The sequence below is a fragment of the Camarhynchus parvulus genome, chromosome 4 (assembly GCF_901933205.1).
Source record: "Camarhynchus parvulus chromosome 4, STF_HiC, whole genome shotgun sequence".
NCBI classification, from domain to species: domain Eukaryota; kingdom Metazoa; phylum Chordata; class Aves; order Passeriformes; family Thraupidae; genus Camarhynchus; species Camarhynchus parvulus.
Window position 1 is genome coordinate 10,387,459 of NC_044574.1, and position 144,179 is coordinate 10,531,637.

Here is a 144,179-nt window from a genome sequence, read left to right on the forward strand (position 1 = left end):
TGCAGAGGCCATGGGATGGCTGGTGTGCAGTGCTCTGACCACCCAATATTGCAGAGTTGTAATGTGAGATCTCATGCTAAAAGGAACAAGACCAACTCAGAGCATGTTTAACTTCTTCTAGCAGTGAAGGATAATAAAACTGTCTTTTTCTCATGCTTTGTTCTAACTTTTTGATTTATCTCTCAGACTGTGTGTGCAGGGGACAGCTGGATCAGGGCTCCAAGCTGTGGATTCCTGAGAGATTTTGTATCCATGTGTATTTCCATGTGCCCAGACAGGAGCTTAGTCACAGACATGGCCTGTAAAAGGTGGCTTCAACTGATGAAGTGTCAATGTCTGTGGCCTTTCAAGGAGCCCTGGCATCTTCTTTCAGTCAATGGGCAGAATTTGTTCTTCAGATATCAATTATCCTAAAATACACACCTATCTTCAGCTAGATAAATTTCCTTCCATTTGGCAGAAATTGGATTTTAGGATGACACAGACATAAATGTCTATGTCATGGATGTCTTAAGAGAAGTGAATTTCCCTAAGCATTCATGTTGTTCTACACCTGTTAATACAAATGACACCCAGTTTGGGTCCTAATTTAACACTCTGTATCAGGACTACAAACCAGTGGTATCATCCCAGTGTAGAATAATTATAAGAGTAAATTCAGGCTGATTCAGGCTTACCTCTTACCTGAAGTGAGATACTTAGAAAGTCATGAAGAAAAGAACTGACACATGCCTCTAAAGACAAATTTTTGGCCGTATTTCAGTAAGAAAAAAACTACTTTAATTCTGTCCCAGTGGACTAAATATCTGTGAAGATTGAACACAATGGGTTATTTGCTTCATGTTTAATAATTCTGATTCAAGCTATCAGTGTTAAAAATGTTCTCTAATACTATTTTCTGACAGAAACATAAAGTTCCAGAAGGAATTCTTATTAGAGGCTTGAATCTGGAACTTCCAGGTAAGTCCCCTGATCCTGGGGTTCTCCCTAACATGTGACAAATGTTTCTTGTTCAATCACAAGAAGCTTTGAAACACTTGGATAACAATAAGAAAAATTGAAACCTGAGTATTTCTGTTAAAATGAGGTAGTTTTTGCTGCTTTCTCCAGTTTATATTTCTTGTATTTAGTATTATTTTACTTTATGCATTACCCAACTACAAAGATTCATCTCACAAACAGCTGGAATTCTTTAATGCTCATCCTAGAATCAGATTTATTTAAATGAAGATATTACTGCAAAACAGAGGATGTCTTTCAGATAATAGCTTTTCTCAGATCCTGCAAAGAGATAGAATTTTCTAATCCATTTAAATGATACTGGTCTAGTTTCAGGCATGGTCCATATGGCACTTGTTACTGTAAATACTGCTTTGATCTTTCTTTCCCCTTTACAATTCCAATCTTATGGCTTGGTATTTAAATATTTTTTCACCTGCCTTCTCTACTTGGTATCAGTCCATGGGCAAACATTTCCAGTAGTAATGATTGTGAGCCAGCATTTTGTGTACTTCATCAAGGTTTATAATTTAAAAAGTGCTTTTCCAAGGAATCCCCCAGGATAATTTCCTCTGGCAGTTCAGGTCTGCACTCTCTGAGGGCTGTTTCTAAACCCCAGGGAAGCCTGTGGCTCCACCAAGCTCAGGAGAGGGCAATGGCCATTGAGTGCTCATTTCCCACCAAACACTGGCTCAGTGTTCACCACAGCTGCAATGATGATGATGATCAATTAAGTAATGTGTGTGTTTCAATAACTGTAATTAATGTAATGTAGTCCACTGCACTAGACAGTATACTCACTGAAAAACAAACAAACAAACAAAAAATAAAGGCAGATCATGCCCCAGTGGGTTTATAACCTTGTGGTAAATCAAAAGATTGCAAATAGATATTAACAGGTAGGAAAATCTTTAACGAGTGCCTCCAGTGCATCAGCAGCCTAATTGCTCCCAAATTATTTTTTTCTTATTATGAAATTCAGGTGAAAATCATAGAAAATCAAGGTGAAACATCAGCCTGCAGAGTTCACCTAGTCTATCCCCTGCCAAAGGTAGAAACCTCCGTATTTATGCCACTCATACCTTTACCCAGACATATGCACTATGTTGCACTTACTACTACACACTTTCTCCTGATGTCTAATATGAAATTTGCATGCCAGAATTCATCATAGAGATGAGAAACAGATTTTCCCATTATTCTTGACAGCAACTTTTGGCAAGTCCTATAGTGGCTTGAGTTGGAAGGCACCTTAAAGATTCCCAGGTTTCAGGCCCCCTGCCATGGGCAGGAACAGCTTCCCCTAGACCAGGTTGTTCAAAACCCCATTCAGCTGGGTCATGAGCACTCCCAGGGCTGGAGGATCCACACTTCTCTGGGCAGCCTGTACAAGTGCCTCATCACCCTCAGAGTAAAGAACTTCCTAATATCTAATCTAAACCTGCCCTCTGTCAGTGTAAAGCCATTCCCTCTTGTCCTACCACCTTTGTTCCCTTGTCAAAAACCTCTCTCTACCTTCCTTATAGGTCCTTTTAGGCACAAGGTGCTCTCAGGTCCCTGTCCTTCTCCCCCTGGGGGCCCCAGAGCAGGATGCAGTATTCCAGGAGGGTACATTTAATAAATTACCAGAGTGATACAGCCTCATACAGCTAATGCACCATTTGTCCCGCTCACAAAGATGCAATGTACTTTCACACATTTGTTTGAATTTGGGAACTGAATGCTTTCAGAAGTCATTCTCAGAAGGAAAGATAAGACCCCAAAGGAACCCCAAACCTTTGGAATTATATAATTGAGTAAAACTTTCATCACCTCCCTTGCTGTGTTAGTGTGATGGGCTAAGCTGTCTTACCAGAGCACATTAAGTAATCTTTTGAATCTGGATAAAATATGAGATATGTCTCTATCATGCATTATGATCAGGAAACCAAACTGCCTGGAGTTATCTTAAAATATACCTGTGCACCTTCATCAATCTTATTTTGGAAGTATTAAGCCATTTTTCAAAATTTCTGAGCTTTGGTCTGAGTATCAGTTAAGTCTAGAATCTCATCCATTTTCTCTGCAAATTACTGTGATCGATGGCAAATTCTGCACTAGAGACACTCAAAAAAGTATTTTGGGTTTATTAGAAATGACTGAGTCCATGGCAGGCACAAGTGTTAAAACACAAAAAAATTGATGTGAATTTTAAGAATATCCCAAGCACACCCAGCCATACCTAAAAACTACTTGCTTGGAGCAGTGAACAGATCAGGAATAACAGAGCTTAAAACAGCATCAGGAATCCAGGGAAATTAATAAAAAGTATTCCATTCATTTATGTGAGCTTTTCATAAGTGCTCAGGGTATTAGAGTTGCAAACCACTCAACAGAGTTCTAGCCAGCACCTTGCTCATGGACATAAATCTACAGCTGTTTCCTTAAGCAGAGACCTTTCTCCTTTATTTGCTGCTGGAGGGCAGTGAGCGCTGGGTGCTGCCCCAGCCCAGCCTGGGGGTTTGAGCTGTGCAGCTGCTGCCTGCACTTGTGTCCTCTTCCCATGTCACCATTGCTCAGCACATCTATTTGGAGCAGAACTAAAGTGTTTGCTCTCCAAGTGAACCCAGAGGAACGCAGAGGGAATGAAAGGGCCAGCAGGACTCCACTCCGAGCAGCGACTGTGCAGTGCTCGAGGCTCTTTTCTCTTTCTCCCATAACTTCTATAATAAATTTATTTGGTTTTTAAATTCCCAAAGAGTTGGGGGTGGGGCAGTGTGATCTGTGGGTGTTCACTTGTGATGGAGGGAGTTGTATAGAAAACTTTTTTTCATATGTAATTCCTTCACTTCAGAGCATTGATTTCCATTAATCATCCATTTCTCCTCCTCTCTGCTTCTTCCACTGGGGTTTTCCTTCCAGTCTCCCAGTTTACCAGACTAACTCATGGCTAAATCCTAAAATGTATTCTTCCATCTTATCTCCTTTCCCCCATTTCACTCCTCTGTCCTTTGAATGATGGGTTCAAAGGAAACACTGTAATCCAAAGAAGTTATTTTAACTTTTTGGAGGATCTGTCTTCTTGTTTACACACCTCATTACAATCCCTGTCTGCCTTATAGGCTGCCTGTACTGGATGTACCACCACATACCACTGGTTCCTTGGATCCTTCAGAAGAGTTTGTTTATTTAGGCTATTTTGTTGCAGCTGAATTAATTTATCAAAGACAAATGCTAAAGCCATAGATTAACATTTGTTAAGAATTTCCTGGGCCTGACTGATAAAATGATTAAGGAAAAGAAAAGATGTTTCATGATGCTACAGAAAATGCAAATGTTAATTTTAGCAGATCTAAGATCTAAAGCTGAAATGAAATAACATTTTAGATGGCCAAATTGAATGAACTGAAAAATGCACCATCCGGAAAACATTCCATCTGACTCCCAATTGACATCTTAACTAAATACTTTTAGTAAATAAATAAGAGAATTGAAAAGAAACAGATTGAAAGGGAATGAAAATATCCCCATACTTTTATGAGTTACAGCTGATATCAGAGGAAAGCCATAATTACTAAGCAAATCCCTCATACTCATCAAATGACTGGAAGATCTGGAAAAACAATTCTTGATATTCCCCAAGTTCCACATTGGCATAGAAGAGGGATATTTTCCATGCTTGGGCTATTATACAGTTATTTCATTGCCACTCTGATTTTTCTAATCCTCTGATGAACTAACTACTTTGCAAACACTGTAATTCCAAAATCCTTCAGAGTTAAAGAAACAAAAAAGAAGACCCACTTTGACATCCCAGTGAAACTTTATGTGATTGCACTGAATTCTTGAAAAAACCTCACTGACTGTCCTCATTCCCTGATGCCAGCACCCTGTCAATGTGCAAGCCATGGATTTCCATGGTCCCTTACAGCAGGGTCATCCACTGCATGCACTGGGATTGATCATGCAGTCTGTGTTCATGAAATTATTTTATTTCATTTTCCACGAGCTAAAACAATTTTCTGTAACTTCAAGCTTTGTTTCATTATTTGAAAAATGAGGTACTATTGACTACAGGCTGGCAGATAACCTGCTGACATTTTTAGCTGCCTTTTTTTGTGAAACTGGCAAGATCTTTCTCTGTTGAGGCTGAGATTCTTTACTATTTAAGTTTTCCTCAGAAGGGAAAAGGGACTTTTCTCTCTGTCCCTAAACTGCTCATCTCTGCCTTGACAATTCTTATTCCCTTTACAAATATATATATGTGCAAGAGACAATGCTTGATGAAGAGATTGGAAAATTGTCTTAGTCTGGCATGATGGTTGGTGTTATGTACCTGGTTTTCACCTGGGAGAATGCACACCATTTAGGGAGTTTTCTTTCCTGAAATTAATGGATGTAGCTGAGTCACTTCATATTAATTTATTTCTAGTTCATTTGTAAACAATTTAGAGCAAAAGCAAGCTCTGTATTCTGGGGTTTGTCCTAAGATCCCAAAGGCCTGATCTGCTGGTACTGAAATGGAAAGTTTCTCTCTGTTCCACAGTCACAGTCACACCTACAGCATCACAGCCCAGTGCAAGCTCCCCTGAAAGCTTTTGTCAAGCAGGGTATTTTTCCTCTGAGGAAAATTCCAGCCAGACCTTCAGGGAGCAGAGACCAGCCCTGCCTCTCCAGGGGCAAAGGCAGACCATGGAGTGAACACACCACAGGGCAGGTGCCTCCCACACCCACACAGCTGGGTCACACAGCTGGGTCACACAGCTGGATCACACAGCTGGATCACACAGCTGGATCATTCCAGCCTGGAGCTGCTCCCTGCTGTGCTGAGCCCCATTCCTGTGGGAATTGCAGCAAGGGTTGCTGATGGAGCACAGGAGCCAAAGAGGGCAGCGCTCCTGAGGGAGAGTGAGAGAGCACAGAAGGAATAAAGAACAGCTCTTCAACAGGAAGGGTTTGGCTGCTCCCTTCAACATCAACCCATGTGCAATATATTCTGCTCTTGGCTGCTTTAGTAGCCCAATACATCAAACCTATCAACCTTTGCTTTTATTGGAGATCTTTGCTAGAATTATTCTCTTTAATTATATTTTTAATGCTTGACCACTGAGAAGGATGAAAAGAACAAGTTCACTGTCTCTCACTGCCTTCCTCAATGAAGCCAATGAAGACTTTTTCCATTTTTATGGTTTAAAAATTACTTAATAAATCTTTATATACTGAGGAACTGTAAAAGATCTAGCTCTCTTTTAGGCAGGAAAAAACCCCACATATATGAGGATAAATTATTGAGTTTAATACATCTCACTTCTCACTAAATAATGTTAGCACACTATTCAGAGAAATATTGGAATAAAAATGGATGGAGACCCATTATAATATTACATACATTTTTTTCTGATATATTTAATCATCTTTATGCCTTCCACAGGATGAAATAAAAAGAACTTTCAGGGGAGAATCTTGATGACGGGTAAGTGGTAGGACAAAACCATGTTCCTACCCTGAGTCTTTGGTAGACAGATTTAGTGCAAATATATACTTCCTTCAATTTATCCTATGCATAGCAAAGAGATTTTTAAAATAAGATATTAAGGTCACAATGTACCAAGGAAGTTGCAATTTTTTTTGGTGACTTCTGAAAGATTGACTGCAATACGCTTTGCTAGAAGAGCATAGTTAAGAATCAAATATTCACAAAAAATTTACAATAATTTATATTTGGATTTAGTCTTTAGGTGCAAAGACAAAATCATTATATTTTCCAGCCTAGTACCTGCTGGAATAGCCATGGTTTCTGAGATTATTAATATATGTGATCTCATTTTGATGTTTATTAACTAATTTTTAACTATTTTTAAAGAACTTGATATTTTTTGAAATACTTTTCCAATAGATTTTAGTGAACAAGATAAAGTAAAACCTGTCTCTTTGCTTTTTCAGGCAATTTCAACTTAAATGAGAATTTTAAAAATTCCATAGTTAATTTCTACACACTACTTCACTGATGATACCATTCCTCCTTCTTCCTGAGAGAGTATGTGCATTTTCACACCCACATCCAATTGCACACAGACTATGTTTTGGATTTGGGTTTGGGTTTTTTTTGGAAAAAAAAAAGGAAATGAAAGGCAAACAGGTGGGGAATTCTCTTCTGCTCATCCCTTGCCAGACTTCTACAGGTGAAAACCCCTGGGCAAAGAGAGGAAGGTGATTTTTAGATCCTTGGCTGAAATGCTTCTGTTTGAGAGCAAAAAGTAGCTTAGCCAGGGGACTAAAGGCAAGGAAGCAAATCTTTCTAAGTAACATCTGGGGAGGCCAAAGGAGAAGATGTCTGGAAGTCACTTTTTACATTAGGATCCCTGCATTAAAAAATCCATTAAAAGTCTTTGAGGTAGGGAACAGAACTCAAAATAGCACCTTATTCTCCAGATGACAGGCAACAAAATGGTTACTGCTCTGACAGAAAAGTATTTACCTAAAAGAAACCTCTGCCAGGGAATCAGAGTACCAGGTACTTCAAAACCTCAAAGTAAAGCTAGAAATAAATTACCAATCATTGATTTTTAACTAATAAAATCCATATTCTATTTAACTCTACCTTTAGAGTGGAAGGGAAGAAGATCCTTTAGAGGGAAGCAGATTTAGACAAATATTCCCAATAGAAAATCAACAATACTACTGCGGTCTGCAGGAAAAGGTTTCCAGTGTTCTGAAGGAAATCATTGAAATAAAACTTCTTTGTACAACCAAAACAAATATGTTTGAACGTTTCAAAGAAGAATGATATGTTCTGGACTTGAGGCTTGATTTATTTGCCTAAATTTTGGTAACAAAGGCCTGAAAACAGTGCTTGTGTAGTACCTGCAGGTTAAGCAGGATTTGCTCTGGCATGGGCACTAGCACTAAATATCCAGAGTTAGACAACTGAACTGAGCCCTTTGTCTTGTCCTAATTGAAGCTGAAAACAACAACTGAAAAGTCTCAAAAGATCTTAGAGAATCAACATTCAAAATTTTAACTCAGCAGTAGAAAAGAAGGACTTTTCATTGGGAAGGTGACTGATTTTTTACTGTAGTCAGCTGAGTTCCACAATATGGAGATATAGAATAACCACAACCATATTCTTTGATTAAGATATTATAAGAGTAAGGACCAGGCTAAATACATAGTTTTACAGCAGGAAAATCTTTCTTATTGCCAAACATTCTATAAAGACATTGCATGAATACCTCCATATCTACTTGTCTTGTCTGCCATGCTTTTCTTTCTCCTGAAGGAATAAACTGTCCAGATTACTTAAAATAAATCTTTCTTCTTAGTGACTCCAAGTGTAAAACAGCTTTTTCAGTAAATGCAACTATCAAGGCACCATTTATTATAGATTGCAGGAAACATTAAAATGTCAACAATAAACACTGCAAGAACAAAAATTTGAATGAAAATGACTCATAAAGGGTGCTGCTTTCTATCTTCAAAATATTTTCCAATTATTTACCAATAAATTCAAAGGAGTTATTGTTTTATCCTTCATTTTTAATATGAATGTAGGAGATCCATAGAAAGGATTATGGTTTTACCCAAAGAAATACCAGAGTTCCAGGAATAATTTATTTTTGCTTTTTTATAGCTACTACCAATTCTGAGATTCTTTATTTTTGATAACTCACAGATTCATGTTAATGAGTGTAGGATCCCTCTACAACATTGATTATATTTACTCGCATTAGAAATGCATTGCTTTCTTTGTTGGTCAATACTCATTTTCCTGAAACTTCAGATTTTATTATCTGATGAATTCTCCAAGCACCTTGATGTTTTCCAGCCCAGGAGTATTGAAAACTCATAAAACAAGTGTTTGCCTGACCTTATGTTATCAGGATTAAATACTGAAGATACTTGAATACCATTCTATTATCTTCAAGGTATTGAAATCATAAAGTACAGCCTGCTGACATTTTCACTGGTTTGTTATTCAGTGTCTTCCTTGTGCCTTTTGAAATATGACAGAGAGGGACACACTCAGCTGAAACTCACTATCAGCTTCTTGAGCCATCCATTGTAATACACTTAACTTGTCATGACTATTCTAAAATATTTCTCTTTATTCCTTTTAATGGTAGATATAGATCTTTCCAAGCTGGTCAGCAATGAGGAGCACTTGAAATATGCTACTTTAAGGCAGTATGTCAAGAATATTGAAATAAACCTGCAATAAAAAGGTATGTTGGAAATAAAAGGAGATATGGCAACAAAAATGGCAATCTGACTCTGCTTTTAACAGTGAATGTAAAATATGGGTAAGCATTCTTCATTTCAGCAGCAATCAATTCATAAATACATAGACAGGAATCATTAGCATTTGCAAACAAACACTGCCTCTTTTCCAGGAGCTGAGAACCTCAAGTGCAATGAATGATACCTTTCATATTCCAAATCAATATATTATTTATATTTGTTTTGTATTGGTTCCAAAATCAATTAGGACTTCAATACCATTAATATTATTACAAGGGTGCAGGCTCAGTCACAAAATCTGATACTTTATTCTGCTCTTGAAATAGTTCTTTTAAGTCTCAAAGCTAAAAGAGAAGGTAGCAACCCAATATAGATTTTATCAGTAATGGAATGGTCTCAAGACTGTCTAGAATAAATCATAGCCGAGGCCATTTTATTTTTCTTATACACATTGACTATTAAATATTCTTAGCAATTACTGAATGTTATTGGAAAGCCTAAATCAGAAATATCTTCTGTTGCAACCAGCAAGCATTAGGGGATGATCTCCGACATCAGACAAGTCAGTGCTGTTCCCTTCTGGGAATTACAAAACGAACTACAACCAGCTGACTTTCCCACTCTTCTGTCTCTTCAGTGCTCTCCTTGTGTCTTTTAAAATATATGTCTCAAATTCAACCAAAATTCAGTGGTATTTAGGTTTTGCAAATTGTCCTGGTTTAGGGAATATTTGGGAGAAAACCTCTAAAGGAGTTCATCTAGAAGGCAGATTTAAGCTGCCCCTCCCCTAACTGGTTTGGGAAAAATATTTCCTCGGAGAAAAGTGGCAAAAAACCCTGTTTATTTAACAGGCAAAGCATTCACCAGCACAAAAAATGAACAATATTAAACAACAAAACCTTTCACTGCTCTGAAGAGATGACAAAATTAGAAAGTCCTCTTTGTGGGCTGTAGCTTGGCTCACTCAGTCTGTTATCAGTCTCTCTGATAGAATGTAGCTTCTTGGGCCTGAAGGGCCACAGGTGTAAGCTCCTAGTGGTTTTTTTTGGTTTTTAGTCCAGAGCAGGTTTGAATAGTTTTAAGAAAAAGGAAAAAAACCCCTAAAGTCTAGGGAATTTCACTGCCTTAGCTAGCAAAAAATTAATTAAAAGCAAAGGAGAGCTTTCTCTTGCTGTTCATTCTGCAGACAAATCCAGGAGCAGGAATGTGGAGGAGTGAGTGCAGTTTCTGAAAACAAACTTCACACTCCTTCTCTCCCCACACTTCACTCTCAGAACCAGTCTTAAAGGTGCAAAACTCATTTCTGGGCTAAACAGATGAATGGGGATAAAATTCAGCACCATAAAGTCACCCTAGGACACAAATAGAGTCTCCACTACTGATCTCCAGCATCACACGAAGGAGTAATCTTTGCTGCTTTGTTATTCAGCCAGGAACTCAGCCTAGAGAGCAAAAGCTTCCACCTTCACCCTCCAAAGAAGAAAAAGAGACATAGTCTGGGTCTGCCAGCATGCAGCAGGATTCTGGGTGCTCTGCTGCTGCTTGGGGATCAGGAAACTGCCCAGGAGCAGAAGAGCTCTCTTCAGCTCTTCAGAGATGAAGCAGAGCCCGAGGCACTGCTCTGCCTCCTGTCTAGGAGGGGACACGTGGTGTGTCTGTGCCCACCTGGGGCAGCAGGAACTGGGCAGTAGCAGAGGCCCCTCAGACAGCCCAGCAGAATGTTCCAGGGTGTTATCAGCAGAAAACCAGCATGGGCATCATTATTGACCAGTTTGTCACTATGTGGAGCACACAAAGGGCTTTTCTCTCCTGTCACTTATGCCAGTATACATCCTGTTGAACACTGTCAATTTAGAGTAACGTTAACCTGGAACAAATGTCTATATCAAGCCTCTTTATGTACACTGAATTCAGGGCTTTGTTGCTGTAATTATATTTTTTAAAATATGTGAGTTGCATAAATCTCATCATCATTTCCTCTGCCTATAATGGCTGTAATCTGCAGTTCAAGAAGATTGCTAATTAATATTAATTCCCGCCCTGTGCACAGTGTGTTTTGGCAAGTAATTAGGTCTGAAGGGACGGCCAAACACACTGATCTTCAAATTTTGAACAATTTAATTACAGGCTTGTTTTCTGTGTGGAGCTGAGACATGGGTTTCGTAGAGAACATCAGTGTGGTCCTGCTCCAGAGGCTGGCTCTGGAGCCAGAGCAGAGAGAGCTCTGCAGGAGGGCAGCAGGGCAGGCTGATAAAGCCTTTTTTTCCCAAAACTGGATTTCAATGGAGGCCAGTATCAGCTCATGTGAGTGACTGCCTGGAGGCTGCTCAGTCACACTGCTGAGTTTGCTGCAAATGCCTTCCTGAGAGAAGCTGACTGACAACTGCAAACAGAAAGCAGCCACTCAAAAGGAAGAATGCATTAAATTTTAAAGGGGTTCAACAACAAAGAAGCTGCCTTTGTCACGGATTTGCAGAATAATTTGGCATGACTGCACATGAGAAACTACCCTCTTTACTCTTTAAGACATTAAGTCCTTTCCTAGACATTTCTAATATTTTTCTTAGCATTTTTTACTCATTAAGCTAATGCTGAGGTCACTTGTAAGCACAAATTACTCTTCTAACAAGGAGGAAACATCCCCTGTTCCAACCTATCACTAATTAGCAGTTTCTTTGATGCCAGATAATGGGATCTTCACTGATAGGGGGAGCTCTGAACCCTCCACCCATTCTCTTTTAACACATTCTAAAGAAATTGTGAAAATGAACACCAGTAAAGTCATGTTACACATCTCATTCAAATTTTCAGAGATGAAAGAAAATCCAAATTGCTTCTGCCCAGTCAGAGGTGCCAAAAAGAATGCTCCAAGTACCAGAACAGAACTGCTAATTTTTCAATGACATAAGTGATAAAGAGTGATAATATAGGCAAATAGTTAAATGTGTAATGATTAGTAACAAATGCTTTACAAATGATTAAATGTGTTTGCACAGGTGCTTCAGAAAGGCCTTACTTGTAAACTCTTTACTTATAAGCTGAGAGTAATTGTGGTGGATTTCAGCCAAGATTTGCACCTGCTGGAACTGCTAAATATAAACAACATGAATCAGAACATCTGACTGGGATCATAATAATTAAAGATCAAGAGAGGAAAAAAGAATAAAGTAATATTCCTATGATGCACTGGTATTTGCTCACAGGATACTACCTGCATGGTCAAGCAAGCTCACAGACTTTGATGGCAAAGTCAGAGTTACTGAATCTTGTACATCTATCAGAAGTAGAAAACAAATAAGGCACTTTTAATACTGTGCTAAACTGGTTTCCATTTTCTATAGCTGCAGTAACTTAAATGAAGGAGGATTGGCAGCAGTTAGCAGAGGTTTGTGATTGATTATGGTCTTCCTGCTGCTAAACAATGATTTCAAGAAGTTATACCTTTTAAATCTCCTGAACTTTCTGAGAACTTGAAATCAACATTTGCTTTACATGACAGAAAAATAGCAGACTACAGTATTGCTGCCAGTCCTGCTGTGCATCTTTTTTGAGTTAAAACTGTTCTTATTTGGAAAAGCCTATGCTCACCACATTCAGTAGATAATTTGCTCCTAAAGGTACACTGCAATTTTTTACATAATACCCTTGATGATTCCATTAGCCTAGATAACGTAGAGCATGAACTACCACACACTGAAGATGTTGAAAAAAATATGACATCAGAAAACACACAGCACATGAGTACATACTCCTCAGATGATTTGTGAAATGAAGAAGGCATGGAAAGAGTGGTTTCATCCCTCCTTCCTCTTCTGTCTCTCTCCATTCCTCTCTCCATTTCTCCCTTGCTTCAGCTTTGTTACTGGCAAACATAAGTAAGAATAAGTTACAGGAATTAAGAATTAATTTTATGAAACATCTTCTGCTTTGTAAGATGCTTCTAATGAGTCATTTTCACTTAAAAATTTTGCTGAATCTTAGCTATTTATTGATATTTACTGATTTTCCATTTCTAAATATAAGGCCTCATTCATCAAAACACAGAAGGAGATGCATAATTTTAATTAAACAGTGGAATTCAAATCCAAAGCAGACAGTAAAATGTCAAAGGCATCTCTTTGACTTGTGTTCTCCAGAGCATTGCACAAAGAGTACCGAGAGATAATGCAAAAGCAGGGAGGTAATGCATTCTAGAAGTCACTGCTCCCAACTCATTCCAAATTTTGGTCTTCTTTCTGGGCTACACAATTGTTATAGAGGCTGGAAATAGTCTCGAGTCATAAAAGAAGAGCAATTACAACACAGAGAAAATATCAGCGTTCTTGGCAATATTTTAAGTGCATGTGTGAAAATTAATACCATTTAATATCAAGCTGGAACAAATTAATATGTTAAGGAAAAGAGTAATATTGTTGATAAGGCTTTTACTAGTCCTTTCTAGCAAGGTGACATCAATGATATATTGATTTGGCAGATAACGATACAGTGAACAAATATAGTCAAGGCTCACTTGACAGTAGTGAAAAGTTCTTTTGATTGAATAGTCCTTTTTTGGAAGGACACTTTTCCCTCAAAATTAAATAAATGAAGAAGTGCTGGATCTCCTCTGATAGCATTACTAGAAATCATGTACCTCTTTTCTGTGTATGATGAAAGTTGCAGACACTGAGGGCATACAAACATCAATTATACACAGCCAACATAAAAATGAAAAATCAGAAAAAGATTAACAGCTTTAAAATGAAGGATGAATACATTTTCAATTGTAACATTCAATTAAGCTTTCTGATATGGCAGAAACTGTATCTGACATTATGCAAAAAGAATGGGAAGCCAATTGTAAATTTTATATTAATACAGCAGAGGTTGTTCTTTATTGAAACTGGGAAAGAAGAGTGGAAGAGAAATACCACATGGGAGGCTGTTACAGAAAAAAAAGGCAGGATAAGTTAAAGCTACTGAATACATTAAGGCCAGAAAAGTAAACAAAGTAAAAAGGAAATATATGAGGAAAGATAAAGCAGTACAAGATTATCCAAAAAAAGATAAAAGAGGCTCAGTTGATAGACACTGAAAGCAGAAACAGCAGCACTGAAGGAAGACATGAGAACATTTTATCAAATTGTTTAAAAATACAGGTAAAGTGCAATGAGGAGCAATGTCTGGAAAAAATAAATCTCACCTTATTTTAAAGACAGACAGAACATCTCCCAAACACTGCAAAAAATACCTCACCTTGTTTTTCCAATGAAAGAAAATAGAACTTGATGCTTGTAGTAGCCAAATCTTCATGAGATTAAAGTAGTTGCTGAAAAATGAAGAAAGTTAAATTAACACATGCAATTCAAATCACTGCAACACAGATATGAGGAAATTAAATGGACAGCATGATATTTGGAGATATCCCTATGGTTCAATGGGAAGCAGAAATACCACAATCTGCTCTTGTTTCCATGGAAAGTCTCCAGTGCAGTCAACTCTGCTGCTCTGAAGTTGCCACTCGAACCAGACACAGGAAACATGGCAAACATTTTCTCTAATTGATCCTGTGCAGATGAGACCTCCCTTCTGCCAGGCAACACAGAATAAAGCACAAGATGGAAGATGCCTCTCCTGTGGGGGACTTGATTTAATGATGGAGTATCAAGGCAAGTTGTACCCCCTCTGAAATCTCCTGGGTGGTGATTCTGTGAAAGTATTAAGCAGAAGTGTGCCATGAAGTAGATGCAGCTGGGAGGGGATGAACTTTGGTGACCAGACTGTACTTTCTTCTCCCCAACCCTCCCTCACCACCCTCACTCCTCCATTGGAACGGTTTCTGTTACCGGATCATTCCTGTGGAAATGGTAATTTCAGTATAAATGCAGACAGAGGAGATGGAAAGGTTTGCAGCCAAAATCTATCTCGTCGTGAAAGGGCTGTCTTACACTCGTGCCAAACAGGCCAGACAATTAATAAATTAGAGATAGGCAATGCCACAGATGATAAATTATCTCCACAGAATTCTCTCTACTTAGAAGCTGGCGCTTTTACAAACTTGCATAACCCAATCCAAAATGCAAAACAAATGCATTCTTTATATAAGTTAAAACCAACAAACTGTTTCCCATACATATTATTGTGCAGAAGAATTTAATAATTAAAAAACCGACTGAAATCAAGTGTAAGAGTCCTCAAATACAGTGCAGAGTCCTAGAAAAATATTGCACTCATCCTGTGCAAATGGCACAGCTATCAGAACAGGTGTCTGTGAATGCTATTTAAAGTATTGACTTCATAAATTAGAAATGAAGAAGCCTTTAAAATGAGTACAGATAATGGAAACAGTGCAAACTGAATTAAGGAAAAGAGGGGACACGGATCTATTTTTCATGATTCTCCAATAACAGGGAAAATCAAACCAAAACCTCTGCAGGAGCCCCAGGTTTGGCTCCTAAGGGCTGAACCCATGGTAGTCTGCAGCACAGTCATGGTTGGTGGGATCCTGTTGTGAGAGCAAAAAGCCAGAAACCAGCCAGACAGGACATGGCTGACCCACACGATTTGACTTCTGCTTTATGGTCTTACAGCACAGTGACAATGTTTACTGGGCACATGAAAAAGGGTTACAAACATATGACAGAAGAAAAATTGCATGAGGGAGCTGAGCCACTAACCTTCTTCATTGTATTTTAGCTCAAGCACAATAGCTACTTCAAGTGTTTAGAAACACTTTTTAAGTGAATTAGAATTTTATCCTGACTTCTTTGAGGAATCTACAGGTTAATATCCATTTAACACTACAGAATTTTACAATCTTTCCCTTGGTAAAAATATTCAAGTTTTGAATGCCCTCAGCTCCCCTACAAACTTCTGTTTTCTTTATATTTAGTTCCTTTCTTTCAAAATCTAGGACAGTCTACTTATTCTTCAACTGTTAACTCATTTTTCTATCACATTGTTTGTACTGCAGGTTATTTCTTCAACTACACAGAGATTTCAGCTAACTCATTTTATTTGTCGATGGCATCTTGAGCAGATTTATAACACAAATTTTGTCTCAGAAAGTATATATACATGGACAATGTTTTGACAGCAGTCAGTTTCTTGTGCAGTTGATAAGACTGTAAAATTTTGTCTATGGGTGTAAAGCTTAGTTTGAGAGATTAGAGAACACTTCCAGATGTTTAGTAAATCAGGATGTTCTATAAACCTCTTTGTTTATCTGAGACACATTTTCAAAATCACAAGGGGGAAATAAGGAACCCAGTTCCCACTGAAAACCAAACGTCACCCCATTTGTTAAGAAAGCTGAGATATTTCCTCTATACATTTGTTCTGTGGATGGAGAAATTATTTTATAAAAATGCACAGAAGAACATTTCATAGCATGGTTAAAATTGTGATGTCTTAAGATATAAAATACAATGAGAGGTTTTGGGGGGGCGTTATTTCCCACTAACCCATCTGATACACTAAGGAGGAAAATATTAACAAGCTTTCAGGCCCACAGATCTTAAACAGAGGAGAAAAAACATGTTTGGAAGTGTAAACCAGCAGTGACACCTTTGTGTCCTAAATCTATGTATGTGCAAGCACAGCGTGCCATTGTGACAGCGTTATTAAAGTCAAATATTCTTAAACAACCTAGGAGAAATCTAGGTTTGGGTGTCAGCAGGAATCCTCCCACCAACTTTAGTGGCTAGGTTGATGTCACCTTTGGTAACTGTCCCTGAATTTGGCCCTGAGTTGAGGGCAGCACTGGCCAGTTTCCCAGTGACAGCTTTAGGATTTCCCAAGACTTAAACTCAGGTGCAGATCATGGCTCTCTCCTGGCAATGAGATCTGATAGCCCAAACTGAATTAAAGGTCAGTCCAACTTGAGAATCCAAGCAAAACCTGGTAAAAATTTGAGACAAAAACAAAAAAGAAGTAGTTCTGCTCCTGTGGAATCTTCTCAGCCTGCTGTGGCAGGAGGTTTGTGGTTAGATGCTGGATGAGAGAAGCAGAGCAGTAGTGACAGTGTACAGATGCATGGGTATGTCACAATATTAACTGGATTGCTTCAGGAACAGTGGGCTTGTATCAATTTCAGCCAAATCCAGTTTAATGTCTAGAAGTGCCTCATCCAGCCTCTAAACTGCACTTTTTTTTTATGAGAGCCTGTTAACAGCTACCAGGCATAAACTCAAATAAAGGCCAATGGTAACTATAAGGAGGCCAGATGTGAGAATGAATGTAAAAGTGAGTACAATGGGCTGGAAGGAAAAAAGAAAATAAGGTGTCTATATAATCTGCCAAGTTTCTATGAAAAAAACCCCACTTTCAATTCAAAAGCACAACTACACTTGATTTATTCACTGTTGTTCACCTTGCTCCTACCTTTGCCTCTCAGCAGTCTAAGCAGATTTTCATGAGAGCAGATTTCTTGTGTCTATGCCCACGCTCCATTCACATCTATATACATGAGCTGGAGTGGCATATGGCTCTTTAGGCAAACTGGATATCAGTTACACATAAAACCCAAATGTTATTTCCCTGGCTTTGGTGGAGTTACACACTGATTGTTTCAGCAGCACAGTACAATTTAAGTGCTAAACAAACCACAACAACACATGCATATTTTACTCCCAGTTGTTTTTTTTTTTATGTCCCAATTGGCATTTTCTCATCAGAAATATCAAATTATTGCTCAGACATTTGCTTGTATCATTCATTTTGCTATGAGCAAAGTTTTGACAAGCTTCAATTCTTCTTATCTGGAGCCCTAAATTATTAGCTGAAAGTTTGAGCTCCAGTTCACATAACTGCAAGATACCCTTGCTCATGACTTTGCAATTATCTTAGTAATTTAACTGAATATCTTGAGGTTTTAAGTCTCTCTCTGAATATCTTATATTTTATGTCTCTCCCTTTTTGACAGATCCTGAATCCCAAATATTCATGTGATTTTGTAGCTGGTATTTACTAAACTTTAAACCCATATTGAACCAGTTAGATCACCCATTCTTTCACCCTAATCCCAGTCACATCAAAGCTTAGACTTCAAATTCCTGCACCTTGCCCTCTCAGATTCTAGATACCATTATGAAACTTCCAAATGTGAGGAACTGACCACAAATATTAGAAAGCTGATTCAGAGATTATTCTGGTTTCATGACAAAAATATACTATTTGCTTCCTGTTTGAACTTTAGAAACCTCTGCTTCTATTCACTGAATCTTCTTGGGGCTTTGCAAGATTTTTTGAAGCTTTTTTCAGGTTGCTGTTTGTTAAAGAGGACTTGAAAGGACATCTGATTTCAATTTCATTTTGTTCCATATGCTACACTTTGTTAATGTGATTATTGCTTCCGCATTTCAGTCTTTAATTAGAATTTGTTACCTGACAGAGCTTAGTTTCAACACCATGTCCTTTCTCTTTTACATGCAGCCACAACATGGTCACAAATTACACTTCAGGTGAAAAAAAAAAACTAACAACCAAACAAAAAAAAAAACCTTGAGAGTAAACTGCTTACAGAACAGGATAATAGGATAATAATATACAGAGGAATTTTCCTTCCTTTGAAAACTAAGCATATTCACTTCCAAGCCTTCACAGTCCAGTTCACGAAGTTACGCAAAGAGAAGAGCGGAGCCAGCGCTGGTTGCAGCACAAAGATAACTGTGAACAGAATATATTTCCTTCTTCCTCCCTAAAGCCCGGGATATTCGGTTACAACTTGCGGATCGGTACACGTATTTTATTATTGTAAAAGTTTTACAGTGAAAGAGATGCTGCCTTGTGTGTAGGTGCCTTCACTACGCACAGGTTTGCACTATGAAGAATATGACCGGAGCACCAGCAGTGAACGCGCACCAAGCGCAACTCCCTTGGGGACACCGGGTTTCTGGGTGCAGGCGGGGCATGGGGCAGCTGCCCAGACCGGCAGGAGAGCACAGGGCAGCCCCATGTCGGTGTCAGTGCCAGGGTGACGATGATGAAGGAGCGGAGGCAGCCCCGGATCAGGGGCAGCGCTCCCGTCCCGCCGCCGGACCGTCCCGGCCGGCCAAGGGCGCCCCCCAGCGCGCGAGGCGGGCGCTGCAGGCAGCGACCACCCGGGCTCCGCGCTCCGGGAGCGCAACCGGCGCCGCCGCTCCTCGCACCGGCCCCTGCCGCCCTCATCGCACGGGCCCCTGCCATCCCCGGGGCGGCCGCCGCGCCCCACCGAGCCGCACCGCGCCCGGCAGAAACACCTGTCCGGCCGCCGAGCGGCAGCGAGCGCCGCAGCACCGCGCCGGCCGCTCCTCCTGGGGGCCGCCGCGGAGTCTCCCGTCGGGCCGCCCGCGGGTCTCGGGGCGCTCGGGCGCGGGACGGGACGGGCGCGGGCGGCGGCGCTCGGGGCGCTCCTGCGCCCGCCGGGGGTTCCGCCGGGGCGGGCGCGGCGGCCGCACCTGCGGGCACTGAGCATGCGCGCGGCGCGGGGCACGCCGCGATTGGGAGCGCGGAGCCAGAGTGGGACGGAGCCGCCGGGAGCCGCTCCATGGGAGCCGCTCCATGGGAGTTGATGCCGACGCTGCTGCCGCCTCGGACCCCGCGCCCTGCGAGGATCCAGCTCCCGCCGGGGACTCCCGCCGGCCGCTCGGAGTCTTCTCCGGAGCCGCGGGCTGCCCGGAGCCGGGCATGACCGGGCGGGCGGCGGGGGCCAGCCGTGCCCCTGCCCCCGCCGGGGGCCGGGCGGAGGCGGCGCCGCCGCGCTCCCTGCCGCGCCGGGGGTGCGCCGCCCGGCCGTGCCCTGAGGAGCGGCGGCGGCGGCGGCGGGGGGACGCGGGCGGCTCGGCGGCGGAGCGGCCGCGGGACCGGCGGCGGGGCGCGATGAGGGCGGCGGGGCGGCGGCGGCGGGGCGGCGGGGCGGGGCGGGGGCTCCGCCGGGCTTTCTAGGACGCCGGCGCCCCGCACACCCACCATGGATCTGCTGCTGTTGGTGAACACGAGCCTGGGCTCCCCCAACGAGTCCCTGGCGCTGCCCCCCGCCTCGCCGTCCTCCTCGGCCCTCCTGCAGCCGCCCTCCCCCTACTCGCCGGCGGCCGTGGCCGGCCTGGCGGCCGTGGTGGGCTTCCTCATCGTCTTCACCATCGTGGGCAACGTGCTGGTGGTGATAGCTGTGCTCACCAGCCGGGCGCTGAGAGCCCCCCAGAACCTCTTCCTAGTGTCCCTGGCCAGCGCGGACATCCTGGTGGCTACCCTGGTCATGCCTTTCTCCTTAGCCAACGAGCTTATGAATTACTGGTACTTCGGCAAGGCTTGGTGTAACATTTACCTGGCGCTGGACGTGCTGTTCTGTACCTCGTCCATCGTCCACCTGTGTGCCATCAGCCTCGACAGGTATTGGTCGGTCACACAGGCGGTGGAGTACAACCTCAAACGGACACCGCGGCGGATCAAGGCCATCATCCTCACCGTGTGGCTCATTTCAGCCATCATCTCCTTCCCGCCATTGATCTCCGTGTACCGGGACCCTGAAGGAGATGTCTTTCCCCAGTGCAAGCTCAATGACGAGACATGGTACATCCTTTCTTCTTGCATCGGCTCTTTCTTTGCCCCCTGCCTCATCATGGTGTTGGTCTATATCCGCATCTACCGCGTGGCCAAGCTAAGGACCAGGACCCTCTCTGAGAAGCGAACGATGCCAGAGGGGTCCTCCCAGACTGAGAACGGCTTGAGCCGTGCTGCCGGCGGCTGCACGTCCCTGAGGATGCAGCTGGGAGAGAACGGACATTATTCGGCGCACCACTGGCGCAAAGCCTCTGAGCTGGAGGACATTGAGCTGGAGGAGAGCAGCACCTCAGAGAGCAGGCGGAGGCGGAGCCGGGAGGAGCATCGCCGCAAAAGCAAGAGCCAGTCCTTCTCCTACTCGTACTCCTCCAAGCACTCCAGCGGCCGCCTGTCCCGTGTGAGCAATCGCTCCATGCAGTTGTTCTCCTATCGCCGCCGCCGGAAGCGTAGCAGCATCTGCCGTAAGAAAGTTGCCCAGGCCCGGGAGAAACGCTTCACTTTTGTGCTGGCTGTGGTCATGGGGGTCTTTGTAGTTTGCTGGTTCCCTTTTTTCTTCAGCTACAGCCTCTATGGTATTTGCCGGGAGGCATGTGAGGTCCCCGAGACTCTGTTCAAGTTCTTCTTCTGGATTGGGTATTGCAATAGCTCCCTCAACCCAGTCATCTACACCATCTTCAACCAGGACTTCCGCAGGTCCTTTAAACACATTCTTTTTAAGAAGAAGAAGAAGAACTTCCGGCATTGAGCTGGAGGGATGGATTTGCCTCGAGCAGGAGTAGAGTTAACGGAGAAGGCTCAATGCTGGAAAAGAAGGGAGGGGAGAGAACGTGGGGCTTGGGTTAGGCAGTGGGAAGAGGGCTCGTCCCCTCGGAGGAGCAGGGCGATGCTCTGGGGGACAGGGATGGTGTCAGGGGAGGCTGAGGGCACTCACCACGGTACAGAATGGTGCCATGGAGCTGGGCAAGCAGTGCTGGAGTGTGGAGGGGTGAAGGGGGAGGGAGTGACTGTGTTTGAACCCTGACGGGGGCACGGGGAGCCCACAGAGCAGAGTAGGCTGAGACACTGAGTTTGGGAGGCAGTGAGCTTTCATGGGCTCTGGAATTTTGTGGGGAAACAAAAGGAGACATCAGAAGGAGAGGGTTAAGTGGCAGTGGTGGTGGAGATTTAAGTATATATAAATAGGGCAGCTGGGGCCTATGGTGGATTTGTCCCAGTAAGAAATTGGCTTTTACTGCTTGTGTGGGCAAGGAGAGTGCAAAGTACCAGGCACTGACAGTGTTTTGAGTTATGAAAGGATTTAAATGTTTGCCAAAAAAACCCTAAAGAACAATCCAAACTCTTTTCTAAATAAACCTTTGTACTGTTAAAACCTTCTGAATCATGATTTTGCTCAAGAGATGAAGTCAAACAAAGCAAGGGGTTTTCTTTTCCTTTGGAGGGGTCTTTGCCTATAGATCTGGATGGGAAATATTTTTCCTATCTCCCCATAGTTTTTGATTAGTCAGACAAACCCAGGAGTCTTGCATTTTTTTTCATGAAATATGAAAAAGAACACATATACCTCATGACCTCATTTCCTCCTGCTGGATCACCAGGCAGTAAATTCTTGCTCCATCCTTCTCAGATAGTGACCTAAGGACCTTGCTGTCCTGGAGCAGATAGTGAAAAAAAAATTATTCTGGTGAGCTTGCCTAACATTTTTTGAGATAAAATAATAAAAAAAAAAATCAAGTTTCCACTTCTGTGTGCCCAGGGGAACTTTTCCTCCCCTTTTTTTCAGTCTCCCTTGAAAGGCTAATCTCAGGGCTGGATGCATGCTCCTCATTCTCAGGCAGGCAGTTGAAGGCATTCTGATATTCAGGTTTTCAGAGGAAGAGCAATCACCTCACTACTAAGGTCTTTAAATCCTTCATATTTAGTCTTAGAGCAACTAAATCCTTTATATTTATATTTTAATGAGAAGCATACATAGCAGATTTTCAGCGGTGTATGTGAACAAATCTCAAAAGGAGGTGCAGCTGCTCCAAACCTTTGGTGTTAATGTTGCTTGCTTTCCCTTCTTCTGTTTGCATTTCTAGTTTATGATTTTAGAGGATTTTCTTGGGAGGAGAGGCAGAAGAGGGGAGAATAGTTTAAAAAGTTATTAAAGCAAACTATATTTCCCATGGGCTTATAAAATGTCATAAACTGCAATGAAGAAAATGAGAGGCAGGGACTGGTGTCCACATTCATCACTGAATGCATACCAAATGTAAAAGTGAGCTGAGCATTTACATCCCTTCTTCAGCTGTGCTGCTGCAAGGTGTGTATTCTGTACATGGAGCAAATACTCCTCCTTTCTGTGCTTATCACTCCTTCCATAGGCAGCAGGATTTGGCATCTGCCTCAAATGCACCTTTCCACAGCAAACAGTTCTTGAAAAAAAAAGTGAAATCTAATCCCATATAACAGACTTCTTAAAACAGCTGAATAAAATCTATATTGAGGAATCATCAGATAACCCCTTCCTTACTCCCTCTGTTCTGTCTGAAAGGTGTCTGTAGCCTCTTCTTGTGAATTCTCTGTATCATAAGGAAAAAGGATAGAGCAGTCACTTTGTTTAATCAGTTTTTCATAATAAGCATTTGGTTCGCTTAACCCTGGCAAAGGAGACTGTCAGTGGCTGAGGTTCTGGTTGTTCCTTCAATAGACAGTTCAACTCAAACTCAAGTGGGAGTTCTGCTGAAGTAGGGATTAGATGATTGCATCAAATGCATTAGAAGTTTGCTGGATTTCGCTAAGTAAACAACTGAGATATTTTCAAAGTCCTAAATCTGTAACTTATTGGATGCTTTCTTGAAATAAGGCTCAGAGTGTGAAAAGATTTGAGCTTTGTTTAAATAACAAATGGTTTGGTACAAATGCATACCTGAGACAGATAAAGGAGAAATAAAAATAGCAACTGAGAGGAGAAAATTACAAGCCATTTCTCTTTTGCAAAATGGAGAGTTCTTATTAAATTAAGTCAAGAAGAGCTGAAACTAGCTCTTAGTATTTTTAGGTAGCAATGTAGCTAAAAAGTTCAGGTTTGTTTACTCTGAATAAACTATATAACCACCAGAGCAACCAAAGCAACATATGGTACCTGGCTACTACCTCTGAGCTCCTGGACAGCTTCATTAGAGGTGCCCATTCCTGCCAAATGAAGGTCTGCTTCTGTCACTTAGTGCTCCCTTAGAGGGGTTTCCCAGTCTGCAGACTCACAGTGGTTTGTTTCACGGTTGCACTGCTTTTGAAATGAGCTCTGTGGCCTGCAAACACAGTCCTTCCCCCTCTGTTTTCTTGGTAGAATTCAATTAGTCTATGGAAATGAAATTCTGACAGATTTTAGTGGGCATAAAATATATATGAAATGACTGATGTGCCTTAAAAGTAAGTTCTTTGCAGTAAAAATAGTCTGTGGTCATTGTAAACATTAAAGAAATAATGCTTCTATTTTTTTTTCACTTCCAAACGTTTTAAAGGGATTGATGCAGATACTGAATATCTATGAGCAGCAACGTAGTTAAAACCAGGGTATTTCTATGCTTTTAATTTTTCTTGTCACAGTTACTCATCTGATTCAACGCCTCAAGAGGGTCTTATTTCTTCTGAGCTAAATAAAAAGTAATATTCATTAATAAAGATGTGCAGTTTACACCCCTTTTAAGTGCATTTCCCTCTAAATTAGTGAATGCAAAGGATTTCTATAAAAATTGTTTTTAATGTAACTTCTGAATATGCTTCAAGTAAAATGGGGCTGATTTACTTTTTTTAAATACAGTGGTCTCTTGTTACTTGTAATAGCTGAAGACTGGGATTTGTAACATATTGTGTGGTGTTAACTTTCCATAAAAAGTTTTCAGCTCTGCTACTCACATTGTGGTTGTGCTTCAACTGTAAGCTGGCTAATAGTGTCTACAGGAGAAAATAGTCTATGCAGCTTTTGCTTAAGGAAAAGGAAGAAGATATGTGTAAAATGTGCTGAGTTGTTTCTTTGATCAGGTATGATAAACTGGTTGAAACACTCACTCTCTACTGTTGTGGAAGAACGAAATATTGCTACTAAGCCATATCGATTTTAACAAGCACTTGATCTTTAACTCTTCATTTGCTCATTTCACCATGAAGAAACATTTCTGTCAGTCTTAAGTGAGATGTTGATGTTTCATTTTCAATTTTCTGAGTGGTGCTGTTGTTGGTTGGGTATTGAGATATCGAACAGTGTAACTTAGCTGGGATGGGAACTCAGTGCTGCTGTCCCTCAGCCACCTCTGTGGGAGTTTTGCGTGAGAGAGAAATGCAGAATTAGCCTCTTCAGGGCTTGAGGCAGATGGAAGGGGCCTTATAAATAGGAGATTTGACAGGATCACAGCTTTAAATCATTGTCTGAAATAAGAATCAGGCCCTTGTTGTTCTGTGCCATCTCTGTTCACAAGAGTCATGTTGCTACGAGAGCACTGGTGATTTCTGACAAGCAGGTCTGAGATGAAAGTCTACATGCAGCTTTGCACACATTGGCCTGTATCATCCTTTGTGAGTAATCCCAGAAAACTTGAGTGGAATTTACTTGTGAGTCAGGAAGATACTCACAGTGGGCAATGACTTCAGGAGCTTCCTTAAACGTTGCCTCCTTTTTAGTAAACATGCCGGAGGAATTTAAGCAAATGCTTGTGCGTAAATGTAGGAGAACAGAAGGAATGCAATCCTCTCTGCTTAACTCTTGACTACTGTTCAGACCCATAGAAGATGTGGATGAGGGGTTTTTTGACTGTATATTTTTAGTATAAGCTGTGTGAAGAGCATTTGTGATTACATCTGTTTTTCTGAGAAGAAAGCTGTTGGTCTGTGAGGGCTGGTATTGGCTAGAGCAGCATCTGAGAATTGTAAGGATTTTGCAGGAACTGTTGGTAATGAAATCCATTTCAGGAGAAGGTTCTGACCCTAAACTATGATTGCTCTCTAGAAGGAGAAAATATCTACAAGCTGTACAAAAGGAAGACCAGATGCTATCTGTGAGTTTGTTTTCATGGTTGCTCATTATGACCTTGTTGGTGAGCAGAAAGCAACTAGATGTTTCAGAGAAAAAGCTCTAATTTGGAGGGGGAACAGTGCATGAGGAAATGGCTACCCACAACACTGAGGGAATTCATATTTGCATGCCTTCTTTCTACTGTGGACAGGTACAGTAGAGGAAGCTGCCTTTTTCATTGCACAATAGTAAATGTTAATTTGTGTTCCAGATCTGTGGGTCACCTGGGCCATACAAAAGATGTCACAGGAGAAGGCAGAGAGAGGATTGCTCACTTCAGTGTTCAACACCAAACTTAAATTTGTCCTTTGTCCTTGAAATTCAGCCAAAAACAGAGTTTGGCATTTGGACCCAAAGGCTATGTAGCATCAATAATGGTACACTGAATATAGTCTAGTTTTAGCAAAAAGCATCAGTTCATATTATACACCCTGCACATCTCTGTTCCAGGGCAGAAGTAGGAGAGTCTGACACTTAAGTCGTGTGAGAAATGAATGATCAACAGTTTGAAGAGTCACAGGTATATTGAAAAATATACCTAGATCCTATTCTGATAACAGAGCTGGCTTCAGTTTTGTGGGTCCTAATCACTTTGAGCTTATAAGAAGAACTGGGGAGGTAGAAAACGAGGAAATAGTAGAAATGCTGCTTCTCAAGGAAGCAAAAAGTGGCAAATTGCCAGAGTCATGTTCGGATCTTTGTGCCAGCCCCATTCCAGTGGGGTTGGGAACTGTTACTGCATTTTGTGGGAAAGGCTGAGGTGTCTTCCACTCACAGTGACTATCACACTTGATCTGAGCTAAGGAAATATCTACAGCTGGTACATTGCCTTGGTTTGAAGTGGCAGCCCTTAGAGTGCAGGAGAAGATGTTTTAAGTAGTTTATCTCTTCTCTGGCACATGTTCTTCACTATCCCAAACATTTTTTAATTCAATTGCACAAGAGTTGATAAGGTAGAGAAAGATTGTCAGTCTTGCAGAAAAAAAAAAGACAAAGAGGCATGGAAAATAGTGGGCAATAAAACCCTGTGTCTTAGTCCTGACATAACATCTTACCATAATACCAATCTTTTTTCCCCCACCCCCCTTTTCTTTTGGAAAACAGAAATTCATGCAAAATTGCAGAAGCTTATTTTAAATAGACTATACCAATGATACTGTTTACACTAGAAAAAAAAGAGCTTTTCTGTCAGTAAGTAGCTTTCTGCTGTAAAGCAATTTTCTTTACTACACTTGTCTGAAAAATCTAATGAAAAGTAGATCAGCATTTAATTCAATTTGTCTATATGTACCTCTCTTAACAAAAGTGCTTTATTAATGGTCCTGAATGTAAAGGACACAAATGAAATGTAGCTGCCTGCTACATCAAAATCAATTAGTTGTGTTTCAGCATTTTTGTGAACAGCAGTCATTCATTTTGCATGATGCTCTTTCCTGATAGCTCTCTGCTGACAGAGAAAGCTGTTCACCCTGTTGACAACAGGAATAAAATGAGGATTCATATTTGCCTCCATTAGCTCTGTTAAGTGTCCTCTGATACACTAAAAAGCAGGCTGCTAGAGGTAGGTCTCTTGGTGTGATGTCTTGAAAGTGACATGGATCAGAGAATTAACAACCTGACAGGTTCCAAGATGTACAGCACCCTTAATTGAGAGGCTCACCCCAGGCTGCAGGGACATGCTTCACTTGGTTTTGTTCTCTATGCCTTTGACCCAACACTGCAAATTATTTGCTCAGTAGTGGAACATTTTCAGCACACCATCCCTTTCAACCTCATCTGCTGGAGTAAGAAATTAATACTGAGGTCTCCCACTTCCTCACTGAGTGCTTTGGCCAATAGACTATTTATATAGGTGATGCAGCTAAAATGCCTTTCCTTTTGGCACATAAATGTTTTATTTGATCGAGCTTTTTATCTTTCAGTAGACTAACACTCTTGTTCCACAAGGACATTCTCTATCTGGAAAGCAAACATATGTCAAATACTTGGAGGAATATTAGAAATCCTGAAAAACCCCAGCCACTCCAGGTAAATTGTAAAAGAGCTGAACTAAGAAAAAGGCTTAATCTTGTCCCTGGTGGGGCTGCCCTCTCTGAGACCCCCTACTACTGTGGTGTGCCTCTGATCAGGTTTGGTGCAGTGTGTGGAGCTGTTCTGTTGGCCCCCTGCAGCTGTACTGAGAGGAGCAATTTCAAGTGTCCAGCAAAGATTAGAGGAGTTAAACACATGCTTATTGAATCATTTCACATTACAGCAGACACTCTCACTTTGGCTTCCTGTTCCCTTTTTGCACTCTAAATTAGCCCTTGCTTTCAGTGTGACTGCCATGCACAGCCCTGCTTGCAGTACCCTCACATCAAATGCCTCAGTGTCTGACCTGCAAGGGGCTGATGACACCCTCCTCCTCCTCCTCTCAGCTGTGCTGGAAGGGTTCTCCAGAAGACTCTCCATGAGTCTGTGCTATATATGAGTACCTGGAAGAACAGGAGTTACTGCAAGTTCTTGACTGATTCCAAGCCACACTATTTTATCACCAGTAAATGCTTGTGTGCAGAGTTTCAAAGTGTCTATAAATGTGCATTCCCTGAGGTTGGCACTGATTTGTTTACATCAGCAGCAATTTCTGTAGGTAATTAAAGGGAGAGCTTCAGTCAATCCATCAGATACTACTTTGGATATGCCACATGGTACATCAGAGAAACATGATGTGTTGTTTCAACAACACAATTAGCAATAGAAGTGATTAAAGATTCCTGGATGGCATGCTTTTTCTGTAAAAAAAAAAAAAAAGAATGCAGCTCAATGAAATCTGATTGTTCTTTAAAGAATGTGTCTGTTTTATCCAGTGAATAATGGAAACCAGGAGACCTTTAATCAGCTTCTGGGGGCCCAACTGCTGGCTGGCCTGGCTGCCTGGCTCCTGGGCAGGCTGCAGGGTGAGGTGCCAGAGAGCCGAGACTTGCAGGCTCCGGGGCCCTGGCAGCTCAGGCTCCTGGGCTTATGGATACTCAGCTGAGCTCCATTATCACAGCATCTAAATGCTTCAGAACTTCTCTTATGCTTAGTCTGTCAATGCCTTGATGCATTAAGGAGTGACTGCCGTGCCCTTTTTTTCTTGATGAGAAACTAAAAGATTAATGGCAGTTAGGTAGGTGGATCATAAAAACCTTCTGGTTTTTGTGGATCTTTCCAGTTGCAAGGCCATTATTGATTGTCAGACCATTGCTAAGCTCTAAAGTCCCACCTGTGATTTAAAGTTCTGCTTCTCCCTCTGTGATAGCCCACAAATCCCACCAGGATACACAAACTCAATGTGCCTCTCCTTTGCTTGTCCCCACCTGGCAGGGAGCTCATGCAGTTTGGATATTGCAGAATAAGGAAAAAGGAATGTACTATCTCCAGTTTGTGGGGGAACAATGATATTGCTGCCATTTATTTGGTCACCAGTGCTGGATTCACACTGCCATTTCTGGATGCCTACTTTTACTGTTGGACAAGTACCCTCAGGGCATAATTGACCTATGCCTTATACCCCAAAGGAGTAGACTTTTTATGCAGTGGACTTTTTTCTACTCCTGGCAAAGTACAGAAATCACAAATACTACCTAAAAAAATAAAATTACCAAAGATCCCCCTGTAAAAACTAGTCCATTGATACAGCCAATCTCATTTATGGGTTAAGGCTCAAACTCATGTAAATTTAAAAATAAAGAAAAAAATATTAGCCCAGGGATCTTTCATATCTCCCATTTCTTTTAGTGCAGGTCTGTCAGGATACAGTCTGGATCACTAGATTCTACTTTTCTCAGACTATGAAGGTCATCTCCATTGAGATCACTGAACCTATATCTTCAATAACGTAGAAATTTCCTGGAAACTCAAATGAATGTTTAAGAGTCAAGAAATAACACACATGATTCCAACACTAGGCAGGATGAACTCCCTCTCTGGCAATGCTGTTGGGAACAAACATTCAGGGCTAGTCTGTGTATATTTCTCAGGTAAAATTATGACTTTAGAGGGATCTTGAGTTCCAGGTGAATGTTTTGTACAGAGGAGGCTTCCTGACAGTGTTCACCACCTTCAGAAGTGTCAGTCAATGTCTATAGAGCTCATGCCTGTCAAAATAAGGAATGGGCTTGTCCCCAGATATATTTTTAAAGGGGGGGAAAAAAAGATAAAAGTAATTTCATAAAAATGTAGTCATGCACAGAAAATGTGACAGGAAAAGGAACCTGTCTACTGCTGAAGACTTCAGCAGCAATTCATTCTTATCTAATTCTGCCATATCCAGCTAGGGGTAACTGATGGTCACATAGGTTGAGGCTGCCCTCGGGTTGCAGTGTTTTCAAAAAGTGTCATAACAGTTTGTGTGTTAAATAGATTTCTGCTGTGGTAACAGTTACTATTAATTAGTGACAGAAATTGTGCTCTTTTTTCTCCTTCTTCCAAGGAGAAACAAACAGAAGGTATTTTACAGGACTACAAAAATAGCTATTCCTTTTCTACTTTGGTAAGGCAAAAAAAAAGTAGGAACAAACATATTAAGTAGGCATTAGGAATTTAGGATGCAGATTAACTATTTAATTGTCTAATTCATCAAGCACAACTCAATAATTAACTCAATGCATTTAGTTATCACTGAGGTTTTCTGTGTTATATAATAAAATATCTCAGATGCCCAGAAAGGCTGTGCTGTCTGTCCTCAGAGAGTTTCAAGGCCCAAGTGGATCATTCCCTGAATAACCTGGTCTGGCCTCACAGGTGACCCTGCTTTGAGCCCAAGACTGCACTAGAGGCATTCTGAGGTCCCTTCCAAACCTGAATTAGCCTGTGATTCTGGTACCTGTTTTTTCTCAGTAATAAACAAAAGAGAAGTCCTAATATCTGAGTAGCATCAAAATGATATTCTATAGAAAGTTGCATATATACTGCTGTAAGTGGGCAAATCCTTAGGCCATTTGAATATTTAGATCTCTAGAACTTTTATATCTGCTGTGTGCAAATTCTGCCTAACACACATTTGGCTGGATCCAGGGCACAAACCTTTTATTTATTTAGAATAAATTTAGCAACTAAAGAGCTCTACAGCATGTTCCCTACCCCTGCTAAATCCCACTCCCCCACAGTTCTTAGCACTGTAGAGGCGCATAAACATACAAATATTTTCTTTAGAACTCCAAACAAAATACTGGTTTGGGTTTGTTTGTGTGTTTTTCCCAAGTAAAACAAACTACACTTATGGCCAGGAGCTCAAATGTGTCTTTCTGACCTACTGGCTCTGAAATGGTGAAGAATTGTGGTTCATAAAGCACCAAGTCACATCATAGCTGCTGTGGGTGGCATGAAAGCAGCAAGGAAATGATTATATTTCCATAACAGCTGAAGACTTTAGTTAAAGGCTGAGCAATGGGAAATCTCTGGCACAACACGTGTTGCTTCATTCCTCATTCATCTTTGCATGGAAGGTGTCTGACTTTTCTGTAGAAATGGCATTTGTGAAGATCAGAGGCTAGCTGAAGAATTTATGAATATGTTGTCACATTTGGAATTGGAAATCCTTTTCTTCCTTTCAAAATGCCAGTAACATTTCTCCATGACTATGATGCAGATGCTATTGTTGGGCATAGCAATACAGTTGTTACAAGTTTTTTTTATTTTTGTCATTGTAAGTTGTATGGTTTGTTATTTGCTTGCCACTAAGTATTTCACAGGGCCAGAGAATGCTCTCAAAACACCATTATAATCCTTGATGCAGCTTGAAAAAGTAGAAATAAAGGTATATTTATACCTTATACATCTGTGTCTGCCCAAGGAAGGAACAAGGTTCCTGGGGCCAAATCTGCAGCAAGGTGTGAGCAGCTGGTGCTGGATTCTCTGCTCTGTGCACAGCACTGAGGCAGCTGAAACCTGCCTGGGTGAGGGAGGGGTGAGCCAACAGCCTGACAAAGCCACAGGCTGCATTTTCCCCTCCAACCAACAGCCTGACAAAGCCACAGACTGCATTTTCCCCTACAACCAACAGCCTGACAAAGCCACAGGCTGCATTTTCCCCTCCCTAAACTTGTTCATGGCATCAACAGAGTAGAGGTTCCATTGCTACAACTGTTAAATGTGCTGTTCTGCTTAGTTATAAAACCCATTTTTTTCTGCCCATCTCCACTGCTTTTACAAAGTTCCAATGTATCTTAAAAGCACTTGATATGATTTGCATTCCTACCCGGCTTCAGAAAGTTCAGAAAACCCTTTGAGACTCTATTCTGTCATGATGGTGACTCCAAAAATGCTTCTAAATCCCAGAAGTTTTATTTAACCTTTGATAAAGGTATAAGGTAACACTTTTACCTTTACTCCTGGGCCCAAAACTCTTAGCACTGTTTCATAATAAGTTAACAGCAAACGGAGGAAGTATCAAGCCTTGGACAAGGATTTGTGTCTAGTTCCAGTGCTGGTCTCTAGCCCAGAGTGCTAAATGCTCTGAGCCTTTGAACCTTTGAATCTTTAATATACAGCATGTGCACAATAATACTTCATTCATAAATACTTTTGAAAGTTATGGACAAAAAAAAATGCTGCAGAAGTCTTAGATCATTATATAATAAAGATCCTGGATGATTATATAATAAGGACTTGGAGACAGTCACTGAGTTACCACACACTAAGAAGATAATATCTTCTCTGGCTTTGCTTTAAATGATTTGAAGTGGTGAGGGTTGCAGTATGCATTATCAATGTCTACTTTTATATCTAACTTCACTGAAAGTACCTTTAAAAACTTTGAATTTTCTATTTGATGTACCTACAGAAGACATTACAGAACTGACCATTTTTCAGTGCATGTGTCAGTCTCTTTTCCCAGGTAACAAGTGAAAGGACAAGAGGAGATGTCCTCACGGGGAGGTTTAGACTGACTGGAAAAATTCCTTCACCTAAAGGGTTACCAGGCATTGGAACAGCCTGCCCAGGGAAGTGGTTGAGTCACCACCCTGGAGGAATTTAAAAGATGCATAGATGTGGCACTTAGGGATGTGGTTTAGTGGTGGACTTGACAGTGCTGAGTTAATGGCTGTACTCAGAGGTCTTTTCCAACCTGAATGATTCTATGATTTTAGCTAAAGGCCAGAACAATTTTTAGAGGAAATATTTTGCCTTATATTTTGTTGCTTACCTTAAGTTGCTATTATTTGTAAACTTTCAGTGCAGAAGCCTCTCACAGTCTGTGGTACAGTGTTGGGAAGGAGGTACTAATCCCTGCAGGAGCTGGGATTTTGGGAACAGTGCTTGCATTGAGACTTTGATGTTTCTAAAACAGCTCCTGTTTTGGGGTTTTTCATGTGCAATCCTTAGAAGCCTGGTTCCTGCTCAGGATACAAATAATGACAAATTGTCTGAATGTGAAAAAAAAACCTCTGGAAAGATAAATGTCAACATTTTGTCTACCTATATCCAGAAAACTGCATTCATGAGGCCTCCAAATCAGTGTGCTCTGTTTCTGTTCTTTGAAGTTATTTTTATAATTATTTCCCAAGCAATTGCACATCCTACGACGAGAACTACATATGTCCCAAGATTAAAATATCAGAAATAAGCCATTTTTAAACCTTTGATGGTCAAAACAAATGATGAGTGCTTTTTTTATATGCTAGCTGAATTTTCAACTCACACTCCTCAGTAATTAGGCTGTGGAAAAACAAAGTGCAGTTCAGGATAACAATATGTTTTTATTTGGTATTGTTAAAACTGTAAATTGTCCCCTTTGATTTAGTGTATACATAAATTTGTCACGTCCTTTTAAAAGTTTGACTTGTTTTGTTTAGGTTCTATTTTTAGTCTTTTTTAAAGAGCAAACACACACAGTGTCAGGTAAATATTTCCGTGGATAGCCTCGGGGTCCCTTGGCAGGAATGTAATTGCCTGTGCACTCTCTGTAACTGAATTGCCTCCCTTAATGATGGCATATTGGCTTTATAGGCCCCTGACTGCTTCTCTTTAATACCCATTAATTTTCATTTTACTTTTTTTTAGTGAATGCCCCTTTCTCTTTTTCTTCCTTCATGTGTCATGCCCGTTTCACAAACTCCCTGCAAAGGTGTGGTGAGTGCAAGGAGATAATGCAGCAAAATGACTGCAAGATGGCATTTACAGACTCCTGTTCATTTCAAACACACGAGTCCTGCATGGCAATCGAACTAACTGATCCTAGAGCTCAGCAGCACACACAGGCTCTGTCCAGTCACTCACAACTGCATCCCCCCGAAGTAAAAGAGGCGCTGCTGCCTTATTATCTTTTAGATTCAGAGACCTGCAATACTGTTAAACAATTCTTTCTTTGGGTAAGTATATCTGTGAGTAATATATAAGAAAAACTGAGATACCAGTCCTTCAGTGTGCACCAGCTACAGCTGGCTGCTTGTCCATCAGTCTCACCTTCCAAATGGGGCCCAGGAGAAACCAGCCCATAAAATATACATCATTTAATCACTGATGAAATTATCCAGGGCAGATTATTTGGGTTCTCCTCCACTTTTTTAGACAAGCTTCAGTTCTGTGCAGGAAAACAGTATGTGACATTTCAGCTCCCAAGGTGTTGAGAAAATTAGTGTTTAGGTCAGCTGAGCTTTTAAAACTGTAATTGTGGTGTTGCTGAAGCTATGATTGCAATAGTCTGGTAGAAACAAACAGATTCACCATATGTAACCCCAAAGCATCATTATTTTATTACTATTTCTTGCAAAAGTCAGGTAGAGAAATACTGAAGAATTTACAGCTCCAGTCTTCTTTTGCTGCAACACAGCCTTATGGTATTGATTAGCAAATCCTATTCAGACACTGCAGGGCAGAAAGTACCACACATTCATGAAATAGAGATGTGCTGTCAAAGAGAACTCATTTTACATGGGCCAGCTATTGATGGTTCCTCTAGAACTGATTCATCACTGTAGTTGAATTCTGGGGCTCAGAGGAGAGAAAGGCAAAGTGCTCTTACCTTACGAAGGTGGAGTTTATTTTCACACACCTGCTGTGTTCAGCTGCTCCATAGCTGGTGCCTCCTCTGCTCTGAGGACAGTGACAGAGCTGATGGGGGGTTTGGGGAAGGGAGCACATGGTTTGTGTGATTGATGGGCAGCAACACTTTGCAGGAGCACTGAGGGGCAGCAGCTGAACTGAGTGGGCTGCCCTGTTCAATCCATCTAAAGCTCTGAGCCAGCTGCTGATGCTGCCTGGCAGGACAAAGCAAGGAAATCCCTTGGGAGGGGAGACAGACAGACTTCCACTGAAACCCTGGGTATTGCCAGCAGCTTTGGGAGGTAGGTGGAGGTGTTACTAGAAGGACCATCTGATCAGGATGGAAAGAGAGGAAACAAGCTATCACTAAAGTCACAGAAGATGGGAGTCTTTCCCTCCTGTTTCTGTAGTGATTTTTATGCTGTGTGTCCCCGGGTTATGATGAGTTTATTCTGTAGAAATGTTCTATTTACATATATCTATGATGCTAGAAAATGGGGAAGATTTTCCTCCATGCCACCCCACAGATTATAGTCAGTTTTCAAAGACATTTTGATGAAAACAATTAATTAACAAAATTGGAACTTTTTTTTGTACCACTGGCTGCCTAGCAGGAGAACTGGAGCTCGTTTTCAGTGTTATTTTCCCATTTTGACAATGTTTTTTTACTGTCTTAGTATTTCCTCTCTTTTTTTTACCAGAAGGAAAACAAAAAACAATATTGGGGAAAACTCTCCCGAATCATATGACTGAAAGTTCCTTCCTCTATATTTTATTCCTTTGCACTTGCCTTCTCACTGGTTTTTTTTCCAATTTGACTACAGAAATGTGGAGAAAATTAAGATCCTGAAAAAAACCTTAAGAATTTAACAATCCCTTTTCTTGAAAAAGTTCATAAAATCCAAACCAGACAAACAGTAGGAAGACTGGAATGAAAACTTCTGATGACTAATAAGTCACTTGTTGTCAGCAATATTTTTCTGTCAAGTATCATTTTCCATTTTCCATTTGAGCTCAGAGGTGATAAAGTAAGTACCTGACGGGCATTTTTCTGCCCTTGGTTTTAATCTTGACTAACTTTTGTAATGTTTTTGTTGGAATCTGGAATTCCCGAGGTTAACTTGACAAACCACAACTCTCACAGGGCAGATTACCCCACAGCACAGGGGTAAAACACAGCAGTTGCTGGCTCAGACAGTGAGCCCTGGTTTCTTTAGGAAGAGCTGCTCCATCAGCAGGGCAAAAACTCTAGGTTAGAATGTACGTAACTTCAGTCTGGACTAAAACAGTAACTTTAGACATGAAAGGTGTAGCTTTGGGTTTTGAAAGTCTTCCATCTGATCCCAAACAAAAAGCACTATGTTAAATCTCTTTGCTTGGATTATAAGCAATTTCCATTGTTATGGTTTAGCAGCTTTTGGAAATAATTTCAAGAAATCTTTTGTTGTCATAAAACAATACCTTTTTTATTCAGTCCCTGACATCAATACTTTATGTTTTCACAATATCTTCAATCAATAAAACATTTACTATCATTCAATCAGAATAAAATGTTCAGGATCATCTACTGCACATTTCTTGATGAAAAATTTGTGACAGCTGTAAAGCCAACTGATCAGCAAGATGACTTTTTAATCATATGCACGGGTGAAAGTATTTTACTGAAAAGGAGACATAAAAAATAAGTAGATCATTATTACTGAAGCACAGATTGCTATATATTTTTATCTTCTAAAATGCAGCTGAGAAGATCATTATTAAGAAGAGAATGTCATTTTTCAAAAGAATTTGTGGCAGTAACATGTAGTGAGGCTTTTTTTATTAACTTCAAGAGGGAATGTCTGTTATGTAATACTAATCAATTGTTTCAGGGCACAAAATTCAGAGGTAGATGATGAAGAAAAAACATTTAAGAGGGCATATATTCAGAAAGTTGTTTTAGAAACTGCTACAAAATTGGTATTAGAGATTTTCTGTGTTCTGTATAGTGAATAGTAGTGAGTAGTTTTTCTCAGATAAAGTGTATACGTTTGGTACATGATCCAAATACTTTCATCTCGCTCTGATAGATATGGAAGCTGTTTCTTGGTATATAGATATGACATTTCAAGCTGTAGTGATAACATATTAGGTATGGGGGAGAAGTCCAAAAGGCAAGTTTTCTTCTCAGGGTGGAATGTGTAGAACTGAATCCATTCCAGAACGGAGAGGGAGAAGTTAAATTTCATTTATAATGGTGAATGTATGTTTCAAGCTAAGCCATTGAATTTTATCTACTTCTCTGCCAGTAGCCATGACACTTTTATTTCTTTTTATTTCACCTTCTCCCCAGTAGGCTTCCCTTATTGGGACAGATGAATTCCCATATCAAAGACAATTTCCAGTTGACTTTAGGACAGTTGTTATTTAATTGGCCTCTTTAACAGTCTTTGTCACTAAAAGCTTCTGAAATCTCTTGTAGTTGAAAAAGGCTTTGGGGCAAATTTCCTGCTGATATATTTCTATGGAGTACACTGGTAACAAATTGCACCTAGGAAATTCCACTGTCACTGCAGAATGTTAAAATTCTTTTTCTCTGATAGCTTGGAAAAACTTTGTGAAAATAACCAACACCAATGCCCTGGCCCAACACCAATAACAACCTCACAAACCACAGCATCCATCTTCTCCCCTAAGCTGCTGAGGAGGGCTGCTTGAAAGAGTTTCATGGTCTGAGCTCACAGAGCAAAGCCTTTAGCAGGAAACAGGCTCCTTAGCCTGGCTGAAAAAGGACAAGATGCTTTGAATCTCCTAGCACAAGGATTTACTTAAGACAAAATTACCCCCATGCCAACAGGTGCATCAAAATCTGCTTTAGTTTTCTGAGGGTTGAGAAGGCATGAAGAGGGTTCAGGGTAGATGTAGACATAGTCTGTTGCATGATTACAAATTTTCTCTCTGTACCATAGTTATTAAAGACCTGTTGATTGACAGGTGGGCAGTGTGTACCTTTGTGCTTCAGTGTACACAGGTGAGCAGTGCCCTGAAATACTGCTCCTTCAGCTGGAAACTGCAGGAGTAATTTGGCTTGACTCAAAAGGAAGTAGAAACTAGAACAGGAGAGATAATTTTGGGATATTGTATTATCAAAAGCAAAAGGAGGTCATTTTTCTGGGTATATTTTCACACACAGCAACCTAAATCTGACAAGCCATCACAAATGCCAGGCACAAAGATATTTGCATTTCTAAACACACCAAGTGCTTAGAAGCTAAATTCTTTTTCTGTAAGATCATGGGACCTTTGTGAACAAAGCCAATGCCTGTAGAAAACATCTCTGTTAAGAGCTCTATTCTGAACCTTTTTGCATCAGAGCTTTATTTTTATCATGTGCCCTTGCACACATGTTCCCTGCTAGGAGGGCATAATCCCACATAAAACAGATTCCCAGGACACAAAGCAAGACTCAGTTAAGGACACACTTCTGGTGTGTCTGAAATGGTTCTGTAATAATATTTTTATGCTGACATAATGTCATCTGACTAAATCCTTCAATCACACTCTAGATACAAGGCTGTAAGCAAAATAATCCTATGGACAAACAGATGTATGGGTTTGAACTTTAAAACAAGAAACTTTTATATGATACAGTGGCAACACTCATATACAGCTACTTCTCTGAACAGGGTTACCTATCACAGATTTGTTCTCTGTGTTGAACTCCAGTGATTCACAAAATCAAAAATTAAACCATTTTCTCCCTTATACATTATATTATATGAGGGCAGAAAGTTCATGCAGTGTGAGTGGGAGAATATGAATGAGCATCTGCAACAAAATGCATGCTAACCACAATGCTGCTGGAAAAGTCTTGGTGGGATGGATGGGATAGGAACATATATTCTCCAGGTGTTGGGTAACTAATCAAGCTTCAGGAGGATCCCTATGTCTCCTTGGTATTTATGGGAAAGGTAAATTTGGGGTAGAATTTATGCTTTTTTTGTCTGTTACTCAAGTTCTATGCAGAAGTAATTTGAAACATTTCTCAGGGCTTTCCTCTAACCACAATCTTCAGGATAACCTGACAGGAGAGAAGAACTCTTGTTCTTCTTCCATGCAGAGAATAATTCAAGTTTCATTTTGTCCAGAGCAAAGTGTAAGACAGGAATTCACTGAAAGAAAGGGAAGACCTGATCTTCAGGCATGGATTCACAAATACTCATTCTGAAGCAGGAAGAAAATCACAGTTTCAGTGGCCCAGCAAATAAGGAATTATATTTGGTGGGCAACAGTTTTAACTAAACTGAGCGAGAGGCACACACAGGCACAGAGCTCCCAGCACAGCTCTCTGCCCAGGCAACAACTCACCTGGAGAATGGAAGGGAAACCTTCCTCAGCCCTGAAAAGCAGGTGGGAGAAGGGAGACATTAACCTATTCCCACGTGCCTTTGTGTGAGTAATGGCTGTGGCCACAGTTTTGGTTGAGTTCAATTTGCTATAAAGGAGAGTGAGGAATGCTCACTTTGTGAGTCCCAGCAAACCACCCCTGTGTCTCAGCCCAGGCTGTAGCAGGCAATAAAAAGAAGCAGCATTGCTTGGAGAACTTTCATGTGGAAGTCTTGCAAGGAGGATAAACAAAAAAATCTCACAATATATTAATTCCTGAATATATTAGGTGAGATCACACAAGGGCACATCTGCTGAGGGGCTTCAGCCTCACGCTGCTTTCAGGTCTTACAGGCAGAGGAGATGAAACCTGACATCTGCAAATGCTTGTGGCAGAGCCTTCACAAGCAAAGCTTGTGTGTCTAAACAGATTGTGCACACACAGGATTTCACCAGTACCTGATGGCATGTCCAAGAGGCTCTTTATGAAGGATTTGTTCCACTGCTGCTTTAAAAAATGCTCCCTCTCTATCACAGGGATTGTTAACCTCTAATACCAGTTCCATCCCCATATTTTTCTCTCTCCCTCCAGAACAGGCTTAACTGTGTACATTTAAAGAATCCTTACTACATTACAATAATAAAAAATTTAATTCTTTATACTCCTCCTGTTAGTTTTCATCCATTGAATGAAGTAAGGGAATAAGGAAATTAAATGCTCTTTGGTTTTGAGATAGTTAGTGAAATTATGCAGACAGATCATTTTCCAATCTTAAACCTAAATAATTCAGTTGCCATAGGATCAAAGTATGTGTTACACTGCCCTCAGTTTTCCATGTGTTGAATCATCCCTATTCCCTTCAGCACATTTTCCCTCTGATTTGATAATGCTCATAAAGGCAGTTGGCACTGGGTAGGGCTGGCATCCAGGCTGCTCATTGTTCCAAGCCTTATGTTCTTGCCTCCTCCTGTAACCATTTACACTCTGAGAAGTGAAACCTTTCCTTGTGTGCACATCTGTGGGAGCACACAGGGCTAAGTCAGGCCTCTTGCATTCATCCAGTAGCACACAAAAGCAAATACTGCAAAATGGCTTAATTTTTCTTGTTCCAAACTGAAATTCATGAAGGAGATACAATGACATACCAACCAAAGTCAGTCACTAGTGATACTTATGTTCACCTTCCCCTGATATATCAAATAAGATGCATTCTGATAGAAAAATTAGACTTCTCAGAGTGAGGGTCTGGTTTGCTGGCTGTGTTTGAGAATCAGTGGAGTTAAACATCTGATAAACTCAGGGGTTACAAGTCCAGGACCTTTTCTTTCCCATTGCATCTTTTGCAAAGCATTATTCTACAGAATCCTACAAAGCTGCCCAGCTAACAGGGATGAGTCAGGCCTCAGCAATGGTCTCCAGTTATTGCTAGCAGAAAGTAAAGTGTTCCTCGTGTCATTCCATAAATCTGGCTTTTAGAGGCTGCCCTTTTACAGACAGTCCCACATGGAGGGACACCCTCAGACGTCTGAAATGTCTCTTCTAATAATGCAAAGGCCTCTTTGTGTTGAAATATTTCAGGCACCTTACTCTATCCTTATGTGTGTGAAGGCATACTCTTAAATATCTTTCTGTCCTCTTTATTTTTCTCAGCAAAGAATTATTTTTTACTTATACAAGCAATGAGGGCCTAATTATATGGAAGCCTCTTCTTTCTGTGACATTGAACACAAATAGCAATAGAGCTTTTCCTGTGTCTAGTTTACACAGTTCTAAAAGTAAAGTAAATTTTAACAAACATTTATGGCTATCATATTCTAGAGTTTAATGGTTTTCAAAGTATACATTTTTTTGCTACTAGTTTAAAAATGTATCCTTGTTACAGAGAAAGTCTAATTCACATTTGTGCAGAACATTGCAACCTTCTCTAATTCAGCTTCTCTTATGGTTTGCTTAAAATTCCTCCAGGATAAAGAAAAGTGAGAATTATTTTTTTTTTATCAGAACAAAATACATTTAAGATTACAGCTCTGTTTTTAGGTCCCACACCTGTTGTTTTTTTTTTAATTAACAAGATTGGTTTGAAAATTGCCAGATCAGCTCGGAAGAAAAAAATCATCAGCTTTCCTTGATTATACACATCAGTTGGCTTTGCAACTCAATTGTCTTGCTTTATCAATTAGTTAAATAGATGTTCTGAAGTCATCTGAAAGAAAATCCTATTACAGAGAGATGCAGGGGACAGAGGCACATCACTGGCATTGCCACAAAAGGTGTAGCTAGATGGAAATTCTTAATGTTGTAATGATTTTGAGGATTTGTAGCACTGAAATTCAGATCCTGGAGTTAGGCACAAAGTGCTGAAAGAAGGACTGAAAAAAAATAGGACATTGCAGAGGAGGAGGGAAAAAAGATAAACTTGTAGCTTGACCTGCAGCTTGGTATCACAGCACCAGGTACCAGCACAAGCATTTCTGTCCAACAAGCAGCCCTCAGAGTCTGACACACTGAGAGAGGCTCCTCCTTTAGATCTGTGTAAAGAACAGCCTTGCTCAGCTCCAAAGTCACAGAACTAGTCCAAGACACATGAGAGCCCAGACTGAAACACTCATCAAAATCAGTGCTGTTCTTTCCTTGAATGGGTTATGGTTTGGGTAATTTTTGGGGGGTTTGTTTTCTCTGAAATATTTAATCAGGAGGGAAAGAAAATATTTCTGTGGACTTTAATATCAAACACTATTTGTTTATGGTTTGCACGGAGTAAACCATAAACCAAAGACAAAACTTCAAAAGACTGTTGAGGACACATCCCTGGTCTGGTGCAGCAGTCCTCACAGCTGCTGCCCAGCCTTTTGAAAGCCCTCAATTTTATCCTGAGCTGGGCTTTTGCCCCCCTATCAGCTACAAAGTTTTTCCTAACATCCAGGCAGAACCTTCTCTCTTCCAAATTAAACCAGTTTCTCTTTGTTCCTCCCAGCAGGCAAGCAAAGCACTGATCTCAGTTGTCCTTTCTGTTCAAAGGAGGACTGGTAAACATTTCACATAAACACATAGGCTCATCTAAGAAATGTCTCTGATTCATTGTTTCTCTTTTGGATTGGAAGCTGGCCTGACGATTTGGAAACCTTGTAAGAGTTACAATATGTAAATAAGATTTCAAAGATAGGAAAAAAAACCAACATCAAAACAAAAAACCCCAGAAGGATCCAGGATCCAGCATAGGTATCCCACATCAGGGACCTGCCCTTCTGCAGGCTTAAACCACAACCTGCAATGACAGTGAAATAACAGTGAAATAAACAGTGAAATAATGTCCTACTGCACCCCTCAGAATATTCACATTCTGCACTGTGCTGTGCAAAGCCTGCACCATGCAACCTTGCATCTCTCTGCAGCATCCCCTGCATCTCTTTAACCTCATTAGTCAGTTCATCTTGGGGGTGAGGGTCAATGCCAACATGTGAGAGAAAAAACAGAAGTGGGTGAGCTGGGATGAGATGATTTGTTCAAGCTACTGCACAGGGAGGACTGAGCAAATGTTTGGAGGCATCTGGTAGACATTCTTATTCCTTTTGTTGAGCCTTTGAATATGTTCACTGAGACAGATGATCTGTGAGTAAAAGTGATTCACACTGAAATGGAATTTGATTGCAAAATTCCAACAATCACATGGAGATCCTTTGCATTGCTTTGTAATTCTCATCATGCAACATTCACCTTCAAACAAATAAGTTACTTTTTAGGGCCTAGGTTCTTAAATTATCAAATCTCTCCCTGTGTTCAACCCTATATATGAGAGCATAAAGGGCCTGATGAATACAGAAACAAGGAATCTCTGGATTTCCATACAAATTGCTCCACTAACATAAGTCTACTCTTTCTTCCAAGACTACAGATCTCATGCAGTTTGTGAGTGGCCACTTCTGCATCCTGATGGACAGAGGATGTCCATGCCAAGGGAGTGCGCAGGTATTGTGTTTAAGATGCTCCAGGGATGCAATAGCTGACAATGAAGTCACTCATTCTTGAATTTTTATACTCAAGCACCATAAACACAGCAAAATCCTTCATTTCTTGATCAGAACCCTTTCAGTTCCTTGCAGAGCTGCTGAAAGCCTGGAGCACTGGGTGTCTGCAGTGGGGGACTGGCAGAGGGGAGCTGCAGGGTTGGATGCAGGAGGGGCTGGGGCAGCGTGTGCTGAACATGGGCAGCTCCTGCCAGGCCCCTGAAGCGCTGCAGGACACACCTGAGCCAGGAGCCAGGCTGCTGGGAGGTGCCTCTGGGAAAATGTATTGAAGATTGGACAAGATGCCACACGGTGAAGTGAGGAAAGAAATGTGAGAAACAGCTCTGCGAGCACCCAGGTCAGTGGAGGAGGAGGGAGAGGGGTGCTCCAGGACTGGGAGCAGAGTCTCCTGTGCAGCACACAGGGGACCATGTCAGAGCAGATATCCCCACACCAAGGAAGGTAAATACTGCCTGAAGGAAGTCTATGGAAAACCACATTTGGAGCAGATGAAAAGGAGCTGTAGAGAAGAACTACTAAGGTCTGACCAGAAATCACCATTCCCCATTTGCCCATTCTTGGAGATGAGGAATCAGAGGAGTCAGGAATTAAGGAGCAAACCTTACTCTGGGAAAAAGGAGAGATGGGAAGAAATTTTCTTTCATTTTGTCTTTGTTTCTCACCATCCAAATCTATTTAAACAGTATTATTTTTTTTCTCAAGTTGAATCTTTTTTCCCATGATGGTAATTGGTGACTGATCTCAGCTTTTTTCTTAAGGAGGGAGGATGAGAGAGTGGTTGTGTGGGTGTCTGGCAGCTGTCCAAGGCATACCCACCACACAATCATTGTGCTAAGGGCTTCTAAATGATTTTTTTTGAGAGCTTTTGGAGCTGAGACAAGCTACAGAAGTCACTATGCCTTTTTGATTCTGAAGGTTTGTTCCCAGCATTTGTGCAGCCTATTGTATTTTGGATCATTTTACTTGCCACCAATTTTACAACCTGCTTCTGAATTTCAAGGCACTTTATCTATGAGGAACACACACTCCTCTTCTGATCTCTAGCAGATTTCTTCCCTTTGATCATGTTACAAGTAGGGTTGGTAGCACAATTTCTTGAGCTTTCCCTACATTTTGGATTATAAATTCCTGGTTTCAATTGCTGATGAGCTTGCTAACCTTCATCTTCTGGAATACATGATTTCTGTAGTGCTTTTATACTGAAAAAAATTTAGAAAATACAAAGCAATGTATTTTAATAATTTCTGAAAATTAGGTAGTGTAAAAATATTCTTTTGCCCATCACAAACCCATGGAACTAATCAGAAGTGAGCATCCTGAAAATGGTTTACTAATGAGCAAAAGAGGTGGTTCTCCTTTGTCACTATCCCCAGCCTCTCTGAATCCACTCTTCCCTGTTGATGGACCTCATGTCTAACTCCTAGGCAAAGTAATATTTTCTTATGTTTGAATGGAAATCAAGAGCTCTCTGTTCATTTCTTATCACTTCACCAGAACCATTAAAGTGAGAACTGTATCTCCATACCCTGCATTTATTTCAAAACAGCAATTTCCTTTTCCCCATCTTTTGTCTGACCTGCCAATTGTCTCAGGACTGAAATCCCACCTGTGTGTTTGTGGGATGTTTATCCCAGTAAGGCTGTGCCTCAAGCTGATAACTTTTGGTGTCATAAAAACATAATCTGGAAAAATGACAGGGGCCTGGAAAGTCTGGAGGAAGTTGAAGAGAGGAATATGGAAATAGGTGTACTGGAGCTTATCTGAGCTGCGCCAGGAAATTCTGCAGGTGCCCTGAAGGGGTGGTTGTCACCAGTGTAGGTTCATCTCTCTGCTTTCCCTGTAACACTGTGGGATGTGGCAGGGATATCTTTCCATCTCTCACCATGTTTAAACTGCACCCACAGCTACCAAATGTGAGTGTGGGGGCCTCACAACACTGTGGGATAAATCTGACACCTTTCAAACTGACATTATTGAAAGGCACAGTAAACTATTCACACAGAATCACAGAATCACCAGGTTGGAAGAGACCTTCAGGATCATCGAGTCCAACCCAGCCCTGACACCTCAATTAAACCATGGCACCCAGTGCCACATTCAGTCTTTGTTAAACACATCCAGGGATGGTGACTCCACCACCTCCCTGGGCAGACAATTCCAGTACTTCATCACTCTTTCTGTAAAAATCTTTTTCCTAATATCTAACCTATATTTCCCTTGGTGCAGCTTCAGGCTGTGTCCTCTGGTTCTGTCAGCTGCTGCCTGGTGAAAGAGACCAACCCCACCTGAGCACAGCCACCTTTCAGGGAGTTGTAGAGAGTGATAAGGTCACCCCTGAGTCTCCTTTTCTCCATGCTAAACACCCTCAGCTCCCTAGTAATATATCAGCTTATCTTCTAGGTAATCTTTAAGTTCTGTAACTAAGGAAGACACAAGAACCCGGGGCTTTTATCAAAGAAAATGTCCTTATTGCCAAATGAGTGAGAAACTTTATATATTGCAGTTCCATAGATGGGTAAAAATCCTATATTAAAAGCTTTACAAGGCTGAAAAATGTTTCATACAGGACTTTGATTTGGATGAGATCTCTGTGGTTAGTTTGAACATAACCTGCTTTAGGATGTAAAGCACAGGGGGGCAGTTAAGGAAATCCTGGTCATCGTCAGCATTACACCTTCTTCTGTGAGCACAGGACAGGACATTGCAGCATCAGAGCAGCTTGAAAATTAAGTTCCTTCATGTTCCTTTGTAAGGTGATCGTAGAAGCTCTACTTTATAAAATGCAGATTAAAGATCAAGCTATCATGCATTATATTCTATATACATGCTCTAGAATGACCAATACACAACTACAGAGCACCACACTCATTATTAATTTTCCTTGGTACTAGGAATATTGGATATCTGAAGGATAAATTCACCAGAATTAATGCACAGCTCTAATCATATAAATTATTTCTAATTTTAAAGTCATTTTGTTTAATATAAGTTTATTTATATGCTGTTGGACATTAAGGCAGTGGTGGAATAATGAAGAAAACTCCCCAAAATTCTAGTAGTTGATTTCTTGGCTTAAATATTTGGGTCAGTGTTTATCCATGCTAATATGCCTTAGTGTTGAAGCACACCAGTGCTCTTACCAGTTGGTTTCCTGAGGTGAATGTAATGATTGATTTTTTGTTGGAATAGTGACTTTAAATAAAACCATTGTTGGAAAATCATCCTCTTGTCTTGGGTCAGGAGTTCAAAGAAAAGGCAAAAAGAAAAGAGCTGGAATGATCTAAGGTCTGAAAAATAAGTTTTAACATGAGGGCATAATGAATAACAGTCTATTTATCCCATTCAAAAGAAGGTTAAAAGATTAAGATCACAATCAAGTAGAACTTAATTGTGGAAGAATTGTGGCTCTTCAGTGCAGAATAGAGAGACTGAAATTTTAGATACTGGATCTTGATGTACTTGGATACACAAATTTTAAAAGAGGATAACAAGCTGTTAGCACAACTTATTAGGGGGTGTGATAGCTCTTCTAATCAAGTTAGAGTGCTTTTTTAAAAGACAGATTACAGCCTCGTGTTACAGCTGTGATGCAGAAATGATTGGTGAAGGTCTTTGGTCCGTGTTGTGCAGAGTCAGACTAGATTATCATAATGGCCTTTACTGTCCACAGTGATCTGTGTGTGTGAGATTCATCATGGCTGAGGGCAGGAGTGGGTGGCACAAGCAAATTACTCCTCCTTTAGAGCCTTTGTGCCTGAGACTTTTCCCTGCTTCTCCCCTACATCCCATGGGAGCTGTGGGAATGGCGTTCTTCACATTATAGATTTAAGAAGAAACAAAGCAATCATTAAAATTTCATTTTGTAAATGTCTTGGAACATTTCACAAAAGAAGCTAAAAATAAAAAATTTGAAACTGTTCAAATTAGTTAGCTCTGCTGAGTGTACAGAAATTAAACTGTCTCTCTCCTCAGGGAGGCTTCAATTCCTTGATCACAGTTCAGCTACAACTTTCTCTAATTTACCTGAGAAATCTTTAAAGTCACCTAAGGTAAAGAAGATGTCTTAAAGAACACACCCACTATATTCTTCAGCCTAAAGGAAAAATCATTATGAACCATCTCAGACTAAAAACCTGATCTAAATGCTTTACTGAGGGAGATTCCAGCTTATTGCAATGTTCAAGACATATAAGATGCTGTATTTTTCTAACATAGCCTTTGCAACAGGCTTTGTTATTTTTCTAAGTCATTAGTAATGTGATAGAAGGAATCATGTTTCCAACACTAATTACAGCAAATCCATAAAAAATAAGAATTAAACCAAAGTGATGGCACATACACATAATAAACATGGAGGCAAATAAGAAATATCATGAAGGAGCATTCTTTTGATCTTCAGTGGAGATTTGTTATAGTTAGCTCCATGACCATCTACAAAATTTAGATTCTAGGTTTTCTGTCCCCTTCACTGGATAAACAAATTCTTGTAGTTCACTTTCCATTGCACATCTCAGACAAATACACTGGGGAAAAAAAAAGGAAAGAACAGATTGAGAACTATATCTGGCTTTGGGATGAGCCTGTTCAGGATTTTTAAAGCTTTCCAAAGAAGTGAAATGGTTGGAATTTCTGAGTAGAAGGACATTATCATAATGAACTGTGTATGTAAAAACCTATGTGTGCCCATTGCTCAGAAAAATGTTTAGATAATAAACTAATTATTTTTTTGGAAACAGAGATATAGATTTTTTCTATCGTGTCTTCCTTGTGACCTTTTATGTCAAACACATAACTGCAGGGGGCTGCTAAGAGGAGTTTCACTTAAGCCTTCACAGTCATTCACCCAGATGACAGCTTGAAAGGAAAAGATAAACAAGCAGTGGCTTCTGTGTGACAAAATGGCCCTAAACACATTCCACCAGGGAGGAATGCAAGCATGTACGAAGAGAAGAAACCCAAACTTGTGTGTATTGTGAAAAGAGAAAAAAGGGACAGTGCATAAAGAGCATCTGTTCTCCAAAAGAAGAGATTTCAACAAACACTACCAGGAGCTGCTGCTGGGCTTGAGCAGCGGGGGTGAAAGGGGACAGTGGTTTGATCACAATGTTCCTGGTGAATACTTTTTTCTTATGTTTTCTCATCACTCTTTTACCTGCTCTGTAATTTTCTCATCCAATAGGACATATCTGCTTTCTGGTTTAGGTATTGCTCTGATGATACAGAGGAAACATTTTCCTTGTACAGATTTTTCCCACTGCTACACAGTCAAGGTTTAGACCCTATTAAGAGACAAAAGGCCATTAAACCAGAATCCCATCCATACTACTGTAACACTGAGAAATTTGTTCTTCTAACACTCAAGGCTTGGAAAACTATTCAAATTATCTTAATCACATTTGAGATTGGAACTGGGAGGCTTTACACAGCAGGGTTGAAAACCTGGCAATCTCCTTCACAAAAGGGCCTGAAATCAGACAGTAGATTATAGGCTTTGCTCAATCATAAGGGAAAAGAAATGTGTCTGGTCAGGAAGAGGTTGAGTGTCTAAGCTACCCAGGATGATTAATGAGGTCCCCACAGTATTTAAAAGCACAAGGTAAAGGTCTGTGTGATGCTTTTGACATTTCTGAAAGACCAAAATCTGGAAGTCAGAGTGTAATTTGAAATTAAAATCTCCTTTCTATCATCTTTTAGGGCTCCATCACAATCTCATTCCTTTCATCCCATGGCTCTAGCAATGTGTGAGATGATTTGGTTTAGACAGCATCTGAAATCTTTAAATAACACCAGATATTTGGTCTTTTGGGGAGAGTCAGGAAGATACCAAGCAACTTTCCACGTGCATTTATGGTAGAAATGTTACCTTTAAAACCTAAGTGCTGGGTGAGATGATGCATTTGGATAATTTGACTTCAGGAACAAGCAGACACTAAGCTCACCTTAAACAGCACTTCATTGTATGGTCAAACATAAAAAGGCCCTGAAAGCACCCCTGGGAAGGATAATGCTGGTTATGTTTATGTCCTGATAGAATCCAATGGACCTTTCAGTCCTCACTGAAGAATGCAGGCCTTGCTTTCAAAGAAGTCAGGGACATAATTTTCTGATTAGTTTGGCCAACTTGGTAACATGCTTAACCACCCTAGTGGTTTTGTATTGATTGTGACTTTCTCTTTGTGAAGTCAGTTTTATTTTGGTGGTACAAAACCAGCATGATGGAAGTGGTTAATTTAATCTTTGAGTTGCAGTGCAGCAGTCAGAAAAAGCTTTTAGTCCTCAGGTAACCAAATTTAATTTAGAGTTTCTGGTATGGGAACAAGTTTTTGTGATTCCTGCTATTCATTTTGTATTGTGCTAGCTGCTCCTTTATATTTTGTGTGGAAGCTGAGAGTTTGAAGTTTTGGTTTATTTTATTTACAGGCTTTGTAATTTGGAGGGAGTGAGAGAAGGGAAGGAAGGTAGCCAAGGGAAAAAAAAAAACCTCCCACCAGCTCATTGCACTGAGCAACCAGAATGAAGATGGTAATTGTGTAATTGTGTGGTGATCGTGAAAAACCCGATCCTTTTCCTGTTCAGATTGGTGAAAATTTGAATTAAGTCTGCTGAAGGCAGAAATGGAGAAATTTCTTTGTCACACTGAACTGAAATGCTGGTGCTACAAAGGGACCTGCCACTGTTTAGACGGAAATAGAACCTGAGAAGCAGTAAAATGTCAGATGATCCACAAATCCAGAAACTGGAAGGGGCAAAGCCAGCTACTTTTAAGCTGGTTCTGTTGCTTTAGAGATGTACTTTTCCTCGTCATTTAATAAATCTGAAGGTTGTGTTTTGGCCTTTCCACACCTTCTGCATTGAAATCTTTCCATTACATGTCTCTGGCTTCATCCCAACCTCTTGTAGCTTTTTTTTAATATTTTTTTTTTTTTATTTCAGACCTATTCAGGAACAAGTTACTGTCATCAGCTTTGTGGAAAAATCTATGAACATGTCTTTTGTCACTTTGTTAAAGATGAGGTTTTCATATCAAGATTGAATTTTCATTCAGTAGTTTCCTGGCGGGAAAGGCATCACTACAATACCTCTAGAAAAACAGTGTTAAATTTTTGTTTATAAATTTGGCATTGACTTCCCATCCTGACACATGCCTAAGAATTACAAACATCCTATTTTTGTTAATGAATGGTTTTGAAGTCAAGAAGCAAGCCAGCATCACTCAGATATTTCTTTTATTATAAGTGTAAAAATGATTTATGTTCCAAATACCTGCATTTTGGCTTAGTTTTCCACTGTGATTAGACAAAAGAATATTTTAATTTTAATAGGCAGCTAACAAAGGGCTCTTGATTTATCACCTCTGTGTAATTTTATTCTCTGCTGTTAGACCTGAATATTCCTCTTTTATTTTTTTCAAGTTTTCATTCATCAAGAGCATTTAGCATTTCACTGGAACCAATGCAAGGGGAAATAAACTTCCATCTCAATATCAGAGCAGAGTAAATAGTGTAAAATGTTTTAAAGATTATTTTTCTTAGAATTGGAGACCAGCTTCCCGTTATATTTTGCCTGCCTTTTTCAAATTGCATCATTTGACTCTTGCAGAATAGAGCCCAGCAGGCATGGAAGATAACAGGAAAACCAGTTTTCAATTTATGGTCTATAACATTTTCAAAGAGAGACTGAGAAAAGCAAACTAGATTTCAATTTACCATCAGCGTACCTGCACCACAGTTACAAATTTTAGTAGGCATTTAGGAACCCCAAGAAGAAAAACTAGATAATACAAGATGCCAAAAGGTCTGGCTGAAAACCCTCAAAAACTCACCTTAGGTTACTTTAAATCTATTGAGTTTTACAATTCCATTTCACAGTACCAATGTCTTGACTTGGAATTATTAGTTTATTCTTAAAAAAAACCCAAAAAACAAAAAACAAACCAACATATAGAAGGAAGTCATGGAAGTGAAAAATTAGGTCTTTTGCAGTGTGCCTGCTGCTTAGTAAGCTAAGGTCAAGATGGTAACTTTCCAAATTATTTCTGAGAATGGCAAGGATGAATCCTTGGAGTTGTTCAGTGCACCACTTAGCCAAGAGAGCTTCATACTCTTTGTTAAAGAAGTCATATATATCCTGTACCTGATGAGAAATCAAAGTGCTCGCAACTCAAGCACCAATTTTTCAGCCTGATTTGACAAGGTGGTAATTAATTAGGCGATAAGTACCAAAAGCCCTCTATTTTTCATATGAGAGGTTTAGAAAACCATAAGTCAAGCCTTGTGGAGAGAATGTCATGGAGAAAAGACTGTATGCTTTTTACCTTCCTCCCATGGGGATGAAAACATCAGATAGTGTAAAGCAGAAACCCAGAAAATATCTAAGCTCAAAGGCATAGACATTTATGGGACTCTTGAGGGGTGAAAGTGCCAGAATATCATTTCCCAGCAGATGTAACAATCCCTTGGGTTCATGGAATTTCAGATAGGTTTCTCAAAAATAAAAACCAAACCAACAAATAAAAAAAGTTGAAAATCAGAAAAGCTGAAAGCAGGATTGGGATATCAAACTCTCTTCTGAAAACAAGTTCCTCCTCTTCCTACCAAGAGGGTTCAAGGCCAGGTAGGACAGGGATTTAAGGAGCCTCATGTCATGGTTGATGTGCCAGCCCATAACAGGGTTGCTGGAACTAAATGGTCTTTAAGGTGCCTTCCAATACAAACCATGACAGGACTCTACCACTTCAGATTTTATGGAGAAAAACCAAGACTCTCAAGACTTGGGAAATCTGAGGGGAAGCAAAGCCTGCAAAATGGCAAAAAAAGGATAAGTAATTTTCTCTGACATCGAGGTTGGAGTTGGATAAATCCACTGACCTCACTTTTCAGCTTCACACAGGGCGAGTCTGTGATTTAACAGGTTAAATGTGAGCACACAGGTCTGTTTCCTACTTCAGGTATAGTAACCAAGGGCTCACCTTTGCCAGATTTAATTCCTTTATCTGACAGTGTCCTGTATTCCAGAAAGCTCCTCACTGCTGTGACAAACCAGGTTATACCTCAGGGTCAGCTCCAAGCCTCTGAGTAGGCAGAATTCCAGTAAAATCAATGATCCTGCATCTATTTGCTAAACCTTAGTGTAACAAGAGATAATAATCTTTACCCATTTAGCACAAGAAAAAAAATAACCACAGTACGAGGGAACTTTACTGTTTCAGGCCATATTTAATCTAAAGTTAGAGCAGAATCCTAGAAAGCCAATTGATTGCTTCAAAGCAGTAAGAGCTACTTTATTCAAGCAATCAGCCCTGCAATAAATCTGTTCAATTTTTAAGAGCTTGTAATTTAGCTCTACCAGGGGCAGAGAAACAAACATCTCTGATTTCTGTGAGAGGCTCCAGGATGTTTCACAGACCAGTCATTAATTCACAAACGCTATCAAATGAAAATATTATTCCACGTGCTGTGGCAAGATATCTTGAGAAGAGATGCTCCAAATGGCAACTGAGGCTCCCAAAACCATGAGCAGAAGGAAGATTGCTGTCACTCTGCAGGGCTGTGCTCAAGTGGATCTTCAAAGCTCCAGGGAAGGTTCTGGAGGATGCGTGATGGGTTGGGAGCAGAAGGACTCTGACCCTTCCTTTGGGAGAAGGATGTTAAAGGGCCTGATAGAGAGGATGTAGGGGGCTTTCTCTGATATATAAGGCATGAGGAGATTAGCTGATAAATTATCTAAAAGAGGATACATCTGCAGAGGGGTAGAGCCAAATGCAAGCACAGCCAGCACGGATGGAGGTGGCAGACAGGTGTCAGAGGTCTGGTCCCCCCTCCCCTACACCATGCACAGGACAACTCCTCCAGTGAGCCACAGGAGAGGGCAGCCCATGTACTCCTGTTTGCACCTGATCCTTCAGTCCTGCAAATATTTTAGCCTCCAGCCACTTCCCTAGAAAGATTTAAAAAAAATCAGGGGTAATTCCTACCCATCCAAACAGATAATTACCTGTCATGATTTTCAAATCAATGGCACAATTGTTATTCTTTGTAAGGGAGACTAGGATATGACTCATTATGTTTGAACTTGTGGAGCCTGCAACACTATGAAAGCCACTGTACAAAACTGAGGAGATAACTGCATCTTTGGTCTGGTAAATTACACATAAACATACTTTTTCAAGTAAGGTTTTGCAAGAAACATTATTTTTCTTTAATTAAGTTTTGAAGAAAAGAAATCATTCATCACAGGTGTTTATGACCAATACAATTCAAGTTTGGTTTCAATCTGTGCAGTACAGAAATCAAGATTATACTATTTTTTTTTTTCAAATAGGCCTGATCTGAGCATCTGGACCGCTAATTTCTTTTTATGGTGCTCTATGTGATAAAGCAGGAAATCTTAAGGATTCCTTTTAACCATAAGATGTTGGCCCATGAATTTTAAATGTAGCATTTTTTCCTTTGCATATTATTCACTGCAGAAAAAAAGGTTCACTAATCTAAAATAATGTAAAACTAATCCTTTAACAGGCACTGTTGCACTTATCTTAGGGTTTGACATCATTCAATTTTTCAGAAATCTATGTTAAAATTATTAATAATGACATATTTGAAACAAAATCTGGTATAGCAAGAGTGTTTGTGGGCTATTTTAAGATAACACTATTTCCTGAAAGTCAGACACTTGAAAAATTTTAGAAGCAATGCTAAGCCTATTTTGCACTGTTTGTGATGCACTGTTATTCTTTTATTGTAATCTCCAAGTAAAGGTCTGGATGTCACCTGATGTGCTTCAGTTCCAAGGCCAGGAGAACAAAAGGCAGCCCTTGGTTCAACTCTCTTTGACTGTTTTAGAGAAAAACTCCCTAAATGTTTACCAGATGAGTGCCCTAATCTCTGGGCTATGGGTTCACTCCCCACACAATTTAATTGTTGATTATTGGTAAAATGTCATTATTATATGCAATCCAGGGCATGAAGGATTACTACCCCAGCTGAAGTGGTAGCCTTCTGACTAAATTATTCCCAATGGGGGTGTGGGTTCACTTCCCCCAGGCAGGGGAGGAAATTGAGCAAAGGCTTCATTTCAGCCAAAATTATTCAGAGAATTCCACCCACATTTGCAAATATAGGATTCAACAAAATCACTTCACTCCTTTCTGCTCCATTACCAGAAGCTGCTGTGAGAACATCTTTTCAAATCCTTCCTCGTCCCACACTGCATGCCAGGTGTTGAATAATGCCACTCCAGATGAGTGTCATGCAGGCAGAACACCTTTCTTTCCATGCCAATGCTGCCTCTGGTGACAGGATAGCACTCAAGCACTGCAATGGATGGCTGCAGCCAAGAGGTCTATTAAAATTAACTTCTAATCAGTGATATAGCTACCTTAAGTGTTGAGAGGACATCTCTGAACGGAAAATAAATTGATTCAATTTACCTCAACATTAAGCAATGATGGATAATATTATATTTTTTATTTTTAAGAAACATGAACGTAACAGAAATATGGAATTAAATTCAGTCACTACTCTGACAGATTTGTCAATCTTAATGTATTAAATAATTAGTTACATTTTCAGAGATTACTGTAAGCTCTTAAATCCCCAAATTACTGTGTTAACTTGTTTGCACAGCAGTGTTTTGTGGTTGAGGCAAGCAGTACTGCTAGGAAGTTTCTGGAGCCACAACTGATGTCAGTGTGAATAAGATGTTAGAAAGGTGACTTTATACAGGAAAACAGCTACCTGTTAGATTTAGAATCACATCCATATTCTCATTCTGTTTTTCACAGAAAACTCTAAGGAAAATTGTCAGTGTTAATATAAAATATTCCTCCAACTGGCATAATAAAGCTTCTAATTATACCGTGCTAAGCCTCTGCAATTACTTCTTGCTGGTATAAGGTATAGTCTGTATAACTCAGGGTAATGAACAGTTGCTTGCACAAAGACACTGTGCTTGCCAGCTCTGCTCAGGGGATTCGTGTTGTGGTGGTTAATAGGTGGGCACACTGCTGCACAGCAGTGCATGTGGAATATCTCCCCCCACAGCAGTGCTGATGTTTATCTACCAAACTGTTTATAACATAAAATGGATTAGGTTGATCAGGCAAATAACAGCACTTCTCAACGGTAACAGAACTTGCAGACCCCTCTCAGCTGAGTGCTTCTTTAATCTTCCTTTCCTCAGATAAGGCAAAGCATTACAACCAGCAGAAATCAGTAAACCAACAACTAATTTCAAAATTATTGCCATTTGTGCCTTTCCATATCCAGCAAATGCAGCACACTTGAAAAACACTTTGATCCCTCAGTATCTCTATCAGTACAGGAAGCTATAAAAAATCACTACTGAGATCTATTCAAGATTCATTTCTGGACTCCAGCTTGACCATCTATCTGTAAAGATGATATCTAGCTGGCCATCACTCAGTTCAAGCCAGTCTACCTGGGATGCAATGAGCAGCACCACTCACCCTGACTTTTAACTATGGTCTCTCTCTCAAGTAAAGGCAAAGGATGACTCTCAAAACCATTAAATATTATATTTAATATACCTGTCTATCAAAGTAGTTGCAATTATAACAGTTTTCTGTTCTGTGCCTATGTCTTATATCAGGGTGGCATGAGCAGCTTTTAAGCTTGCTGTTTTGTTATCATTTTCTAGGCTTTTTTAAAGGGGAAAACATAAGAATTTCCTTTTGCAGTCTTTTTTTCCTCAGAAAGTTGTCAGCAGAGACAGCTGTCGTTTCATCCAGTGAACAAACTGCATTAGCTAGGAGGCTGTCAAAGGCAGGACAGAACTGGCCCCAGGGTAGAGTCTTTGCTCATTGCCCCCTTTCAGCTCTATGCAAAAATTTTGGGAAGAGAGTAGGCTGCTGTGCCTGGATACTTTGAGGGGTATTTCTTGTCCACAAAAGGGTCTCAGAGGAGTATGAACCACTAAGTACACACTGCAAATAGCATGCAATATTGCAGCAAAACTGAACACCTGTAACTGGAAGATATTCTAGAAAATATTAAAGACACATTTTTAACATAGGAGCTGTGATTACAGTTCTGGTGAACCCAGCACAAGTTGGGAACATCTTTACAAGAAGTGTACAGGGCTATAGAGGTATCCCTTCCAGATTATTATATGTCAATCCTCAGAGAGAATCTCTTGTTGTCAAATTGCCATGTTCAAAATCACAAACTGAGTCACTGCACAGAATACAAAAAATTTCTGAATTTTCTATATGTTCAGTAATCCCTGCCTCTGTGATCAAAAGCAAAAACTGAAATAAAACAAAGCTGTGTCTTACTCCAGATCCAATCTAGTACATTTAAAATAAAACTCAGTGCCACCTTTCCTCAATTACAGTTAGCCAGGACCTTAAAATTGCCAGAATGTAAGAACTGCATATGAAATATTGAAAAGCTGAACATTATCCTGCTTTTCTCTTAACCTCTAGTGGCACTGATGCAATAAAAAGTAAAAATGCTCCCCGTTCTTGTTCTATTTATTTTTTTCAAAAGTATGCTGTAATGATTACATAATTTTGCAACATATTTAAATGTATTTATGCATTGCTCTCATAACTGTATGTGGAGTTGATGTAAATACAAGATCCAAGAGACCTCCTTCTCTGTCTAGTATTTCAGCTACTCATTAACAACTTGGAATTATTTGAATGAAAAATAAATGTATCTAAGTGATATTTGCACCATGGTGAAATCCTACAGCTTCTTTGCTGTAGGAGTAATAAATTAAATGCAGAAAAGAGAAAACTGATGAAGAGCCTGTTGCATGTCATGTTTATGAATGTTAACAAACATAGTGTGTAGGAGACGAGAAACAGACTGCAAAAAACCTGCTCTACTCACTAAACTCAAAAAAAAAAAGAAAAAAAGGGAAAGCAAGCATTTACAGAAACTCAGTCAATTTGTAGCAAGCAAATGGGCTCTGCTTGAAGCGTTTTTTATATGGATTTATTCTGTGATCATTGAGAGGGGTTGGACCGGATGGCCTTTAAAAGATTCCTTCCAATGCAAGCTATTCTACAATTATCACACAGAAGTAGGACCTGCCATTTAAGCATGCCTTCCTTTCCCCTATTAAGATAATGCAAAAATATACGAATATCTGATTCAGATAAAGTCCAAATCCACACAGCAAAACTTTTGACCATCCAGGGGCTTTGTGAAGATGTGTGGGCACTGCTCCCCTGTCGTGGGTTTACAGGAAGCAGGTTTTCTGGGAATGGAGTGGCCAGAGGCCAATAGGTGTTCAGATTTTAAATTGACACCAGGCTTGGCCACTGAGGGTGGATGCGCCTCTGAGAACACAGGGGTTAGAAGCAGAGCACTCCCTTGGGCTCCCTCTTTGATTTCCGGCCAGCAAAAGGCAAGGCCTCCCCTGCCCGGCTTCGAGCTGGGCGGGGGAGGAGAAAACCTGCGGCCCGGCAGAGGTAGGCCTGACCCCTCAGGATGGAAGGGTGGTGGGGGGCACCAGGAGGCGTTGGGCAGCCCCCCCCCAGGAGAGACAGAGAGAGAGAGGCCCCGAGAAGATTTGGGCAGCAGCACCCCCCCTCCCCCAGCTAGAAGATGAGAGAGAGAAAGCTGGTACAGGCCTGTGGCCTTGAAGTGATATCAGCCTGTGAAGAAGGAGGGGGAAGGGGGGAGTGCAGCAGGGAAGGAGCCTGGCCGCGGGCAGAAGTTTGTTAACCCCTTTCTGGATGATGAAGACCTCACAGAGCATTTGGACCTTTCCCGGAGGGGAGATGGAGTGGATGATAAAGAGAAAATGGGCAAGAGAATGACAGTTGGAGCAGTGAGTTAGGCTGGGAGAGTAAAGAAGAGGCCGGAAAGGGATGATGGAGTAGCTGGTTGCTGGACTCTTTTTGGTACAGCCATGGACAGAACCATGCTTCCTCGCGACACAGAGGCTGCATCCAGGTGGGAGGCGATGGCTCAGAACTGAGAGGGTTCAGTTTTGGAGACCCCCCGGCCCCAGGGGGTAGACATGTATGGGGGGGACAAGAGGTCCCGAGAGTGATGAGAAAACTGTGCTTTTTTTCGGAACCGGTCAAAGCACCCTTAAAAGGATAACCCTTGAAGCAGCTCTGTTCCTTGTCCAGTGGTGGGAGCGCTGGGCATGCAAGGAAGAGGTCACCATGGCCCCAAGAAGGACTCCTCTCCTCTTGATGGACTGGAATTGAGTATTTACAGGGTGATGGGTGGAGACTTGAAATTTGGAAGATGTGTTGGAAATGTGGTGGGGGGAGGAGGAAATGCTTTTTGTGGAGTTTTCATTTTCCAGGTGTGTGTGTGCGTGTGTGTGTGTGGTTTTTTTTCCTTTTGTAGTTTAGTTAATAAACTTTTTTTTTTTTCTAAGGTAGAGGCCTGCTTTGCTTATTTCCTGGTCACATCTCACAGCAAACACCAGGGAAGTATATTTTCATGGGGCACTGGCATTGTGCCAGTGTCAAACCATGACATCCCCATAAAGGTCCTGTAACATGGGGGTGTCCTGGTACTTCCTTGCCTCGGGCTCCCAAAGGCGTTGTCATGTCCCAGTAGCTCCACACCAGCATTCCTGCTCCCAGTTCTGTGTCACTTGATGCTCCAATTACCTGAGTTATGAGGCTCCCACTCTGTGAGTGGGTGGACTCCAGCACTGAGGAGAGAAAGTCGTGCATGTTCAGAAAGTTTCAGCGCTCCCAGTGAGCCCTTCCTGTGAGAAAGCGCGTACTATTTAAACATCAGACAGTAATAGCAGGGAGATGTTCCATGTGCAAAATGCCACCACAAGTCAGGATCTATTTTGGAGTAAAGAAATTATGGGTTGTCTTCACCAGGTAGACAAAGACAAATTCTTACAGCTCCACTAAGCCCAAAATATGCGTTAAGAAATTAAAACTATATTGTCTCAGAAAGCAGCTCAAAACCGACAACTTTGGAAAGGCTTTGCCACTCAGAAAACACTGAACCACTCAAGGTTGGAGAGGGAGATAAGTTAATGCAAAACTAAATAAGGAAATAGAACAAGTCTTGCTCTCAGTTCAATAAAACTTAAGTAGCAACATATTTTCCAAGTTTTTTGCATTAAACACTCAAAGCAGAATTTGCTGCTATTATTAAAGCTACCTGAATGCAAATGAGGCACAACATAATTTTATGTCATTTTTCTATGTTTTTATTCTGGGGGGAACCTGCTTTGAATACAATTTTAGTTAATCTATTCTGTAAACACAGCTGGTCAGAAATAGATTAAATACATTACACAAACATTTTCAGGCGAGTTCTCCTTCCAGGCTATGGCTTAGCAACTGCTTGCACATCCCCCAGCAGCCAGAGGCTGACATGCACTATCTCTCTGTTTTCTCCAGTGGGTCTCTAGGTGAGTACAGGAAAAGGTGGTTCAATTTGCCCTCTGAGGACAGCAGATTACCGTATAACAATTATTTCCAGCAGTACATAGCTAAGAAATCTCCACTAACTTCCAGCTTTCTCTTTCTTGCCAGGTTATGTCTGAAGTTCATGTGTTTCTCAAAGACCCAAGAACAACTGGTATTTTTAGACTGAGCATCAAACCCCAAACCAATTAGTTGTATAAGCAGACTAGCTTAATTTCATGAAGCAGAATAGTAAAAATATTAAACATATTTCCTGTCATAAAAAAGGACCTTTTAGATTGCAATGCTGCTTTGTGAACACACTGTGACAGATTGAACAAGACAGTATTTCACAATTATTTACACATCAACTTTTTTACTTATAACTTCAATATTAAAACATGAATGCAGATACTACATCTACATTAAAAATAATTTACTCTGGGGTTTTGATGACTCTAAATGCAACTTCAAGTCAATCACAATATGTGGGCTTTAGATAAGTTAGGAAAATCATTATGTTACAAATTGGTGTAGGATACAACCCTCCTTGTCATGAGCTTTAACACTCTCTGTCCTCACCCCCTCCCAGGACCCATAAAATCCTCATGCATCTGTTAATCCTGACTGATCCACACTTTCATGCGAGTGGAAATCTGTACTGCAAGGAGCTCTGGTGAGTACTACAGCTCACCCTGCCTGCTCCACACATGCAGAATGAATCCATTCACCACACCAAGTCAACTTGTTAAAGTGACAATGATGAGAGTAAAATCTGATCAATACTCAATAGGGAAGCCTTGTTATGGCTATTTTTATAGACATGGGCAAATTTCCTTTGACAATCTCTTTGTATGTATGCTGCAATACTTCTTGGTTTGAAAACTCCTTTTTCAGGAGTAACAAAGGAAGAGATCAATAATTTCCAAAGTATCTTAAAACTACTCACCAGCAGCATGATAGATTTTTTCTCCCATGCTCTCAGGATCCAATTACACCTCCACCATTTAACATGAGCACTTTGGATTTACATACATGACATGCTATGCTGCAATGATTTTGAGGGCTGGTTTTGAACAATGAAGTGCTTTACAGTATATTGCTTAGAACTGAGATTACTTTGATGGATGTTTACATGAATCTGAGAAAATAATTGGAAAGAATCCAGCTGAAACAAATAAATATAAGGTTCTTTAAATGTGTAGCTCCAGATTCAGTTTCAAGATTGAGATGTTTCTGAAGCATGTGCACACACCCCCTCACCCTCGAAGCGCCGTTAATAAGCTCCTCTATCCCAGCTGACAGCAGCCAAACAGTCTCAATTGCAAGCCACCCCCAATTATATTAACAGAAACATGAGTAATCCACACCAAGGAATGAATATGAGTCAGTAACGATGTGAAATTATACAGTGCCTCCCTAAAATAGTGACCTTTAGTTCACAAACTTAGTTTGCCATCTCCATTATAATTTTGTTTTAAATCCACAGTGCACTTGCTATATTTTAACCTTGTCATCCAAGACAGTGCTTGACTGACTATCTCAGTGCTACAAAAGCCAAAGCCAGCAGATCTCTATTTTCGTCCAGAGCATTGGATCCTACTTGGCACATTTTTTTTTTTAACTTGGGAATAATAGACTGCAACACACTAGTGTATAAATGTCTGAAAGCAACACCTTCTCTTCTGTAATTCTCACTCACATAAATTGATTTTACTCTCACATACAAACACCATTAACCACAGCCAAGGCTGGAGAAAGGTAGGGTGGATGTATCTAACAAACTACTCCATATTTTGAGAATACTCTTGAGTCAATGTCTGCGACGTGCCTTGCTAGAGCTAGAATCATGTCATCTAATTCCTTTACTAAATCCATCAAATTCCATTTTAAAATATCAAGGATTATTATTTTGCTACAATGCTGCAAAAATTGAAAGAAACTTCCCTGTTTATTCATGGGGCATTTGTACGTATTTATTCTTGAAATGGCATCTGAAAATACACATCAGTCTATTCTATAGTAGTCACTGCAATCTGCAGGATTAATCTATAGGATTACTGCCTCACAAAAGAACCTGGAATTCTGATTTTCTTTTCAGTGTTCCAGATCTCACAGTGAGCTATTTTTTTTTTCAATTGTATACTGATTGATAAAATCTCAATTTTTGTTACCAGAATATTTTGCTAGTTCACACAGACTAGAATTTTAGTGAAAATATCAAATATTTTTGGGATACTTTAGGCAGGAATAGAGGTCTGTTATATTTCATACATCCTTCCATTAACCATCTAGTCTGTTCCTTGCCCAATTCAATGCCCTATTTATCAAGTCTCCAAAATATCTAGTGAAAGATTCTAAACTTGTTGCTCTAACCTATTTTACATAATCATACCAAAAATATAAAAGTAACAAATTTTTAACATCCGCAGAAGAAAATTAGTTAGGACAAATTTCAAGCAGCACTTTAGAGAAACATTCAAACATCTCATGAATGAACAAATTTCCAATACTAGAAGTGGAATTGCTCTGAAACACTGGATATTAAAACATCATCATGAAAGACGTTGAAAACTTCTTTAATCCCACCCTGACAGCCATGCCATGTGCCTACACACAGACACCCCCATACACAAATAAAACAATGAAAAGCTTTGGGTAATGGAGGAAAATTAACACCAAACCTTGTGAGGGGTGTATATGGGTAGTACTAGGATTTATGGGATCACTCAGATGTCTTCATAAAATAAAATAAATTCACTGTTTTGTTCACACTGCAGGTGAGCCACGAGTCAGTGTTGTCCCAGTCCCCGGCTCCTGAGATGGGTCTGCTCCAGTGACTGTCCCTGAAGCAAACTCTGGCCATTGCTCCCATTCCTCCTTTCAAGCTGCCAGGCATCCCCCTGCTGTGCTGGACGCGAGGCCATGAGGGAGCAGAGAAAGCAGCAGCTTTGGTTATGCGGAGTCTGCTGAAAAATGACTAATTCAGATTCCAGGTTGTAAAATGTCAAAAAACCTTTCAAAAATAGCCTGCCATATTAAGAGATGTCTTTACTGCACTCTTGCTGAAGTAATTCACAGGTCTTATACTACACCTTCTGTCTGCCTCTAGAAAGCTGGCAAAGTAAATACTCCTAAACTCACCTTAGTCTTTTATATTCTGCAGGTGGAAAACTAAAATCACTTCTGAAAAAATCCGAAAAAGACACTTCACCTTGGCAAGAAGTTATTCTATTAACTTCCTTGTACACTTATATCTTTTTATGACCAGAAATTATAATATATTACCATTCCTCTCAATAAAATGATCATTACTGTATAGTAGCAATGCCTAGCATATGACTGGATGAAGGTTTTTTATTAAGAGGATTTTTAACAGCTGACTCAATCAACATATTAATGAAATTAAAATGGCAGTAATTTCATCCAAGGCCAACATGTAATTATGTGTTAATTGGAATGAGAGATTTCATTTTCTTTTTTCATTAAGGGTCCTTAATTCTCAGTTAAAACTTAGGTCAAACTTGATACAACGGTGCCTTATCAATTTGAAAACTTACTAGTTTTAAAGGCACCAATGTGAAACATGAAGCATTTTAATAACCATAAGTATCTAGGTCCCCTCTATTTCTTAGTTTTGAGGTAAGTTTTTTCCTAATATTAAATTAATTCACATAAGAGCCTCCTGATGACTTGGTTATTAGAGTCTACACTCCTGGTTATGAGTGGCATTGAATTCTGGACCAAATTTACCACAAACTGAGAACAAAGGAGTAAAAATTTCTAATTCTACCCTAGAGGCTGAATTAAGTTTTTAGACGTTATTTGGCAGATAACATTGTGGAAGCAGATAGAAAAAGGACAAATTCTCCTTTGAAAAGTTAAAGTTTGTGGCTTGGATCCCACAAAGTTTAATTGCAGTTTACTGAGTACTTCTTATTGGATTTATTTAAGCTCTGTGAAGGACAAGGACTACACAGCTTTTCCAGATCTACAAGCACTCATGAGTGTCTTGCTCAGTGTGGGTAAATACCTAAATTCTTTTCCTTGGAGCATATTCATGCATCTGAAGAGTCAAACAATACAGAGTTCAGCTTTTTGGCCATATTACACTAAGTTTTGCTTTCTGAATTCAGTGCCTATCAGAAAGCTTTTATTGGGAAACAAATGCTTTGACTCCATTTTTCAGAAGAACATCATAAGCAGAACATGGATTTTTGTTGACTATGTTTTTGAGAAGAAGGAGACTGCCTGTGTTTGGGCTCCCTCCTCGTGTCAGAGCATGGAGTAATTCTGCTTGCTCACAGTGTTGGAGATTCTCCCAGGCTTGATTCTGGTCCCCAGAGTGAAAGAGGAAGGAAAAATGGTGTCACCTCCTCATGGTGCTACGTCTGTTCTTGAGCCACCCTCTATTCCTGCCTAAAGTAGCCCAAACCAGGAGCTGGCTGTGAAACCAGCCCTTGTCCTCATGCCAGACAACAAAATACTGCTTGAAATGAGAGTAGGAAACACTACAACACACTCACTGCTTCTCCCAAATTATACACTACACTGATCATGCCAACCATATTTTTAATGATGGGGGACAAAAATATCAGAGTAACTCACAGCCTCCTGGAAAATCAAGGACCAGAGAGGAGACAGAGCCAGGAGGAAGAGTCAGAGCTCTGCAAGAGGAACTGCATGGATACTTCTGCCTTTTGAAAAGAGGTACTAGAGAAAAGAGGGAAGAAGAAAGATTAAATTCATATTTTTCTTTTATGGGATTTAAATAATTCTTCCTTCTTTTGTCTTTTGGTGCATTTTCCTTCTCAAGTCTTCTAGATCAAGATCTCCATCAATTGAAGCCTTTTTGGAGACCAGGAAGAGTAATTTCTCACAAAACAGGTGTCAGGTCATGCAGGGTTTAAGCAACCAAAAGGATAGAGTTTTCCAATAGGAACTATATGAGCACACCAGAATTCCAAATGTCCTGACAACTGGGTTGCTCTCACTTTTAAAAAGGCCTTTAAACTGTGTGAGGGTTTTGCTAACAAATGGCCTGTGAATGCTCGTGTGAATCTTGCACAGAAAAATCAAAGTGTGGTTGATGCAAACTGGCCTGGCCTGACCTCAGGAGCTGTCACTGTAAAAGAGGCCAGAACTCATAAAACTTTTAATTGACTCCCAGTGGCTTATTGAAAGTGCTGTGTCTGACCTGACAATATTGTGCTACAGAAGGCAATCCTGGATAGTCTGCTGCAGCTCTTGGGACTGTCTCAAATGAATATGAGACTTCATCCTGTAAAACAGACCTTCTCTTCAGAAAATTATATTTGTGAAATAAATCTTTGTCAAAATGCTACCTTCAGTGGATCTACTGAGCAGAAGGCATTGTTGAAATTCACAAGTTTTAAGAAAAAATGAATGAATGAAATCTGGACAAATGCAGGAGAGAAAAAATAATAAAGCTAAAGAAACTTCAGGAGAATATTCTCAGCTGTGCTTGTCAGGGTAATTATATTGATTTACTGGCTTCTCATTCTGTGTGAGAACCTGTATGAACAAAATGGAGGAAAGCCTTTCTGCCCAGAGCAGACAGTAATTTCATAAGGCAAAACCAGAAAAGATGAGGGGTAAGAGAGGAACTTTAATGGTTCTCTTTTATAGCAACAGCAAAGTTTACAAGCACAGGGTATCAAAGGACCTGCAGCAAAGTCAGAAGTTGAATCCTGATCACAAAGATCCTTCCAACAAGCAAGGACAATATGAGTCAGGGTGAAAAACTGTCTTTTTAAGTGGTAAGAATAGAAGTACTGAAAGTCCTAAAGCATCCCTTTGACCTGGTATGAAAAGGGAAGGATGGAGGGAATACCTCCAAAGATATTACAAATCCACAAAAACATGTGCAAAACTTGTAAAGTGTCACACTTAAGCAAAATAAACACAAGGCCATGAAGTCAAATGGAAAAGTGGGACAGGAGATGAAAAGAAAATAGTAGAGGTGTCAGTGGCTTACCTAGGGACTTCACAGATATCTGTGTAAAGAAAAGGAACTTAGAAATACAGGACACACATGCAGCATCTGCTCCAAAGAACAGGCAAATATGCCTGTAGAGAAATGTGTGCTTTCCCATTTCCTAATGTCAGAGCCTATAGCTGGGTACATGAGCAGAGAGTGTGAGAGTAGCTGAAGACACTGCTCAGCTAAAGAGGCTGAGAATAAATACTTCTACTTTCAAGAGCTCTGTAAAAAACAGAGAAAAGGGCATTAATTAGCCCACTCCAGTTGAGGGATCTAATGCAGCACCAGCCCTCAACTGTTTGAATTTATTTACATGGAAATGCTCCATGCTTGCATTCAAAGAGCAGCTCCACACTTGGTTCTCAACAGCTCCTCAACAGCCTTATCACAGACTTTAACAAAATAAACATCCTAGCTTGGGTACTTCATTACAAGTGAAACCAGAGTGCTTCATTATGTGATGACAACTGACTAATGTATGCAGCAGGTTTTGTAGAGCTACTATTCTACCAGTATCTTAGTACAGAATTTTAAGATGCTCTCAGGTCTACTTAGATCCCACTGCAGCTCTGACTGAAATTTAGAGCTATTTTAAGCCAGAGACAAGGTTTCCAATGGAATATTAAGCCCACTGCACTTTCAAAAGCATGAAGGTTCACAAAGATGCAGTTTTATCCCTGTTAGGAGTTTTAATGCAGCTGAAAAGTCCAGAAATTGCTTTTACATTATAGGCTGCAAAGTTGTGACCAACTACCAAGATTTGTGTATTCAGCAAGAGAAGAAAAGTAGTTTTGAGTTCCACACATCAGACATGTTGTAGTCCTTCCCAAGAACTGTGGGATGTACCACAGGGCTTCACTTCCCAGCACATGGAGGTGGATTTCGTTAGGCAGAGATGTGGAAGCATGTCACTCCACCTGTACCCAGGAAGGCCAGCTGAAAGCTGTTCAAACCCACTTTCTTTGTCTGTCACTGCATATTTTTCCATTTAACTCATGGGTGTAACCATTTCATGTTCCCAGCCCTTGGAGAGACTTCCTGTAACAGGGTAAAGATAGGAAATATTGTGATAAGAAAAAACAAGTGACAGTGAACTTTCCCTAGCAGATTTGTTTAGGGAAAACATATACAAAGAAATCTTTTTATTACTATTTATCTTGTTCTGGTGGTTTTTTTACTACTAAAATATACACCTTCTATGACAAGTGTTACACTCACTAGTTTTCTTTGGTTTCATTAAGAGTCTGTAAGAAATAGAGATTCAAAAGGCCGCATCTTCATACCTCATGCTCTAATTGTCTTTGGAAAGCATGGGCACAGCAAGCAGGACACCCAAAGGTCACTGTCAGCCATGCAAATGACCTCTGCTCGCACACAGAGCTGGGGCTCTGTGCCTGCAGCTGCCTCTGCTCAAGGAGTCAAGGCAGCATGACCGCTGGAGCACTGCCCTCCAAGTTCCTTCTGCACACAACTTCGGACATACAGCAACTTATTTTACATCAGCCTGTAGCACTGGAGAAATTCATTAACCCTTGCCTCCTGCATAAAATCAGTCTTTGAGGGGTGATTTCTATCAAAGAGATACATTTCCAACTGAAGAACAATATATACCAGTACAGGTAAATAAATTTACCACCTCAGAAAGTATGAAAGGTCTCCAAGCAGCTTTCAGATGACAGTCTCTTGTATTTGACCAAGCAATTTAATAAACATACATTTGCATTTCCCTTTACACGATTTTCACTAATAAGAAAATCTTAATGATTTCAGTTTTCTGAGGCAATCCACAAACTTCAGCACAAGTTAGAGAAGGATATAACAAGAGTTATATCCTGTTTCAACAAGGAATGCAAGTCTCTGCTGAAACTATATCAGGTAGTTCAGTAAACCCACAAAATTAAAATGCAATTAAGAGAATTATGACTAATGTCAATTGGGTTTTTCCAGAAACTTAGAAGATTAACACTCTTCAAGCTTTTTTTTAATTGAAGATTATATCCTGGAAAACAATTCAGCAGTACAGGGCAATTAGTTAATCAAATAGCAATTTTATATCGCTTTATAAAGTAGGACATTAAGTTTCTTCTAAGTCTTGTCTTTTTATCCCTTTTCCAAACTTTCCTTTTATCTATAATCTCCTTACTTGGAATTTTGAGAGACAGCATATCTTTAACTGTTTTTTCCCCAGTTGCATTTAACTTGGTTTTAAAGCTTTTACAGAATGATTCTGCCCAAATTAGCCCTGAATGGCCATTCTCCCCACACTCCCATCACTTTCCTTTCCAGCTTGTCAAAACCTCAAAACCATCAGGACTCAAAACCTTTACAAATTCTTATGCATCTTGCAAGATGAAATAATAGTACCACTATGTTAGGCCACTACTGCATTTTTGTCTCCTAGATAGCTTTCCTTCTAATTTCTCCTGTGATGAGATTTACAGCACTTTGCCTCATTCCTGAGGGGTCAGAACATCATATACAGCCAGATCAAAGGGATTTAGTCCTGTTCCAGTCTTACAAAATGCTGCCATTGCCTGTGCCCCTCAGATTTTTTCTCAGTCCTTACATTTCCCCAATGTCCAGGCTACTCGGGCACAGACAAGATCCTCCCAGCCAAGAAGAAGAGTGGGAAACTCTTTTCAGAGTCTGTCCAGACTAATTCATTTGCTGGCCAGGTTCCTAACAGGGCACAAGACAATTATTTTCCCATCACAGGGCAAATCAGGGACATACTGGTCTCTAGTCTGTGGTAACATCAAAGATTGAAATCATCAAAAGTGTGTTTTATCCTAATCAGTTGGTCTTTTACCTCAAAACACCTTCTTCTCCTGATTGGCATGTCAAAAGCCAGACCCTCCCACACCTTTTCCTGCAGGAATTCTTTCCTTGAAGGTATGGAACTTTCAGAGGTTGATTGTAGTGAAAATTATGGGTGCTCAGAACCTTTCAGCATTTGACCTTTGTATTGGGAATGTCAGAGGACTTTTTACTCTCAGCAGAAAAAGTGAATGCCACAAAGCTGTTCTTCTTTTTCTACTCCTAGAATTGCTTTGGTTGGAGCTGTCTTCAAAATTTAAGTGTCTAGAAGTTTGTGGGCAAAAGCCTAGTATGCCTTTGCTTTCTAAAAAGCTTTTCTGAAGTTCATGCCAGTGAATTACCAGTGTGACTGCACCCTTGCACAACATCAGTTCTGAAGAGCTGTTTGTAGAGCACCTGGCTGCCCTTGGTTTAATTTACCTCAGATGCTTGGTTGGTGTTTTCAATTGCAGGCAGGTCCCACTGGCTCTTGCCCAGTTTTCCTGTTCCCCACAGTGGTGCAGTAAGGGGAGACATTGCAAACTGTTGCTTTGCTTCATATTCCAGTGGTTTAAAATCTGATTTTGTCCCAGGGTTTTCTTGGCATGAAGGCCACCCTGAGGTGTACAAGGTATGCGAGCACAAACAAAAGGACATAGAATGAGCAGTTTCCTTAGTAATTAAGCAAATTGCCACGAGATTACATCTGGGTATAAGAAAAGAAAAAACCTCACCCAAGTACAAGGTTCCTTACTGTGATCTATAATAGAGCAGTTACTCTCCTAAACCCATTTCACACTGCTGCTTGCAGAACTTATATCCTCCAAACCTATCAGTTCAAACACAAGGGACAGCTCTCTGTTAGAGTCTCTATGGTGCCAGGGGTCAATATTTACCACTTCTGATGCAGAAATCTCTGCTGGCATTGACAAGGACTGCTGCCCAAAAATGATGGCATTGTAAAGCTCCAAAACTTTTTAATCCAGCACATTAGACACCATTAAACCATAAACCTGCTCCTGAGTGCTTTCCTGGCTATAAGCCATATACAGGCCCCTATAATCAGGCTGGAAGGCCCCATAAACAATGACTTGAGTAACCAAAGTCAGAGCACCAAGAAGTACAGCATTTTCTTTAATTTTTTCTATAATTAAGCTTAACTGTATTAACATGGAGATATTTATTAGTTGAGCTTGCATTGATTATGTGGACTCACTTGGCCAAACAAGTGCGGCAATAACAAGCTTGCACAACAGGTTTTGTCCTTTGAGGGCTACCTGGTGGCATATTCCTTTGTAACAGATTTAAACTGAATAAGGACACCTATACCCTTCAAAATTTATTTACATTTTTCCTTCTGAAGAGATAGAGCATAAAAGAAAATGAGAGCTCCCTTGTCTGAAATAGAGGAGAGCTGATGGAACGCTTCTGAGATGAAAAATGTGATTACCCTATTAATCACATTTAGCTTAATATTATTATTTCACTTCATCTACTTTACAAAAAAGCCTGGGCAAGAGACAGGGATGTTTCTCTTAGCAACACCAGTGCTTATCTTTATGATGTTGGAGACTCTGGGGAAGTCTGCACATTGGCAGCAGGCTTCTTAAATTGGTCAGGGCTGGCATGAGTAATCTGGGAGAATATAAATGAACTCTGATAGGAATGGGGTATAAGAGAGAAGGAAAAGCTATCAGAAAGCATTCAGAATTTTTTCCCATAGTAGGGATCAGAGATTAAGTTAAACAAACTTGCTGATGTAATTTTCAAGCAATGGGAGTTAAGCTATGATCTCCGTATCTGAGTAGTCATGAAATATGAACACACAAAAGCTAAATTTTATTCAAAGTGCAATGAAATAAGAGATTGAAAAATACCAATCTGTTTTAACTGGATGAGATTCATTCCTGACTTAGTCTGTAGTTTGGAAACTGATGATTATAAGATTATAAAATGTGAAAACCACACAAGTTTTGAGCTTGAATAACTCTCCCTAGAGCTGACTTGCAAATTAAATAATGAAATAGGAAAAAAAAAAAGGAAGTTAAAAGTTAAAGAAAATGGTGACTATATAAGACAATGTCATCTTAAGTTGTCAATTCATGGCTAATTTAATTCTTTATGGGAAAGATGCCCAATATAGTTAAAGTTTCTTAGAACGTATTGGGAGGCCATTGTGCCTGCCGCCTTCTTGACAGCATCATTTTTTGAGACATTTGACAACATTATGCTGACTATCCTCTTTGGCTACTGAAAGGTTGGGAAAATCGTGAGCTGGTGGGTGTCCAGTATGTTGGAGGAAAGGTGAAGTGACACCCTTGCATCTCTGGGTACATATATTCATGCTCAGTGGGAAACAAATTCATAACTTGTCTGAGAAGAAGCATTGCATCAACTACCTCTTTTTTCCTTCAGTTTTCCAGATTCCTCTACTGTAGGGTGTTCCTGCTCATCATTCAGATCAATTAAAGCACTTTCTTCCCTCTACACACTCTGAAGTGATCTAAACCTACACACCAACATCCTAGAAATTGTTTTTACCTAATTTCTGGTCCTTCTGAGTTCACAGAAATAGCCCAGAGGATGTGATCATTAAAGACCCAAAATTTTAGTCAGAGGATGTAAATATTTTCTCTCACCTGCTGCTAATAAAGATAAAAAGGTTGATCAATCTATATACAAAAGTGGGCTATAATCTAAAGAATCTGTTTTCTTCCACCCACAACTAAGGAAGAGGAAAAGAGAGACAAAAAGCTGTTTCAATACCCGTGAGAACTATTTGCATACCATTGTTACAGGTACAATATCTGGACTGGAATAAGAAATCATCAGTATATGTAACTTGAGTCTGATCTTCCTGTTGACCAAATAATTACATAGAAACATTCCCTCTCACAACAGGAGAAAATTGCCCCACTCTGTTGAAGCCTAAAGAAGGTGGCATGATTTAATTGCTGTTGGATAGACTCCAGATCTTGGCTAAATTGCAAAGAAAATCAAGTCTACTCTCTGCGTATGAGTGCATGTGCATGATTTCCAATACCACACAGGAAAATGAGAGCATTATTTAAAATGTTCCCTTGCAAAGCAGAGACCAAGTGACCCCAGAGTCAATTTATAATCACTAGTTGACTGCAGCTGAGATGTGCTGATGATGTGGCTGATTAATTGAGAAAAATGAATGCTACCTTTGTTATAATAAGGAAGTCAAATTGATCTTGTGTTACTAAGATGCATCTATTTTATTGTCTGACAATCAGCATTTCATTAGCACAGTGAGAAATCTATTACACAGGATGAAGACCCTGCCACCACATTCACAGGCAGGAGGATTGGTTTTCATTGCCCCAAGTCAGAGCAGTTGAGCCCATGGGAGTTTTTCTCTGGAGAGTTGTATTTAACAAATTCCTGTAACTGCAAAACACAGAACACCAGGAAAGTGCTTAATCTTTCTAAAAGTCTTTTCCAAATGTGCTTTAGCTCCAGCCTGCTCTTTCAGTCATAGTTTTTGAACTGTTTTGTTGATGGTATCTGAAGCATATTTTCCAAGAATGTGAAAAACATTTTTTATATGACTGCTGCAATTATAGAAAGGGCTTTTTAATATTCCAGACCCTTCCAGTCTTGTGCTCTAGGTAACTTGCTAATGGAAATAATGCATCCTTAGCCTGTCAATAGATAAGGTACATGTGCTCACTGGCTTTAACAGAGGAGTGGCTTCAGCAGAGTTGACAGACATTTAGATTGTAACAGAAATCTTGTCTCACACTGTGTATTGCTATTTTACTTTCTTTTCCTGTCTTGTTTTTCTTTTTCATTTGATTATTAATTGAACTGGTGTCTGGTTCTGCTGCCATGAATACAGTTACACTGACATTTCCATTAAGAATTTTTTTTAGAATTTCTCTTCTCTAATTTAAATTTTTCCAGACTAGGGAATACATCTTCTGCCCACACACATTCCTTTTTGTTTGTTTGTACATTCACACCTTACATTTTAGCTCTTTATGACAGCCCAAGCCTTTCAAAGCTCTGAAATGTTGAATTACCATGGGGAAAAATTCTGATTTCAGTTACAGTTAAATAAATCTCCAAAATAATTCCAGTGAAGCCCCATGTGCCCAAAAGCATAACTGAATCTATAATGGCCATACTTCAAATAAGTCTTGGAATCTATGACTTCTGAAGTCTTAATAAAATGACATGTTGCCATTAATTAATTGTTCACAGTGCTATAATACTCTCATAACATCCCTATAATAACAGCACTGCAACACCCAGGGTGGCAAAGAAGGCTGGTGTTCAAAGCCTTTGAGAAACTAGTCACGAGTGAGCAGTCAACAACCCTGAGGAAAGTGGCCATCAATACACACCTCTGCATGCCAGGAGTCACAATGCACAACTCCTAATTCCCAAGAGCTTGGAATTTATGTGCAGCCCTGGCCATGTGTTCTGGAGGGAGCTCCGGCACCTGCATCTGTCTGTACTCATGGCTGACTGACAGGAATCATACTGCAAGCTGGGAGGGAAGTCCTGGTGGGGCAAGTCCCCACCCAGCATGAGGAAGGGCACCAGAATTTCCTTCACAGAGCAGGGCAGGAGCTGCTCAGAGCCTGCTCACCCTGGAACAGCAGGGCAGTGTAGCCATGATATTTTCTGAAAAATCCTTTCCTTAGGATTTTTTCTCCTGAAAAGCTGAGAGGCCTCAGGAACAAAATGTAAGCAATGGTTATCTGCTGCTGTAGAATGCAACAGGTGGATCTGTGATTGGTCTCATGTGGTTGTTTCTAATTAATGGCCAATCACAGTCAGCTGGCTCAGACTCTCTGTCCAAGACACAAGCCTTTGTTATTCTTTCCTTCTTTTTCTACTCTTAGCTAGCCTTCTGATGAAATCCTTTCTTCTATTCTTTTAGTATAGTTTTAATATAATATATATAATAAAATAATAAATCAAGCCTTCTGAAACATGGAGTCAGATCCTCATCTCTTCCCTCACCCTAAGACCCCTGTGAACACTGTCACAGGGCAGGAACTGCTCAGAGCCTCCTCACCCTGGCACAGCATGGCAGGAACTGCTCAGAGCCTGCTCACCCTGGCATCTGGCACAGGCAGGAGGAGCCCACACAGACAGGAGGATTGCCCCTCATGTCTGAGAAGAAAAACACAGCTTTCAGCCACCTATGGCTGCTGGTTTGGTCTCAGTGTTTGCCTTGATGAGGATATGGTTTAAGAGGCTTCCCAAGACTATTTTATCATTTATGTGTAAATGTCTCCATCAGAAGTTGTCATCATTATAGTGCAAGAGTTCTTTGTCTTTACAGTGCAAGGGTTCCATATTGCCAGAGTTTCATACCTCCTTGGTATTCCTCGTAGGCAGCTCCCCTAGGCACTGACTGTTCCTTCATCTCACAGCAGCCAACTGACTCCAGTTCCCCTCAACCAACCAATCCACTCTTTTATAACACTCTTCTTATTGGCTACAGCTGTGGCCTGTTAAAGTCAGGCCTGCTCCTAATCCTTAGTAATTGGCTCAGCTACAACTCTTTAGGGGGTAAGATTACATTCTACACCACCTTCATTTACCCCTCCTGTATCCCCCTACAAGAAGTATCCCCGTAGAAGCCTTGAATTAAATTTACAGGGATAATGCCAAAGTGAGATCCATTGACTCAAAAAACCTTCTCCCCAAAATAAAACAATCCCAAAGCCAGTGATTTTAAATAGAGAAATAGAATTTATAATCAGAAAATGGAAACTCTGTTTCTTTCTAAAACCCTGTGTGGGTTTTAAAAAATTTGTTCAAAATTTAGTTTATGACTCTGCATCTATTAGGTCCTCTTGGGCTGAAGAGATGGAGACATCAAATTTCTTTCTCATGACTGCATTTCATTATTAGTATAAAGGTCAAGTCAAGTGAATTTTATATTTCAGTCTTAAAGTAATTATATTTAGGATCAATTTCAGCTTATTTAGAAAAGAAACAGAAGTACCTTGCCAAGAGATTTGTTTTCAGGAGTTACCACTTGTAGTGCGGAGCTGGTAGCAGCTAAATCATCAGTTTTGAAATGAACCTGGTCACCAGGGAACAATGGGAAAATTGTTTTCTTGACAAACAATGTTTGTGTAAAATTAGTTCTCTGCCTCGTGACCTCAAAGGGTTTTGTAATGACTCCTCAGCACCCGAAAAATTTCCAGATATCCCTTGTAATTATTCCTTGTCTGCCAATTTCTACATTCCTGAAAAACTTCACCTTCTGAGCCCAGTCCTCCTCATAATACTTCAACACATCCACTACTTGTATGTGGAATGTAATAACATTATCATCAACCATATTATCTTTTTGGTATTACATACCACTGCTTCTTTGCAGCAGGAACACTGAGGGCCTCATGAGAACTGTTCCCACATGGCTCCTGAGAACCTGGTTTTAAATATGCACAGCAATGCACCTGTAGATCCATTAATACTGATTTTATAGACCCATCACTTAGAGTGCTTCTATTTATGAGTCTTTTATGCAAATCACTGATATTACACTCATCCTCCTATGATACTGTATGTTACATGGTAACATCTTCATTTTTTTTAATGCTCTTCTAATAAAAGAAACAAGTTAATTTAGATAAAATGTCTAATAGAACTTTGTGCAACAGCAACAGTTTAAAAGATGCATATTTAAATCCATAAAACAATTACATGGCTCTTTAATAATGCAAGTGATGGGGAGTGAGTAATTGGTCCACTTTTACTCTACTATTCTTGTTGCTAAGGTAAAACTTTTTTTCAGATATTTTCTTTGACTGATGTCAAGTGACTTTAGTGGAAAATGTGTACATAATAAATCACTGATTTCTATTGGAAAATCAGCGGGGTATTCCACCAGAATTGTATGCTAACTCAGCAAACTATTCCTGGAATGGGGGAGAGAGATATTCAAACATCTCCCTCCTTAAAAGACACAAAACTAGAATTGCACTGTGAGAATTATCCCAAGAGATCAAAGACCTCATAATCCAAAACCTTGTGGTTTCAATGAAAAACTCAACAAAATGGCATTTAGAAGCACACTTTGTCAAGGAGCTTATTTAATATAAATTTCTAATGCTTTAGCTTGAAGACACAAATACTGTTTAAAGCAGATGTTGTTTGCCATGGTGAGAAGTACTTACATGCGCTGTTCAGCTGGCCCTTTGCAAGATATCCTCTCTCAAGTTAATAAATTAAAAGCTCAATTCTACTTCAGCTTCTGATTAGTGGTTTTGTATTAGATTGAATTTGGCCTCCAGTGCCTGATGGCTACAGTACTTGCAGTCTTTAGAAATATTAATCAGTATAAATACAGAAAGCAGACATTGCAGGGAAGCTTCATGGGGAAGAATTGCTTTGCTGCATCAGAGTATGAGAATTCTTTACTGGGACTTACCAGGTCATTTAAGCTGTGTTAGATAGCTTAGTATACCTCCTTCCAGGCTTCAGAACAAAGAGGGATTTCCCTTAATTGTTAGGATTGCACTTTGGAAGGGAGGAGTAGACTGAGAAGGGCCATCCTGGGCAATATTGTAAGACCTCAATCAGTATTGGAACATCTATTTAATTCTCAAAGTAAAGAAGTTTCTAAAGAGAGAAAAAGTAGCATCCCAATTTTTGGAATTCATTTAAAGATAACAAACAAACAACAAAAAAAAAGAACCCACAAAACTGGATTAGAGCATGCCAGCCCTCTGTCAGCTTTATGAATTCATTCACTGTGCAATGTAACTCCAAGCTTTTTAGCTTTGTCTGTTGCCTGTGAGATGACCTTGAGCAGGTCATGCAGCTACTTTGCCTCCATAGCATCTGTCTGTATTATTCTTCTCAAAGAGGATCTCCTCCTATATTCAGGCCTTACAGATAAAGATAAAAGACAATTTTTCTTCCCTTGTTTCTTTCCAATCAGTTATACTTCACTGCATTCAGTTGCACAAGTTCTGCTCTTCTAAATGTTTAAGTGAATTCACGATGTGCTAGCTGTTCACAAGACAGGGATAATGAACAAAAAGATAATGAGAGTACTGCTGCTCAGAAGTTTTGAGTTTTGTCTTCTTTTTCTCTTCATCCCACTCCCTCCTGTCTATCTCTCTCTTAAACCCTTCTTGTGTTAATTTTGCTGTATGAATTCTTCTTCTGTGTTTTCCTTTTTCTTCACCTTCCTGTTTTTTTCTTTTTTTAATTTATTCCCTACCTTTCCCTTGACAGGACCTAATTCAATAGACTCCCAGACTGCCATTGACAAAACTGCTACATATTTCAGGTCACCCAAGACTTTTTCCCACCTCCTCATCACCATCTCTTTACTTGTCTATACAAGTCACATATTCTGTGTCTCTTCCTTTTGCCTCTTTTGGGTCCCCCAGCTCTGCGCTTTCTCTGTGTACACAGCCCTCTCCTACAGCTTGACTTTGCCAGCCACCCTCTACACAAAACAAGCCATAAACTGCCTGAGTAAGAATGCAAGATTATCTTTTCAAACTATTTTCAAGGGCTATGTAACTTTTTACCCCCTCCCCAGAGCTAACATCACATGCTGAGAGCTATCAGAACTGTCAGTCCATTGCAGTCAAGTTTTGGATAATAAGCTTTAATGAAGATAAAAACACAGCTATATAGATTAGATGTATATGTCCACACACACAATATATATAATTATTTTCAGACTGAAAATGTGGACGCTATTTTTAGAAGTCTAATCTAATCACATGCTCATGCCATTCATACACATCCTTCCCATAGCATGGATAAAGAGAAGCAGTGCTCTGAGCACCAGCACAAGTAGGTCAGACTTCTGTCCTCTCTTCCATTTTTTTCTCATCTTCAATGTCATTGGCTACTTGCTTTTCCCCTAGATGACAATCTCCAGTTCACTTTTGTATTGAGTAGGGGAGGAGGGAAAAAATACATTACTTTTCCTACTTTCAACAAAATTGAGTCTTATTCTGCTTATTTACAGAGCATCTACTCTAAGAGAGGTAGAAACTTCATCAATAAGCTTAAATTTTGGTTTTGTGGGCATCATTTTAATCTCACTTACTAAGAACACGCTAACCGCCTACTGCTAACCTGAAAAGGCTTCACAGGATGTGGCAGCCCAGGACCACGACTCTTCAATCCAAAGCCAGTTTTCTGTTTTCTGGCTTAGCCAGAAAAAAAATCTTTATTTCCTTGCCTTGCCCTACCTGGAGTACTCCAGAGCTATCCAGAACCAGGAGTGGTAACATCTCTACTGCCCCATCAATGCCTGGCAGAAGGTGTCAGCCAGTTCACTTTCATGCTCCAGAGACTCCCTGCTTTGACTGCAAAATGCCCCATAAGTGACAGAAAAGCAAGGTTTTTTCCACAGTTGTCACACACACTGGAAGCAATATTCTGGACACTTACCCTGAGCAGTTATGACCGTGTCAAATAAGGAGCTGGGTTTTCAGAAGACTCTTTTCTGATCTGGGATACCCTGCCCAGCAGAAAGCCTGCCACATGGGCAGCACTGACACATTGAATGGGGAGGATGGGTAAACAAGGAGAATGGAGGAGTTAAGGAATGCTGAGGGCCTTTTCTAAAGGATTATACTCTAGAGAGTATAATCCTTTAGAAGGAGAAGGAAAAAGGGGTGCAGACTAGTCCTGGATTTTCTAAAGAAATACTGTCCTTAATCCCAAGGGGTTCTGAGAGCAATGACAAATCAAGAAGAGGGAAAAAAAACCCCAACTTTTTTCTTCTTTCTGGCTCTCTTGAGCTGGTCTGGAATGGGTTATCAAAAAGCATGTTTCACCCATTCCAAAAGGATTAAACCAGATTAAACTTAAAACAGCTTTTTCTCTAGTGTGGAGCAGATAGGAGGGCATGCATGGGAAAGTGAAATACCTGGGTAGCCTGGGGCATTTGTTCTTCTGTGTAAAGAAACCACAGAGCAGCTCTGTGTCAGTGGCACTAAACATAGCCTGTGCTATGGGGTCAGAGTCAGCCTCTGCTGGCTGGAAATCTTGCTCAGTCCAACAGGAAACTCGAAGCATGAAAGGTCAGAGATCCAAGGCTAAACATGGGAATGCAGCACGTTTCCCTCAGAGAGAACACCAGCCAAACACTCTTCTAAGTTTGGGATAACCGTGTTCCTGCCGCAAGACTCAAAATAGCAGCTGCACACAAATCTGCATCTTCACGAGGTGTGCAAGGAGAATATTCTTCCCACAACTTTTATTTGTTCATTGCCCACGTATTCTACAAGGCTCCTCTCCTGAAATTGTTTTAGATTGAATATTAAGAGATAGACAAAAAATAAATAATACCAGAGCTGTGATAGAAAACAAGATAATAAAATCTGGGTTGAGGGCAGAGGAAGGGAAGCAGCACAGTTAGGGAGGATGTTTGGTGTAATGAGATTGACCATATGTCTTTCAGATTGTTCTTACACATTTGATCACTTGAACTTTGATACAATTATCTTATTACTTATCCATATCTAGAACAGAGTCGAAGCAAGTCTGAGAAAATAATAAAATCAGTCAAGCAAATATTTCGTCTAAGTTTATATTCAGACAAGAAAAATGTACTTGCTAGCCTTTTACTATAATGGATAAAGATGCTGAGAAAACAAATTTTACTCACTTCCCTGAAAAAAAAATGCCCAAAGGACATTTGTGAATAGGATATTGCAATAGTGAAATTAATAAATAAGAGTATAACATATGAATGGATGTTCTATTTAATAATTCATGTTGTCTTTAGTAAGAAAAGGTTGGGGGAGGGAGTGGTGAGGCTTGTCTCTACAATATAGGGAGCAAAAATGAAGAATTTCTCAGCCTGGAAAAAGAAATCCTGCTCTGCTCCCTGAAGGCTTGATTCTGCCCTGTCTCATGGAGATGTTCACTTGGGAACAGTTCGGCTGCAGTCAGTAAACTTCATTGACAGAGATTGAAACTTGAAGTTTTGCCAGTATTAAACCCAATTTCAGCAAATGGAATTAGAACTGCAGAGAGTGTGTTTCCCAAGGAAAGGAGAATATTTGAATCATAGATTAGGGCTGTGCATCTGTGCTCTCACTGTCCTTACTCCAGGGGAGGGTGGGGAGTTTACCTGTTGTAACCTTTAAGTAAACTTGCATCAACTTCCCAGATGCCTTCTAGGAGAGTTTCCCTTTCTGCACTCAAATTTCAGGGTGAAAATTACAGTTGCATAAAGGAGCTGTGGGTTCCACAAAACTGCATTTAACTCACATTGGAACCCTTCTACTGAATTGAAAGTCATGCTGGTTTTGCTGCTGGCTGTGTGTGCCATCAGAAATGAACAGCCACAACCCTGTGCCACTGTCAGAGCTCCTCTGCTCACTGACCTGCCTGGGACACGTGGCAGCAGCCAGAAAGTTTCTCACTAACATCCACAGGCATCAGTCCAATAACAAAAGATAAACAGGCGTGTTTTAATAATTTCTTCCGGAAAGCAAAGTGATCTGACTTCCTTAAAGTCAAAACGAAAATAAATGTAAGATTGTACACAACCCTGCTGGCTCCAAGGGGTGGAATCCAAGTAGAGCCAGTGACAGGTAATGCCTCGGAGGCATTGCCCCAGCTGCCCTCCTGAAATGGCTGACAAGCCAAACCAATTTTATCCAATACTTTTCCACTGAGAACATACCAGTGGGAAAGGCCAACATATTTAAATAAAATAGTTCAGTAGGGTGCTGTCTGCTGAACAGGATAACACCGACTGAAATCCTGTCTGTGACAAATTCGTGTGAAAAACAACAAAAAAGCCCAACTAGAAAACATTAATCCAAACCAGAGAGACATTCTATCTATAACAAAACAGAAAAACAGTATAAACTTAACACATTTTATGAGTCTGAAAACATACCTAAAGAATAAAAATCAGTTTATTGTATCCCTGTTTTATTTTTTCTGCCATTAGATTAAAAATAAATATGGAAATTTTTAGATATTTTTCACAAACAGGTATAGCAGGTACAGTGGTTTTTCAGGATCAAACCTTTGGCAAGATAAGAGCTACAGAGTATGGCATAAATTTATATAGATAAAATTTGGTACCATAAGTCCTCTGTTTATAATTTAGTATTTTTTTGACTTCGTTATTCTGTATTTCAGAAGTTTTAGTCACACTCACTGAAGAATTTGTTTCAATAACATGCCACAAATAGTCCAGTTCAATAATTTACAAAGTACCCATAGTCTGTAATTAGTTCGCTTGGACTGTTCTGTGAGTTACTTATGAATAATTAATATATTTGGGAAACAAACAAAAAAAAAATCTAATGTATCTCTCTGTCCACGTATCATCTAGCACTGACATATGAAAGTGTTTTTGAATAGATCACAGACAAGAGAAAAGCATTTTCTAGATGAAAATGTAACAACTTGCTTCTACCCGCAAGTGATTATTACAGGTTATTAAATAAAAGACAAATTTCAGTGCAAATGTTCTTAAAAATTACTGAAGTATTTTGACCAAACTCCTCAAAATTAATGCACACGTAGAATATTATGGGATAGTGAAAAGATCTTGTTCAGATGAAATAAGGTTTGATCAAGTAATATCTAACTTACCCTGAGGGAGTTCAGAATCCCATTGCACAAAGTTAACATTCTGCACTGATAGGAAAAACACATGTCTGGGAAACAGTGGGCAAGTGACCAGCCACAACTGGCCATGACGCCTGCTGGGAATGTAAGGAAGCTTACATATCAAGTATGTGAATGTGCATCTATGGCTTTAGGTATCAGAGATCTTTTGAGAAAATACAGGATTTGGGGGGTCTGGGTGTTTGGAGGTTTGTGGAATTGGGAGTTCATTTTTGTGGGTTTTTTCCTGTGGAAAGAGAATGGGAATGGGAGCTCCTAGCTCACTGCAATGCCAAGCAATTACATCTGCCACATGCCTCAGCCTAGATCCAGATACAAAAAGACAAAGAAATAACAGACTTGTTTAGGGAAAGCTCTTTTTAAATGCATCTAAGGCTTAGAGGTAGTGCCAGAATGACAGAAACTGAAATGTCTTGTTTTTCTCCTAAAACAGATGTATGACAGCCCATGCACAGTGCAAGTTTACTCCCACCACCCTCTCAGGGCACTTGGGGTGGTGATGAGAAAGCTGTTACTAGTAGAGAAAATCAGTAACCCCCCCAAATTCTCATGCTTGAGATCTCTTCTGGAGCCAGTGTTCAGCTGTACAAACAACCTCAGCTTAAATTTAGTTGTTGAGACTGTGGAACATTTGGCTCATTCCCCACTCACACATGTACATGCAGACACAGAGACCTGACAGAGACCCTGTTACTTGAAGTAGGAGAGTAAAAGGTTTCTCCACTATCACGTCAAACCATAGCTCTGAAGAGCTGTGAGCACCTTTTCTCTTCAGATATAAAACCTAACTTTTGAAAAAAATAATTTAAGAGGCTTCAAATAAGCATCCAAAACCTGAAAGCTTATTCCAACACATTTTGAATCTAAGCTGATATGGAAGCAGGCCAGTCTTCATGCTGATTCACATCTCTTGCATCCTGATGCTCCATGGCAAAAAAAAATAGAGATCACTATAGTTGCAAGCTTTATTTTGAAGGGGCAAGTAGGGAGATTTGAGTACAAATTCATTTTAAGTAGTCCTTGATGACAGAAGTTTAACTGCCTGCAGAGACTGAAGATGATCCTTCTAATTTTGGATTAATTCACAATGTCAGATGCATTTTTTTCTGTCCCTAAGTACAGGGGAATAAACCACCTTGACACCACCATGACCAACCAAGTGATGCTACGCAGTCCCACTGACAGAGATGGAGAATTTAGGAGGATGTTTCTCCACACAAAATAGGTACACGAATAGATTTTCTTTTGCTGTCTTCTCAGTCTAACATGTCATTTCAAAAATGACAGGTTCAGATAGTATATTGCACAACACATCAGATACCTGCCTTGGTGAATATGATTTTACACAAATATGCAGCTTTTATGTCTGTATTAGTAGCATCATTGAATATTATTCTCCTAGATGGCAGGCATGTTGTAATTAAAGTATAATATCTAGGAAGGAAACAGCTCACTTCGGGTTTTCAGAAAGTATTTAATTTAACTCCTCTTCATAATTCTCACATTGCATTTGCTGAGCTAAGAAAAAAAGGTTGTGAGTGTTATTTCAGGAAGCTTAACCTATAATTATGTTCCTGTTTCAATGGCATTGCTTCTAAGGAGACCTCACTAGCTGCTAAGCAAACCTCTTTCTTATGGAGATTGCACTCCTCTCCCTCCCTATGACTAATTCTAATTCACAGGATTTCTTCCCATCCAGCCCATGCTTCTCTCTTTCCCTTGAAGAAAACAGGTGACTAGGAGCAAACTTGGGCTCCAGTTTTGATGGGGGAGAGTTTGCTTTGCTTTGGCTTCGTTCTTTTAGTTTACGCTGATGTTTCTGTTTGCAGAACGGAGAATAATCTGTTATAGCAAAGACTTGCTGGATTCAGTGAGAGCTGCAACAGCCTCTAATTACTGAAGAGCAGAAATAAGAATGAACATTCAGGCTGAGCAGCTCTCTTCTTGCTGCTTTGTGCTTTATTCCTTGGAGACCAGCTAAAACAGGCAGAAGCCACCACTCATGTGGGTATGCACAGTCTGTTCCTGGGACTGGGAGCTTTTTTGAGGTTTGGATCCCAGCGTGTCTTGCATGCTCACATTTTAATGTGTGCTCTTATGTCAGCATGCTTCCCAACTTGAATTCCATCTCTCCTCCTAAGCCTCTCTTTCCTCTCTCACCTCTCAACATTAAAACACCTTTTCTGCCTCCAAACTACTAAGTGGTTCTAGGAAAAGCTACAAATACCACAAAACAAATAAACAAAAAAAACCCAAAAACAACCAACCAACAACCAACCAACCAAAGTAATCCCCCACACCTTAATTTTTCAAGTATTTGTTCTTAATCCCCAGATGGGTTTCCAAAGAGTAACAATTTCCATGAATGTAGTAACTGAGTGTTCGCATTCACAAAAAATCTGGCCTAATTTTGGTTCTTAATCTCTCCAAAATTTTGTCAGGTTTGTAGGTAGTCACAACTGTAATAGCTCTATTAATACAAAAAACATTTTTCTTTCTTTCACAGAACCACATCATGGGTCAGGTTGGGAGGGACCAGAGTGTGTCATCTGATCCATCCTCCTCACTCAAGCAGGGCCATCCCAGAGCACGTTGCTCAGGACTGCACACAGACAGTTCTTGGCTATTTCCAGTGAGGAGACTCCACAGCCTCTCTGCTAAGCCAGTCCCAGTGCTCAGTTTCCTGCTCAGCAAAGAGGTTTTTCTTCATGTTCAGGTGGAACTTCCTGTGCATCAATTTCTGCCCATTGCCTCTTGCCCTATTGGTTGGCACCATTGAGCAGAGCCTGGTCCATCCATCTGGATATTTTCCTTTCAGAGACTTTTAGACAATAATGAGGTCCCCTCTCAGTCGTTCTTCTCAAGGCTGAACAGGCCCAACTCTCTCAGCCTTTCCTTGTAAGAGAGATGCTCTTTGTTAGGCTGCATCTTTCCTTGTAAGAGAGATGCAGCCTAACAAACTGCACCACCTCTACTGAATGCAATTGCTCTAAAATGCTGCACATAAAATCCCAGCCAAAAAAGGAAAATCATAAAAGCAATTCTTCATGTGTGAGAAGAGGTTTATCACCAGGCAATTTGGAAGCAAAAGTGTGACCAGTGCAGAACATTGCCATGCTGTGTCATGCAGCAGGGTCATCTCAGCTGGCACCTTGTTTTCAGCACTGAATCTGTGGTTAAAATGACAGGTAAGAAATTCTAGCAATTATCAACTTGAAAATATCCTTGGGGCTAGCATCTCAGCTGCTAAGCTGTACACTGATATTAGATCTATTTCTTCATCTCCCTTTATAACCTAATTCTACTTGCATCCAAGACTGCAGGAGGAAAAAAACAAAAGAAAGAAAATCCATAATTTCTGTTGACTAAAAGGATGTTTAAACAACTCCTAAAAAATATGGTCCATCCTCTCAACCTCAAATTCACAACACTTCACTGAAAAGAAGTATGTATTTGGTAATTATAAACATTGACATTTTTCAGCCTCACAAAATATACAGAAATGCATGCCCTAAATATTTTTGTGACCATCAGTTCTAAGCAAGCCATGTGTCCTGCCACTGACTCACACCCATGCTGTGCTCCTCTGGAAGTTGCAAATTATGCTGTAGAAAGAGCATGATGAGGAGCAGAAACAACAGAGCTCAGATAAAGCTTCAATTTACCTTCCTGGAAAATCAGCACATCTATGCTTATTGGAAAAGTGTTGGGGATTCTGCCTCTGAGAATTTCTTTAGCACATTACATTGGTGCTGTACATCACTAGAGAACTGATAAGTCTGTGCAGAGGGAGAAGAAAAAAGGCAAACAGAGGCATAAGAAAAGCTTAAGGGTGTGTCAATAAAAGGATTGAGACACTCCTATAGCACACCAAAATACCTTATATAGCAGGAAGTCAGATAAATTTTTTCATCATGATAGACACAGCAATAGAAAAAAAAATTATGAGCATTACCTGGGAAAAAGAGCACAGAATGAGTCCATTGCAATAATGTGCTGTTTGATCTGGGTTTTATTAGACATATGGCATTGTTCACTGCTGGATTTGGCATCACTAACCTGACCTAGAAAATATGTTAGTGATGCCTTGGAAAAAATAATGAAAGCATTTCCAAGTTGCATTACTTTCCCCAGCCAAAACTCCAATAGTTAATACTGACAGAGCCAATGCTCCATTTTGCTCATTTTTAATGATAAATGCAGAAAATTTATCTAGTACATCTACTGCACAATAAACAATAATTTTAATTAGATTTAAAGGGTTCTTACATTCTCAAATTTCAAAACCATTCTAACATCTGCTTTAACTCAGAGTGGAGCATGGTGAGGGTCAGTCTTTGCAGAAATTGCAGGAAGAGAATCTGAACTGTGCAGACAGAAGGAGGCAACCCAGACTGGGCACCTAAAGAGAGAAAGAAAGAGGAAAAGTGAGATTAAAAGGGGAAAAATCCCGCAAACAAAAACCCTACCCAAGCCTAAACCTTAAGACATCTTAATATTATTTTGAATTCTTTTTCTTCATCTTCTGATTATATCAGTCATTTGACAGCTGATTTGGGCCCAGCAGGCGCCTATTACATCTGCTTGTCCCTCATGCTGATAGATAAGCATATTCCAACAGTCTACAATCACTCCATACTTTGAAAAGTACTTGTGACATCCATTGCCTCCACTTAAAGGCTTCCTTTCACCAAAACAGGGTCAAAAAACCCCCAAAAACCATACAATGGATGAGAACCAATCTTCTGGTAGAGTCATTTAGTAGCTAATATTTTTTAAAGCACTTCAAGACTAAAGTTATGTGTAAGTGACTGGGTTACTGCTGTCATCCCATAATGTATGTCCTAATAAGACTTCCGCTTTGGGAGTTTTTTTCCTTCCATTCCTAATTAAAAGATGGTCCCCTATCTAGGAAATGCATCTTTGTTGAAGTAAACTTATTACTAGTGAGGGGCAAGCCGTATGGCAAGGAAGTAGAGTCAATTATATCAGCTCGATATTGTGAACCATGAAGCTGATTTGTGAAAATGCAAACATTTGAGCACTCTGAATTTTTATTCTTCTCAGTTTAGAAGTCTTCAGCACCCTTTGGCATCAAAAGGAATTACATATAGCTCAGACTCAACTCAGTTTTGAATATCCAGGACATCTGTAAATGCATTTGTGGGCTCTGGATTGTGCATTTAAATCTCAAATAAAATTAAAATTTTCAAAGTGCTGCAAAAGGCAGGAAGATAAACTGTAGATAATAATGGGAGTCTACTGCAGATCCATTAAAACCAGAAAAAAAAAGGTAAAACACACAGGCATCACATCTTTTAAAAGCCAAGGAGAGCTCATTGGGATCACTAAAAGCCAAGGCTACTCAGGTGTATTTTTGACTTTGCTGTGTCATGATATCCTACAAAGCCTGTTAAGCACTACCAGAACATTTAAAGCATCTGCAGGGCTTGAAAGTGCCCTGCTTCAATTTTCTGCTTCCCACAATTTATATAATTTCACCCTTGATTTTTCTATATGCTTCTGAAGTCTAAAAATACTTTAAAAAAATCTAGGGATTTTTGTTTCCTCACAAAGGAGGAATTCAGTTCAGCTGAAGAAAAGTGATATAAGAATGATGAAATTAGCCTGACAAAGAGGGAGTCAGAATGTGAGACAATATATGGAAATGCACAGGTAAATCAGAGTACACTGAGAGCAGGGGTGGCCTCCCTTTTTTAGTGGAACTTATTGCTGAGCATGAACCAAGTGAGGAAGGTAAGGTGGGAGAGTCACTCATCAGTGTCACAGCTGCTCCCAGGCTTGGAAAGAGTGAACTCAGAATCCCACTTATTCTGCGATGAAGACAGCCAAAACTTTCCTCTTACAAAGGAAATAAATCAGACACTTGAAAGACACATTCCCAGCTGCCTTCAAAGACCTGGTTTGTGAAAACCAGGCAACTGAGTCAAGGGGGGAAAAAAAGAAAATTGTACCATGCCATTTCTCTGCTCTCCAGCCCATTGCTTCCCACAGCAGCCTCTGCTCTCTGATCCCTGGGACAGCAGCAGTGACTCTCTGTGAGACCCCACAGGAGGAGAGACTCTGACTTACAGGGATCTTCCTGTGCTGAGTACACCTGTGTCTGCACATACAGACAGCTCCATCCCTGCACACTTCTCATTGGAGCAAAAGCTGGGATGGACATGCACAAGGATGGGAGGATGCTGCAGCAGTGGTATAAGGAGCATCAGGGGTCTTCTCTTGCTGTGCATTTACAATATAAGAAGTATACATCTAACAAGGCTTAGAAATTACATTTCTTTCCTTTTATTCAAAACCCCTTTACACTTCTGGTCCAGGCTTGTAAGATTATGAAGTTCTTGTATTTCAGAGCTGAACAGTTCAGGTCAGTAACTCAGAATGTAGCAAACTGATGGAATAACTACATATGCTAAAGAAATCAGGAGAGTCAAAATTGGAAACACAAGTCCCTCTGCAGTCCTCCATCCACCCCACCCCACGCTGCCCTTTTTCTGTGGATGGTTCAGTCAGAGTAAGAATGTTTTCTCATTTCAAAAGTCAAATCCTTAACAGGATTTGAAACACCAGTAATAGCTCTCAACACTTTATTTATTCTAAGTTTCCACACAGGCACCTTTCCTTTGTCTTTCCAAGATAAAGGGAGACATGTATGAAACACCTTTAAGCATGTTTGTAAAGTGCACAGCCCTGCAGGACTGCAAGAGGCCTGGCAAAGTGCAGCACTGTCTGCAGCAGGTAATGCCAGCACCTGAGCAGCCCCCCCTGCACTGTGTGCCCAGCATGGTGCAGCTCTCCCATCCAGGCTCTGGAACAGGCCCTTGGCAGGTAGAGACTGTTCCCTCTCTCCTCCCAGGTGCAGCAGTGATGTTTGGGTGAATCTTCTACTTAGTCATACTGAATACAACCATTACCTCCTGTGTTTATGCAGCCAACTTTGTGGGGGAAAATAAGGGTATTTTTGTTCTGTCCTGCACAGTACACTTGGGACTGGGTCAGTTTTTATTTCTTAGCAACCTTTCACAAGGGCCTCTGACGACGTGCTTATTTTCCAGTGTGCTCTAAAGAAAGAGAAAAGTGAGTAATGGAACATCTTTTATATTTCATTTGAAGTTTGAGTTTTGCGGTCTACAGAAAAGCAGATAGCAGATTGCAATAAATAAACTTTATTTCTTTACAATGAGAACGGATTTTCTCGTTTCATTAAAATGTCTCATAAATTCTGCAGATATTTTTCTTGCATGAGTTAGGAAGGAGGTTGGTTTCCCACATTTCTCTGAAGCACAGAGTACCTGTCTGCTGCACCTCTTGGCCATCTACTCAGCTCCCAAAGCTGCTGCTGATTCTGGAGTCAATGCTGCTGCTTAACCACTGTCTTAGCTGAAACAATCTATTGCCACAAGAGAGACAAAACTCACAGGAGGGGAAAAAAGCTCAGTTCAACCAACCAAGATTGTCAGGGGTGATAAATATAAACAAACAAGGAAAAAAAGATGCACTTTCAAGCACACGGGCTTTTCTTCAGGCCTAAAGCACCAGTCATCCTGCTAAAGACAAGCTGAGAACTTCTGCATAAAGTTTATCATGAAGCTTCCTAAGGAAGGAAGGGATTGAGTTAAATGAAGTTCTGGGGTGTTGAGGAAACAGTGATCTGGAGCAATGACCAGGTCAAACAAGTTGAGCTAATCAACCCTTTGGCCTTCGATGTTGTAAAATGTGAGAGAGAACTCTAGAAGCAAAAGCAGATTTTTTTGGTTACCACAGAAATAAATTCAAGACTGATTCATGAAAAGAAAGAGAGAAAAAAAAGAAACCTAATTTATAAGAGCTCAAAAAGACAAAAAGCAGTTTTTTTCCTCCTCCGTGTTGTCATAGGAGAGATTGATAGCACCATTATAGCAAGCCTCAGGATTTGTAACTTAGATGTAGAAAAAACAGACACATTTCTGGGCATGATTCAAAATCTACGGAAGAATATGGGCTGAGATAGCCTCACATTACCCTTACTTTTTATAGAGGAGAGGGGGAAAGAAAAAAAAGATGGGTTTTGCACCTCATTTTCTAGTTGGAATGACTGTTGTGAAGATTTGCATTCTTACTGATCCAGTCATGTGCAGAACTGGTGAGGGAATAGAACCAGAATATTTGACAAGATGTCCAACATCAGAACTTAACTTCAAGAAGAAAGAAAAGAAAATTTTGTTTTCATACTGAGTTTTATTCTCAGCCAGCAAAGAATGAATTCTGATAGCAGCAATATATATTTCCATTAAGAGCCAAGGCTTCTGTACAGATGGGATTTGCAAGGATAGAGCTATACACAAAGAAAAGTGTGAATTTACAAGGACCTTTGGTTTCTGCTTTAGTACTCAATGAAGATAGGCTTAACATGAACTAGGAATTACACAAAACAAGGTTGCTCACCTTGCTTAGAAAATAGGGAATAATGCAGAATAAATGCAAAGTCACCAGAGCTTTTATCATGGGGAGCTGGAACAGATGAACCTGCTACAAAATCTGTGCCCTAACTTTTGTCTGCCCTCAATGTCTAGGAAAGCAAGGCTGAGACAATGGAAAACAGGCAGTGGCTTGGGGTTATGACTTGCTTTGCCCTTGTGGACACCTGGGTCAAACTTTTCACTCCTTCACCACAATGGCAAGAAGAAAACCTTGTCCACATGCATCATCAGGAGCTCCAGATACTCAAAACCCTTGTCCTGTATCTTCTCAGGAACAAAATAGCTGTGGACAGATCCATGAAAGAGCAAGGTCCCCAAGGCAAGCAGCAGCTGATGAGAGCACCCAAGTGCAAACATATCTGTATTTCAGGGTGGGTGAGAGTGCCCCATTTAATTGTGTGCTGTGCATGCACCTTGGCCCATGGCTGCATGGCTCAGGGACTCCCTTGGGACTGTCTCAGGATGCCCTGCCAGAAGTTTCTCCACAAGTTTCATCCCAAGGAAAGGATTTAGCAAATGTTCTGCTGGTAAATTAAAATTATTTAAGGAATAAGTCTGTCCTCTCTCAGAAGGCAGGAACCCAAATGTATTTTGGTGAATAATTTCCATCTTTTCCAGACATTCAAAGCTGTAGCTCTCACTAAAGGCACCCTGAAGACTGTAGCAAAAGGGTCTCTCTCCTCCCCTTTAGTAAATTTACTGCAGTTAAAAAACAGTCAAACCACCACCCCTCATGATCAGAACACAGACAGCCTTGGGAATAAGATGGGATTACAAAATAAGAAAAGCATAGGAATTCCTACCTGTCCGTACAAAAATATTCAGCAACAACATGAAGACAAATTTGCTTTTGTTCAGCCTTTCAGCATGTTTTGGAATCTACAGGAATCTAAATACCAAAGTGCAAAACCCTCCCATAAAAGGTGGGATGCAAGAGGCAATGTAGTCCGAGACAAAACCAACATGAAATACTGAGGACAGGAAACTTGGAAACCTTATGTTGGCACGTGGGTGTGCTGTGTTACAGTTGTCATTAACACCACTAAATCAAAGTCTTTTTCTTGTGTGACAGAAAACACAATGTAACATGAACCCATGGTTTTTCACAATAAGCTTGTTAACCATATTTTGACAGGAAGGTTGCCACTACAGAATTATCATGTCAGGGTCAGCACCTTATGTTCTCCTGCTGTCAGTGTGAGGTCAACTCTGGTCTGGCCAATTGGACAATCAGCTGGGCACCCAAACATTAGAATAAGACACTCACAGGATAACTCAGGGTAGAAGGAACCTCAGGATGTCTCCATTAAGAGTCTCCTGCTCTTAACATGATCACCAATGAAATTAGAACAGTGCCATGTCCAGGTAGGGCACTAAACCTTTCTAGGATGGAAATTGTACAACTTTGCTGCTCCTTAACTACCACACTCTGAGCCCAAATCTCCAATAAGTTATCAACACACCTGGTGATCCAAACATCCAGATTTGATATTCCAGCTGGGACACAAACACATTGTGGGAGACACTGCTGAAAACATTGCTAAAGTCTGGGTAAGTGACATCCACTTCTCTCCCCTCATCTCAAACTCAGTCATTTTATCACAGGGTGCAGTCTGGTCAAGCATGGCTTGCCCTTGGTAAATCCATTTCAGCAGTGCCAAATGCCATTGTCTTCTCCCACCACTCCTTGCAGCATCCCCAGTGAGACATAGACTGTCTGTACCAACTACAGAACTGCTGCACAGCTCTCTGCTCACGATCCTGAATTTACTCACTCCCACCCTGAGAAGGCTACCTGTCTTTTATCGTTGGAAAGCAATCTGATCCCTGATTCAGGGTTGTGGAGCCTGCTGTGCAGGTTGCCTCTGGCTGTGTGGGTCAGCTTGTCTCCCTGTGCTTTAGTTATTCATCCCCCAGCACTTCAAACCAGCTCACAAAGACAGACTGATGCACTCAGAGCTTGATGCTGTCTGTGGAGCAGCAGAAATTCAAGGAAGGCAGAATCTCACTTCTCCCCCTCTTCTCTGACTGCATATGAAGAAAATGGTAAAAAATTTAGGTCCATTCTGTAGTTAATCCATCCACTTTCTGTTATGGTCTTTATGCATTTGGTCATAACTGGCTCTGCTAACCTTTGGGACTGTGCTTGTTTGGCACTGTCACCCCCCACACAAGCCCTGTCCCTGTCAGCACTGAACACCTGACCTACACAAACCAAAGCCACCTTCACACTTTTCTTTTTAAATTACCAAATGTTCTTCCACATACCTCTGGATTTTATAAATTAAGTTCATTTTTACCATAGGCCAATCTTCAATTCCTTAATATAGTAACCAAAAACATTAGATGACCTTCTGAACTAAAGGGCAGAAGATTGTTAAAACATTTTCTTTTAGAAGACAGAAAACAGAACATAACATTGTAACAGTACTTACAGTCTCTGCATTTTGGATAATGCTTGGGAATTGTTAATGCACCACATTACTCAGGAAATACAAATTAAATCAAAGGTTAAAAGTGTAATTTGGAAAATAGGGACCCAAAATTTTAGGAATTCCACCCCAAGCGCAGGATGCAGCAAAAAGCCAAATCTTAGAACTGGCAGAGGAAAAGAATGAAGATATTGGAGACAGGCCAGAAATACACAGTCCATGTTTTTATAGGAGCTGCAGTGAACAGCAATGACACTATTCCAGAGCAGAGGGATTTAAATGTTACTGTTTCAGTTTAAGGCAGAATTTTATGTATATACATAAAATCTCCTGCACACACACAGGCACATGGGTACATCGTGAAGGCCTGGAAGCAGCAAGGCTATAGAAAAGAAAGGCAACAAAAGCTCAAATAAGCTGCTGATTCAGAGTATGTTGTAAAAAAATAAGGGAATATGTTGATAATCAAACAAAAAAGCCATTGCAATTCTTATATAAGGCATGCACTGAGACTAAATATGGCCTTTATTAAATGTGGCTGTGCTTGTTAATGCAAAAATTTTTAATGCAAAAATCTTTTCTCAATTAAAAAAACCCCAAAAACATTTATTTTCTGCCCATAAATTTGGCTTCAGCTGCTGGAGAGACATGAAGAGAGAAAAAGCCAACAACATTTCAGAAGCACTGCTAGGAGCCTAGTGAGAGCGGGGTCTTTGCAATAGTAAAATTGCAACCACATGTCTTTTGCAGCTAATTGTGCAATCCTATTTGTTTTTATCCACTCAAGTGGCATTAAAATAAGAAGGTTGTCAAAGCACTTATTCAAAGGTATTGGGAAGAATTTGCACTCTTGCTCAGATTATGCCCTACAGCCACTGTGAATTTTAACTTGTGTCAGGCAGTTAAAGCTGTTCGGTTTTAATATCTTGAAAACTGGGAGGGGTGGGAGCCCGGAGAAATTTCATCATATATTTTTTTAAGTACAGTGGAAAAATAATAAAATTATCATGGCTCCCTTGTCTACAGAAGCACCAAGGGACACATTTTAAAGAACAACTGGACTACCATTTCTAGCATGTGAAACAGCAAACTCTGTACCTCTTACATGACACAGGGGAGGTCTATAAATAATAAATTATTTCTCTACAATAAATTGGCAGATCCTCTGGCTCAGAGCAGCCAATAGAGCCCAGCTGTCCTGAAAGGCCCAGGACACAAGACATTTCCCACCAGAGGCAGCAATGGCAAGAGAGGGAGAGGCTGAAGAACATAACTGCAGGGGAAAGACCAGAGAACAAAACTTTAGGGAAAGTATTGCACAGGCTAATTTTTTGAAGCTGATTGCTCCAGATGCACAAAGTACTCAGTGAGAGGAGACTTGTCCCTCTGAGGTGTTCCAGGGCACTGAAATTAGTCATTATTTTCCCAAATGACCTCCTAGAACAGACTCCCTTCTCCAGTGATTTTTGTGAGCTAAGGAAGACGAGAGCTCATGGTCTAAATGCTTGTGTCTGCTGGCTCCCCTTACTGGGGGCTGTCCCCCAGTACAAGACAAGACAGTCAATCACCCTCAAAAATAGGAGTCAAGAGGTATTTCTGACTTTTGTCTCCCCATCTATCTGTTTTTCCTCTTTCCACCTCGTCAGTCATGCTCAGTCATAGCTTAACCTGACATATCTGGCAGCTGCTGGAAGCCTCCATGAACAGATTCAGCTCAGCAGCCCAGCAGAAAAACCCAGATTATATTTCTGCAGGTTTAGTGGGCTAAACTGGCACAGGGCAAGGTGTGACAGTGTCCCTGACATCTGGAAAGAAGGTGGTAGCCTCCCCATAGCTTGGAGCAGGGGAAGCCAAAGCAAGCAGTGGCAAACAGATCACTGGAATGGTTACCACCTTGTCCTGGCTCAGTGCATTTTGGAAGCTTCTTTCCAGGTAGGGAACAACTGAGGGGTACATATATCTATTTCATGGTGACCATGAACAGCCCTGAAAAATTGAGTGGCTTAGAGCAACCCTGGTGTTGTATATCAATGCAGAATTGTAAAGTTGCTACTCAGAAGCAAGATAAGTGTAACCCAAATTCTGGGCTAGAAGTCAATTACCACCTTGCAATCTAAAATACTATTTTCAGACTTCTTTTAAGAAACAAAAGCACACTTGCTGATGTGCAAAAAAGCAACCAAATTTAAATGAGAAAACACACTTTTTTCACCCTTTTTTTCTTACTGAACTATGACAACAGCTGTCAGACTAAAATGACAGAAAATGCAGGTAGATAAAAACAAACCTTTCTCTAAGATCTCACCTAACTTTCATTTTGAGAATATGGCCTAATCATAGTTTAACACATTCATTCACATAAAAGGAAACAGCTAAAAAACATCATGACCCTCTTATTTTTCCATTCATCATGCTCTATCACCACCAGACACAGGCACTATAAATCCAGGCTCTCAGAAAATCCTGTTCCTTGGAGAGTTATAAACTTGGGAGCAGCATTACTGAGTCAATGTGCAGAGGGAATTGGAGAACAGCATCCTACAGCCTCCCAACTGATTTCATCACCAAAGCCAGGAAAATAAGTGTACAGAGGGCAGATTCCAAGGCTGTACCACAGGTGGTCACTCACCCCCTGCTATTTCCTACTCTTTAAGCCCTACACAGGACTTACAGAAAGATCACATTTTGTGTCTTTCTTAATAAACTCTGCATCCTCCAGCTTAGAAAATAAAAGAAGATGCAGAAAGGCTTTTATTACTTTTCATATTTTTAGAAGCAAAGCTCATTTGCTTAAAGTCTCACACAAAGACTGCAGTTGAGCAAATTATTTGAGACAGGTTCCCACCTTCCACAGGCACACTGAGCTGTAGTTTAGCACTTTTCCTTCAGGCCTGAAAGGAATTTATCCCTGGCAGTTATTGTGTTAGAACTGCTGACTTTGTGGAAACAAGAAATGCTCCCTGATTTCTGAAGTTTTAGATAGGAGAATTTTTATTGTCACAATTCAATATAACAGTTCTATTTCTTCATCCTAAAGTTGAGCTGGTACAAGTTATATGTTTCCAAAGCCAGAAAAGACCAAACAACAATGAATAAAGGGGCAATGAAAGAATAATCCAGTATTTTCAGCGGCATAAGTTCTTTCACACCAGGTATTTGGTGGATAAAATTTATTCCTACCACAACACACAGATACAACTGTGGCACCAAAACCAGCTCAAGGACAGAGGGAGCAGAAGAATGAACAGCATCCTGTGGCCTTACTCTTCTGGAATAATATTAAACAATAATTGGAGGTTCAGAGCTTGAAGTTTCTGCCAAAATCTGACGGGAATTAATGGTCTGAGATCCTATTGAAAAAAACAACAAACATAGCAGAGAGGGTGATTTTTTCTTGAATGTGTTAGCTTCTAACTTTATTTACACAAGGAACTAAACAAAAGGAAAAAATAGATATTGAACAGCATAAACATTTCCTGGGGAAGAAAATTTGATATCTATATTATAGACACTTATTCATTTTGTTGGAACACAAATAAATAGTTCAACCAATTCTTAATGAAACCTAAATCAAACTCCTTGAAACTCTGCTTCTCTACAGGAAACAGAACTGGGCAAACAAAAGAAAACATAACTATTTATACAACCTCCATTCTCCAGCAGTGAAAAAAAAAATTGTGGAAATTCTTTAATTCCTGGTTAATATCAAAAATATAAGCATGCTTCAAGAAATTATTATGCAATTTTTTTTCTAGTGATTATCAGTAGTTGGTCACATATGTATTTGCCTTTGTCATACAAGTTCTTTTTAAAGTCAGTGCTGAAGTGCCTGCCTCCATGCAGGCAATTTTATCTTTCCTACTGAATAAAAGGAAAAATAAAAGAATATATCTAAAACATGAGGCACCACCTCTACATCCTTTTCAGCCCAAACTAAGGGGAGAGGGAATGAAATTAAGATCGACTGGTCCAGCAAGCAAAATTACTCAGTTTCCTATCCTGGTAATTTAGTATATTCTAGTAAATGGGTGTCACATAAATCTGAATATAAACAACTAAAATAAAACAGAACATACCTAAATTGTCAGTAAGTAATAAATTCAAATTATTCTGTTCTTTGAAACTTATTCTACTTGCCTCTAAGTTGTTAATGAATTCCTCACTCTAAGTTTTCCATCAAATACTGAGTTTCAAATGATTTTTCAGATATCTGGTGACTGCTAAAAAAAATTCACATTTTTGCGAGAATATGTTATGTCTGACAACACTTGATGGAGAAATTGGAGGAGATTCTAGTTTCATTTCTACTATGATGAGAACCATTTGGAATTTTTCTGATAAAAATGTTTTACTATCACTTGTTAAAGCTGAAGTCAGAACCAAATTTTCACAGAGCCAGAGTCCATTTCTTCCAGGCAACCTACACAAGTCACTACTGAGCTCAGAACTTCCTCATCTCAGCTCAAGGGAGGGCTGTGAAACGCTCATCAAGGCACAAAGCCTAATCTGGAGCTCAGGACTACCTGGACAGCTCATTTCAATGGGCTGGGAATTCCTGAGGTAATATTACACAGGCAGCTTAACAAATTCCAGGTGGTATAGGTGATAGGTATTGGAAAATTATTGTAAATAAAGTACACGTAGTTTTTAGTAAAAAAGCATCTGCTGGCCTTCCCCCAAAACCAAGGGTCTCCATGATCCCAAGGACATCCTGCACAAAAAGCCACCACCTGGAGAATCGTGCAATTCAGTCATTTAAAATGAGTTTTATATAAAGCTGTACATTTTACAGCTTTATATAAAACTCTCCCAGAGCATACATCCCATGACAAGATGGGACATCACAGGATCATTTTTTACAGTCCTTCTAATTTCAGCTGTGGCTCCCAAAAGACCAGGTAGCTCTGCAGGGCTGTGGAGGCCACGTGCCTGCTCTCAGGCAGCAGCCTGCATCCTGGCAAAGCAGTCCTGCTCCAAACTTCCCTGGAAATCCACGTTTCAGGTAGCAACAGCTGCTGCTGGAGAAAAAGAAGTGGAAATAGTGTATTTCTCAGCTTTAGGACTTTAAAGTCAGAGCTGCAGGACACAGCAAGGGAAGAGCAGTCCTGCTGCTTGTGATCAAAGAGCATTTAATCTTTTCTCCAGCTGACTGCATGCTCTCCCTTCTCCCCCCATCCCTTTGACTAATCTCATTTCCAAATCCAAAAGAGAATCTGAAATAGAAATATTTATGTATTTACACTGGGCATGCTCACATCTCTTAAACATTTAAGGGAACATTAAAAAAAATCCTGTCTTTTAGGAATATTCACAGCAGGAAGAAGAGAAAAGAAAGAAAACCCAATAAAACAAAAAGCAAATAGCAGTGATAAACTTACTGCAAAACCTCTGTCACATTGTTTATTCACCCAGCAGTCCACAGGAGTTTACATACTCAAACTCACATATTATCACCTTTAAGTCATAGTAGCTAAATAAACATCAATTCAGTAGGGGCAGGCCTTGATTTCCCATACTTTACATACATTAATAAACATTTCCAGATTGTGATGGGGTTCCCATACAACTGAAGATGGGCCAAAATGAAATTATCACTGCCTGCTCAGTTGCACTTCCTGTAGTATTCTGCAGTGCTCCTTGAGATAGCAAGAAATCACCAGTCACATTAAAATGAAAGCAAATTTATTATTAGTTCTCACAGACATTTTATTCATGTGCAAATGACAGGATAATAGAACTGTTGTTTGACAGCTTGCTGAGAAAATTGTAGCTTTCATCGTCCTAGATGATAAATTTTTCCTAAAATAAAATGAACACTCATGGAAGCAATTGGAATTAGGGTTTAGACAGAGAAAAGAATATGACAACTATTCTACTTAAATGAATCAATTTCTGTGATCTCACAATAGGCAAAAATACTTTGGTTCAGAACAAGCCAAATGCAGATATTATTTAACAAGTTAAATATTGAGGCGGACAAAATATTTGCAGAATTTAAAAGGAAAAGTGGTAAACTCACTTTCAGATTGTTAAAGCACATTAGTTTATTGAAAACAAGCAATTTTATAGTTTTTTATTGTCCTCACGTTCCAGAAGTCTCACACAAATGTGATTTTTTTTTGGCAGCTTGACTGCAAAAGCCTATTAAGTCTGCTAAGCAACATCTAGTGTTTGCTACAGGATTTTGAGTCTTGGATCTGAGCAGGAATTCTTTTCTTTTGTAAAAAAACAGTTTTATAGGTGAATTTAAATATTTTAATAGAGAGAACCAGGCAATTCCAAGATCTCCAGAGGATATGAAAAATAAAGTGCTAATCCACATTGGAAGAACATGTTTCTCTTTGTGCAAAGAGCATTACTGGAAAGTTCTCTTTTCATCTCTCAGTCTTGGCATGGGGAATAGAAAACATTCTTACAGCTGTCAAAAAAAATTAAAGGCTGTTCTGTTCACAAGAAATAAAAAAAATAAACTATTAGTTTGACCTTAAGTAAATCATTCCACTCCAAGAAAAATGTTATTTTTAATTTAAAATTAATAAACTGCAAAAAATAATAGTTTCTGCAAGTATTCCACATCACCATCAATTCAATCTACTCAACTTCCCAATTTGCAAAGGTGAGAAAAATAAGAGTTTCCCAAAAGCAACTTAGAATCCTCAAAAAAAAAAACCCACACCAAACAAACAACCAACGAACCAAACAAGAAACCAGACTATCCATATGTAGATGTCAACAAAATTACAACATTTTCTTTCCCAGGCTTTATCTCCAAATGCTAATCTCTGGGAAAATTTGAAATTAAGACATTTTCAAAACTTGTCAGAACTTAGAACTTCTTTTAAGGCTCCTTAGGACACTTCTGTAATTGCCAAACAATTAATCCAATGAAGATTATTAAGGGATATTCTATTTTAGAATATTTTTTTAATTCTGTAACAATTAAGCAACAAGTATTGATGTGTAAAATTAGTATTTCTTAAAACTTCAGGCCAAGTCTAGGGCCCCCAAACCCATGTTCTGTGTTAGTCTTCTCCTTTTTATGACTCCCTCAGCTTTCCCAGAGATTACATTTTGTCTTGGACCTTGCTCTGGGCTCACAACTGCTCTGATCCCAGAACCAGGCAGAGCAGGACCCAGGGCATCACTCTGGTATAACACAGAGATAACCAGACCCTTCAGACAGCTCAGCCACTGCTCTTCTGCCACAAAACACCACAAAAGAGGCACCTGCTGCTACTTTTGGTGTTCTGGTAGAGTCCAAATGGCATTTAGACCTGTTCCATCTTGATGAGATGAAGTTTCCATCATCGTGTACTCCTCATTTAACATCTCAAATGCAAGACTCAAATGCTACCAAAAGGCAGAAGTCAGCTGAAACAACACCTCTGGGAGATTTTGCATCTGTTGCTGTATTTCAGATTTTTATATTACAACAGAATTGTAAAGGAGCTGAAATTTCATGTTCCCACAGAACAATTCTCAGAATGCTGAAATGAATGAGAAACGATGCAGACTTTTTAGTGAGTGACTTTACATATACTTCTGCTGCTTTTCTACACTAAGAAAGCAGTTAGCAATCCAGGGAAGAAAAAAATAAAGGAAAATAAAAATATGGGGGCGGGGGGGGAGGAAAGGGGAGAAAGAAACAATGACCAAACAGACTTGAATAAAAGTGTTATACTGAACAAGTCAATTTAGACCCAATGAACTGATGGGACCATTCTCACAAAAAACAAATAGTATTGTCTTTTCTCCTGCTGCCTTTGCTACCCAAGAGTGCTCCCCATTTCAAGCAACAGATATTTCCTTAACTTTTCAGTGATTTCTGACTTACAGATGGTCTACTACAGAAGCCAATTTCAATGACTGCTAATGTTTAAAATCCAGCGCTATAATGGATGTTGTTCAACATGCCAAGGGACACAGTAGAATGCTGAATATATTTGTTTGTTTGCTTTAAATACTAAGAACCCACCCCAAGTCTGTCTTTAATCTGAAGCATTTCAAATTTTAGGACATCTCACTCACTGTTAAATCTCATTCAAGGATGTGAGTGTAGTTTCTTCTTCTTGCCTGACACTTGACACTCCAGTTAAAGGCAGGCCTAACAAAAGCACTGCTGCAGCTACAGATTTAACTATGGATAACTGGTCTCTGTGCAATAAACAGCCTGGAGGAACAAGGTCAGTCCTCTCCTCCTCCTCGAGCAGGCAGGAGCCTTCACCTTGAATCAAGCTGAGAGCTGTGTGCTCTGGTGCCAGGTGACAACACAGCACTGCCACAAGCAGCATCACAGCAGCGCCTGGAGAATGCTCAGTTCTGGAAAACAGTGAAGCAGTTTCCATCTTTGGAGGGCAAACAGTTGAAAACACAAAGGGGGAAGGCAGCAGCTGAAGGCTGTGGCTGTCCCTGGCTATAATTCATGCACTAACTGGGGTTCAGCCCAGGCAAGAGGGATTCGTGTACAGAAGCAACTTCTCCAGGCACATCACCCTTGGACATGCCACTGCTCCACTTATATGCTGTGGTAAATCTGAACTGTGGTTTTAAAAGAAAAAATGATTTTTCTTTTTTTTTAATTAAAAAAAAAATTAAATCTGTGGTTTTAAAAGGAGATTGGAAATGCAAGCAACCAAATGGAGACGTGCTCAAAAGTGCAACACACATTTTCATTCGCCAAGGAAATGATAAATGATTCACTACAGTAAATGTTATTTCAAATAGGCCACTGTTCAAAAAACCCTATTCAAATCAACAAGAAACAGCTCCAAAAATATTTAACCTCAAAAACTCAAACAAGTTTGCTCAATTACAATTTGTTTTCTTCAAGCAGAAACTGGGGAAGAGTTTAAGGAAGAGATGTACAGATAATGCTAAAATCAATGTTGTAACCTCTTTGATTTAGCAATAGATAGAAGTATTACATTAAGTCAAATTTCACTTTAATTAGAGTTATTTTTGGTTCAAAAATGATGTTTGGCTCAGAAACCATAATTTAGAACTGAAGAGAAGACAGCAATCCATATAGCAGCTGTGGCTCTTAAAGGAGGAGGGAAGGGAGATTAAAAAATTCAGACTCATAAGTTTGAAACAGCACTTTTATAATGGAATTTAGTTTCAAAGTGAGATATGAAGCTACAACTGGCTAAGACTTTAAAAATTAATTAACTTACATGATAAGTAGCTCCATTTCAAAAAGCAGGGAAATAAAACAGAAAGAGATATTAAGCTGTTAAAAAAGTGCCTTGTGTCCTTATCAGAATATTTACTGAGACATAACAAATACCAGAAGTTGAAGAACATTATGCTTCACTCTGACAGCACTCTGAAGAACTAGTTCCTTGTAACCATGGCTGATTCATCAGGGCATTAAAAGAACCTCTCTGTCCCCAAGCTCTTTCCATAGATGCACTTATGCCCCATGGAGGTGATTATTTGAGTGGGCAGTTTCTGCCAGGCCAGTTCTCTGATCACAAAGTTTTCTTCTGGTGCAAAACCATGGTTCCCTTTGCTTTCTAGCTATCCACAAAGGCTACTCAAACAAAAATATCACCACGATTAAGAATGTGAAGACACAGCACTGACACAACTGCTAGATAAAATCTGGGCTAAACAATAGCAGTCCTGTGAGGGAGCTGCTTGATTTGGTGCAGCTCCTCAGTATAGGGCAGATTGCATTTGTTTTGGTTCAGATCTTTCTCTTTTCATTCCCCTAGGAGAATGAGATATTGAGTTTGGTTTCATATTGTCAAAAAAATAGAGGCTGAACTTATACTAAATTCGTTGGGGGCTGACATTTCAGTCTTTTGTTAGGGTCCATTAAATTGAAATCAGACTTGCCTTTTGTTACTAGAGGCAATAAATATTAATTTTCACTTAGGAAATAAAATTAGATTCACACTTTTATTCACCAGCCTTTAAATTAACCAGTACCTGATAATATCAAAGTATTTTAAGTATTTTCAGTTTTCATGCAACTTTCTCCTGTATGGTTGAATTATATTAAGTGTATGAGATGTTACAACTGAATGCATTATAACTCTCAAAAATAAATCAGTGAAAACCACAGAGTTGGGTTATCCTAAAAGAATGCTATAGGCATTCAGCACTATTCCAGTGATGATGGATCATTTCTTCACCCACTTGCAGTACCCCTGTAGAAAGCTGCTGTTCAGTTATGTTTATCACCTAGAAAACCCTGTGGTGGGCCAAAATCTTTATGTGGGCCAAGCAAATAACTTATAAAAAACAAGCATCCAATATTCCACAGTTGCATGGGTCAGATAACTCCAAAACCCCTTGAACATTCCTGGTGCTCTCTCCTAACAGGCCACTTATGCTGCTGTCTCATTTTTACGTATCTGTGAGCAGCTGCATTTTGCTATAGGCAAGTTCATCTGTCACTCAGTGTCAATGTGCCACTTCCCTGATACAGGGGTAGCAGCAGAAAACCAACAATGTCTGAAGTTTTCTTGCTGAGTCCCACATATGTCACATGCTGTTTGATAAGAGTTATCAAGGAAGGGATGGAAAACAAGACAGCCATATATTTACTTCCTTTACTTCAGGCAGTAACAACCAGACTCTTTTAAAATGTTCACAAAAGAAGGAAGGTATTTTTCCTTGTTAGTTAAACATTCACAGCCCTGGCAAACTAGAGGCATGATCCTGGATCTCACGAAGTTTGTTTTTCTTTTCAGTCAGGGTTTTACACTGAGCCTAAATTCCTCCCTCCTGAAAGGTGCTGCAATATCCAAATATCAGATATATTAGCAGCCACATCCTTGTAAGATATCTTCTCTACACAAAGTCCACAAATTTCACTTAATAAAGCACCTCCATTCTCTCAGTTTTCCAGCATAGTTCTGCATCAAGCAGGCAAGAGTTGCAATATCCCTTCGATCCCTACATGTGTTAATATAAGGTCACAGTTCGTATTTGTTAATGAGGGTAAGAACTTTTTCTCTGTACACAAAAGTGTAAAAGACAAGCAGAATTTTTCTGAGCGGCCCTTTCAAGGCTGAATGATCCAGATTACAGAGAATCCCTAAGGCACACAGCCCCCAAGCAGAGGGAACTTCTGTAGCTCCCTGCTGCACTGCGGGTCCATCAGATAGGAGCAGGAGAGAGACCGGCTGCATGAACATTTTCAGGGCTTCCCTGCTTTGTCCTACAAAAGTTGAGTCTGATTCACCACATGAAGCGAGCCCTATTTTAGAGACAAGACAACCTTTTAGGTAGAATTAACTTGTCTAACTCAAGTGTTTGGAGGTTAGGTATCTTTGACAGTGGAAGGAATTCAGACCACCCAACTCACTGCAGCAGTTTTATCAGTTTAGAAAGAGCATGTCCCTGGTCCTCTGGGGAAGTGTCTTCCTCATTCTCTACTCTGGGATGCAACTCCAGAAGTCTTCTGACAGTGATGTGGCATGGCATGACCAACAGTGCTTGCCTTAAATATGCCAGGCTGGATATATTTTTCCTTCTTCTGTGTTCAGTGGATCCAGAGATCCTCCTTAGAAGCCTAAGTTCATGGAAAACACTATTCAAATGTCTAATAGCATTTTCCATGCACATAAAGCTAATTCTGGACAGAACTATTAAAAAAATGGGGAGGGGAAAGCAGGGTAACTGGATAGAAAATTAAGTCCTGTTATGTACTAGGAACTGGTTAAAAGCCAGAGAAAACAGAAATTTTGTCATGGGAAAATACTGCCAGTAAACATAGCTGTGAATAGACATTCAGATCAACATTGGTCTTGTTCAGTTCTGTGAAGTAAACAGAGCAGATACACGAGGCAGGGAAAAAATATACCATCCTGATGACAGGGGTCACAGCAGGGTTATGGAGACAGCCAAAACAAACATGGCAGTGAAAACTGAATACAAGGCAGTAAAGAGTGGTAAGGAGAAAAAAAAAAAAAACCCAAGCCATATACAGATAATTTCTGATCAACACTTCACATTTCACTTGAAGGACTTGCATGCTGTCACTGTGGCTCACTGAGGGATCCTGCTTAGTGCATAGCAGTCAAAAATAAGCTTCATTAAGAAGAGCAAGAAGAAGTGAAAATGAAGTGTCATTTACATAAAATCATGATATTCAACACTACTTGAATATTATATTCTGTTCATTACTTCAACTCCAAGAAAATTATTAAAATGGGTTCTAGTGGAAGGGAGGTCTTGGCACCATTGACTGGCAGGTCCAGGGTTCCCGTTGGAATACTCTCATTCACAGGAAACCTATAATAATACACATTATATTTTCCAATAAAGGCATGCATTAGCATCCTTCACCCACCTTCTTCTTGCCTTTTAAAATGTTGGGATCTTCTAAATGCAGCAGGAGCATAGCAAACAATGGAACCAGTCAAAATAGCACAGGAAAACAAGAAAAGACTATTTCTGTCTGAACTGGACAAATATTTCAGTATGTTTATTCATAAAAGAGAAAATTAAATTTGCTTTGGCTGACTTTGTAGCCACTTTCATTGCATGATAAGGCACATCAATGTATAGATACTAGTGTTTATAGAAGTAATTATTTCCAATAATTTAAGCACTTGAAAAGAGGAAAAAGAAGTCACAAATATTTTGAATTCAGAAACATGAAAAACACAGGACTACTTTGAGGATTCTATCCATGTGAAAAAGGCATTGATTAAAATAAATAAGAGAAAAATAAGCATCACTAACTGAAAATTCCTTTGTCCAGTATGTGGACACTAGGTGAATATTTTAGTTCTGAAATTCCTCTCTCAACAGCTTTTGTCATAAATTACTCTCCATATTTGGGGGAAGCAGGAGGGCAGTGGGGAAAACACTTCAGGAGCCTCACTCACTCAGTTACCTGTCACATCTGGGGAGGGAAAACAATAAACCTAAATACAAACAAACAAAACCCACCATAGCAAAAACAACAAAACCCAATCCCTTGCATTATAGTTAAATTTGCATACTCTTGTGGCTAGATGTTCTTCTGCCAGTAGGATTCTGGGATCAGCTGAACAGCCCAGTTGTGCTGATCATGTCACACAATTGCTTTAATTTCCGTCTTCAAATCCCCGAGCATTGCTGCTGGTGGACATGACAGCGCAGGCTACAGACCCTGCAGAAATTCCCCTCCATCCCACCCCAGCTCAGGGGTATGGGATTTGATTTCTCACTGTGTTCAGGGTAGGAGGGGAAGAACAGGTACCAGTGTGTGTATTCACTTGGGAGAAGATGGCTTGATCTCAACAACTGTCATTCCAGGAGACAGGGAGCACAGTTCATGCACCTTCTACAGAAGATGGAATGCGCTCCATGGCCAGTGACCGAGATGAATAAAACTTGTTTCCCTCTTATTTCCTCTGTCTCCCATTTAGCATCTTTAACCTTTCATAAAACTGTTCTATCTCACTTCGAAAATGGTGTAGTTTAATCCTAAATGTGAATTTCATACTCGGAGAACAGAAGGGACAAACATCCTTAAGTCAGTATTACTTGTTTTCTTCTTTTTGCCTGATTAATGGCTCAGCACAGCCCTTTTCACATCCCTTCTAATCACTGGCTGTTTTGTGACTCCCACTGCTGGCTTCACACAAGCCTCATTAACTCCTAATTAACTTCAGATAACAGAACCCTTTCCACTTTTTCCTGGATTTCACCGGGGTCATGACAGAAGAGCCAGTTGTCAGTCAGGTGCCCCCAGCTCTGAACAGTGAAGGGTGGGTGGGCTGTGTCAGGGGCTGACACAAGCCAGCACTGCTCCAAGAGCTCAGCCTGCACTTGGGGCTGAGGAAACCTCGAGTAAGGGCAAGCAGGGACTGAACCATGACCCTGAACATATCTGAGCAATGTAATAATGCCCAAGGTTGTTAAACTTTTAGTATGGGAAGTAGTCTAGCTACTGTCCCTATTTTCTGGCCAGAAAGGAGAGTTGGAGAGAGCATACAGATACTCCAGAGTCCCTGAAGAACAGCTGGCTCTGCTCTAAAAGGAAAGCTAAGCAAATGTGTTGGCAGATTTAAAGCGACTTCCAGCTCACAAGGAAGAGCACATACACTGGGTTCTTGTCTCAGCCAGTGACTTGAGGACGTCACTCACAGAGAAGCTCTCCAGATTAAAAAATCTCTTCTTAAAGGGACAGAAGAAGAGCTTCTTAAAGCTCTTTAAATGCTGCTGCTTGATTAGGTGAACAGCAGTCTTGGTAGGTGAACAGCAGTCGTTTTTCCCCTCATGGCTGATGTGCAGATAGACTCACACTGTTACTTTGCTTAAAAATGAGAAACAAACATGAAAATCTTCAGTGATATGACTGTGGCATTCACTGTATAGAGTCACTGGAAAGCCTCATCTACCTGCAGTGAGAAGCAAAGTTAGCCCATGAAAAGCACCAAGTTCTCACGTCCACCACACCCCCTTGAGCAGCTTTGCACGGAGCTCCACTGGGCACAGCTACCTCTGAGTTGTCCTAGCTCAAACCAGCCTAAAATCTTCCTTTGACTATAAAGCAAAATGTAATTAACCAAAACAAACAACATATATTTTTAATTGAAGACATCATATTTTCTAACACTGTGGTAGCACCACAAGAGATGCCAGTGTTTTCAAACCCCAAAGGAAAAGCATTTGTTTTTAGTGATTTTGAAAAGGATGCTGTTGAAGACAGTACTTCACTGTCCTCAGTTCAGCATCCCTTACTTTTCCAGCTAAACCTTGAGCTGAAAGATGAGACATCTAAGACAAACTTTGAGGCACCCTCATGGCAAAGAGTTAAATCTAATTTTCTGATTCTTAGTACCCATTGGATTGGGTTAAAAAACCCTCTAAATTGCATTTGTCACTAAAGATCTGCTGGCCTGGAATAGGCGAAACAGGAATTGGTGTGAATACATGCTACATATATGAAGTCCTCAGCTCTTCTCCATTATCTACAATTTTATAATCCATTCTGATGCCAAATCCATCTTGTAACGCTTTAAAAATAAAAGCAACAATATGAATGTATGTCTAATTAATTGAATTTTAGTTGATTTTGAATTATTCAGTGAAATACCTTTAGGAAAACTTAATGTGATTAACTTCTCTTTCTTACTTCCTGAGCTAGGGACACACAGAGCTAGAGCAAAGGCTGTGTAAAATCACTGCTGTTCTGTTAAATACAGCTGCTTACCCACAAAAAAGCTGCAAGGCAGTGGATCCCTTGTACTGAGGACAGCAGGAGAGCAGCCAGATGTTCATCCTAACTGTGATGGGGTTTTTTGTATCAAGTGAGAGAAACCTGAAGTGCCACACTGTAAGCAAAATTTCAGTTAGAAAAGCAGTTCAGTTTCTCCCAGAAATGAAGTGTTTGTTTATAGCAGGAGTTAAAGCATTCTCTCTCTGCCACTGCTACAATAATAAAAAAAAGTTTGACAAAAATAGGACAAAACTGAGCTCTCCTGTCTAGTAAAAAGGTTTTTAGTTTTACAGATAACTGACAAGCATCTATAAAATAATAAGTGCCTGAGATGTGGTGGTATAAAGAGCCTCCCACTTCAAAGTTATAAACAAAAAAACCCCAAAGAACAAAGAATCCAGTCTCGGTGCTGCATAGTGTTGTTTAAATTAATCAAGAGTCATTTTAAATAGAAATGTACAGGGAATGTCCTCTAAGGTAGCTGTGAAGTCTTTCCATCCTTTCATCCATCTGAACTCCTCCCATGTCAAAATGCATGATTCCAACCATCAACTCCTGATATGTTTGGTATGTGCTAGACTGGAATCATATCATCATGGAACAACAGTTTGGGTTGGAAGGGACCTGTAAAGGTCACCCAGTCCAACTTCCCTGCAATGAGCAGGGAATCTCGCACAAGTACAAGCCATGCTCTTTAAATGCAGAACAGATTACTCTGCAGAACTAAAACACTGAAACTTTCCATAAAACCAAGGCTATGGCACATAAGAACCTCAGCCACTCACCCTCCTGCCTTCTGAACCTCAATAAAGACCAGCAATAGAGTCTACAAGCAACTTCAGAGCTCCAGAAAATGGCATGAACCAAGGTCTCTTCCCACAGAAAAGCCACACACACCCATGTGCTTGCACCCAGTGGAAGTTCAGTGCAGCTTTTCAGTATAAACATCACCTAACTTACTCCTCTAAGGCAATAAACAAACTCTCATGTTCCAGTAAACAGTCTCACTGGTTACTCCACAACACACACTTATGTATGTCTCCTACAGGCTTCAGAGGCTGGCTGTTTTTAATAAAAGCATCTTTGCCCTGAAGCTGCAAAACTGGGACTTTTCAGGAGGCTCTTAGTGTAAACTTAACTCCGCAGATCTGTGCATTAAACTGCTCATGTGGAGAGTAGAAATTGGTCAAGACACATAAAGTAGAGAGTATGTCATGCAAAATATAGGACATGATGTAGTATACTGATATCTTTTCTCAAAAAGAATTTGATCACGCTGTGATCTGAAGGACCAGACCACAGACCTAAAAAATTGTCAGTAATGGGGTTATGCTCTGTAAAGGCAAATAGCAGCAGCAGCAGTGACATCACACCACAAGCTATCATGAAGGTTTGTCATTCTGACATTTAAAAGTGACAGACACCCTGCCAGGACAGCAGAGCTTGAGACCCCCTACACCCTGCAAGTCCTTACTGGGGAACAGAGATATGGGAATTCTGCTTAAAACTTGAGCACACTCTCAGGTAGCTTTCTTCCTCTCCTAAAGCCCCTCTCTTTCTTTTCTTCCAGCTGTTTTTAAACTCCACGTCCCCCTACCTACACAGCTCAGCCTGGGCTGGTTCTGTTCTGCTCCCCAGAATGGGCAGGCAGGAAGGGAAGGCAGTGATCTGTACACAGATGGCAGCTTTGTGAACTGTAGCAGTTTGTCCCTGGACACTTTGCTTGACTACTCTCTTCCTAATAAACTCTGACCTCTGAAGGTCATTAGCTGCTTATTAACTGATGCAAGCTTTAAAGAGCTCCAGCTATGCACTAGGTGAAAGCTGCTGAATGCTCTACACCCACTCCTCTGTTCTGGTGCCAAGTGATGGCATTAGCAGAGATTAATAATTATGTGCCTGTTTGTAGCCCACAGTCTCAGCCTGGCCAGCTGCATGGGAATGAGGAGATGTGCTCAGCTGGAGGCAGTGGCTATAAAAGCTCTACTCCTCAGTGACCTGCACAAACTGTTCTGCCTTCCCCGAGCAGGGCAGGGCAGGGTGAAGCCTGGTAACTTGGCCATGCTTCAACAGACTTTTATGGGGAAGAAAAAGAGAGATTCCTTGTTGCAATGTCCCCAAAACTTTAAATTCCTGCACCAAATAATGGAAGGAACATATCATCCCAAAGATCAATTTCAATATTTATGGGAGACCATATCAGCAGTGGGGAGCATTACAGCACACCAGACAAATACCACAGACATAGGTAAGGGCTGGATGACCCTTTTTTGGGTGGGCTGGCTATAACCCCACTATCACACTAGTGTGAAAAAAATCCTGACTCTGCATAGTCTAGAGACTGTTGTACATCATCTACATGGCACTCCAGGGCAGGATGGACATTGTTGGCATGGCACTTATTGTCTCTTTCTCTAAAATTCATGGTGATGGCCAACCAGGCCTGTGCTTTCAGCAAAAGGAAGACAAGGAAGTGTCTCTGAAGCACTCACCACCTCTTGAAAATCCAAGCCCATAGAGAAAATGTTCTCATCTCCCTGTGTAGCTTTGCCATCAGAACTGTCACCAGCCAGGGAACAGCCAAGGAAAACATCAGCTGGGTTGCAGTGGGAGTCTGAGCTGCTGACCTTCAAATCTGGCTTGGAAGAGGTTTGCATTACCAGTAAATCCTGCTTTCCTGCAGGTCTCAGCTGCTCTGAGGCCCAGGAGCTGTGTTACACCGCACAGGTGCTCCTTATTGCACCTCACATACATGATGCATCTCTCTACAAAGAGTCAGAGAAATAGTTCAGTAAAATCTGGAACCCTTTTGTCAGCATGTAAGGTGGCAAATAGCATGAGGCTGGCTGGAATGCTAGGATTTCCAAGGCTTTCTCCTCTTGACTAAAGTAAAAGCATGGTCCCAAACTTGGGATTCTCCCATTTCATTTGCTTTTCTCTGCTGAAGGTCTTGCTTTCCTTACCCAGATTACAATTCAGCCAGGAAGACTCCTGATATCTAGACAAGAAATATTACTTAATATTTTAGGCATTTGGCCCTTATATAACCTAAACAGTGTTACAATGAAAATTGTTGGATAGCTAGTTCCTCATAAAACAGACAAAATACCAGATTAAGCTTTGAAGCTTCTGTGGGGTCTTCAAAGCAAAGGTGCCCCAGACTCTTCCAGCAATTCATCACAGTGTTTGACACAGTTTTCCCACTTAAGAAAATAAATGAAAATACACAAGGACTTTCCTTTCTATGATTCTAAACCATTGCAGAAGTTATCATGCTGTGTATCACAGGCTTGCTGAAGAACAGATTCACAACAGCTTTTATTTGACCTGCTGCATTCAGCCTTCTCTTCAGTTCTAAACCAGATGATCACTCCAGCCCTTTGCCAGGACATCTCCAGGGAGTCCATATTCCTCTGAAGAGGACATGTCACTACAACTAAGGCCTGAATAATATTGAGCAGACTGGGAGTACAGTCTGTATTTTGCTGGCAATGCAAATGTTTATTGATACAACATTTGCTTCCTTCTCATGTCAGATAAAACCAGTATTGTTCTTCTGAGTCGTGTAACATCTTCAGTCCCATGATTCCCCATCTCATTTTCCAGGAAGCCTTCAGAGCCACTCATCACATATTTGCTCTCAAAGGAATTTAACACCTCACCCCTCCCTCTCTAAAATGCAAGGTGTTGTGCCTGTGTCAGGATAGGCCCTGTATTAACACAGCTGATGGGAGAAGGATTTAGGGTGAGCAAGATGGACCTGGCCCAGCCATAGCACTCACAGCCCAGAGACCCAAACGTGTCCTGGGCTCATCCAAAGCCCCCTGGGCAGCAGGTGAGGGGGGGATCTGCCCCTCTGCTCAGACCCCACCTGCAGTGCTGCATCAGCTCAAAAGAACCCAGCACAAGAAAGGTGCGGACCAGTTGGACTGCGTCCAGAGGAGAGCCACAAAAATGACCAGAGGGCTGGAAAAGAAGCACATGGACAATACTCCCTTGCTGTGGTCCTGTGCTGTTGTCTTACATATCAAGAGTTCTATTATCATTACAGTGCAAGGGTTCCATATTGCCAGAGCTCCATACCTCCTCAATGTTTCCCATAGGCAGCTCCTCTAGACACTGACTCTTTGTGGTCCTTACAGTGGCCATCTGATTCCTGAGCCCACCAATCCACTCTTTTATAACAATGCTCTTATTGGCTACAGGTGTGGCCTGTTAAGATCAGGCCTGCTCCTACTCTTTGGTAATTGGCTGCACTGCAACTCTTTGGGGGATAAGATTACATGCTATACCACCTTCATTTACCCATCCTGTATCCCCCTACACTGTGCAGTGCCAGGAGCTGACCTTCCATGATCCTTGTGGGCCCCTTCCAACTCATGATATTCTATGAGTCTGTAATAGACATAAGGAAGAATATTTTCATGACAAGGGTGGAGAGGCATTGGAACAAGGCCCCCGGAGAAGCAGCACGTGCCTCATCTCCGGAAACATTCAAGGTCAGGTTGGATGGGCTTTGAGCAACCTGATCTAGTTCAAGATGTGCCTGCTTATTGCAGGGGGTTTGGACTTGATGACTTTTAAATGTCCCTTCCAGACCCGAACCACTCTGTGATCCTGGGATTCTAAATCCTATCCTTATTTCTGATTCTATTCTTTATCAAGACTGGAGGACTAGTTTAACAATAAAACCAGACTGCTTGCTTCTAGCTAAGGCTTGTAAGTAGTAGACCAGCTCCCTATTCCATTCAAAAGACCCTGTGAAAACTCATTTGGTGTTTCTGTTGGTTCACATATCAGATCAATTTTCTGAGCATGATTATCCAAGTCATTTGGCTTTTCATCATCACGTAATTGAATTTATGTGAGTATTTGCAAAAGTGTGATGCAAGGGAATAGCAAAAGCTCTATTAATCTCAAAATGCGACATCTAATGTGCCTCCTTTATCCATTGGCAGTTACTCAGTCACAGAAGGGAATTGGGTTGAACAAATGGACCATGTTGGCAGCTACTCAGCTCTTTGATGTTTTTCCAAGAGGTTACAGATGGTTTGATTTTTTCCATTCCAGAATTTTTCTTCTTAATTGATGTTAAACTGACAAGTTAATAATTTCACAAATTCCCTTTCCTTATCACCTGCTCTTTTCTTATTCTTTTACACTCCACAAGTTTTGTACACTTGCTCAAAGACATCTAATTATGGGTCTGAGAATGGAAACTTTGAGATCCAGCTGAAGAGTAGATAAAAAGCTGAGAGACAGCTCAGTAAGCCTAGACAAATTTGTTTATATTGATGAAAAGAAGGATAAGGACCTTTGGGCTCCAAGGCCAAATAGCACAGACTGGTTCACATCCACTGAATCAGCTGAAAGCCACTCCTCAAACACAGCTGTTGCATCCAAGTTACAAATCCCTGGTAGCCAGCCCTGGCTCAGAGCTCTGATGTGCTTTGGCCCTTATTAGTCCCCACAACCTCAGTGGTGGTCACACTCCAGAAGCAGGCAGCAGGGTATGAAACCTTCCAGTACACCTTGTTCTGTGCTTGCAGGCTGGAAATCTGTGCTGGGCACCAGGTGTGACAACATCCTGCTCTCTGCCAGGGATAATCTCCCTATCCCAGCATTTTCTCCATATGCTTATCAGACAACCATCCATGCCTCATACAGCCCATCTGTGGTCCTGCCTCACTCTTCTGGCTGAAGCCAGGCAAGCTGCCCTCAGTTAGGGGCTCCATGGCAAATTAATTTCTAGTTTGGGACAACAGCAGTGCTCCTAAAATGTGCCCTTCATGCCTGGAATTAGAGGGAGTTTCTGGGAATGCTCTCCATATACTGTAAAATACAAAGTGTTGCTTTCCCCCTTGACCACTGGTCATAGGTCCAGTTTCCAATGACCACCAGCGGAGTGTGTGTGTCCAGCTGGCTGACCACAAGGTGTTGGACACTGAGGGACATCCTAGAAATCCATACCAACAGTGTTCACAGTGCCATTTCCTGCTGTGCTACCCAAATGGCTGCTGAGCATCCTCCTGGCAGACAGAGGGATCCCAGCAGGGCCCAGCCCTCTGTTCCCACTCACACAGCCTGGCACCACAGGCACAGATGGCCCCACACACTCGTCTGCCTCTTCTCATTCCAGAACTGAAGGTGGTAATTTGGATAATGCATATTTCCATCAAAACCTTCACAAACACTTAGCAGCATTCACCCCCTCCCTCCCTAAACACAGCCCCTCCTCTGCCTGTGCCCTGCCTTCCCACAGGGCTATGAGCATGGAATAAATCACATCCATGCTGACTGTCCATTCTATTAACTCTTCCATTTCCATGAGTCCTGTTGTCCACTGCTGTAACTGAGGATCTACATTCTTATCCCCTCCTGTCTATTCATGTCACAGCTGCCACCACCTCTCTACTCATGCTACCCCTACACAATCACCTGCCAGCATCCCAGCAGGAATAATTGCTGCAACTCCCCAGCTGAACAGCTGTGGCTCTGCTTTTAATGGCTTCTCTTTGCCAAACAAACATTTGAAGATCTATTTCATCACCACAAAGGAGGCAGAAACAAAAGCATATGTAGCTACTATTTGAATAGACATCATGCAGTCATTCACGGGGTCAGGTAAGTAAAAAGGAGTCATTCCATCCTTCCTAGTTTCTGTTTCAGCAGCCTGGAGCTGCAGTCCCACATGGTCAGGCACATCCACCCTGCCCAGCTGGGCAAGGTGCTCGTGTCTCAGGAGATGCCAACATCCACATCCCTCCCCAAAGTGCTCCATGTCCCAGAAGAGCCAGTTCTCTCTGCTCAGGACCTGGCCACAGCACAAAGGTAGCTTGTGTCAGTATGAGCGGTACTTTCTCCATGGTTCCCTGGGAGCTGTTCCAGGAATGGAGCCAGGAACTTCTTCCATTGTGTTAATCCCTGGGGATTTTTTCAGTCATGGACAGCAAGCACAGAAACGACATCTCGCTATGGTTCTGCCCAGGATTCTGCTGCCATGCTGGGTGGGAGGGTCATGTCTGGTGACAGGGACAACCCAATGGAGCATTGTCTTTCTTCTTGATCCATCTTTCAAGCATTTTGGTAGACAATTCTGAGATCCAAAATAGTTTTCTCCCTAGAATTTCTAGCCTTATAGAAGAGGGTTATCCACACAAGTATTTTTCAGGCCGAGCAGTAATGAACTCAATAGAAGTTGACTTGTAGAAGTCAGCAGATAAAAGCAAAATCAGCAGTTATCTTCCCATGTCTCAAGGTACATCACTGAGCTGTGCATTGTAGATCCTGGTCCCAAGAGGCCCACCAGCTCTGTGCCAAGGGGAGGCAGAGAAATGGCAGAGAAAATGACACTGGCTCCTGGGTCATGAGAGCTGTAGGGTCTCAATTGCACTGTCACCCATCCATAGCTCATACTTGGAACTATCAGTGAAGGGGATTTCCATGTGGAATTGTTCTGGGCTGCTGTGGCCCCAGAGGTTACCAGAGATCATATTTACAACTGGAAGCAATCCTGTGCCCTGCTGGGATGACCCAGCTTGAGCAGGGAGGCTGGACCAGGTCCTTTCCAACCTGACCCATCCTGTGACTCTGTCAATGGTGACTGATGGCTGTGACCCTGTGCTCACACCTGTGTCATGGGATTGTGTTATTTAATAGCACAGGCATTGCCTTTGTCTGACTTGCTGCTCAACAAGACAGTACCCCAAGCGGTAAGGTGTCCATTAAGATACAGACTCAGCCTTCCTGGCAGAAAAGGCTTCATTCCAGAAGCCATGAATTTTCTTTTGCAGAAAAACTTGAACTGAGGCTTAGAAAATGCATGTGGAATTCTGGAAATTAAACCAGATTTATTAATTTAATTAAACTGCTGCACCATTTATGTAGGGCATCTATATAATCGTCTAAAAAGAGATAATTTCCAAAGCAACATAAGATATTTTCCTACAAAAAGAATGATAAAGCTGGAGTGGCTCCTATTGAAAAGATTGAAGCTACCAAGTATATTAGACCACTAACACAAATACACAGGTAAAGTCTAATGGAAAAAACAACTTTTAAGAGTCCATGGTGTAAGTAGAAAGAGCAAACCATGAAAATACTAACAATTAGCCTATTTTCTTGGCTCCTAATCTGATAAAAATTTTAATTGCTACACCATGGTAATGATAAAAATTGAATTCCAATTTGGAGAGCTAGAGTCTAAGGAGCCCTTCAAGTGTTTCCCATGCACATCTGGCCCTCTGACCCCAGGTCTCTTACCAAAGAGAAAATTGTTTGCATTTTTATTCCTCACATGATGCACAATCATTGGGCAAGCAAAACCAGACAAACAGAAAAAACACCTCTGAAGTCCACCATGGCAGCACAGGTTCAGTGGCTCAGAGGCAGCATCTCAGTCTGGCCCTTGCTGAGCTAATTGAACTGTCATAATGTGAACTGTCATAATTTTAGTTACAGGCAATATAAAGGTCTTGATTATTAATCCTGTGTCAGCAGCATAGAAATCTTATACATATCAACTACAGATATGGGCCAGGTTCAGGTTTTTTCACTTTTCCATTATTATTATTATGCTACAACTTGAGAGCTGCCACTGCATCAAACTGCTGCCCAATACCACCTTTAGTATAGAGACAGCATTGTTGTTGCTGTCTCTATACTAAAATTAATAAATTAATTTTTTTTTGGTCATGGAAATTTAGGTTGGTGTTCAAAATCAAGGAACCTTCCCATCTGGGTATCCTGTGTGAAGAACGGTAACAGCAGTCATTACAGCCCTTGGCATAAGCCATCCCAGAGCAGGCGTGACGTGCCCCATGTGCTGTCAGACACACAAAATGCTGAGAGACTCCTTTGCCAAAACTTTTATCTAATACTACCTCTAGCTCAGGGTGCACATTCCTGGCACAGCTGATCCCACAGAATGCTGAGATGCTGTGATGTCTTTGTCAACTGCTAAATGAATTAAAAACTTCATCAGAGAACTACTTTGACCATGGAGTGAAGCATTTACTATCATTTCCATTAGGGACCTCATCAAATGTGCATTCCTCTAGAATACACCTATAGTGTCAGGGCACCCCCAAGAAAGGAAAATGATTGGTATTTGACTCTATTGATTCAGAATGCTGAACAATTTCTTTATTAAAAATATTACATTAATGCTATATTATAACTATACTAAAGAGATACTAAAGAATACTAAAGAAAAACCTGTGACTGTCTCCAGACATTCAGGCACAGCTTTTTACCAACTGGCTAAGGAAATAAAACAACCTCAGCAGAATCTCGTTGACAAATCACTTCAGGTAAACAATCTTCCTAACATATTCCACACGTCCAAAAACAACAGGAGTAGAGAATAGAGATAAGAATTGTTTTCTCTTCTCTCTGTGCTTCTCCTGGAAAAAAACCTGAGAGAGAAAACTCTTTCTCTGTTCAGAGAATGTGAATGCTACATGCACCTTTCATTGAACCAAGGCTGAAATGTGGTAAGTTTTGCCAGAAGTTTCCACAGAAAATTCCAACTAGTGTGATGTCTCATAGCTTGCATAGCTATAGCTTGCAAGCTCCTATGTCTGGTGAACAACCTGCCCCCTGCAATGCAAGTGGAGGGGCTGGAGAGGCCATGCCAGGACCCACATCTCAACACCCCCCTGAGGGTTCCCCTGTTCAGGAGAGCCCTGGCATGATGCACTGGAGCTCTCTGCTGTGATCACACCTCCCAGAAATGAGGCCTGAACTGTATGAGGGCATGCCTTGAGAGCCAGGCTCCTCCAAAGCTTTCCTTAGCCTTGTTGCACGTGTGCCAGCCTTAGCAGGGCTGCCAGCTTCTGTCATTCAGCAGGTGCAGAATCCTGTCTGATGTGCCTCCTGTCCTAAGCCTTGTCCCAGAAAAACAGGGAGGGGGGTGTCAGCAGGCGGATGCACGTCCTGCAGTCCCTTTCTGCATTAAATCTCTCCTTGTAGAACAAATGGACAGACTAATGCCAGACACCTGGGCTTCACTAAAGCCTTTCTAATATGTTCAGGATATCTAGAACAAAGTGAATTTTTTCCATCAGGATGCACAAGCTACATGAATACAAACTTCAAAAGAATTAAACTTCAGGAAGGGTGGAATTTCCTCTGCCTTATAAGACATAAAGAAGTAGCCCTTTCGTTCTACTGGAATATCCTAACACATCTGGGTAGATGAAAAAGGTCCTCAAATATGTTTTTCAGAACTGGCTTCTGTTTCAAGTGTGATAAAGTGATGTGGTAGGAGACAAAGACCATTCAGCTTGGTTACATTTGTAGTTGGTTACCATCCATTTTGGTTACATTTGTAGTTTTCTTATTAATGTAAGCCTTACAGTCTTCTTCAGGATGCCAGAGTCAGTAAAAGCCAAACACTTGAGATAAAATAAGTTACTAATTTATCTCTTCAAAAGGGGCTTTTAATGTTTATTATTTTAGCCCTTGGAATAATCTTAATCATTTTGAGAGGGGGGGGAGGGTAGTAGACGGTCCTTTTTGTTTAGACATGCCAGTCTTGCCTTAGGTCAGCTTCCCAAGCACAAGTTCCAGTCAAAGTTTTGCTTGACTAAAATAAAGCTTTAGCTCCAGGTGTATTCCCTCCATAAAGGCAGTTATGCTGGATTGTCTCCCAAGACTGGTTATAGCCAGAAACAGCTCCCCAGTATTCCCCACAAGGCCACTTATCCTCATCACTGGATATTTCCATAGTTCCTTTCTGATCTACTCAAAGTTCTGACATGATTGCAGAGCAGCCAGACCCACTGAGTTCATTAATTATTACTACTTTCTACTTCACAAATGGCAGTATTGAACACTCATCCTCACCTGTTTACTTTAATTCCATAAAATCAAGGCCAGCACAGACAATTATAGTAGGAGTTTTAAAGAACATTCTTCACCTTTTGATCTGCCATTTCATCTCCAGAGGGGCACTTTTTCAGGGCTTCTGCTTAGGCAATTAGTTCTGAGGCATCCAGAATATTTAAAAAGTTTGACCTGATGCTGCAAAGCTTATGGACAGCAGGAACAGAGCTGGCATCTCTTGAGCAGCATTGCACCCTGTGCAGTTAAAAAGGGATATGGAGCATATTCCATATATTTCCATACATTTCAGGAACTCCTTAAGGTACAAGCAGATATTCTCTTTCTCAGTTCCTTGTACCATGCAATAAATGTGAATTCCTACAGCCAGTTTCCACCAAGGAAAGCAGCACCTTTTTAGCCTCATCTAGTAATTACTGTTCAGGGTTCAATATTTCCAAGAAAAACAAGGACAAAACCTCTGTGTAATCCAGGACACCACCTCATCTCAGACACCAGCAGTGTCTCTACTCCAAGAGAAGTGTATTATTTTTCTTCTCTTGCCTGACACTTCCAAAAACCTATTGTACAAGCTGGGTCAAAGAAGGTCCCCCTGGAAGCCAGGCTTCTTGCATGCTTGAGAGCCACATTAGAGTGAGGTAAATCAAGTGTGAATAAAAGGGCTTTAGTAGAAGAGGACACTACTTAGAACAAGGACAATACCTAAGTACTTGAATCACTATTATGGAAATATAAAGAAAATGTGTGAATTTCTGTCACTTGATAAATAATATCAATACTTCATCCACTGAATAGAGAAAGGACTCCAAAATTAACGTTAAAAGAGGATTAATACACACTTTCAATGGCACTGTGGAAATAATAGGCCATTAAAGGAGGTTCAAACATTAACAAATTTTAAGGATGATTTGAAAGTTTTAAGGACAGTTTTTTGTTCTAAATGCTAATCTTTTACATTTCATAGTAGCATTAGGACTAGCAAGGAGCATCCTTTCATGAGGTTTAATCCAATTGACTTGAATTCCTGCAATGTTCTTTTGCACTGTAAAATTATAAATGAGTGTTCCTGTTTCATTAAGATGAAGAAAGACCATTCCCTGAAATAATCAGGCAGGTGCTGTGGAAGCAGATCCCATCCCTCTCTTTCTCATAATTTCCAATTTAATTTCAGAGTTGTTGGAAAGCAAAGTTAAGGCAAATGAAGAAAATCCTTGGATACTGGCAAGCCATGATAGATAATTGAAATGGATTGGATTTTAAATTCTAATTCTCCTGAATTGTTTGCTGAATACCTATTTTATTTAAACTTAAGCCACTTTTCCCTCCTTCATTTCTTCTAGCAAATCAATGTAGACAGCTGCTCTTTATATTCTTCTGAACAGCATCAGACATGTAGTAAATGTGCAGAGCAAGCATTTTGGAGGATCATACAGGTCAATATATTTTGACTTTTGCAATATGATGCTGAATCATAGCAACAGGCATTAGATTAAGGAAGATGTAGTGAGCATGCCTCATGCATTTTGGGCTGATTTTGGATGTGTCCATTCAGGTAAGTAATGAAAACCAGACAGTATTTCTTAACTTATTCGCAGATGCCACAGCTGGACATTTCTTTTGTCTATTAAATTCTTAAATCAGGTAGACTACAAGACCTAATAATCAAAGCCAACACAGAATCACACACTGTAGCTTAAACATTTATAAGCTTTGTCATTGGAGCTGTTCAGAGTTCTGGCTGTTTTTCAAACAAAAACATAAAATAATTGCCCACACATCATTTATATTTGAAGTGATTACCATGCTGGTTAGACAGACAGGACATCAATATAAAACCTAATTGAACAAGACAAATTGCATGTCAGACCTGCTGACCTTTTCAGAATTACCTTTGTAATCTAATGTTCCTACTGGCATTGTCATCTTCATAAATACTAAGACATACCAAAACTAATGAAAGACAAATCCTGCAAACCAAGGAAATCTGCCTTCTGATCTGATGGAATTCAGTTCTGAGGCAGAACAGCACAGCATGCAAACAAATATATGAAAAGTAGAATTACTAGCAATTTAATGGTCTTACAGGTCTCATTAACACCCACATCTTTACATTTACATCTCCATTTCTGATTAACAAGCTCAAACTATTCAAGAAATCACAACAGCACAACAATTGAAACCTGTCAAGAAATCTGTGCTTAACTTCATTTCTGTAAAAATTCCAAAAAGTCTTTGGAGCTGCACAAATTATTACAGAAAAATAACACTTAGGGGACTACATCTCTTCTCTCTCCACCTCATCCATCTTCCAGCCAAATGAATACTCAGAGATGCATTTTGACATAAAGTAATACTCTAATTACAAAACTAAAACAACAACTTATTTTTAGCAATACAAATAACAAATACACCATCCTGGCATATGCATTACGCTCTCATTCGTTGTTTAGCTTTCTTCCCAGATGAAAATGAAGGGGATTGGACTTCATCAGCTGTGGTTTTAGTGACGTTCTTAAACTCAAGAGCAGAGAAAAATAGGAATACAATACTACTTTCATCTGGTTTGTGGAAGGCTATAAATTCCCCTGCACATTCATCCTTTTCTTTCAAAGCCTCTTGTGCTTTACTGCAATAAGTTACCAAGCAGGAAGCAGTTTAACCAGTTTTGTAGAGAAGTCTCCCCTTACACAAGAGGTATCTTCTTCTCACTTTTTGTTCAGACATCAAGAAAATTTATAGACACTTCTGTACTGTTGTATTTTTCATACTGCCCTGTTCTCTTTCACAATTTCTTCTCTCTTTTCCATTGCCCCTTAGGTATACATCCTGCAGCCTGTGCCAGAGCACCTCAGTTTTTTATTCCAGGAAAGTTAGGAACAAGAGAGATGCAGAAGTTCACATTATGTTTATTTCTACTGCGCTAGGCCCAGAAGTCCCATTTCCATTTTTATTCAGTGATTCCATTGGTTCCTTGAGGGCTTCTACAGCTGCTCAGCTTTTCTCAAAAGAGGTTTGGGTAGAAGGTTCAAGAACAACTAATCTATCCAAGCCCCTTGAGTTCTCAAAGACACTTAGGAATTGATCATTGGAGGGTGAGAGTCAGATCAACTTATTGAATTAAACACATTCTCTTCTGCTTTTAAGAGCCCTTGAAAAAGTTAGAGCATTTTCCCCTTTAGGCACACAAAAATTTATTTTATATTAAAGATTATTTTACTCCTTGCCTATAACAGTTTGCTCCCTATACCCTAAAATTTTGCTGTTTAATGAAAAGAAAACCAACAAAACAAACAAACAAATAAAAAATCCCATAATTGGATGACCCAAGTACTGTTTACCCTTGTAATATATTCCATGCACTAAAGCATACAATTATTAGACACTTAAAATGTAAAAGTTAACAGTGTTCTATTTCTTGGAATAATGCATTTAAAGCAACTTGTCTCAGTGTATCTAGAGTTTAATAAAAGAAATCTTTTCAGCTGTGGTTTTCTCTTCTGGCCTCATATTATTCCTCTGTTAACTAAAGCCAAATGGCAATTTAGCAACTAAATCCTTGACTGATTAATCTAAATATGAGTAATTCTTAATATTGCTTTGGCATTGCCTGATAGCATTTGATGCTGCTTTTATCTCCGTCTGAATTGTTGTGCTGAGCATCCCGGGAGCACCTCTGTGTAAAAGCAATCCACTGGCTGCTACCTCCCCTTCTCCCTCCTGAGTGCAGTCCTCCATGGAACAGGAGGAGCACCTTTTAGAGTAAGACATGATTTTGGGAAGAAATAGGAGACAGGACTCATTGTTCTGCATTATTTTCAAGAGAAACAGACACAGCTACTCCCACCAGTGCTCATGACATCCTAGCTGGTCATTCGGTGTTTTAGAAGAGAAATCTCAAGAGGCAGCAACACTGTTTGGATAGTAGAGACTGTACTTGGACTAGTTTACCTGTTATTTAAATATTAAGTACTTTACTTAGTCAGATCAAGGGTCCATTGTTCTAATTATGCTCCCTTTCACCTGAAGCCACTGTTGAATGCCCAGGGAAGAGCAAGGGCACTGCATTTCCTCAGCAATTCCACTTTCCTTCTACTTTCATCTCAGCAACTTCCCAGCTTAGATATTTCTATGCATTTATTCCACCTTTATGGATTTCTTTGCCATTAACTGGACCAACTTCCTTTCATGCCCTGAGAAAACTCCTGGCCTCTACTCCAGCCTGTGGGAATGAGGTCCTGCAATGAGTCAGATGAACAGAGATGAGCATGCACAGTTTGCAACACATTCATTGGTTTCAGACATCCCCACCATCCACATTAGAGACAGAGTTTTTGTCATTGGTTTTCATCTTCCTCAGAGACACCAGGGATCAGCTGAAAGGGGTGGCACTCCTGTGTGCACCTGGTCAAAAATGCCACCAAGAATGTTCATTTGCAGCAATTCAGTCCTGACAGTGGTGTTAAAGCAAAGTTATTCCAGTTTGCAATCTAGGAATGGAAAGTCACAGTGAAAAAAGACAAACAAGAAAGCAAACAAACCAAAAACCCTGCATGCTATACAGAAACAGAAGAGTTTCAGGAAGGGAGTACATACCGCTACTGCATTATTAATGCCATAGGGATAGGGGGAAGACCATCATGCACAGAATCCTCTGGGATTCACAACAAATGCATTATTTGGATGATCACATTACAATTAGATAAAAGGCAAATGTTGTGATTATCATTTCTACAGGCATAAACTCAAATACATATACTCAGTCATCTCCTTATCTCCCTGCCCATCACTCCAGGTGCACTACACAAAGTTCTGGCCCACAGTGTTTACCCCAAGAACTTTTCCAGGTTCCCAGAAATGCAAGTCAAAGAAGGAAGATGAAGTTACACAACAATATTAAAGTAAGGAAGAACATTATTTAAATAAGGAATTAAGTCCTTTGATGTTGATTCAGGCACAAGGAGTAGTGATATGAAGAAAAGATGATAGAAAAAACTCAAACCACTAATCAACTAAAAAATTGAAAACAAAAGACCCCACTCCTTTGTAAAAACATTTGTTTAAAGATTAACTAATAAATGTAAGGAAGTTGTTATCCTACAAGAACAAAGTCTACCTTTTTCTTTATTTTTCTAAGAAATTTCCTTTATCTCCCCAACTATAATAAAACATGAAGGAAAAGGGGAAAAAATCTACAAAAATGAGCCATTCTGGAGTACACAACAGGCCCTCTTTTGAAGTAACACACATTCTTATGCAGTGCTAACTCTTGAAAAGAGCAACAGAGAAGACTTGCTCATTAGAAGTTAACTGATACCAAATATCCAAGTTCTCATTACCTACTCATCATTTCCACATGCATTTTCACATTTCAATTAACACACAATATCTAAACACCTCTACAAGCCCATGTGAAGATGGGTGGGATAGCAGGAGTTGCCTCAGATGGATTTCTTGGAGTCACTGCACTCTATTGTTGGGGCACTTCTCCCACAGTTGGCTGTTTCAGTATGGCTTCCACCTTCTGGTGGTGGCTAGCCCTCATCATGATCATTCCCCAGCCTTCCACACACTGGCATGGGTCTTCCCAGAAAGCAAGAAGGCAGCACGAGGAGTTGGGCAGACCTGCCTCATTTATTGCCTTTTTCATTTAGGTGTAGTTATTTGTTTTTTAAATCATCCCTCCACTTTGCTTATGTTTTTCCTTTCCCATTGACTGAAGTGGTCTCAGGTGTTTTGTTCCCTTGCTGCCAGGACTCAGCTCCTCAGCTTCTGTCTGTGTCCTTTAATTGACTTGGAGGACCTGCATGTGCCTGAACACAAGAGTGAAAGTTCTGTGTCCCTGAAAAGCCGCAATTATTATTTTTCTTCACTAGATTTTTGTTCAAAAACTCTTCCCTCCCATCTCCTTTCAACTTTCAACATGCCCTTGAATTCTGTTGTAGTTAGTACCCATCAATCTTCTGCTCTCTTACAATAAAGAAGTCAAAAACTAGTTTGTTGTCTTTTTAACAGCAAGTTACAGCACAACCACTCTAAAGTCACAGGGCAGCAATAATGAGAAAGGCTCATCTTTACATTAAAATGTTGAAGGAGAATGCTTGCGTGGTTATTTCTATGCTGTCAGAAAATTCAATCTACAAAAGACCAAGACCTGAAAGTACAGGACCCAAAAGTCATCCTCTTATTCTCTCACCTTAGACAACTCCTATCACAATTATTTTTTCCTCTGGTTTCTTTCCTCACATTAAGTTTGTGGGAAGGGCCAATGTCCAGGTTATTAAAAACCCCAAGTCCTCCCATATTTATTCCTGGCATCAGCTGAGGCCTTCAGGCACACAGAGCAACCAAACCAAGAAACTCACCAGGAGAGGCAATATCACATACCCACACACAAATACACTAAAGCCATTTTACCATTGATCTCAACTACAAGTCTTTTCACAGAAGAAATTGCACTGTTATCAAGTATGTCCATGCATTAAATGGATTTTATATCTGGTTACCTATTATTCATAATAGTATTTGACCTGGAATCTACCTGCAGGTCCAAGGTGGAGTTTGGAACTGTCACACAGCTGGGGGGTTAAAGAAGGAAAAGGGGGTTAAAGGAGCAAGGAAAGGGATCAGAGAAGCATGGTTTCAGAACAGCTGCAGAACAACACCTCTAAACACATAGGTCAACATAAATTTTCTTCCCACACACCCCCTCACCTCTGTAAAAGCTAAGGGGTCACAAAACTCAGTCCAGCCCCTTAGGAAGGTGAAAAGAAGTAAAGCTCTTGGAGCTTTACACTTCTATCAGAGATTCATTGACCAAATCAGGGAAGAAAACCAGCAAATTAGTAAAACCTCTCATATTGATCACAGTACCTTTTGTTGCTTCCTGAACCCTGAAAGACAGGCAAGACTAGACAGGAGAGAAAGGACCTGTCTTGTGGGCAGAAGACCTGAGCTCATTTCTTCCCAGCAGAGTGCTGTTTGTGCTTGGGCAGGTCAATCTATCCTTTGGTTCCTCAGCTGAAGGACCGTGATTATCCTGCATCACTGAATCCAACAAGGTGAGGGAATCAAACCATGACCTCCCCATATATTAGCAGGAAGCATTTAGGAATCTTTTACAGAGTAATTTCACACACATACATCATCTTATTGTTCCAGTCAGTCAGCAAGTCTTTGCTCCCTCTTCCTCTCCATGGGCTGGAGGCTGCTCAGAGCTGGCTGTGCTGGTCAATATTGCTGAAAGTGGGCAATATCCAAGGGCAGCTGCCCAAATGGAACAGTTCCACCCTCAGCAAACTACAGCAGGAGTCCAATTATGCTTTCTCAGGGTTGATTTTACCATTCACAGATACCACCTGCTGTGTTTCTTTATTACCCCTGATAGCTGGATTCTTGGAAAATAACCAATGTGTTCCAAGTAGGAGCCTGTGCAACAGATCAAGCTCTTCTCACCAAGAATAGTTTGCACTGTTCTTTGTAATTTATGCAGTTAGTCATTTGCCTTTTCTATTCTTCCCTTAGAGAAAATTCACTGGATCTAGGACTACATTGTCTCCTGGGAGAGCAGAGAGCACATCTTATAACAAATGCAAGTTCAGTCATGGGGCTCTGCACTAAAGACTTCTTAGCCTGGTCTCAGAATGATACTTGGAACTGAGAGGAGAAACTGCACACAGGAGCCATGCTCCATGAGCACACAAGAAACATGATTATACAAAATCCAAGCTCTACAGAGATCCCAGCTGTAGTTCCAGTTTGAGTAAGTCTTCAAACCATGACAAAACAGCCTTTTTCAGGCCCACCTGCTGCCTTATATTCATACAAGTGCAACCGAGCTTGCTGCACACAAATGGTCTCAGAAAGCCTTCTATCTCTCTGGTCCAGCCTTATATGTCTCTGGTTCTCAGCATCTTCCTTGTTTCATTGAAAATGGGAAAAACTGAGAGCTGAGGACTGTGAGACCTTCCCTCTGGATATAAACATATCAGACTTAGGTAAAACTGTTTGATCCATTTAATAAATCATGGCCACAATGTTGTCATAAAGTCTAGAGGTGGGACTGCTGCTGAAAACTGTGTTTTCTTGTTACTAACCAAGTTAGTCACTGAAAACAGTTTTCCAGAGATGCCAGACTGAATGGTGAAGCCCCACAACCCCTTTGTTTAATTTTCCAAAGGTATCTGGATCAGCCAAGGAGTCTCCACTTTTAGGTTCACTACTCAGTGGAAGTGCTGAGCACCAGGGACCACCCAGTGACAAAACCATCAGCAATGCTCGCCAGAAAAACAAGGTGATGGTGTTGTTCTACAGAAGATCCAGTAAAGAGAAAAACATCTTTTATAGACAGTAAGCAGCAAATAAACCTGGGGAAAATACAAAGCACCTCATGCTCCTTGAATTAGTCAAGTGACTTTTTATTTGGGGCTGCATTTCAGCCCAAAGTCTCAGCTTAAATCAGCTGCTGCTAATTTATATCTCTGATTGCCTATCCCAAGCTCTCTGCTTACAATGAAATAACAAGAGAGCCTGACTGTATTTATTTTATATTAGCCAGTATTCTTAGTTCTGAATTCTTTCAGATACCACTTCTTCTACAAAGCTTTGAGTTAAAAGCAAGTAACATGATAGTAGTATATAATATTAATGATAATGGAACTTTGAAATAAGTTGTTATGCTCATCACCACTATCATCTCAATGCTACTGTGCTGAAACACCCAGCTAACCTCTGAAATTACTTACATGTCTTCCTTAAGCAAGGAATCTATTATTTTTTGCATGGCCTCTAGTAGAAGTCTTACCTTGAAGTAAAAGATGCATGCACAGTTGCTAAGAAGCTCAAAGGACTTCAGAACCAAGACATCCACAGAGCTTCTTGCAGGTCCTAGAAGAGCTATTGACTGTCCTGCCTGTAGAAGGTATATAGCTTTCAGGAAATGCACCTTTTTGAGCAGGACTCAGAGAGAAGGAAATCAGAATATTCAGAACAATTCCTACAACGAGTCAAAAGGGCTGGATTAGGACTGATGCAGAAGAGGAGCAACTTGCAAGGTTGCGCTATAAAGAGCAACCACTAGAGCTTCTCTCAAGGTTCAAGTAGGCCACTATGCGATTTTTTGAATCTGCAGCAGCCTGTGGTTCAACAGCTACATTTCTATTCACAGAAACAGTGCAGGGCAACATCTGTCACCTCTGGACAGGCTGAGACCAGTGTGGTCTCAAACATTACCTACAAGCTATTTATTTGCTTTTACAGATTCCTCCTGTATTGTACACTGCAATGCAAACCACAACTTCTCTCCTTGCCCATGGTCCTGTGTGCAGCCCCAGCCCAGCTGTGGCAGACCCTGGATTTCAGTGGGCAGCGGGTGGGAAAGGAGCAGCATCACCCCCCTGTCAGAGCTCTGCCTGCTGCAGCAATGGCCCCATCTGCAGCAGCACTGCCTCATGGCAGGGGGCCTCACCAAGCACACTGAGACATCTGCAAGCTGAGGAGATAATCCCCCAAAACAGCTTCCTTTTCACATGGTCAGATGGGACCACTCAGCTCTATATGCTATATTATTTAAAAAAAACCCACAAGCAGAAAAGGCAAACAGGCAAATAACCACGCAGAGGTGTCACCCTCACGAACTCTTGAGTCCTTGGCAAAAGCTGAAGAATTACAGTGGTGTTGCTCCCATGACCCACCACTACACACTTCCCCCCTTGTCCAGGTTCTTGAGTCAAATCATGTCTTGATCTTTTTCATGATGGGGAGAAATTTTCATGAAATAAAGAATTTTTCACCAAAAAAGTCATGGTAGTTGTGGGTGTTCTTTGTTTAGGGTGGTATTATTTTTGCTGGTTGTGGGGGTCATGAATGGTATTGTGGATTTAGGGGTGGGGTATTTTTCTTTGTTAGTTTTGTTGTTTTGGGGGGCTTGGTTTGACTTTTTTAATAGTTTGCTGTTGTCTCACAAAGAAGACCTCACAACAGAAATCTCTGTCATCTTGGCAGTGGATCTTGGTAGCAGTGGAGTCTATTAGTCACACTATTAGAGCTGAATAGTTCAGATAGCTTTCAGCACATATTGCTGGGATTTACTTTTAAAAGGCAGGCTTTTTATAGATGGAATTAAGGTTTTTTTACCCAGAGCTTGTGACACAGTTCTAGGCAGCACTGAAGTTCCATATCGAAGTGGCTTTCAGCAGCACCAAGTCAGTCGTGTCAGACACGACTCCATGTTCTTTAGTCTACCCAGAAGAAATCCAGTTATTTACTGCTTTTGCAGAGGTTCCAAAAATCACGGTGTATTCCTAGAGGGCACAGCTATTGCACCCAAAAAAAACCAAAAAACAAAAAACCAAAACAAAAACAAAAAACCACACACACACAAAAATATATAATCAGGGGAGAAAAATCGTGTCTACTTATTTTAACTGTGTTTGGATTTTGGATCAATCTTCACTACACCAGGCCTGCAGAGAAGAACGGTCAGAAACAAATATTTAAAATGTCGTGCTGTATGAAATAACTTGAATACCTGAATACCACGAGCCAGACCTCTGGAAGGTGACAATATCTTCACTTGTCTGTTCCTGACATCTCCAGAATAACAGTACTGAAAACAATTTTCATTAGAGATTTTAATCTGTAAGAAAAATCTGCCAATGGTACAAAAGCCGCAGCTTTCTGAGCCTTTTTTTTTTTTTTTTTGCCTAGTGAAGAAATAATGTCTCCAGACCTTTAACCTTCCAAAGCTGAACTTGATTCATATGGTAGTCAATAGCTTTGAATTCAGGAGCTTTACTTGTGAATAATTCTAGATACATGTTCAATGCTTATATGTTCAAGGTCTAAATGAAGACAAAGTACTTTGGCACTGAACACAAGGTCTCAACTAAACTACAGCAGAGTGAAACTAATCATTTGTTTTACATTTTCTGCCACAGAGAAAGGAGAATTGGAGAATTTAAGTCTATTCTGTTACTGTGAGTTTAACTTCTTGTTCTTTATCCTTGAAAATCCAAGCAATGGAAAGCAGCAACCTGCAACTATAACAGACTACATGACTGAAAGTCATGTAAATCCATACACAGATTTATAGGGAAGTAAGAGAGGTGCTTCAAAACACACATCTTGGTTTGTATCGGAAATTGTGTGACCAGCAGGGCCAGGACAGTGATTGTCCCCCTGTGCCAGGCACTGGTGAGGCCTCACCTCTGGTGTTGTGTCCAGTTTTGGGCTCTACATAACAACAAAGACTTTGATGTGCTGGAGCAAGTCCAGAGAAGGGCAGTGGAGCTGGGGAAGGGTCTGGAACACAAGTCTGATGAGGAGCAGCTGAGGGAGCTCGGGGGAAAGGAGAAAAGGAGGCTCAGGAGGGGCCTTATTGCACTTTACCTGAAAGGAGGCTGGAGCCAGGCGAGGATCAGCCTCTTCTCCAAGGTAACGAGCAAGAGGATGTGAGGAGACAGTTTCAAGTTGCACCAGGAGGTTTGGGTGGGATATCAGGGAAAACATTTTCACTGAAAGTGTGGACAAGTACTGGAACAGGCTCCCCATGGAAGTGGTGAAACACTGCCCCTGGAAGCACCCAAAAACATGCAGGTGTTTAGGGAGGTGGCTTGGTGGTGGACCTGGCAGTGTTGGGTTAATAGTTTGACTCTATGATCTTAAAGGTATTTTCCCGCATTAATGATTTTATGATTTTATTCTCCACATCAGCATAAGAACTGGAACTCCCCCCTTCCCCTAATTTAGGTGTGATTTTTCACTCTGTCACTGATACAGTCTCTATTTCATCATGGTTTCCAAATAAATAGGATGTGGATCTGCCCTTTTTTCCTAGCACTGCCATAATCCAAGTAGGCCTTTACCCACACACAGAAGAGGAGAAAAAAAAAAAGCATTTATTCTGCCTTTATCACTAGCACAGACTGATGCAGATTTAACACACTTTTTTAGATGGGGCAGAGGCATCAGTAATCATGTGGGAACTGCCTCAGCAGCCAGAACTCAAAGCACTAAGCCCTCTATCAAGTGACATGTGAGTCATCACAGTCAAAAGAGATAATCAGGTTAGCAGATTTTATGCTGAATACATTTGATATAATTTTTAAGTTTCTCTTCTAAAACTTTGGTTCCCCAGAGAATGATCATTTAAGTGGTTAAGAGATATGATTAAAAACATGAAATAGTTGACATTTGCTGAAACTCAAACTTTAATATTCAAGCAAAAAAAGAAAGGTATTTCTTAAAGCATACACAAAACTACTGTGTTCATATTTTTGGTTCATTATTTTAGCTTACTTCTATCAGTGATGCTATCTCCCACCTGCCCCAAAATAACTGAATGCTACTAGGCATTAAAAGGTTAATAGGAAAAGCCAAGTACCAAGCACAGGTACCTTAATAATTTACCACTTTGTCTCCCACATCAGAAGCCAAAACATTCAACAATTAGACTATCCATTTTAAATGCAGAACACTTCAAATGGATAAAACACTCTTGAGGCTGAGTTTACTCATCTCAGAAACCCACGATATGAGGACCCAATTTTGCTCCTAAAATAATGAAAGAGAAAAATCAAATTACAATTTTTACAGATACCTTGATAAAAGCCATGTCTGTTGTAAATTAAGGTACCAAAACCTCATTAGAAAGACTTCCAGCTTCTTTATATGCCTGTAATCCACATAAATCAGGAACCTCAGGTCAAATTCCCTAATAAAATAATTGCTTTATACATTTTCCTTACCTTAATACAGATAAAGTAAAACACAAGCTTGTTCAGACAACTATTCACTTGTGCTTTTCCACTCAAGAGAGAACACTTTGTGCTTATCTTCCTTTATTTTAAGAGAATGGTTTTGCTAGGTGCTGCTGCACTTGGTTGTTTCTGCTGATGTAACCAAGACTTTCCATCACCTCCTGGGACCTGCCTCTCCCACTCTTCAGCTAAGAAGGACCTTTGCCAGAAAAGCTCTCATGTTTAGTTATTAAATACTTCTTCAGCAGCACCACAACTAGAGGAATTGCTTTGTAAATTTGTTGTATGCAGCATTAATTAGATGCTCTGCCTTTCAACAGGTCTCTGATCTTTGCTTCTCTTTGGACAAGGAGCCATGGTTAGCAGCTGTTACCTCTGCTGGATTTGGGTGTTATGTAATTGCTACAAACCTGTGTTTCAGAGGGCTTGGTGGCAAAGCTCAGACCCTGTTGCTGTGCAGCCTCACCCAAACACATCCACGTACTGGGCCTCCCAAATGCTGCTCCCTTCTTTCTCTGTGTGTTATTTAGCTCTTGGGTATTGCCTCTTAAAAGTTTCATTTGATTTGTTTTCTATTCTTATTGACTGTTTTATTGACTTGATTTCCAGGTATGTTTCTTATTGTTCCTATGTTATTTTGCCCGGTATAACTTTATGGGTTGCTGGATATTTTGTCTATAATTTACATTGTTTCCTTTCACATTTATTAGGTTAACAAAAAGTGAAGAAGGATCTCTGGGGCTGCTGAAGGATGTAGCCCTCTCCTTTAACAGTGCAGAAATAGGAACAGGAACAGAGCCTGTTAAAAAACCTTTGCCTTGTTTTCTCTCCACTTGATTCAAGCAGTATAGCAAAATTCTTAGAGAAGGGTGAGTTTGGAATCTATTTTATAAACTTACTTTTAGAACAAAGTAAGAATAAAACCATCTTCTATGCCTGTCATGGATTGAAGAGAGAATAATAAACCAAGCTGTGCAATGCATTTCCTTGGGGATATCCTGTCAGAGTGTCTTCAGCATTTTCAACATCACTAGAGTTTGCAATGGATTGTTAAAACTGCTGTTAAACAGCTGGTAAATCAGAGGAACACTCCATGGTGTGTTAGTGGCATCAGCAGGGACAAAATTGAGCAATGTGCCTGATTTGGGGCTTATGCAGGACAATGAGAAGAAAATAAGAAACCCTTCTATGTAAGTGATGTGAGCCTTTCTAAGATGCCTTTCAGGAGGTTATAACTGAAGAGATAAATACAAGTCATTAAAATACCAAATGATGGAAGAACAAAATCACCTGCAGCAGATAGGAGCACTGTTGTTTTCGTCCCTCTTAGCTGCCGTTCAAATACATTTGCATCTACTATTTTATATGTTATGATCTTTAATTCTGTGTTATTGTCATAAAAATAATCTAATATAAAGATAGGAGCTTAAGCAATAGGAATCAGTAAAGACACACCTTCAAGGATGGGCTTTTCATTCCATTAAAACGCCTAAATAAATCCAAATTCTGCTCCTTCCCTGTCTGTCTTACAGACAGGTTTGGTGAGAGAAAAGGTGGATTATAAATAATCGAGCAGAGAATTTTCCTTGTATAAATTATTCTTATTTTAAAACATACATTATATTCTCCGCTGTTATTTTTGTACTTATATATATTTTTACTTCTATCCCTTTGAACATCAAATGAGTCTCTTAAGCCTTTCTATGCTATGCATTTTCTTCTGTTCTGATGGACAAATTCAAACTTTTTACATGAGCAGATAACACTTTTGCTGGGTTGTGGTGAAATCAAACTTCACTTTCGTAAGGCAGCAGAGGAAAAAGAGGCAGTAGATAAATATCAAATTATTAATACAGTGTTGTCCCAAAAATACAATTCAGTAAAGGGATAAACTTACCTCATTGGAAGGGGTTTTTTAGCTTCTTTTTCTCAAACAATTTCTACTATCTCAGGTAGGACAAAAAACAGAAAAGCAGTTTTTCAGGTATATTGCTTACGTTCCTGAAACCTCCATCTACAGAAATTTAATACCTCTTAAATATAAACTTATTTCCCCATGAAAAAACAATTCTTATTCTGTAAAAGTCTTTAAAACATTTTTTTAAAATAAAGTTAGGTTTATACGTTCCACAATGTGTCATTTCTATCTCCCACCCCCTAGAAAATGGTTTTGGGATATTTTGGTTAAACATGCTGTCTAATTTCCACAGATTTTGACTGAGTGCTAAAGGATTCAAAAGTTTTCATTTTCTCCAATTTTCATCTGAGTAGGGAAATAGTTGGATAGAAGAAAAGGAAAAAAAACACTTTTATAATTTCTAGTGGATGAGAAAATGCATCAGGAACTCCTTCCCTGGTACACATCAAAGAAGCAGTATTTGGGATTTTTCAGCTACAGGGAAATCTTCAATTTGCACTACATTGGATACTGAGAATCCGACCCCAGCAACTCCACTTGAAACTGAGTTTTAGTTATTATGGGTTTTTTATAAACCTCTTGTGTAAAACGTTTCCTCCTGCCCCAGAGAGGACCTGAGGGACAGACAGCCCCGGGTGTGCCCAGCCATGGCAGAGAAAATGCCATTTAACAGCTGCTCAGGTTGGGCTGGAGATGGGATCTTGGAGATGTGTGGAGCCTGGGGGGTCTGGGCAGGGAGGGGTTTCTCATTGGAGTCCAAAAACGCTGCAAAAAGATTAATATTCCTCAAAACTGAATACAAATTCAAAAAACTCCTCCCATCCTTTGTTCCAGTTTCATGAATCCATGCTTAAAGCAAAGCAGACGCTTTATTAAGCTGAAATTTTATTAAGCAGAGACTTAGGATGTTGGGAAGTGCTCCGTTGTCTTGGAGCTTTTATATCTCATCAGCTGATGTAACAGAACACTGAAGAGCTTGCTGAGTTAACAGTGGACACTTTGTAAATCCCGTATTTCTCCTGTAGCTTTCTGAATCTAAGAAATATTACACTTTGTTTAAGATAATCTCTTAAATCTACGGCACTCCTGCATTTTGCAAGGAATTTGCTGCCCTCTGTTGATCAGTTGTATGAAATGTGACACACGAAACAACTAACTCCGTCTTCAAAAACTTTGCTAGGGATGCAATAAGTGTTTGGGTATTTATTTCTTAAGCTCTGAACTTTTATAATGAAACCCTTAAAATTATGTAAGGCAGGTTTTTTCATTTCAGAAATATCAGCTAAAGATGATACAGCTCCTGTTATTGTGAAAAAACTGGTGATGTGAATAATTTTTATTTGTTACCTTATCTTTGTAGATAAGGGTGAATGCAATTGGAATGAAGTGTCATTTCATTAATTACAAGTGTGATACTTCACATAAAAAATCGCTGTTCATGCAGAGGCTTGTGCAATATGGATGGTAAATTGTAATGTAAATTAGATTGTTTTGAACTCACAGTGAGATTTAGTGGTATTGAAAAGCCTGAGTGAATGCCCTCACCACTGCACTCTGCTTTTCATGAGCTGGCAAGCAAAATCAAAAAAGAAGCATAGAGCTTTTAAATAAAGAATTAAGTATGTAATGCACTGCCTCTGGGAGCCAGAAAACATCCTGCTGAAATCTCAGAAAGCACAAACAAGAAATCTACAGCAACTTTGTGGCTGTCAAGGCAGAGACTTGCTTTCCTCACCCTTTCTGTGAGTGTCACCAATGTGTCTGGAAAGATAAACAGGAGTAGTTGTTTACAATGTTGAATTGCAAACTACTGTTTGGTAAAAATATCTTTTAGTTAAAGCGTCTGTCAAAGCAAGAATATATCCTGGTGTGGTAAAGAGCTGAACAATTAGCAAGGACTGCATTTAACAGATGGATTTTACATTTGTGTAGCTCCTGCTGGGAAACACAGAGGCATTGCTGAGACTGCAGCATGTGTGAGCTGCTGAAAAAGAGTAGTGGTTAAAGAACTGTCTCTTTGTTTTGTGTAACAAGTCCTGAAGTCCAGGAAGAGCTTCCTTAAACACCCACCCACAGTTGTTCATGCCTTAAGCCGAAGGTTTTGTAGCCATTTCCCATTTAACCTGCTGAAACCTTTGATGTTGATGGGACTGTGCCCTTTGTTTGGAGCTGCATCTCTGGCAAAGGGGATGCGATGGCTACAGCAGCAGGTCCTGCGCTCTTGTGAAGATTCCCAAGGTTCCCTCTGGCACAAGTCAGTCCTCAAGCAGAATCTGAATGATGACAGCTGACACTAGTTTCAGTGCCAAGGTGAAAAAATACTTGTTATTAAATTACTCTGTGCTTATCTTCGTTCCTCCCTTAAAAGAGGGTTCCAGAGGTGATAGTGATTGTCAGTTTGATAGCAGCAGTGTGAGATTAGACATTCAGTCTTTAGGTGCTTCTCTGCACCTTATCTTCTTGGAGGTAGGGTTCTGATGCAAAGGTTGGAAATCTATGTAAATATTATTGAAGCTTTTAACATTCAGCAGCCCCTTCTCAAATACTCTCCAGAATGGTTTATCAGACAATGCTTGAGTAGACAACAGATAGCAGCAAAGTTTGTGCTTTTGCTGTCAACAGGGTTGTATATTCTGTTTTCTCCTTAAGAAAGAAGCAGAGGATCATTTGTAGAGCAACTTATGGAAACCTAAAAATACTGAGTTTTCTGGCCTACTGTTCAATTTACTCCCTGGACACTATGTATAATCCTTAAACAATCTCTTGGACTCTAGAAATTTTAAAGTCAATAGAGCTGATCCTTAATTAAGTGGAAATGCTCTTATCTGGGCAGATCAAACTTACCTTTTTAATTGCTCAGAAGAAATTAATTTGATTCCTGTAAAAGAAAAAAAATCATGTCACAACTTAATTGCTTTCTTCACTGAAAGTCTTTAAGTAGGTGTCAGTGAAATCTTTCCCACTCACAAGCCTGTAATTCTGCAGAGAGAAAAGGACTAGAAATTGCTGGGGTTTAGCATATTTCAAACTGATTTAAAAACACAATAGAAAAAACAAAGAAATCTAAAACCAGTATTAAACCAAATGCTCTGTCTGCTTATTTAGGCCATATGTGCTTTCAGTAAGAAAACTCTGAAACTGTGATTTGTCTGAGGTCAAGTTCATGTACCTGGGTCCAGCATTGATCCATGCTGCTTAAAGAGACAATAATCCAGAGGACTTCCACCAAATGCAGAATGCAAATCATCTCTGTGCACAGCTCCCTCAGCTTTTCATTCTCTGTACCCCCAAGCACCTCTGCGGACAAAAGGACATTCCCTGCGTGCTGGGTGACATGTGCTGGACACTCAGGGCTCTTTGCTTGGATGCAGAAGATGATCCCTCTGGTCTGTGGTCACTTTCTCAGAAGCACACACCCATGGGTGGGTGCCACTGGCCCTGTGCTGCTCTGGGTGTTGCAGTGTGGGGTACTGGAGGGTCACAGTCAGACACCTCTGAGACTGACTTTGCTTCGCTGTTACTCTGTTCATAGAACCCTACAAGGGTTTGGGTTGGAAGGAATGGTAGAGATCATTTAGGGGACAGGGACAGGGACACTTTCCATTAGACCAGCTTGCTCCAAGGCCCTCCAACCTCTCCTTGACACTTCCAGGGATGGGACATCCACAGCTGCTCTGGGCAACCTGTGCCAGAGCCTCGTTGCCCTCATGATAAACAATATATTTACATTTAAACCTCCCCTCTTTCAATTTACAGCCATTCCCCACATCTTGCCACTCCATGCTCTTGTTACAAGTCCCTCCCCAGCTCTCTGTAGGCCCTTTAGAGTTACAAGTCCCTCCCCAACTCTCTGTAGGCTGCTGTAAGCCCTCCCCAGAGTCTTCTCTAGGCTGAGCAACCTCAACTCTCTTGCCCTGTCTTCATGAGAGAGGTGCTTCAGGCCCTCTGAGCGTCTTTGCGTCCCTCCTCTGGACACTCTCCAGCAGGTCCATGTCCCTCTAACACTGTAGTCTCCAGAGCTGAAAACAGTGTTCTCGTATTTGTCCTTGACTGGGGTTTGTTATTTTACTTTTCCTCAGAAGAGCCAGAATTTTTGTGTTACCCTCTGAATTTAAATCAGTTTATCCTTCCTTGGCCCCTTGTGAAGATGCTTATGGCAGTATAGAGAGAAGCAATCCTGGCTTTCAGATTCTGGGTTTTTATTTTTTGTGTGGATAATAACTTCTTTGTCATGCTAAACTAAATGTGTTCAGAGCCATCTGCTGTTCTAAAAGTGTCATCTAATTGAATGTAGAAAAACTTGCCTCTTCACCTTCTGCCACAGTTTTACTCCAGACAGCAACTAAGTATCATACAGCCACTTTCTCATTCCACACCCCAGTGGGATGGGGTGGAGAATCAGAAAAGGGCAAAACTCGTGGGCTGAGATACAGTTTAATTATTGAAATTAAGTTTAAAAATTACAATTATTATAATTATTATGTTTATACTGAATCAAAACCACAGCACTGTACCTGCTACTAGGGAGAAAATTAACTCTATCCCACCTGGAAGCAGGGCACCTTCTCAATCACCTCTTGCTACTTCTGTTGTTAGCTGCACATTGGATTGTAATTTCAATTGTGTTGTAAGGTTGAATAATTTAATGATAGGGCTCAATGACTTTAAACAATTCTGTGAACCTGTGATTTCCTTGATCAAAGTCTCACCATTTCTATGTAAAACCAGTCCTCAACCTCAGTCGTAAAGACTTAAAGCAATTTTAAGTAAAAGCAATGCAAAGGATGATTTTTTTTGTCAGCTTCTTGTGCTTATGTATATATATGTGGATTACAGTGTTCCATGCATTCAACAATAACATTTTAAGGGGTTCTGTTACCTTCAACAATTTCCTGCTGCTTCATTTACACAAAGTAGACTGAACTTGCCCCATCACGTTGCTGCAGATGCTGCAGTAGACTCCCAGCACTTTTTGCAATTCTAATGGGTGACTGTCTGCCTGATGGATTAAGGTCCTCACAGTCTCCATCCAGGAGTTAATTGAGCTGAGTCAGTCTGGGCTCTGAAGCCCTTCCTGAAAATGAACTTTTATTAAGGGAAAATACTCAGTAAAGTGTAAGTATAATACAAATAGCCAGAAAGTGCCCTAGCAAACTCTAGAGATGGAGCTCAGGCTAGGAATACAGATGGAGATAAATATCCATCTCCTTGTCATGCAGGTTTAAAAGTATAGGGATGCATGATATGAGAATTTTTACTTTGCAATATACTGGACATATCCACTGTTTTTTTTTAAATGTGATTTCCAGAGTTGGCTGCTGTACTAATAGATTTGGTATGGCTTCCTAAGTGTTCCTTACCTCCCACCATTTGACTCTTAATATATTCTGTATAAACAATTATTTGGAAAAAATGCTTAATAATTCTATTTACTTTGCTTTAATGGCAGAACAGCAAGACTTATGATAGAAAGGCAGTAGATGTGATATCTTCTGACTGTAGTGAACTTCAGTGGGAGGACTTCAAGATGTTTTTCTAAAAAAAGCAAAGGAAACTTTTGCCTTGATAGAACTTCCATGGGTGGATATGAAACTTGTCAGGAAAAATATTTGAGTAGCTCTCAGCAGCTTAGTGTGAAAATGTAAGAGGTACATACGACATACAAGAGGTACAACCTGTCTCCTCTTTGGTTCAACAAACCTGTCTGTGGCAGATGGCACAAAATTTGCAGTCCTTGAGAATGTTGGTGAGCAGGGTTAGAGCTCAAGGTGACCCCAGCAAAGCAGAGAGACCTGGGGACTGGTTGGTAACACTGGCTGGAGAAAAATGTGTGGGATGATGGTGCCACACAGGGCAAAGCTGATTCAACAACATCCTGCTGTATCAACACATCAAGGTGTATCAACAATCTAGCCTGAAATACGGGGAGTGTTATCTGCTCCTTGCTGGAATACTCTTTTTGGCTTTCCGTGCTGAATGGGACCTGTTTGAAAACAGACTTGGTGAGAGCAGTAAGAATTCACTCAGAAGCACAAAAACAGACTCAGAAAGGCTGGGGGAATCTCAGCCAAAACCAGTACAGGAGCTGAAATCAGAAAGCATGGAGGAAAGCAAAAATTATGAGATGAGACCTCATGAGATATGAGAAATATAAGACACATAGGGAAACAAATATAGAAAAGTCTGTTGAAGGAAAAAAAGGGAATAACCAATTCTCTGGGTCTGTGACTGACAGGACAAGTAATAGGAAAAAAATCCCAATAAAAATTTAGGATTCGTCATACGCAAAACTGAAATCAATCTATAACCCTAAATTCTCTATCTCAATAGATTAGTTATCCCCCAGAAATTGCTTCCAAGTGTAGTGTTCCACTGAGAGAGATTGCAGTACCACCACCAGTGTTGACTCCTGTCTAACTTGCTCTGCAAGACCCCCCTTTAAACAGAAATGAGGTACAGTTGTACAGAACTAGCCTAGATTACTGCAACTCTAATTTCTCTTTTGCCTGCAGCTTGTTTTGTCTGATCACTTTTTCCTCCTTTTTATAATATAGTTTCCTACTCATAAATTTGTGGAAAAATTTTAAAATATTATGGTCATACTTTGATAAGAGAATTGGTTGAAGTTGCTGCCAATAAATGCATTTTGAAGAGCTGGGAACAGGAGATGGAGAAACACAAAATGTATAAATCTAACTAAGAGGCAGCCGTACAGGAGAACTGGAGCACAACTTGCTCCTGGCCAGAGACCCCAGAGAACTCTGCTGCTGCATATTTAACTGCTGTGGAGAGATGCTGATGCTGATTGCTAGAACCAGCAGCACTTTCCAGTCTGAAATTCCCTTTTTATTCCTTATCCAGTGGCACAAAATTAGAGGAACTTGCTCTGAAAATTTAAGTAATGCTGGGAAGGCTCAGAGCAACTCCATTTCAGCAGTTTGCAAGTTGCACATGAGCTAATGATGATGGATGATCTTAATGTTCCACATTTAGTGGGTAGTACATGAATCAGTAAAGCTTGAGAATTGTTGTCGTCCTTCAGTCATTGATTAGGTTGGTGATCATTGCTGGGCTGGGCACATAAAATGATCCTATCAGTATTCCAGGGTTTAAGATCAAGCAGTTCTTGAATCTCTTCAAAGGGCTCTCTAAATCTATATATAAGATTATGTGTCCTTTTTCTTTTCTGCATGTGCTCTAGAAGATGTTCTAGAAGAAAATGGTTTTGAATTTCATCTGCTGTTCTCAGCTTGGTCTTAAGAAACACATTCTGGTTATTCAATGGAGCTGCTACATATAACAGCAAACCAAAGCAATCCATAATAGCTGTTTGAATCCCTATTAGTTTCAACAAAGTCCAGGTGAAACTAAGGTTTCCCCATTCATGGAAAAGTATGATATTCTGAAAAGTTTCTTTCATCCCAACCAGAAATTTAAAGTCCACATTACCTAACAGGTTGTAATCTAAAAAATAAAAAAAAAATGGGGGATATCTTTGCTCTTTACTGCTGTCTAAATGATATTGAGGTCAAAACTGAATCAAAATTATTCACTTTCAGTCAAAGCAATATTTCCTGAAAGACCCTAACCAGCAAACTTTGAACCTGTATCGTTTGTGCCTTCCAGGTGTTACCCACTTTATTTTCCTCCCTCTCATCCTTGTATCCATGACTCTTCTCTTATGTACCATGACTGTGGCAAAGATGGGGCAAGAGAGGGATGCCCAATAAAGGGGATCATGTCCAATATCCTTGGTGCACCTTGGGTGGGGCAGACGCAGTGCAGTAAGCAAGAGGAGCCACTGGAGAGGTTGGGTCAGGAGAGAAATCCCTTGGGTCCTGGGGTATCAGGAATTGTCAGGTCAGCCTGGCATTGCTGCCAGGGATGCAGCAACACATCCTGGCACATCCTGGTCCCACATGTCCTGGTCCCAGGCACTGCTCCTGCTTTAATAGCAAGGACATCCACAGGGAGAAGTAAGGAAATTATTTCCATGGTGCCATTCAGGCAGGAGGCAGAAAGATGTTCAGATGGAACAGCAAAGATAAATTACATGGGCTCTGCTTCTAACTTTTATTCACAGTAAAAGAGCAAAGGGCTTCAGAGCAAGCCACTGGCCCTCATATGGCCCCTCTATCTCTGCTTATCACAGCATCACACTTGAGTTACTGCCCAGCACTGTCAGAGGCAGAAGAAGTGCTTGGCAGTATCAGCAGAATAACTCTAAGTGAAGCAGACATCTCTCCTACAATTAGCTAGTCTGCTTCCCCTTCCTTTTCTCTTTTCCCTGCCTCCCCATCCTTGGAGCTCCTATAGAAGATTTGGAAATCTCCTCAGTGGGAAGTATTTGGTTTTAGCTGAGACCTGACAGTCCTCATTTCATTCTTCTCCTGTTTTTGTAGGTACCGAGTTTTGTAGGTTCCTCAGAAAGACAAAGTTTGAGTTGTTCCTCAGAAAGACAAAGTTTGATCATCAGGAGTTTGCACCACTTGGTTGTGAAAGAGGGGACTGTCCTAAACTATCTGCGTGTTGTTTCAGCTTCAGAGTTTTTGAATTTCTTTGATATTATCGGCCTAAAAGTAGAGCAGGCTGCGGGAAACTTCACATGGGAACTGCAGTTCTGCGAGAGTCACTGTGGCCAGGTTGGGATGAGAAAGAACTGGGAAAGCTTTCCTCGGTTTTGGAAGAGTTGCCTGCTAGTATTTGATGGAAACAAATATACACACACTTGCTCCTATCCCCCTCCACCCCGACCTTTTTCTAAAATGTCTCGTGTGGCTTGGGTAGGGACCTGAGCGCGCCGCTAGATGTCAACAGCGCTCCAGAGAAGGGAACGGGCTCGGCCGCCCCAGAAACCCGGCAGGACCGCAGACCCTGTGAGTGCGGGAATGCAAACATTCCTGGTACTGCTCATCCTCGAGCCTTGCATCTGAAAACTTGGGTGGAAACCGCCATGAAATCAGGAAAACACCCCAGCGCCCTGTAAGAATTTTTATTATTTTCATCATCGATTGGCATTAATTGGCATCAATTTGCATCAATTTTTCATTAAGACAAATGCAAATACAAGAGTGAAAGTGATAGTGCACAAGTAAAGTAAAAAGAAAGAAAAGAGCAGGACTTCTTTAATGGATTTGTTATTTTTTCAGCTGTTACCTGACGTTAAAGACATGGAATATTTTCAGATTGATTCCACCAAGGTGTTTATTTATATGAAACCATCCTTTAGTACTAGCAAGTACAGTCATGCATACATAAGCAGCACATTATCTGTTAATTCACAAATTCTTTAAAATGTGGGTAAATCACCCATCAACAAAAAGGGAGTTTTGATTTCTCTTTTTTAGAGTGGTAGCAGTGTTTTGGAATTGCACTGGCAGCAGTTACTTACAGAAAAATGTGAAAACACAGATTTTCATCCCTGTAAGGGCTGGACAATCAGTTGCACTTGAGTTTTAATAAATATTAACCTCATTTTCATTTCACCTACATTAAGGCACAGAGTACAGTGTGTTTCATGCCGTTCCACAGGAACTACTGAGCCTGATCCCAGGGCTGCTGCTGTCCTAAGCTTTGCTGAAAGTATGGCTGATCATCAGCACTCTGCTAAAATTTGTGGAAGCCCAGTTTTAAAAGTAAAATGGAATGGCCTTCAGTGTTCATAAGTGGAAATTGAAGATATTTAAGGGTCTTTATTTCCACAAATACACACACTGGCTGGCCAGGAATGCATTTTTTCTTTCCTAGGAAATAATGCACTTACATCAGAGACATGACAAACAGGGGAGCCCCACTGGTTTCCTCCCAAGCTCACAAGGTACCTCGATCTCTGTGGGAAAAAACACCTTGGGATTAGGGAACTAACCCAGCATGCAATTTCCCTCTTCAAATGGTTATATGACCATAAATCCATAAATCCTCTGCAAATTTATAGGAGTTTTCTAGCTCATCAAAATTGTAGTGTACTTCTGCTTAGGAGAATGGTGGAAGCAAAGTGGATTAAATTTGTGTTTCAACATGCAAACCTGATTAAATGAGCTGAAAATAAAATCCACGTTGAAAAACCTGTTCAAAAGAAAAGAGAGAGAAAGAGAGAGCGAAACAAGCACACTGGTTTTCTTCCTGTAGTTTTAATCAATAAAAATTCTGGAACTGTTCAGGGAAAAAAAGAAAGTGTTCATAGGAAAAAAAAATCCTCTTTCTTGAAGTATAAGAAACAAACATAGTGTGGAGCAAATACAAGTTAAAGAGAGAGACATTTGGCAAGCATCAATTCACACTGGTCAGGAGACTGCAGATGACTCAGGAGTTCAGCTATAACAGATTGGTCACAGCTAAATATGCCCTTAATCCATTACTAAGAGTCCCAGGAATGCAGCGAGGTCAAGATTTATTAAAAAAAAAAAAAAAAAGAAAAGAAAAGAATATAACAAATGTTAAGATTTTTAGGGCAAGATTTAGAGAGGAACAGTCAGGTTGTCTTTTCAGGAATTTTTATTTTCTGCCTTTACCATTCTTTAGGCTAAATCAATATTGTCTGCCCTAGTGTAAAAACCTGCAGATCGTGCAGTGGTGTTCCTAACTTTACTGAGCACTCAGTAAAATTCGCTTTAATGAGAACTTTAAAGGCTCACCATTTTAAAATCAGACTGTTCAGTTACCAATATTAATCTTTGTTCATGTCTCCTTGTATTATTAATCTTTGCTCATGTCTCCTTGCATTTCTGTCTTTTTGTCTTTCTCTCTATTTTTTTTCCTAGCTTTCATGTGGAGGAGCTGAATGTTGAGCTGGTTCTACCTTTCCAGAATCTTGCAAAAAAAAAATCTTCCACCTTCTTCCATAGCACACAAACAGACTGATTCTAACACCATAAGCAGTAGTTTCAGGGGTTTGCATACAGTTAGAAATTACATTTCTACCAATTACTGTAAAATTTGAGGTGGCATTTCCAGTATTCTACCATTATCTGTATTTTGCAGTGTGTCAAATTGAAATTAAGCCACATATGCAAAGCATAAAGGGCTTTTTATGAGTAGCATCTTTTGTTCCCCAGAATATTACTCATGAAAAAGCATTATAGAAACTCTGCCTCTAGTTTAGGAAAGGAGATGAACAAAGATCTGTCTTTACACATGGGCTTCTATGCTTTTGTTCTGCATAGAATGAAAGCCTTACTGATCCAACCAGAGCCATCAATGCACCACTGTCCCAAATATCTACATGGTTTTCTACACAATTACCTGTCTGCACACACCTTACAGCACAATAGGGAATGCAGCACCAGCTCAGGGAGTTCCTCAGTCTCGTGGGCATTTTCCTGTCTCTCTCCACAGCACACTGCCCTGTATTACACTGAAATCTTAGTCTGAGTCAACCATTTCAAACACTATTATTTAATTTTCCTTGGCCAAAATATCACATCGCCTCTTCCATGCCTCTCCTCAGCTCTTCAAACCCTCACTCACTTTCGTTCTTGCTTTGGCTCTCTCCTGTCTCACTACATCATCAATCAATTAATTCCCTGCAAGGTAAATCCACCCAGCGTGTGATTCCTTCTGCTCAGAAAGGAAGCTGTGAAGTGTTGACACTCTGAGACTCCCCATGTTTTT

At 40.4% G+C, this 144,179-nt stretch overlaps 1 protein-coding gene across 1 annotated transcript; it reads left to right on the plus strand.

Moving 5' to 3' along the window:
- The first annotated feature begins 20,085 nt into the window (after window positions 1-20,085).
- Window positions 20,086-22,102, plus strand: ADRA2C (adrenoceptor alpha 2C). Its single transcript, XM_030947454.1, has one exon. It carries the CDS (start codon window positions 20,144-20,146, stop codon window positions 21,476-21,478), a length of 1,335 nt encoding a protein of 444 aa, XP_030803314.1. The 5' UTR covers window positions 20,086-20,143; the 3' UTR covers window positions 21,479-22,102.
- The last annotated feature ends 122,077 nt before the right edge of the window (window positions 22,103-144,179 follow it).

Coding starts and splice junctions, on each gene's coding strand:
- ADRA2C (XM_030947454.1), top strand. CDS start 20,144: ATGGATCTGCTGCTGTTGGTGAACACGAGCCTGGGCTCCCCCAACGAG.